General features: G+C 34.6%; 10 protein-coding genes across 18 annotated transcripts; 8 read left to right on the forward strand and 2 right to left on the reverse strand.

The window, feature by feature from the left end:
• The first annotated feature begins 6,085 nt into the window (after window positions 1-6,085).
• Window positions 6,086-6,424, forward strand: LOC132269641 (CLAVATA3/ESR (CLE)-related protein 41-like). Its single transcript, XM_059770890.1, has one exon. The coding sequence runs from the start codon at window positions 6,086-6,088 to the stop codon at window positions 6,422-6,424; it is 339 nt and encodes a 112-aa protein (XP_059626873.1).
• A 3,813-nt stretch (window positions 6,425-10,237) lies between these two features.
• LOC132269124 (uncharacterized) lies at window positions 10,238-32,153 on the forward strand. Of its 2 annotated transcripts, XM_059770173.1 has the most exons (17): window positions 10,238-10,328; window positions 10,928-11,048; window positions 11,380-11,468; window positions 12,879-13,038; window positions 13,147-13,285; window positions 15,691-15,784; window positions 17,121-17,261; window positions 18,564-18,664; window positions 18,811-18,924; window positions 22,640-22,866; window positions 26,217-26,275; window positions 26,352-26,537; window positions 26,636-26,759; window positions 26,860-26,918; window positions 27,973-28,118; window positions 28,272-28,439; window positions 31,656-32,153. In XM_059770173.1, the coding sequence occupies exons 1-17, from the start codon at window positions 10,274-10,276 to the stop codon at window positions 31,959-31,961; spliced, it is 2,289 nt and encodes a 762-aa protein (XP_059626156.1). In that variant the 5' UTR covers window positions 10,238-10,273; the 3' UTR covers window positions 31,962-32,153. The 2 variants fall into 2 exon arrangements, with proteins under 2 accessions (XP_059626156.1, XP_059626157.1); XM_059770174.1 differs by lacking the exon at window positions 10,238-10,328 and having other exon boundaries at window positions 11,370-11,468.
• Window positions 32,154-34,113: 1,960 nt separating this feature from the next.
• LOC132269642 (pentatricopeptide repeat-containing protein At2g13600-like) lies at window positions 34,114-36,207 on the forward strand. The gene has a single exon (XM_059770892.1). The coding sequence runs from the start codon at window positions 34,114-34,116 to the stop codon at window positions 36,205-36,207; it is 2,094 nt and encodes a 697-aa protein (XP_059626875.1).
• A 3,421-nt stretch (window positions 36,208-39,628) lies between these two features.
• Window positions 39,629-44,094, forward strand: LOC132269643 (probable serine/threonine-protein kinase PBL25). The gene is made up of 5 exons (XM_059770893.1): window positions 39,629-40,186; window positions 41,049-41,239; window positions 41,336-41,525; window positions 42,219-42,610; window positions 43,324-44,094. Exons 1-5 carry the CDS (start codon window positions 40,078-40,080, stop codon window positions 43,693-43,695), a joined length of 1,254 nt encoding a protein of 417 aa, XP_059626876.1. The 5' UTR covers window positions 39,629-40,077; the 3' UTR covers window positions 43,696-44,094.
• Window positions 44,095-45,161: 1,067 nt separating this feature from the next.
• Window positions 45,162-49,592, forward strand: LOC132269125 (thiamine-repressible mitochondrial transport protein THI74). 3 transcript variants are annotated; one of them, XM_059770175.1, is made up of 4 exons: window positions 45,162-45,285; window positions 45,462-46,385; window positions 46,481-46,901; window positions 49,101-49,592. In XM_059770175.1, the coding sequence occupies exons 2-4, from the start codon at window positions 45,744-45,746 to the stop codon at window positions 49,361-49,363; spliced, it is 1,326 nt and encodes a 441-aa protein (XP_059626158.1). In that variant the 5' UTR covers window positions 45,162-45,285; window positions 45,462-45,743; the 3' UTR covers window positions 49,364-49,592. The 3 variants fall into 3 exon arrangements, with proteins under 3 accessions (XP_059626158.1, XP_059626159.1, XP_059626160.1); XM_059770176.1 differs by having other exon boundaries at window positions 45,581-46,385; XM_059770177.1 differs by lacking the exon at window positions 49,101-49,592 and adding an exon at window positions 47,641-49,092.
• Window positions 49,593-51,664: 2,072 nt separating this feature from the next.
• Window positions 51,665-63,142, forward strand: LOC132269127 (transcriptional corepressor LEUNIG_HOMOLOG-like). Of its 3 annotated transcripts, none has more exons than XM_059770179.1 (18): window positions 51,665-51,920; window positions 52,255-52,359; window positions 52,646-52,743; window positions 52,935-53,044; window positions 53,178-53,464; window positions 53,569-53,644; window positions 53,764-53,875; window positions 55,501-55,550; window positions 55,650-55,886; window positions 57,239-57,310; window positions 57,546-57,767; window positions 58,349-58,487; window positions 58,569-58,675; window positions 58,978-59,127; window positions 59,331-59,486; window positions 59,605-59,724; window positions 62,080-62,277; window positions 62,439-63,142. In XM_059770179.1, the coding sequence occupies exons 2-18, from the start codon at window positions 52,328-52,330 to the stop codon at window positions 62,580-62,582; spliced, it is 2,310 nt and encodes a 769-aa protein (XP_059626162.1). In that variant the 5' UTR covers window positions 51,665-51,920; window positions 52,255-52,327; the 3' UTR covers window positions 62,583-63,142. The 3 variants fall into 3 exon arrangements, with proteins under 3 accessions (XP_059626162.1, XP_059626161.1, XP_059626163.1); XM_059770178.1 differs by having other exon boundaries at window positions 51,665-51,873; XM_059770180.1 differs by having other exon boundaries at window positions 51,666-51,873; window positions 59,608-59,724.
• Window positions 63,143-65,738: 2,596 nt separating this feature from the next.
• LOC132269128 (cyclin-dependent kinase inhibitor 3-like) lies at window positions 65,739-70,008 on the forward strand. 4 transcript variants are annotated; one of them, XM_059770184.1, is made up of 5 exons: window positions 65,739-66,372; window positions 67,971-68,174; window positions 68,347-68,398; window positions 68,940-68,984; window positions 69,786-70,008. In XM_059770184.1, exons 1-4 carry the CDS (start codon window positions 65,936-65,938, stop codon window positions 68,949-68,951), a joined length of 705 nt encoding a protein of 234 aa, XP_059626167.1. In that variant the 5' UTR covers window positions 65,739-65,935; the 3' UTR covers window positions 68,952-68,984; window positions 69,786-70,008. The 4 variants fall into 4 exon arrangements, with proteins under 4 accessions (XP_059626167.1, XP_059626168.1, XP_059626166.1 ...); XM_059770185.1 differs by lacking the exon at window positions 68,940-68,984 and having other exon boundaries at window positions 69,786-70,007; XM_059770183.1 differs by lacking the exon at window positions 69,786-70,008 and having other exon boundaries at window positions 68,940-69,779.
• Window positions 70,009-70,454: 446 nt separating this feature from the next.
• On the reverse strand, window positions 70,455-77,595 carry LOC132269129 (uncharacterized). The gene is made up of 5 exons (XM_059770186.1): window positions 77,266-77,595; window positions 77,071-77,183; window positions 74,606-74,703; window positions 72,216-72,407; window positions 70,455-70,735 (listed from the first exon to the last, which is right to left on the reverse strand). Exons 1-4 carry the CDS (start codon window positions 77,444-77,446, stop codon window positions 72,242-72,244), a joined length of 558 nt encoding a protein of 185 aa, XP_059626169.1. The 5' UTR covers window positions 77,447-77,595; the 3' UTR covers window positions 70,455-70,735; window positions 72,216-72,241.
• Window positions 77,596-84,642: 7,047 nt separating this feature from the next.
• On the forward strand, window positions 84,643-88,828 carry LOC132269130 (BTB/POZ domain-containing protein At5g48800). Its single transcript, XM_059770187.1, has 4 exons — window positions 84,643-84,799; window positions 85,937-86,003; window positions 86,539-87,711; window positions 88,007-88,828. Exons 1-4 carry the CDS (start codon window positions 84,735-84,737, stop codon window positions 88,523-88,525), a joined length of 1,824 nt encoding a protein of 607 aa, XP_059626170.1. The 5' UTR covers window positions 84,643-84,734; the 3' UTR covers window positions 88,526-88,828.
• A 2,722-nt stretch (window positions 88,829-91,550) lies between these two features.
• On the reverse strand, window positions 91,551-98,800 carry LOC132269644 (cytochrome b5-like). The gene is made up of 2 exons (XM_059770894.1): window positions 98,752-98,800; window positions 91,551-91,861 (listed from the first exon to the last, which is right to left on the reverse strand). The coding sequence occupies exons 1-2, from the start codon at window positions 98,798-98,800 to the stop codon at window positions 91,551-91,553; spliced, it is 360 nt and encodes a 119-aa protein (XP_059626877.1).
• Between the last annotated feature and the right edge of the window lie 9,117 nt (window positions 98,801-107,917).

Genomic DNA, 107,917 nt, shown 5'->3' on the forward strand with positions numbered 1-107,917 from the left:
ATTTAATAGGGGACAATCAGAAGATAATGTTCTTCTCCTTTAATTTCCTGAAACATTTGACTAATCACTTTTGGGTATTTGATTATAATTGTTTGACTATGAAGATTTTGAAGGCATTATTAAAATTGTAAGGAAAGCTTGAAAACTTAGCTCAATTAAAAGACAGGTTGGTTACATAGAAAAGGTAGCATAACACCACACCCAAATCTGCTGCCCCGGTTTGGGCGGCCAGAAAGTGTTGGTGTCTACTAAATCAAGTGTCTTGGTATGCCAATGCCATTGACCATAAACATGTGTGTAACTGTGTGTATATATATATATATATATATATATATATATATATATGCATGTAATATGTATATATAAAAAATTGATTCTCCAACTACTACATAACAAACAAAAGTCTCGAGGGCGAGCGGCACACAACTCTACTTTGGAAGGATTTTGGTGGGACCCACTTGGGCCCTACCGCAGGACATCCTTCGGATCAGTGCTCATATTATACACGCACACAAGTTTTCACCTATGGTTGAAATTTGATTACAACTTTTCACCTATAGTTGAAATTTGCTTGAATTGCGCCTAAGATGTGGCAATAAATATATATATGTGTGTGTGTGTGTGTGTGTGTGTGTGAGATATATAATAACGCTTAACCCCGGATTGATTTGATTCTTTAGACAAGGAGTTGGGTAATGAGGCTTTTAAAGTTATTACCATTTGTCCATATCTCCAAATTTCATACCATTTTCAGAGAATCCGATTCTGGAAAAGAATATTTTGAAGATGATTAATGGTAATTAATTAAGTACTATATAATACTTTGCACTTTCCTTCTTTAAGCAAGACACTGTTGCGAAATATTTCGGGTGCTCAAATTAGTGTTCTTCTTACAATCAAATCTAGTGCAATTACTGATCATTAGTTGCAGTAGTGAATGACGATCTCTAACAATCTCAATCAGCAACCTCGCCGAGTGGTGTGATAGAGATTTATAGCATCGAATGGATTCCATGGATTCCAGCTTACACACATGGCAAATGCTGGGATCCATCCGATGTGGTATAACACCACAATAGAGTATTCCAACTCGATTCCTCACAAATAAAGTTGGGTACGGTTCTCTCTAACAATTTTAGTTGATACAATGGTGATGAACTGCATCAGATGAATTCCAACTCACAAACGTGGCAAAGGCTGGGATCCATCTGATGTGACAAAGCACTACAATACAGGATTCCAACTCGATCTCCTATCACATTTTATTTTATATAAACACTTCATCCCTTAATTGAAATCTCTACCTTATATGCTTATTTTGAAATTTAAATATAATGGGGGAAGACTTCGTTGAGTTTGGTACTGAAAAATCTTGAACCACACATATGACAAGTTGAGTGACCTTATTTTTAAGTGAATTTTACTTTGAACAGTTTTTAATTTTTAGAGAAAAATAAATCTGAAAATAATACAAAATATTGCAAAAACAATAAGCCAAATTTTATTTTATTTTTCCCAAAAAGCCAAGGTTGACAATATAGTAGAAGAAAAGAGGGACATCTTTACAGCGTAGATGAGGTATTACTTTACAAGCCAAACAGAAAGGAGGGCCCCAAATTGAATGCTAAGGAATGGGTAATATCTTTTGCGTATAATGTGGGTGTGGCAAACCCTATATATATATATATCTATCTATCTATATATACATATATAACATCCTATCATTGTACAATTAGGATGAAGGAAAACAGCATGATTATGTTGACCATCATAATAGATTTTGGCCACAATCTTAATTGCCTGGAGAAGGGAACAACATCACATGAAGCTGATACTATTAATTTTTTTTTTTTGAAGGGTGAAGCTGATATTATTGATTGAAAAAGAATGAAAGGAAAAAAATAAAAATTACTTTTTTTTGGATGTGTGTGGGTTTATGTGTGATGCCAAATCCTTCTTTGCACACACAATAGATCTTCTCATAGAATCATCAGCTAGGTATGTAACTTGGGTGATATGTTTTGTTACGTTATTGTAATTTGTGATTATGAACTGATAATTGTCAATAATTGATTATTTAATATGGGACAATCGGAATATAATGTTCTTCTCCTTTAATTTCCTGAAACATTTGACTAATCACTTTTGGGTATTTGATTATAATTGTTTGACTATGGGGATTTTGAAGGCATTATTAATATTGTAAGGAAATCTTGAAAACTTAGCTCAATTAAAAGACAGGTTGGTTACATAGAAAAGGTAGCATAACACCACACCCAAATCTGCAGCCCCTTTGGCGACCAGAAAGTGTCGAGTGTCTACTAAATCAAGTGTCTTGGTATGCCATTGACCATAAACATGTGTGTAACTGTGTGTGTGTGTGTGTGTGCGCGCATGTAATATGTATGTAAAAAATTGATTCTCCAACAACTACATAACAAACAAAAGTCTCGGGGGGGAGCGGCACACAACTCTCCTTTGGAAGGATTTTGGTGGAACCCACTTGGGCCCTACCGCAGGACATCCTTCGGATCAGTGCTCAAATAACATATACACACTCAAGTTTTCACCTATAGTTGTAATTTGCTTACAAGTTCTCACCTATAGTTGAAATTTGCTTAAATTGCGCCTAAGATGTGACAATAAATGATATATAATAACAGTTAACCCCGGAGTAATGAGGCTTTTAAAGTTATTACCATTTGTCCAGATCTCCAAATTTCATACCATTCTCAAAATGAGAATCCGATTCCTGGGTGGGAAAAGAATATTTTGAAGATGATTAATGGTAATTAATTAAGTACTGTATAATATGCGTTTGGAAGTGATTCTTTGTTCCTGATATATATATATATATAATTTAAATTTTCTTTCACACCGTAGATTGGGAATTGAATATCTTTTCTTGTTGCTAAGGTAGAGTATAAAGAATATCTTTTTTTTTTTTTTTTTTCGAAAGGTAAAAGAATATCAAATCGATTAGTTGCATAGAATGAAAATTTTACTCCACATTATTATTCTTGATTATCAAGTGTTTATTATGTTACATCCCAATCTACTATCCCAAAAAGCCACTTTAAATGAAAGTGATATATTTTTTTAAAATAATTTTTTCATCTTCAAAGAGAAGGAGGGGCAATTACTTTCCGACCAAGAGAGTGAGAAGTCCGATTTGAGTTCATTATTGGCCTCAACAGAAACTATACCAAAGATACAAAGAAATACTTGGAATAGATTCAAATTTTCATCATTTAGAACTCAACAGTTAAACAACTCCGACGGATTATCAAAATAGCTGGATTCTGTAAATGACAAAATCATATATAATGCTCGAAGATCAAGATTGAATGCTTACCTCAATTTGTTGACAAATTGGTTCACAATAATGTGTTCTTGTTATTGCTGCTAGCTAACAGCTTACCTACCACAAGAACAAAATCACTAAAATATAGAGCTGTCTTGTCTTTAAGAAGCTCAAATCATTCCTGATTTTTCGCTTACTTATTAATTAATAATCAATTTGGAAATTAGCTTCATTGTCCACTCTATTGACTTCTAAAGCCAAATTTTATGTAAGCATGCAATTGTGTTTTTAATTTGATAATTAAATAATGATATTTATTTGGTTTGATGTTACTTCTTTTTTTCTTTTTGGTCACAAAACCATATTAAAATTAATGATATTCTTTTTTTTTTTTGGTAAATAATATTACCCCAAAAAACATGCAATATACTCATGTATACATAATTACACACATATGTGTATTATTTTCTCTTTTTATTTTTAATAGATTGACCAAGAAATATTTGGTCTTTCAGCTTATAGTTCTACTATACTTTGTATCATCATTGTAATTACTAGTGGTCACTCATTTTGGGCAATGCGCAGGTTATAAAAGCATGATATGATGAGCCACTGATTAAAAGGACGATTCATGGTTAAATTACAGAATTAACCTGGACGTACTAGAACGTGTGTACCGTAGTCAGGAGGACCCATGCTTTGCCCATGATGGAGACAAGTCTTTTGGGCTTACCTTTCACAACGGGAGAGCAGCAGTAGCCCTGATAGAGAATACGATGCTTTGCAATCTGTGTCCTTTTTCTTGGTGATTGTGTGTGTGTTTTTATCATATATACTATACTGTAAGGATATAGGAAATGGTAGGTGATGATATGAATCATATGAGAGTGCATGTGAACGTGAACAACACGAACAACACACACACACATATATATATGTATATGTATATGTATATATATATATATATATATTATATGTATATGTATATGTGTGTCATATACACAGGCTTGACTAGGTTCATCCAATTTAAGCTCGAAAATTGGCACGACAATTCTAGGGCAATTTCAATTGTTGTATCTCCGAGTTTTTGGACTTTTTTTGTTGGAGGGAGTCGATATATTAATGAAGAAATAATTAAGTTATCAAATTTATGTATCTTTTTCTAACAATCATGTTTGGACGGACGTATTCAATTTAGCCATAGTTTTAGTGTAGCATATTTTAAACCTTGGTCAGGGATGACCAAAATAATCACTGCATGTTAACTTTTACTATTGACAAATTATCTTATAAATATATATTTAATAATATAAATGTAAGTGATTTGCATGTTTTAAAAAAGGTGAAAATTATAGAGTAGTAACAAATTAGTCCCCTGAAGTAACTATATAATTTAATTGTTCATTACAAATATATAAATCAATTTAATTGTATACCTATCAAATAGAATAGAAACGTGGATGAACACAGTTATAAATTTGAAAAGTACGTGTATAACAAATTAGTTTGATTAACATAACATTCTTGAGTGGTGAGATTTATGTAAATGCAAGTCAAAAAATAGTAAACTGATAAATATTGAAAGAAATTGAACATGTCATTGACTATTTATATATATATTTATATAAACTATTGACATTTATATAATGGTCTTGTTACTCTTGTCGCGTATATGTTGAATGAAATTGTATACACATGTCACGCCTTAGAAGGGGCATGAAAGGAACATTCATTAATTATTTCATTATATAAAAAAAAAATTATTAAAAAATGATAAAAAAGAAAAGAAAAGAAAAGAAGCAAAACAAAGCAAAGAACATTAGACTATTTTTCCAAACTTAGCGTTCACCAGTAAGTCAAAAGAAAGATTTCTTGGACAATTCCCCAAGCAAGAAAAAGCCACCACCCCCCTCCACCATCTTTTTCCTTTCATGTTCCGCGGCCTCTTTTCCTTTTTAAATATTCTTTCTTGCATAATTTACAGGTTACCCCATTTCTAGTGGGTGAATTAGGCGTGGCAGATTGACCAAAATGCCCTTGTTTAGTCTCATATTTCCCACTGCATGTGGATACATAGAGAATTAGAGATACTTGTCCTTACAAATATAGCTATATTGGAGTTCTTTCAACCCAAAAAAAAAAAAAAAAAAATCACTTTAATAATGTTTAAATCACTTTATTTTCTGATGTTAATGTTTATTTATTTATTATTATTTTTTTGTGTTGCATTGTGACCAACTAAACGGAAATGACATATTAACTTGTTCTCTTCAAATATAGAGTATTATATTTACAAAAATTCAAGATAATTTTGGTAAAAGTGTTGATTTGACAATAAAAGCAAATGAGGAAGACAATTCTTCGGATCTCTCTGTTGCTGGATCATCCAAGCGGTACGGGTCTTCTTGAGTGCAATTTAGTCACTTAGAGATAATGATTTAAATATCTGCTTCCTTAATTTAAGCCCATGGTTATATTTTTTCAAATAATATACACATTCAGAAGAGGGGTATATGAGTAAATTCATTCGCTGAATCCGGATATACAGGCCATGTTAAGTTGGTTGTTTGGTTGTCAACAAATGTGTATCGAATTTCAAAACCTCCTTTCCATCCACTTTTGCTGAAGCTTCTTCCTTCCCCACACACACTCTCTCTCTCTCTCACCTCTTTTTCTTCTCCTAGGTCTCCCTTCTTAACCTTAATTGGTGGTGTAAGTGGTACATGGATATAGATCTCTTGTGGGCTCTTGGGGGTGGTTTCTCAAACCTAATTGAATTGCATGGCAACATTTAGAACCACCTCAATCTCTGATCAAAGCTCCACAAAGCAACACCCTTTCCTTCTCTTTCTTGCCCTTCTCTTCATCTTTCTCGTCATCGTTCACTCCGCGGAATCTCCATTGACAAACCCCTCCTCCATGGCCTCCTCTTCAATCCCCACCACTGCTCATAGGCTGATCCTCATGGATTCTTCTTCTACAATGAATTTGCAGCCGAAAAAGAAGCAAAATTCACATAGTTCTAGACCTTCTTCTTCTTCTTCAACTACTTCTACTCGTAAAGAATTCGAAGCCGGTGCTCATGAAGTTCCAAGTGGGCCAAACCCCATATCAAACTAGCAGGGATTAAAATGTGCAGTGGCGTGAACAAGTGGAAGATATATTAATTGATGATATAAGCTAGAGTTTGTGATGGAGCTATTAGTTGTCATATTTATGGAGGCCATCAATACTGCTTGTCTTCAGTGAGAGGTTTGTTACCTTCTTTGTTATGGTCATCATCATCATCATCGTTAGCATTACTTTTTTCGGTTATTTTCCCTCCTAGAAAATGTATAGCAATTAGGAGACACTATATATATTTTTATGATCTATGTTTGTATGTGCCCTTTTACTTATATGTTTGATAATACAGATGATGATGAGATTATATATTGCTGTTAATTTAAGAGATATATATCTTGCAGAGAGAGATCGAGCTAGAGAAAGAACAGTTTATGTATGTGATGGGTTTGGTTCGTATTTATCTATATGTTCTTAATTTGTTATTGCAAATCATAGCTATATAGTTTGTTAATTAATTTTTCATATTCAATACTATAGAAGAAGAATCCATGATTGTGCAATACAAATTCATATGAAAGACTCCAAAAAACTATATAGCTAGCTATTAATGTGTATTTTCTGAGCTGTACCATACTTAATTTTCAGATGAATATTGGTAGTTAATATTGGTAATTAAATTGAATTCAAGAAAAGAACATATATGGACTAGTATTGATTAGAGAGAGAGAGATATAGAACATGAAAGTTTTCAAGTTTCATTGGTTCTCCTTATGTATGTATGTGTGTGTAATATGTATGTCTTTCTGTCTAGGTTTAAAAGTTGAGGTCGAATGAGATCGGAATCTGACACACCCACTTGATCCGCGGTGGTGACAGATCTATCTGTGCAACAGTGAGAGAGAAGCTTTTAATTTGTTTTGTTTGGCCCTGAGAAATTATTTGTTAGGTGTGTTGGACTTTGCTTTTGTCTTCTCAAACACGTACATCACCCAATAAAGCTGCTCATATATACTAAAGTCACTTGAGTCCATATATATGATTTGATAATAATAACAGTTTCGTGATTTTCTGTGACTGAGCAATCTATTACTATCAATTACTACCAATTATTCTATGATCTATATATATATATATATAAAGTCACCGTATTATTATCAAGTAAGGGACTTACTAGTAGTGTACAATTAATTTCATCATTTCTTAGTTTCAAATACAAGAACTTAAATATTTGACAGTTTAGTAGTATCCATCTTGCCAGTCATGTGATTAATTAGATGGTATATAGATTTTTATTTTTATTTTTATTTTTATTTTTATTTTTTAAATGATTGTATAAACTATAATTAAAGGTATAGAGATATTTTAATTTTCCTATTATCATCAAATGCCAGTCAATATTGGTAAGCGTACTGATAAAAGGACAATAACACTGTCTACGTAAATCACTCCTCATATTTTGGGCTGATTGGGGTAAGCATATATATATATATATATATATATATATATGATTTTTTTATCGGGAGTGGAATGAGATCGAATTATTTAAGATCATGACATATGACTTCATTCTCATCAATGCACTTGTATGTGCGTGTGCGTGTGATCGATATTGATAATTTATGCATGAGGATTAGAATTGCGCGCAGTTAATTAATGTCTTTTTATTTGAAGGCATTCATTCAGTTCAGATAAGCATCTTCTGGCTTGCAAATAAGCATCACTCCATCACTTTTATTTCGTTTAAAAGGGTAAATAAAATTTTATAGGTCACAAAACATATACAACAGCATCAGAAGGCAAAGAATGTTGAAATCAAATAAAAATGATTTTTTACCTGAACTGATAAATTACATAATATTAATTAAGATCGATCATATGACAGCTTCATTTCCAAGATCTTAATTAATATTATAATTGTGATTGGAGGGATTGATATATATAATATAAATGGTAGCCTGGGATAATGGTGATGTTTGATTCTTCACAAGCACTTTATAGTATCCTTAATTAAAGATTATCAGTACCATATATAACTTGATTTTTAGCTGATTCAGTGGTATACAAACCAAACATATATAGGGGCACAAATAATTAATATAAATATTTGTTTCATATGTACAATTACTGCAGGAATCACCGAGAAACTAGCGATTGAGATTGGTTCCCTTTAATACTCATCAGCAACAAAAAGTTCTCCAAAATTCTATATAAAGCTTATTATTATTATTATTATTATTATGGTCCTAGCAAATAACACATCCAGGCATATAATTTGTTTCTACAATGATTTGAATCCTATCTAATTGAAGAGATACAATTGGACTAAATAAAGGAAATAATTAATCTCTAAGCATTCTCAAGCAATTTTGCCTCATGCAAATATTATCTACATGAAATATATAATTGTTGCCAATAATTAAATTATATAAACATTGCTCTACAAAATTGGTTGTCAATAAATCTGAATTTAAAGAAAATCAGAGTGTTAGTGGAATTTAAGTCATTAAATCTAGATAGTATTTTGCTCGTCAGCGAGCTAAAATTTATTTATTTATTATTATTTTATTACAAGAGGACTTAGAACGGCCAAGTGGCCCAAAATTAAGGCACAAGGCCCAACTAGTATCATCACATAAGCCCATGGGACAGATTTCGAAAGAAGGATACACCTCTAAAAACATATAAAATAAAAGGAAACGACAAAAAATGGCGTAGCTGCATTAAATCAGATTAATGGAATGCCTTTTGCCAAAAAAAAAAAAAAAAAAAAAAAAAATGAATAAAACTAGTTCAAGGACAAAAAAATCATCTTTCTTCGCCTACTTTTTATTTTTAATTTTTTTTTATATACAAAAAAAATTGAGAAAAAGAAAAGTTATTGGGAACTAGCTTATAAATAAATTTTATAAATCATTAATGAATTATTAGGAAATTCATTTTTCATATTTTTATTTACTTGTAAATTAACATATACAGAGATATATCAAAATAAACATATAAATGGAATATTTCTATGGAATTACTCGGAGAAATTCAATATCATCACAAACAACATGAATTGAAATAAGAATTACAGTTCCATCCATCTATTCTCTTCCTAACATATATATTTATGTGTGTGTGTGTGTGTGTGTATATATATATATATATGCTTTATATAATTAAATCATTTAAATTTATTTTGTCTTAAAAATAGACAAAATAAAAGAGGAGCTTTTTCAAACCTTTCATTTTTCATATTTTGATTTACTTGTAAATTAACTAAAGAGATGTAGCAAAATAAAAGAATAGATGGAATCACTCATCAAATAGAAAATCAATACTATTCCATCCATCTATTCTCTTCAGTATATTTTTATATACTACTAGTATGTCATAACAGCTAATTCGTTAAAATTTTTTTTTCTTGTTAATGTTCTATATTTTCTCTCTCAAGTGAAACACATCCAATTGCATTTTGAAATTTAGTAGTAACAAAAAAGAAAAATAAAAAATTATATATTCAAATTACATTAAAAAAAATAATTATTCCGGAATAAATCACGTACAGAATTTCTCTTATAAATTGGGCCTCACATCGACTTTTAAAACCCGAACCGCCTTGGTAAATTGGGCCCCACATCACGTATCAGGGCTTGAAAACCGTAACAGCCTTTTTCTATTTCTCAAATTGAGCCTCACATCACGTATCAGGGCTTGAAAACCCTAACAGCCTTTTTCTATTTCTCAAATTGGGCCTCACATCACGCTTCAGGACTTGAAAAACCCTCCTTTCTCTGCTTCAATTTGGGCCTCTCCCAAACGACGAAGCCCACCCAAAGGAAAATTATCGACTCAAAATTTCATTAGCCCTACCCGGCGGTCAATTCCCGCCGACGTTACCGTTTGTATTTCTCAGAGAAAATGGCCTTCCGGCGATTGAAAGAAATTTCTAGGGTTTTGCCCCAACTTTACTCAGGTGAAATCACGGACTTATTATTTTTCAATCAAATTGTTGTGTCTTCCTTATTACTACGTCTGAAGTTGATGATAATTTTTGTGGAATTTCAGTTCTATTTTCTCCATAAAAACCTATATTTCCGTTTGGTTACTCAGAAAGCACGGAAAAGAACGTACATTAAACCTTCGACTGAACTGTCCACATTAGTTGCTTGCAGCGGAGGCCGCAGGGTTTTTGATAATTCAATCTATTACAGTAGTTTCTTTTTACTTTCTTGTGTTTTCTGACTAACCAAACGAAGCATAATTTTTGCGAGTTTCTTTTTCTTTCTTTTGTTTTTTTCTGAGCGAATCGGATCATAAGTTTGAGATTATTAAGTTATTGTAGTCTTGTCAAGCAGACTAATTATATTTTATGCTCTATTTTGTTTCTTTTTTGGTTCTCGGAGAGTTCTTGAATCTTTTGTTCAAGTTTATTAATTAAAGCGTTAGTTCTTTATTTATTGTTTTTGAAATCCAAAAAAAAAAAAAAAAATTTGAAATGTCAACACAATGTGACAATGGTTTGGATTTGCAGGAAGTAATTTGCAACCCTTTTTGTGCTTCTTTTCTTGTTAGGTCATAGTTATCAACTATCAAGACAATATTTCAACTTACTCGCCTCACATTTGAACCCTTCACCTCAAATATGGTCAAACATCCACAGAAATCTTTTAGAGAGAGGTTGTCATGCTCAGAGGTAATAATCAAATTTCCTCTTCTACTCGAGACACTGATTTTAGTTTATTTGTACAATCTTATACTGTTTATCCCGTTTCACTTGTAAGTTGTAATAGAGCATTATTTTACATAATTAGGCTGTTATTTGTGGATTGCTAATAGTCAAGGTTGTAGAATTGTTTGGCAAACGAAACCACTTGGTGAAGTCTATTTTTAGTAGTGGAGAGAGTAATGTTCGGTCGTTAGACTTGTGACGTTTAAATGTTTAGATGTTACTAGTTTGAACTTGCATCTTTTTCTATTTCAGATCTTGGTAGCAGTCCTAACTTACCAATGACAGTCTCTTTCAGGTTTTCAACTGTATCAGAACCATCACATGAGCCTTTTCCTAGAAGTGATCTATTGTCTTTCATTGAATCTGCTTTAGATGAGCCTGAAGGTAAATTGGATTCATTTGTTCAGGGTAATCAGTTTTTGTACTTGCTTAAGAGAAACTGGCATATGCGTATAATCACATGCCAATTCTTTTAGTGGTATAAATATGCCTGCACGCCTTTTCCTTATTTATTGAATAATCATGCTTTTTGCTTGTTGAAATCTTTTATTTTTTATTTTTTTATTTCCAATCTAGTATTGCCCATCCCCAGAGGTCTTGTTAACCTAAGCAAACTATGTTATCTATTCAACAGTACTTTATTTCTCAATTTTCCTTTTGGCTCTATTCTTCTTCTTTTTCTCTTCTAAAAATTTTCAAAGTAGGGATATATCTCTTAGAAGGAAAATAATTTAGAAATGCATGGGAAGGTTTAAAGCACGAAAAAGAAGGGTAAACACCCTTTTGAGCAAATAATGGCATCCCAAGATGTTTTCTTTTGGCATATCCCTATACATTAGAAGACTGAAATACAGGAATGGGGAAGGAGATTGTAGAAACCATAGGCACTCCACAAGTTGGAAGGAAGTTTCTACTCCAGAATTTCTTTGAATCCTCTCTTTCCACAAGCACCACCGTTAGCACTTGAGATCCTCCAAAGAAGGCGGACTTTAGCCCCCCATGCCTTGGCAAACTTCTAATCAGAGACAGAACATATTAGGAACCACCTCTTCCTTTATAATCCAGGGTTGAATACCCTATAGAAGAGGATGAGATAACAACGAAGAAGAAGGTAGTGAGTGCCTACTGCTTGCACATAACATCTCTGTTAGGCAGAGCCATGTCTTTCAGACCAGTTTATCTTTTTATGTGATTTTTTCTTTTATTTATTATTATTATTTTTCCCTCTCTCTCTTTTTCTCTCTCTGTAGTCTATATAGGCAGCAAAGCAACCTTGAAGGGTACTTGAGCTTCCCAAATAAGTTCTTATAGGGATCAAATACTCCTCAGCCACCATTATTGCCTTGAAAAACTAGCATAATGAGAATTTATACATATTGGAAATCTCCCACATGCCCCTTTTCATCAAGGTTCCGCACTCTAAGAGTGTATAATCAATTGTAAGGGTTAATCTTGCTATATTGACTTACAATTAATCACTTATCATCCTCTTATTTAATTTTCTCAATGATCAAATGAGTATTTGGAGCATTAGAAAATGATTTTTTTTTTTTTTTTGTAAAAAGTTTGCAGTATCTGATTATTTCGTTGATTCAATTTTGTGCATGCTCGTATAAATTCAACTTATAGTGTGATTGTATCTGTGTTTCCTGGTCTATTGATTGAATCATGAAGCAGTATGCTGCTCCTGCGGCAGCCAACATGATGGTAATATGAATTGAGATGCTTATGCAACTAATTCCTCACTCCTTCCACCATTTTAAATTTTTATAAAAGTTTGAAATGAATGTACAGGCCCTTATCATTGTTGGTTGAATAAAACCAAGGATAGCAAGGAACTCTCTAGGATAGATGGAGTCTTCTTGGTTCTTGCTGGTGCATTCCTTGAGGATTCTCTAAAATCAGATCGTGACCCTGTCATTATGTTTGAAAAAGTAAAATCACTTCAGCAGAGGTAGAAGAATGTTGTATATGGGTTACTATTAACTTTTTAAGTTCAAATGATTTTAATGTCCAATAGAACAGGTAGATCACCTTGTGCTTGTTTCTTTTGTGGCTATAGGTATCCTTCTCTCCATGTTATGGGTTTTCAGTCTGGCAGTTCAATTCTCTCTGATGCTGTTCATTCTCGTCTACTCCAGATAACCATGATGGAATATATTACGTTTCCCATTTTGCTGTCTAACAAGAATTTCGCCGAGGTAAGGTATAAATCATTGATTTACATTCTCGAAATACGGTGATCATGAATGAGTATATTAGATGCATCACAGGATATTGTCATGACAGAATAATACCTGATATTTCAGTACTGATTATGTTACATCAAAATACTACCTTACCTTCAGATAGCAGTTTAATAGCCTTCTGAACGTGTCTATCATTGATCTGGAAAAAAAAAAAATTTGCTTTTTGTCAACTATATATAACAAACTTAATATTTTTGGATTAGAAAATTATGATCCTGAAAACGAATTAGGTGTTTTCATCTGTTGTTTATTTGAAGTTGGAACAGCTCTCTCTTCGAATACAAATATTTATCTCTCTCACATGTCATTGTTTGGGTCAGTTGTAAAAGCTCGGCTGTCAAGCATTCAATGTAGGTTCGAGTGTGAAGGCAGTCACATTGTACAAATAATCCCAAAAGTCAGGTCTATACCCAATTTGTTGCTCCCAATTCTCTCTAGCGAGAGGAACCCTTACTTGGTAATGACCTTGTCTAAAATAACTGAAACTGTTTATGAACAATTTGGGTTGGCTCATTCTTTTGCTCGTCAAGCTCATTTTTTAAGTAAACAAGCCCCATTTATGTTTTTCCTTTTTTACTTCCCTGTTGTTCTTTTTTAAATTATTGATTTAAGTTTTTTTTCCTGGTATTAGTTAATTTGTGATTTTGCAATGCCCTGTGTATTATCAGAATCTAATTTAGTGGTGTTTGAGATTTGTTTGTTAGCCCCAATATGAATTAAAGTAGTTATTCTCTTTTCTCTGAATCTCAGTCTAAAAAAGATTGGTTCTCTTATTTTTCTGGAAGTTGGTTTGTTTTGCGTAGCTGAGCCGAGGATTATACAAATCCGATTGATCCGAGCTTACTAAGTTTAGTTGAGCTTGGGACTTGTTCGAGCTGAGTTCAAAATTGGTAATTGTTAGTTGAGCCACGCCCAGACACTCATATTATATGGTCATTAGCAGCCGTACACATATTTTCTCCTCATTCTATGTGTTGTTTATGTATCCTCCATTATTATATTAATATCAATGATGTGCATAGTGATATTTGAAGTCCTCTTTGTGAAACACAAGTTGTATTGTTTGAGTTACATTAATTGTGCTATATTTCACTATCAAATTATAATTTGAATTTGCCTAAGTTAATTCTTTTATGCATCAAGTGATATTCACTGTTGATGCTTTTAAGTACAGTTGACTAGCGTCAAGCTCATCTGAGGTTCTTCGGCTGTGTTTCCACCAGACAAGTGTGAAGCTTTAGGATGTCATGTGTACTGTGAGGTGCCTTTGGGGGTGACTTCCCAATGGTGCGGCACTTAATCAGGTGCCCTTGAGGCAAGCATTCACCTTATCTTAAGTATTCACTTTTTCAAACAGGCATTACTCATTAACCCTTTGAGTCGGCCTTGCTTCAGTGAGGAGCATCTATCCTTAGTTTGAGCTTTTGTTCTGGGTGCAGTAATTCACTCTTAGGATGGGTAGAGTCGTTAATATAAATCATGGCATCCCCGCAAATGAGACACCTTATTAGTGACCTGTGTGGCAGTCTCTTATTGGTCCATGCAAGAAAGCATATTTTGATGGCTTACATAAATTCATGGATAAAATTTTTAACAAAGCCTCAATCTGTACTTCTTGAGGTCGTCATGAATTAATAATGTAGAACAAGAAGGGTAATTTTCAGATCCAATTTGGCGGGTTGTGCTTCCTTCTAATGCAACTCATCTAACACTTTGAAGCATTGTAGAAGCAGTAGTGCTGGCTATAACTTTTTCCCACATAATGTTCTTTAGTTATTTGTAACTTGGTATTCTCTTGATGTCCTCTCTTGCATATGGCATCACACTTCTGAAAAGGTTTATTATATGATATATCACTGTATGCATACACAAACATATGCATACAACAACAACCACCAAGCCGTTTTCCCAACTACTTGGGCTCGGCTACATGAATCCTTTGTTTCCATTCTGCTCTATCTAAGGCCATATCCTAAGTCAAACCACACGGTATCATATTCTTCCTTACCAACTCTACCCATGTTAACTTTGGTCTTTCTCTTCCCCTAGTATTACCCTCAATGTGGACTATGTCACCCTTTCTAACTGGTTTGTGCACAAACATATGCATATGTGGATAAATAACTTTTGATAATATCAACCAGGTCTTATGTTCTGATATTGAGCCATAAACAGCACGACTAGGTATCAAAGTTAATTCTGCTGTGTGCAACTTTGAAATGCTTATATTCTTTATCACTCGTTGCTCAGTTACTGTCTAACTTATTATGTTGGTTTTGGTTTTCTGCTTTAAAACATGTTGCTAGTATTTTTATTAGGTGTTCTTATTTTCATTACTTTATCTTTTACGTATTTAGATGACAGATGGGGCATGTTACATTTTATTTAAAGGTTTCAAGAATTCTTTACATTACCATGAGTGGGACGTGGATCTTGGAACTATTGACAAAGGTATGATGATTTTCCTTTTTGTCATGTTGATAAAGTTCTTTTAGCAACAATGTAAACATCAGAGATGTTGTTGAACCGTGAACTCTTTGGCCTTTCTACATGAACATTAAAGAATGCTTCCTTTCTTTTGATTTAAATATGGGACTGACTGAGAAAAAGTCGTTGAAGGAATGAAATAGAAAAGTGAATAGCTAAAGAAGAATGGAGATATTAAATCATCAGTGAATGTGTTGCAGTATGCCTAGACTGACTAGAAGATTTGAGAAATTTCAGTTGATAAAAAAGCTCCTACCAGAAAAGAATAACAATTGCCGTTCTTTTACATCTTTCTTTTTTTTTTTTTTTTTTGATAAGTGCCGTTCTTTTACATCTTTTTGGATAAAAAAATTCATTATTCAATGTTTTATGGAGATTCAAGAGTTTTGAGTTTGGATAGGAAGTCTAACCAAAGTTGGGAAGAATAATGAAGTCACAATAACCTTTTGAAAAAAAATAATGAAGTCACAATATGCCATAAGTACACCATATTTACCTCTGAATAGGAGGATTTGGTATTGAGTCAAGAAGATCCGCACAATATACATTCAGTATTTAGTAGTAGTTCCCTTCCTTTGTTTAATATGCATATAGGGAATTTTGAGGTCGGAGAAATTTGAGATAAGACGAGATATAGCTAGTTGACACAGTTTCTCCATGTGCTCCAATAGCCAGTGATTGCACTTGCAACGTGGTTTAGGTAGAATTTGTTGCTAGGATGTGGGAAGATAAAGAAGGATGTTGATTAAGGTGAGGAGGATGGTGCGAGAGTAGTGAGAGATTTCATCTTAGCTTGTGATTTGATAAATTATGGCCTTATAATGGCAAGCTGAAAGTATTGTCTAACAGACACCAAATAGTTTGACATTTATTGTATTATATTTAGGGGACATCCCTTTTTGGTTTGTTTGGTATTGTTTGGCAAGTCTTTGTATAACATGCTGCCACTTGGCAATGTAAGGAATGAGTGAAATTAGCTGTGATGATGATGTGGAAATTGAATGCTAAAAAGAAGAGATACCATGAGGTAGAGAGTGCAATTGGTCTCTGTGACAATATCTCTGTCTCTCTTTCTCTCTCCCCCAACCCCAACATCTCTGCATTTGAATCTAGGACAGCATATGTAAGTTGCTTTTGGTTAATAGTACTTCTTTTCTGTATTTGATTTGCACAGTTCAGTTATTTATGATGCATTTTAAAATTTTATGATAAGTTTATTTACTTATTTTAAGAGCTGGAAAATTGTTTTGTTAGTTATGTTACTTATGTACCTGAGTTAAAATAATGTCGTGATACACAGCCATCAAGAATTTAAATGTTCAGCACAATGAGAATCCCAAGTTGGTGAATAATTTGAAAAGCACATGGATGAAGCAAACTGAAGTCATCAAAGAACCACATGCTTATTCTTCCTTGCGGAACATGCTTCTTTACTTCCCAGGTATAGATTACATGTACATGGATTGCTTATAATTGCATATATTTTTACAAGTTACCATATAAGTTTTCTTGTGCTACTCAAGGTTTTCAATTTCCATACACCTTCAGATTTCCATTTTCTCTTGAGCAACAAAAAAAGAATTATAATTAGAAAATATACTCTAGGGATCCAGCAAATATTAGCTTCTAAAGAATTATGTAAAATTTCATCATAAAGTTACTGTAAATTCTCGAACTAAATGTTATAATCTCCCTTCACTATGCCCAAATCGCCCTCAACTGTGCGATTTTTTTAATCTTATAGAAGAAGCTTTGCTTACTCTCTCTAAGAGTGCACAAATATCTGCCTTAATTGCGAAACCAGTCCCAACTGGTCCAGAGTAGACCAGAATTATATTATTCCTAGTGTTAAATATCTGAATGCCCTCAATTCCTAATTTCCCTGGGTTGCCAAGAGAATATTATTTTGAATTAATCTTTTGATGGTCGTTTTCCAAAACTACGACCAGCTAATGCAGGCAATGTATGAGGGATCCATTTTTTTTTTTTCCAGGTTTGTGACATGTTTAATGTCTCTTTGATTCCATTAAGAATATGGTGATCTTTATCATATGTTGCCCTTGGTCCCTGACTCCCTACAAATGTGGTGTCCTTTTCTTGGGCAGTGGTAAGGGATAAAGGCCTAAGGTGGATAAGATTAGTAGAAGCGTCCATCTTAATTTATTGCTGAGTAGTGGATCATTTATATCACTGTCAAGTGTCAGGGATCTATGGGCACTCATCTACTTTATCTTTGGGGGTTCAGAATGTTGCCTTAAATTAGTTTGGCTTGCTTTGGTTTGGTTGACTAGTGCCAGAAACCAGAGAAATATAAATGTTCAAAGGGGTGTGGATTTCTTTTTTTCTTTGATTAAAAAAAATGATCTTGGTGGTTCAAATGATCAAAGGCATAACATACCAAATTGATCCTGTTCTTTTATACGCCAGACAAAATTTAATACTGTCTAATTTTGTAAATTTTACAATTGAGGCATAACAACCATTTCTGCTGGTTCAAGCTTAACCTATATGGAGGATATGAACAGAAACCTGTTTTATGATAGTGGATAAGTTAATTCCAATGGCCATTTGAAAAGATTATATTTGTTATCTCAATGGTTTGTTTTATTAAATTATGCTTTTGATCTTTAAACTCGAAAGTAAATGCCTCAAGCTTTTTAGGTTCTGCGTTTTATCACTCAATTTTTATGCAGTGTTTGACTTATAATTTAGCTCTTTAACGAATCGTCATCCTTTATCACAGGCTGCATCTCTGTTGATGAAAGTGGAAATCGCATTTTCCTCTCTGACATCAATCACCATCGAATTATCATATTTGATGGCAATGGCAAGATTTTGGACTGTGTAAGTATGGATGTTATATTGCTGCGAATTACATTCAAATGGCCCTTAAAATTTTATATTAATTTATTATTGTAACATAAAATGAAGGGGGGGGGGGGGGGGGGGGGGGACTATTTTGTCCATGCTAAATCTTGTTTTTATGTCAGATCGGTTCTTCCCCAGGTTTTGAGGATGGAGAGTTTGAATCTGCTAAGATAGTGCGCCCTGCTGGTTCTTTCTATGATGCTGCTGAAGGTTACCTGTATTTTGTGGACTCAGAGGTATGTGCCTGGAAGTTTTTTGCGTTATGGCTTGTTTGATGATGCCTTTACCTTTCCTTTCATTTGAATTTTGATGTATACAAGTAGATTTAGTCTTAATTTTCTAATTTTGACATATCTCATATGCACCTTTATTAATACAAGTGTTTTTATGTCAAGCTTGCCGCATGTCTAGTTGTTTGGCAGACACTAGGTATTGGAGAGAAGAAATTGAGATTTTTCCGGTTATATGAAATGAAAGCTTTACATTGGAGAACAAGGGAGTATCAAATATGAAACCAAAAAAAAAAAAAATAGATAATAAAAAATAAAAAAACTTTAAGACGGTTAAAGCTTAGGGTACCTACATTTTCCTTAGTGAATTTATTTACCTAAACTCACATTTCTTAGCTCTTTGTGATAGAAACCATAGTCGTAGGAGGCAAATGCTGTTGCAGCTGCAAATGATCCTATAGCCATAAATTGAATTGCCCAAATTTTTATTTGCATTTCAGATGTAGAGAAGTACTATCATTGAAGATAAAAAAACCACCAGAAGTTTTTTGAAGAAACGTGCAAACTGTGTCTAGGCTCTTTCATTTTTGTCAAATCTTGTGTACGATAAATTTTCCTTTCCCCATTAAATGGGAAGTTATAGGCTTTTCAAAACATCATACCTATAGTTTTATACATATTGAGATTCATTAAAAATGTGATATGTGGTAAAATTGAAGAGAAGATTCTTAGTATGACCTAGACTACTAGAATCTGAGAGCCAAGACATGTGTTTGAGGTCCCACGTTATAAAGAATCCGAAGAACAAATATTTTGCATGGGTTGCATAGTTGTTCTTATGTGTGAATGGCTTTACTAGTTTGGTGAATCGATTGGTGTTGCTATAGTAGTAGAGAGCTTAATTTTGATATCTAGAATGCTGGAAATATACAAGCCACTTGCTTAAAGACAAAAAAATGGGAGCTTAGAGGTTGTTTGAATATGTTAGAATTTCATAGCTTAATACTAGGTGAATATTTGTGAGTTGTGATGCATTATGAAGAAGTGGCAAAAAAATGCCCATTATGCAAGCCGCATGCTCAAATAAATCTCTATATGCCTTCTTGCTAGTGTTCCTAGAGCTCTCATGATTCACTTCTCTAATTGGTAAGCATGCTTAGGTTCATATTTTAATGATGGGAATCATACAACGATTAATTTTAAGAAAAGAAAAAAAATGGACTATAAATTTCAATTTACATTTGCATTTGAGTTATATAAGTATATAAGAAAAAGCCCGAGTACTAAATTTTTTTGTAACTGCAATCAGTAATTCTGTTCTGCGGGACTACAACTTGTATACACTGTTGCCCAAGTGACTCAGCCGCGATCATTAGACATAATTGAGTATCTGTGGAGCTGTTATTTTGTTAAATTAACGATCAACTAAATGCATTTATTAAGATGAGCTGTATGAGTAATTTAGAATTACTTGTAGACTTTAAATTTGTTAATATTCTGTTACATGTGTTTGATTATTATTATTATTATTATTTTATTACTTGAATTTCTTGGAATATTCTTCTTCACGCTCCTTTTGTGGTTCTTCTTTGTCATCCCTCCCCCCCCACCCCCCCAAAAATACATTTGTTTATATTGAAGATTTAAAGAGATAAATAAAACAAGTAGAACACACAGATATTATGTGGTTTAGCCACTAAGGCATGCATCCACGGCACAAAGAACCCAAAGGGCTACATCACTTTTATAATACTCTCTCAATTCATATACAATACAATGGTGGAGGCTCCTTTATGTATGAGAAGAAATTATGAGAATGGAAAGAGGTAGAAAATAGGGAAATAAGGAGGATTTTTTTCCACTGATTCTTCTATAACATCAAATCTTCAATAATAGGAAACAACATCAATTACTGAAAGATTTTCCTCCACTAATTTCTCCGTTAAATCTTCAATACTCCCCCCTCAAGTTGGAGCATGAATGCCCAACTTTCCATTGAGATGACGAGCAACAAGTGTGAATGATGATGAGAGAAGACGAAGAACAATGCTACCGAACACACCGACAACCCAAACAAGTGAACAAAAAACTACCGGAGACACGGCAAAGGCGAGAACGATGCTACCGAACACACAGATAGCCCAAACAAGTCGATAAAAACTGTCGGAGACACGGCAAAGACGAAGACAATGCTACCGAACACACCAGCAACCCAAAGAAGTCAATAAAAACTGCCGGAGACACGGCAAAGGCAAAGAACATTACTACCGAACAAATTGGCAGCCCAAACAAGTCACAAAGCACCGAGAAACCCTTGGCAACATTTCAGATGCTAAGGGAATAGCCTAAAATAGGGGTCCGAACCTAGGAGGAGAAATTAGGCTCTGATACCATGTTGTAAACCATAAAACGGAAGCGAAGAGATAAATAAAACAAGTGGAACAGACAGATATGACGTGGTTCAGCTACTAGGGCCTACATCCACGGCACAAAGAGCCCAAAAGGCTACATCACTTTTATAATACTCTCTCAATTCATATACAATACAATGGTGGAGGCTCCTTTATATAGGAGAAAGACATTATGAGAATGGAAAGAGATAGAAAATAGGAAACAAGGAGGATTTTTCTCCACTGATTCCTCTATAACATTAAATCTTCAATAATAGGAAACAACATCAATTACTAAAAAAATTTCCTCCACTGATTTCTCCATTAAATCTTCAATACTCTCCCTCAAGTTGGAGCATGAATGCCCAACTTGCCATTGAGATGACGAGCAACACGTGTGAATGATGAAGAGAGAAGACGAAGAACAATGCTACCGAACACATCGACAACCCAAACAAGTGAACAAAAAACTACCGGAGACATGGCAAAGGCGAGGATAATGCTACCAAACACACCAACAACCCAAACAAGTCAATAAAAACTGCTGAAGACACGGCAAAGACGAAGACAATGCTACCAAACACACCGGCAGCCCAAAGAAGTCAATAAAAACTGCTTGAGACACGACAAAGGCAAATAACATTAGTGCCGAACAAACCGACAGCCCAAACAATTCACAATGCACCGAGAAACCTTGGCAACATTTCAGATGCTAAGGGAATACCCCAAAATAGGGTCCGAACTTAGGAAGAGAAATTAGGCTTTGATACCATGTTGTAAACCATAAAATGGAAGCAAAGAAATAAATAAAACAAGTAGAACACACAGATATTACGTGTTTCAGTCACTAGGGCCTGCATCCACGGCACAAAGAGCCCAAAGGGCTACATCACTTTTATAACTCTTTCTCAATTCATATACAATACAATGGTGGAGGCTCCTTTATATAGGAGAAGACATTATGAGAATGGAAAGAGATAGAAAATAGGAAACAAGGAGGATTTTTGTCCACTGATTCCCCTATAACATCAAATCTTCAATGATAGGAAACAACATCAATTAGTGAAAGATTTTCCTCCACTGATTTCTCCATTAAATCTTCAATAGTTTAGGTATCATTACCGCATACCAGCACGAGCAAATTTTTTGCATTGATTTATGCAAGTATTTCCCCCTTTTTATTTTTTGATCTTAAAATTTGGAAAAAAGGAGGTGCTGGGACACTTTTTGTTATGATGTTGCTATATCTGCTATTACTTCTCTTATTTTTAATATCTTCCAATAATTAATTCTACATTTATTTTGTAACTTGTGTTCATATCCGACTGAAGAACCATGCCATCAGGAGGGCTGATATGAAGAAGAGGGTTTTGGAGACACTCTATCCAATCGACAATGCTAGTAAGAAAAGTGATTCTCTTTGGAGCTGGATCATGGATAAGCTTTCGATGAAGAGAGACGTTGACATAAAGTCTGATGAATTGAACTCAGAATCTTTTTTGTTTCCTTGGCATCTGATGAAATCATTGGATGATAATCTCTTTATTCTTAACCGTAGGTAAGAGTCATTTTAATTTTTCTCCTGGATAGTACAGAACAAATGCTTCTTTCTTTTTGCTCTAGCTTCACCCCTTATTAGTTGTCTCATAAAGTCACATTATATCATCAGAACTTGTTTGTTTTCCTTTATGTTCGATTACAATAGTGTATTGTTATCCTAATTTGATTGAGGAACTCCTGCCCCAAGACGGCACCCGTAGCATAGTCGGAAGCATCACACATAATCTCAAATGGTAATGACCATTTTGGAGGTTGCATGATGCATCAATGTCAAAAATGATCATTACCAAAAGCACTGTGGTAACCAGACATCCTGTGAGAGTTGGGGTAGCTAATCCCCCATTAAAAAGGTCTAGTGACATAATAGAATATTAATATACTTCTTATATTTGATTGAATATTGTTCGTAAATACACCTCTGGCAGTAAGTGGAAGTGAAGTGTTCCAAAGTAACTGAAAGCTTTCATTAATATCGAATTTTTATTGATTAAATCAGGGAAATAAGAAACGGGCCTTTGGAGAAGAAGAGAGTATCTTTATATGTTTGTGTCTGTGGGTGTCTGTGTCTGGTTATGGACATGGATGTACAACTATAGGATGATAGACGTTCTAGAAGAGGGTCAGGGTTAAAATAAAGAAGCCTTTTGAGCAAATAATTGCAAAAACAAAGATAATGAATATAATTAACATAACCATAGGTTCATCCTTTTTCATTCCTAGAGAGCCCCAGTCAGTGTCCAAATGGGGTGGGGATAACTTTCGTCCCATCTTGTTCCAAGAGAGTCCCAATAAGTGTCTGAATGAGTTGGAGTATGCACGCCTGCCAGAGTGCCGCGATTGGGTGGAGATGTCAACAAGCCAAAGGAGAATATGCATAGGTCCCCTATCCTGTATAAATCCTGTTGGCCATATGAGATGGAAAAACTGAGAAATCTTCCTCCATTCCCCCCACCCCCTCCTCTTCCCCCTTCTCATTCTGCTTTCTTTGCTCTTCTTATTTTTAGGCTCTTTAATAGGATGTTGGAGGGTATACAAAATGGAAAAAAAGAAAATTCTGTTTTTCTTCCTTTTCTTCTTTATTCTTATTCTTTCTTTTTTGGTTTTCAACAACTAACACATTCTTTTTGAGTATGTTTCTTCAATTTCTCTAGTCTTCTATTTACTAGATTCTTATTGTAACTCAAATACAACTGCACAAGCCAAAATCCTATACCCTCGGGCAATCCACAAAAGATAAAAGTATCTTCATAGATTTGCAGTTCCTCTCATGAAACCAAAAGAATAAAGAACTAATCACAGACTACGCCCACCTAAGGAAGAGGTGCCAGAGTGGTGTGGCAACTGAAGCACTCTTCATGTCCACCTTGCTGGAAAGTTGTAGTAGTATGCTGTACTTTAAGATTCTTTAAAAGTGCTCAAGAGAAGGGTTGAAGGTCCTTGGATAGTCCAATACAGGTCAAGTAGATGGTCACTTTGTGTAATTTTTTGAGATGGAAGAGCAATTACGTTTGTGTCAGATGGAATAACTCGATCTACCAAGTAAGCCTTATATTCTGCACCTTTTTTCTGTTTTGTTTTTGTCTTTTTGACTAAAGCCATTCAAATTGTATGCTATGGTATATATGCTTGAACTGTTTACTCTTTTCAACTCATTGATGTGATAAAGCCATTCAATACTCCTTTTGATATATACCATCATCAGCATCATCATCCTTGCCTTTATCTCAGACAATTGGGGTCGGTCACATGAATTCTTTTTTTCCATTTTAATCTAATACACCTCTTGTCTCCTATTATATTTAATTTTTTAGATTCCTTTTTAGATGAATTCATCTACGTGAGTTCTGGCCAGTGTCGTTGTCTCTTACCATCTATGCAAATTAATCTTCCGTTTCTAACTGTTACATTGACGGGCTACGTTTTATGTGTCCATACCACCTAAGCGTACTCTCTCTCTCTCTCTCTCTCTCTCTTCTTCTTTTTTTTTTTTTTTTTTCATAAATAGGTGCTTTTCTTAAACTCTCCTCAATTTTATTAGTAAATCTACTTTTCTTATTCACTTCATCTCAATATTCTGATACTCCTTTAGATATTATATGTATAGAAGGTTAAGACATCAAGCGTTATTTTCTACTTTACTTTTTTTTTCTTCTGTAAAATATTTTCTACTTTAGTAGTTGCTGAAATTTATAATCCTTTTTTTTTGTGCTTCAATATTTTGGTAGAAAGTGAGAAGGGAAGAGAGCTAATTTTTTTAGTGTGAAGTAGTTCTCATAGGAATCTGTTTAGAGAAGGATGAACTAAAATATCCTACTATTTCTGGATGTAAATTGTGTTTTCACATGATAAACATCAACAGATGGGGATCATTGTTTGGTGCAATTGTTAAAACTTAGACTGATAAGTGTAACGATATGAGATCGAGGGTGAAAGCAGCCACTTCGCACAAAGTAATGACAAATATTAGGTTCATCTCCAGTCTTCCCCTGCAACACCCCGCATAGATGGGACCAACACTAGATAAGGACTTTTATTTTACTCGGCACTTGTGACAATCTGATTTTCAAATCTGTTATTTGGAGTTTGCTTATTTTTCTGAATGAGGAATATGTGGCCTCTAGTATAGTAGATGAGTCTTCAATCTTCATACTATATGTGTGCCAGAATATAGTTTGTGTTTCAACAAGGATTGCCTATTATCTGTTGTACATATTTCTCTGTAGACATTATGGATCTGTTTGGATGAATCCAGGAATAAAACAAATCCTCAAATTAGTCAGGTATAGGCCTTAAGCAAGCAGGGCTCGGTAACTAATCCCCTTTTCATTTCTCGTTTCGATAACATAGTTCATTGTTACTGGTGGCACATCTAAATTCTTGTTAAAATTTAAAATGAGTGTCAAATATCAGCAGTTTATTTCAAATCTAAATGGAACCTTGGAAAGTTTCTCCAAAGATGATCGAGTTAAAAACTTCAATGATTTTCCAGTTCCCAATTAACAAATCTAAAATTAAAGAGAGCGGACAATCTTGAATGCACCAAATTGTGATGCCAGTATCCATTCCTATGGTCCATTATAGGTACCAACCATATAAATTTAGTTTCCGCAAATATTATTTCAATGAAATTCCAGTTCCCATTAACAAATCTAAAATCAAAGAGAGAAGACAATCTTGAATGCACCAAATTGTATTGCCAGTATCAGTTCCTATGGTCCATTATAGGTACCAACCATATAAATTTCTAAACTGAACTTGTGATTTCAGTATCGATCTGTATCTCCAATGTCTATCTCTATTGTATCAACATGGCTTTAGAGTTGCTATCATCGATTTGTTTATGTGCAGCTTTGAGACGTTATGGATTATGGATTTGGTTTCGGGGGTTATTAAAGAAGTGGTTAAAGGTTTGCTCTATCCTTTAGGTGGTTTATTGTTCTCTGTTTTAGTTTTTTCAAGTGTTAACCTATTGATTTCCCAAAGGGTTTCCGAAGATATCGGAGTTCTGTGGACAGATGATACTGGAGAAGACCTCCCTATTGAAGCAGATGCCTTGTGATTGGTTGCAACAGCAATCTAATACTATTTATTCATTCGAGAGAATTCAGTATGCTGGTCTAATGTCATCTTTAGCAGCCTTTCAGGATTATATTATCATTTGTGATACAGGTACCAGGGCTTTTAATGGATGCAATGCTTTTTATTTCTATAGTCTAGATATAAGTTCATCGAATGAGATTCATTTTGTGATAAGTGTTTTTGTGAAGTTTGTCAGACAGTTTTGAAATTCAATAGAGAATCTGGATCAATTTCAAGCTTTCACTTATCAAACTTTGGGATCCTTGGACTACCTTATTGGGTGTCCTCCTCTTTGGAGAGAGTATACGCTGCGTAAGTATATTTTCTTTTTGAAAGGGATGTTGGTGTAACATAATTTCCTTTTAACCCGTTAAATTTCATTAACTTTTCGAACCTCCGCTGATGTTTACAGTGGCAATGTATTGTCGGGAGTTCACGCAGATCATGTTCAATGCTTCAGCTTGTTGCCAGGTAATTTTGTTGTCTACGATGTAACATCATTGGATTGCTTATCAATTATATAAACACATTTCAGCTTTTGAAATTGTTTCACTAATTCTGTTTGAATATCTCTATAAGTAATTTCTACTCATCTTTATCTGTTTAGTGTTTGATAATTAGAATCAATTCTCCCTTGCTTCCGCTTTACTTATTGAAAATTTTAGTTTCCAAGATTTCTTTGAGAGTAATATAATGACGCAAAGTAGAGAATCTATCATCTAAACATGCAGCAACTATAGTGTTTTCTGTATTTTTGTTTATTTGCTTATTTAGTTTTATCGTCTCTGAGACTTCTTTCATGCACCAATCTAGGTTGGCTTTCATTTCGGTGCTGGGACAGATGTTAGGTTTGGAATTCCAAAATTCTTGAAGTAAAACCTTACTCCCTTTTGTAATACCTTATAAAGTAAAAAATAATAACAATAATAATAAGATCAATGTTTGGTTTGAACAAGATGATATGCTGGCTGTTGGCTGACCATGTCAAACTAACCACAGCACCATAATATATATGTGTACCGGGACCTTGTTATTGATCCATTCTGCCCGTATAAATGAATTAGAGGAAAGAACTGTGTTACCTCTATAAAAGGCAGAAAATAATAATAAAATCAATGGTTGGTTTGAAATACGGCTGGACAAAACTGCTGAAATCCTAACATAAAAATGCATTGTGTAAGAATTCATAGTTTTCTCTTCTTCTTCTTCCTTTTTTTCTCCTTTCCTTTGTTTTGGCGAAGTAAATGAAAAAGGAGGATAGAATAATAAGAAATTACACTTTGATTTTATATAATATAAGAATGGAAATAGTCCTTTTTGTTGTTGCTTTTAAAACAAGAATTTTTGTTTTCAAATAAGATAAATCATTATCTTTTATCTGTTGAAACAAAAAAGGGCCCGGCTAGATGGTAACGGGCTACGGGCATTCCAAATATTTTTCTTGTTATCTGAGCCTAACAAACATTGGATGCAGCCTCATAGATGGTAACGGTTTTGACGATCCCTGCTTTTGTCTTGTCAACAGGAAATATTGACATACAATTGAATGTAGATATCCCTGAAGACACTGAGCTTGTTGAACCCTTGCAAGAAGGTTGTGTATGGTGCCAGGCTAGAGGTGCTGCTGCTGAACTCTCAGGAACAGAGAGCAGAGTGGCATCCTCTGAGAAGGTGTCTACCTTATCAAGCATTTAACCAAATTTCACATAGTTTACTTTAAAAAAGAATGGAAAAGAAAAACCAAAAAATTATTCAAATATGGAACCTTGTTAAATTATTTTAATATTTCTAGTAGCTTAGAGATTGGCCTTTGGGTGTTTGCAGGTTGGTGTTTCCCAACAGTGGTATGATGATTTGGATAACCTTGCCTTCTCGGCACCAGAAGTAGAATTGATCTCTGAAGAGGAGAAAACCACAACTTCTGATGGAAACTTAAAAGAAGGGAGAGTTTGCATCGATTGTGCCGTCAATACAAGTCCAGGGACAAGTGAGGTAACTTGTTCAAATGCATATTTCTTTTAATTGTTGGTTTCATTTTTCAAAACCGACACTGAGATATTCCAAATATGTTTTGGTCGGATTAGTTCACACTGAAATGGAGCAAAAAATGATCAATATACAATCGTCAATCTTGGTCAAGTAATATTGTTACGACAAACTCAGCGAACCCAAGCAACAATCACGAAACACGACAAAAAAGTCACACACCACACACAAAGAACACAAAGATTTATACGTGGTTCAGCAAAGCTTATGTCCACGGTGGAGATCCAGCGTAAGTCTTCACAATGTTTAAAATCGGAGATTACGATTTTCAGATAATTCACTCCAAACCCTAAGCGCCTTTATATGTCGGGTTACAAGAGAGTACTAATTAGGGCCCATGACCCATAAGCAAAAACGGGTCCAAAATTTTCCTCTGGGCCAAGCCCACGAACCCCCATGGCATCTGATGGATTGTTGGATCGTAAACGGGCCGCTACGCAACCCGGCACCAATTTCAGGCCACAACATCACAAATACCAATGGGATGCTTGATTATGTGATTGGATGCTTATCATAGATATTTTCAGGATTTTGAGTTGGATTCTGTTCATCCCCATGTTGGATTATATCTGATAAAGCAATCTCTGATAGCCATCATTTTAAAAATGAACTGGCCATTAAGAAAAACTATTGCTGCACAACCCTTGGAGTAAGTTCCTTGAAAAGTAGAACGAATTATTAATTTTTTTAATAAGTAATATTTCATTGAAGAGCTCTCAAATGGGGAGAGCATCTACAAAAAACAAAACTCAGAACCCTATGCCCTCAAGCCATCCACAACAGATGATAGATCCTCTAAAGATTTACCTATCTCCCATTAGACCAAAAAATAAAGAATTAAGTACATAGTATTTCAACAACCTCCTATGAGACTCCTCCCCATCGAAATGCGTTCTATTTCTTTCCTTCCACAAGGACCACAATAAGCACAAGGGATTCACTCTCCAAGCATCTCTAACTTGGGATCCCACCAAGCAACCTCTTCAAACCTCAAGCAAGCTTTTCGCGGAAGCTGGCATGACCTGCTGAATCCCAAAAATTGTACAAAGCATGGACCAACCGTCTCTAGCCACGGGCCAATGCAAAAGAAGGTGATTCACCATCTTCATCTCTCTTGCACATACAACACCAGTTGACACTCAAAAATGATCTGGCGCCTCTTCCTTAGGTCGTCAATCGTCAATATCTTTCCGAGAGTTGCCGTCCAACTAGACCGAATTGTTTTGGAACAGTTCATCTTTTGCCATTTGAACTAGGTGACTACGTCCTTTATACTATTTGGTCTCATGAATAGGGATGTTTCTAACCCCAGGGGGTTGGCTTGGAAAGGTTACTGAAATCCACCAAATTCCTTACCAATTAAGGTTAAAGAGTCTAAAAGCTACTTGAATGAATCAAATTCATTATTCAAGTTTTCATGGCTAACTTTGTAGATCACCCTTCATTTCATTTTATTTACCTCATTAACCATCCAAAAAATGCTTAATTGAGAACCCAACCGAAAAGATAAGAGCATGGTTCTTTTCTACTTGGTGGTACGCCAAAGGCTACTCTATCAAAGATCTTTTGATAATAGCAAAAAAAAAGTTTCCAAATCATCTTTTACCTTTAGGTCCAGATTGTTGGTTATTTTATATAATTGAGTTTAGGCTTTGTCAATTTTTAAATGAACTAGATTGATCTGAAGTGCCATAGGAAAATATATCATTTGTCGCTATGTTGTATACACTAATCCTGTGTGTGTGGAGCACGTTTTTCAAAGAGGTTAGTAAAAAGCTATAACATCTTTTATTGGATACCATTGCCCACCTGAATTCCTTGTAAAGAAACTCAAATGTAAGAAGTAGTATGTGTTCTTGCAATCCTTTATTGATGGTTTTGAATTGTCCAGGATGAAGATGATCTTACGATCCAAAAAATTGATCTATATCTCACAAAAATTCCTCGAGGGTAGAATCCTTATAACATAGCATGAATTCTGGGTTCCTGTTTCTATCGATTCTACTGACTGCTTTTACAATGTTATTCTTGTGTGCCATTTTTCCCAAGTAGGGGTCTGGAGGTCTAAGTAATATTTGGAATAGAAAAGGATACCCACTTAAATGTCCTAAATAACACAATTTTGTCCTATTTTTCTCATTTTGACTTTGCAAAGACTTCTTGTCTGTTTGTAATTGCTTAGCGACTATTTCATTGCATTCCTTATTGGAATAGCATAACTTTGATTTTGTTTCCTTTCCCTCTTTTTTAAACTTTATTTTTGGTTGATTATTTTTATGAGATATAATGGAGAAGGGGACATAATTTTGTTTTAGAAAGACTTCTCAAATATTCACGTCAATCTGACTCTCGCTCCCTCATTAAGATCAGTACACCAACCCCAACCACCACCAACCCCCCCCCCCCCCCCGGCCCCGCCGGCTCTCTCTCTCCGTATTTGCTATAGTCTTTCATGGCCAAGTGGTTCAAAAAAATATAATCAAAATTGTTAAGAAGAATTTTTGGAAGTTTGAGTGGTCCAAGTACTTGTTTATTATTCAATAATTTCCATGGGTTTAAACCAACCATTTGGGCATATATTGTTAGATATTTGAGTGCGATTTGAATACACTCCATCGATTCAATATAGGATCAACATCCTTGCTTAAATTTAAGCATTTTTAACCATTTGAGCATATATTGTAAGATATAAGCATATTTTTTTTTTTGGTTGTAATATTGAAATACCTAAAGGGCTTACATTAGAAAAGGACCTTTTATTTAATTTTTGCAATATTTGATGACTTAAAAACTAGATAAATTGTTGAAATCTCGAACCTTTTGTCAAAAGAAAATTGTTTTTTTACATTCGGCATGCTAGGTTTTATGGGTATCATATGTTTGATATAATTCTAAATATTGTCATTTCAATTATGTTTCTCACCCAGGTTGTGGTTTATGTGGCTCTGTATTTAAAAAAGGACCTAAAGGGCTTACATTAGAAAAGGACCTTTTATTTAATATTTCAATATTTGATGACTTAAAAACTAGATAAATTGTTGAAATCTCGAACCTTTTGTCAAAAGAAAATTGCTTTTTTACATTCAGCATGCTAGGTTTTATGGGTATCATATGTTTGATATAATTCTAAATATTATCATTTCAATTATGTTTCTCACCCAGGTTGTGGTTTACGTGGCTCTGTATTTAAAACTGAAGAGAAATCAAAATTCAGTTGAAGGCAGTAAAGAGAAAAATGCAGCAAGGATAGCAGATATTTTGAACCCAAAGAGAAATGCAGAGGTGGGAACGGATCCATGCGTTGAGTTGTTGTTGAAATCAAACAGCTATCTGGGAGACTTTGTTATCATGAAACCTCTACTTGTGAAGCTAAAGTTTGATTGCCGTGATCACCCTAAAGCAGCAGATAATTCGAAAGAAATCATTTTAACAGAGTCCTCCATTGAGGTCAATGTATCTCTAGATTAACTTATATTTTTAGTGCGGTAGGTATAACTGTATTCTTATATTGTTGTACAAGCCTCTCTTCATTTTTGCTGATAAATTTTATATATATATAAAATATTCCAATTCAGACGAATGAGTATTAGGTTTTTATTCCTAACGAAAGCTGGGTGGTTCGTAAAGTCGGATTAAATTGATTACAATTTACAGGTGTTATTATGGTTAGTTTGTACATTTTGCTGCCTGCATTGACATGTCTATAACTGGAATGCAGGTTTATTTATTTATGCTGGTTTGATCTATGAACTAAGCTTCTGCATGTTTAATATGTTGTGACACGAAGGAAGGTTTGATAAAAGTGGTGATGGGACATTCAATTTGAATAAGTAGTGCTTCTCTCTGTGAAGCCAACCTAGTCAGTTCGATCGAATTGCAGTTAGCCAAAATAATTTTGCCATCAACCATCTCTGGTCAAAGGTCAAAAATCCCATCCGATCATGAACTTTGGGATGTGGAAGCCTATGGAAGTATGCGGAGATCTCAGCTTTAAAACTAAGGTGCAATGGAAATGAAAAGCAAGGATAAGATTATGAGAGTAAAGAAATTAAATGAGAGATATAGTTCACCACTTATCATGTTTGGTTAATTAATAAAGAAAAAAAAAAATGATATTAATCATATTTGGAGGAAGAAAGGAAAGGAAGGTATTAAGAATGTTTTTTTATAAAAAAAATGGTATTATAATTAATTTATTACCATACTTTTTTTCATAAATTTAGATGCTATTTGATAAAACTGAAAATTAAGCATTGAAAATTTGATATTAATAAAAAAATTAATAAAATATCTAACATTTTCTTCCCTTTGCATTTCTTCCCATTTTTAGAATGTTAACAAAACCGACACATCCTATATAATTTGTTTCTTTCCAAATTACTAGTTTCCTTTCTTTTCCTTTAAAAATTCATACCAAAGATTATATTTGGTTTCCTCCATTACCTTCTTTTCTTTTCCTTCCAATATCCAATTTGTTTCAAACCATCACATAAGAATTATTTACATATCCTTTGGTTCTCTCCATGGTTTACATATAACTTCAATATATATATATATGTATATACACATACAACATACACTGTGTTTAAGCAAAATCTAGAACTAAACGATTATAGTTGTCGGTGCCCATTTGCTTCCAAAAAGAAATTTGAGTGACGGTTTCTCTTTTCGGCTCTAAAAAAGAAAGTTAATTATGCCACGGACAGTGCTAGACTTTACGAAAAAATATTCAAAATTGTATCACAAATGATAAATATGATGTCCTATTTCTCCACCCCAACACTCATCTTTTTTAGGTTAGTTTCTCTCTCTCAATATTCTGTTTCCAAAATTATAAAGATCAGTAGCCTTCCTCTACAATAGTCTATCACATATCTCAGTATTGAAACCCATCAAAATTGTCCGGGCTCCTCTACATGTGCATAAGATAATTCTCCATGACTAATTTCTTTTATAGGATGCAGCAGAGATACAAACATGATCATAAATTTTAGAGTTATAATTTCATACCAGTACATAAAAATTATTTACATATCTTTCAATTTATCCATGATTAATTATACATAATTTCAATATATATATATATATATATATAGACACCACACACACTTTGTTTAACTAAAATTCTATAACTGTTCTTCCAAAAGGAAATCAAAGAAATGATCCAAGAAAAATAAAATTTGCTCTCAAAAGAAAATTTGAGTGAGGGTCTCTCTCTCTCTAAAGAAAAGTTAATAATTATAAAAAATACTTCGAAATCATTTTCTTTATGCCACGTCTCATTATTATTGATAAAATCATAAAAGTACTTCTCTATGCGATCGATTCATTCATACAGTCATTTTTATTCATTTTAGATATTAAATACTTCAAAAACAAAAAAATTCAAACTTGTATTTAGAAGTCGAGTTATAGATATAAGAAAGGTGCACAAAAATTAGGGGATGATATTAGGAGATTTGAGGTTTGATGCAAGACAGGACTTGATAGAATTAAAAAATGCAGTGACTACTTCAACGGTAATGAAAATGAAACACGTTATGATATACGAAATTTGTACTACGTTAGGAGAAGCAAAAGTTGCATCAGTTTCACCATTCAAGAAGAAAGGAGTGCAAGAATGAACAGACATGCTTGGTTCCTCAAACTCGGCCTCACCACAAACCCCACAATTGTAACTCGACTCATCAACGATTACGTTTATTACCCAACTCCGAGCTTATTAAGTCAGGCACACCAACTGTTTGATGAAGTTCCCTCCAAAGACACACCTCTATGGAACTCTCTCATCTCCGCCTACACTCGCTTCAACCACCCTCACAAAGCTCTCCAACTATTCTCTCTCATGATCCACCAACACCACCCCACCTCCCAACCCAACCACTTTGTCTTCGCCACCGTTGCCCGCGCCATCGCTTCTTACCCAGAAAAACTTCAATTGGGTCTAGCCATCCACGCCCACGTAACCAAATCCGGATTTATACCCAACAATGTCGTTCTTGAGACTGCTCTCTTGCATATGTATTCAAAATGTTGTCTTGTGAATCGTGCAAGGAAGTTGTTTGATGAAATGCCACATAGAAATTGGGTTGCTTGGAATGCAATGATGGCTTGTTATGTCCAGAATGGGATGGAATTTCGTGGGTTGGAGTTATTTTATCGGATGAAGTGTTGTGAATTAAACATGCCCAATGAATTTATTGTTACGACTGTATTAGCGGGTTGTGTGTGGGCACAAGATTTAATTTTCGGTTTGCAAGTCCATGGGTACGCCATTGTTAGTGGGTTTGAGTCGAATTGTGTGAAGCTGATCAGTAACATGTACTTTCACTGTGGGGATGTGTCTTCTGCCGAGAGAATTCTGAATGGAGTGGAAGGGAATGCCACTTCGAAACTTATAATGATAAGAGGTTATGCTTTTAATCAAAGATACCAACATGTGATGAACTATGTTGCTTCTGAGAATGACATTGCCAGACTTTTTGAAGTGGATTATACAATCATTTTGCCTCTTTTGACTGCATGTGCAAAGCTCTGTTTACTCAAAGTTGGAAAGCAACTTCACGGTCTCTTTATTACTTCATCTAGTTTTTATCATAGCTGTGACACGTTGGAAGATGGTGCAATTATCGGAAGTGCTTTAATTGATATGTACATTAAGTGTGGTAATTTTGGTGAAGCTCGAAAAGTTTTTCATACTTGGCTGACTGCACAACACATTTTCCTTTGGAATTCAATGATTTCAGGTTATATATATAATAATTTGATTGAAGATGCTAGGATTTTGTTTGAAGAAATGCCAGAGAAAAATGTAGTTTCTTGGACAAGCATTATTTCAGGGTATGTGCAGAATGGTATGCCACAAGAAGGTTTAAATTTACTAGTCAAAATGTATTCTAATGAGGATAGGCTTAGGGTGGAAGGAAACTGCTTGACAATTGTGGTAGGTCTTGCAGCATGTAGGGATTTGACAGATTTGGAAAGGGGAAAACAGCTCCATTCGAAACTCATTCGAACACTGACAAATGCGGATATCAATAACGTGGCTGTAGGAACAGCTTTGGTTGACTTGTATTCTAAATCAGGTAATTTGAAATATGCACAAACCGCGTTTGATTTGATGTTGGAGAAAAATGTGGCTGCATGGACTTCTATCATTACCTGCTACGCTGTTCATGGATTTGGATTTCGAGCGCTAGAAATTTTCCAACAGATGATGGAAATGGACGTTGAACCAAATGAGGTGACATTTGTGTCTGTATTAAATGCTTGTAGCCACTGTGGTTTGGTAGGTGAAGGTTTGCAGTACTTTAAGTTGATGAGAGAGAAATATAAGTTAATCCCGGAAGAAGATCACTACACATGTTTGATCGATATGTTGGGACGTGTTGGAAGGCTCGAGGATGCGTGGTGCTTGCTGGAAGAGATTGAGGACCTAGAAATGAGCAAAGGATGCTCTACTGGTACCGTTTGGACCGCAATGCTTGGTGCATGTAAATTGCATGGGAATGTGGAATTGGGAAGGAGAGTAGCTAAGAAGATGCTAGAAAGTGAGAAAGAAGACACTACAACTTATGTTACTCTTTCTAGTGTTTATGCGGCTGCAGGGATGTGGAATGAAGCATATGGAGTAAGAGAGAGTTGGAGGAAAGTTGATAATGTAAACAGAAAGCCTGGCCTTAGCCGCATCTGCACAGACCTGTTAGTTTCTTGATCTTGATTCCTCAAACATTTTGGTTGAAGAACTTGCTCTGTTGGCATGGATTATTCAAGTGTGAAGACATGATCTTTGGAGGAGGATCCATAAACAGAATCAAAGGTAAGTTGGATTATCTCAACCACCCAAAAGATGATCATTCTGGGCCAATGGTCTTGGCGCCCGCATCCTCTGCTGTAGTGGTGCTATAATTTGTCAATACATTAATTCCGTTTTTCAAAACATTTACTTGTACATAGGTTGATTTTCAGCACGGTACTGTACAGGATCTGGGCTCGTAGTCTTAACAAACTCTTCCCGAGGTTCAAATGTATATTTTCATTCAAGGCCTTAAATGGTAATGGAGAAATTTTTATTTTTTTTATTTTTTATTTTTTTCTATTCCTTCTACTGGTAGGTCCTCCTACTCGCACACACCCACTGTTGTCCTACAATGCCTTGCTTTGGTTGTAGAAGGTGAGCCAGTAAGGCATCGAACACTTTCATTTATCATCTGTGATTGGTTTTATGGTAAAAATAACTTCATGCAAAGAATGCCAGTGAAGGGAAAAAAACGTAATCCTTAATTCACAAAAACACAGCACTCATTGTTGGGGGAAAAATGTGTCTTTTTTTTTTTTAAGTCAGAAAGATGTTCATATGTGGGTGTGTGTGTGTGTGTGTGTGTTTTTTTTTTTTTTTTTTCCTTTTTAAAATTGAGTTTAAGAGTAGAAAATTTTCTGAAGAAGTTTAGCCAAATGGCTGTGGGAAGTGTTAAGTGCTCATTGGATCGGAATGAAAAATGTAGGGGTGACAAATTTTGACACGATCCACCCTAAAGTAAATTATTGGACACAAGTTTATATAATAATTTTGAAACTTAAATAAAAATTTATTTATGACACTTATAATTAAAAGTGTATAAACGGATTGAACCCTTCAACTCAAATACGGCACGATTAATAATATAATACCCTTATGTTACGTTTGGTGTGCATGAATGGAATGAAATGAAACTTGGAATGGAATGAGAATGAGAATGAGTATTACCATTCTAATGTTTGGTGTGATACGGTGAATCGTTGTGGAATGGAATGATTATTACCATTTTATTATATGGTCGAGTATCATTAAATCTGGAAGGGAATACATTTTCTCAAAAATGCCCTTTTCATTGGAGGAAAGAAAAATAAAAAAATTATAACTAAACCAACTCACCATGATTGAATATTTAACCTAAGAAGTTGATGTAAAGGCTAAAAAATACAAGAACTTACTGGAAGGAACGAATAAAGACTACATATATATTCTTTATACCCCTTTTTTTATTTTATTTTTAAATTTTTTTATTGTAGATTTCTTGAAAATTCTAGTTTTGATAAAAGTCTAATCAAACAAAGTTCTCCAATCATCCAACGATGAACTTGACTAAGGATTCAAAAGTCAAGCAAGTCCACTTTTGGTTCCAGATGACGACACAAATGTTTCAAAAAAAAGAATTATAATAAAAATAATAATAATAAAAAAATGATATACTCAGAAGATAAAAAAGATTTAATACATACTTATCAAAAATAAATAAATAAAGAAATTAATACTTGCAATTTAGTTGAAAGTCCTGCAACTTTTTATTAATGGCAGCTCTGGGTATATTCAGAAGAGAGGGAAGATAAAAGACTTTTACCACGTCTAATAAAAAAGTCGATAAATATGAAAAATGGAATGTGAAAGATTTTTGGTGAATGCGAAATATTTTTGCCTTATTGGAATGTGATTAAGGACTTATTGGGAATATTATAAAAATATTTTATCTTACTATGGAATGGAATGGCCATTCCATAGGTTTACAAATGGACATTTCATTCTATTCCTGCAGACCAAACAACTGAATGGTTGAAATAAACATTCTATTTCATTTCATTCCTACACACCAAACGTAACCTTAAGGAATAATAATTTCACGAATTTTCACCCCTAAAAAATAAATAAAGTATATATGGATAGTATGCTACACTATTCAACAAGCTTTTGAATCAAGAATTCCTTCGTATGGAAAATGAATATAGTCCATATGGAAAATGAATACTCAGAAATTTTACCACGTCTAATAAAAATGAATCAAGAATTCCTTCGTATGGAAAATGAATATATATGGATAGTATGCTACACTATTAAACAAAGAAATTAATACTTGCAATATAGTTGAAAGTCCTGCAACTTTTTGTTAATGGCAGTTCTGGGTATATTCAGAAGAGAAGGAAGATGAAAGACTTTTATCACGACTAATAAAAAAGTCGATAAACATGAAAAATGGAATGTGAAAGATTTTTGGTGAATGCGAAATATTTTTGCCTTATTGGAATGTGATTAAGGGCTTATTGGGAATATTATAAAAATATTTTATCTTACTATGGAATGGAATGGTCATTCCATAGGTTTACAAATGGAATGGATTTTCATTCCCTGGAATGGATTTTTATTCTATTGGAATGGTCATTCCATTCCATTCCTGCAGACCAAACAACTGAATAGTTGGAATAAACATTCCATTCCATTCCATTCCATTCCTACACACCAAACGTAACCTTAAAGAATAATAATTTCACGAATTTTCACCCCTAAAAAATAAATAAAGTATATATGGATAGTATGCTACACTATTCAACAAGCTTTTGAATCAAGAATTCCTTCGTATGGAAAATGAATATAGTCCATATGGAAAATGAATACTCCCTAATATAATTTACAAACTTTTGCCATATAGACCTACTTTATGACTTTCTAGATGATACTAAGCATTCTCCTAATTAATACGAGTATAATGATAAATGAAATTGACTTAATTGAGACTCGCATTTGAATTTCGAAAAGCAAAAGAATGATATAGCTCACCTTAACATGCAGGCCACTGAACTTCCATATATATATATACACACACACACACACATATATAGTTACGCACACATCTGTGCGTATATAAATATATTATGGTATGTGTCTGTGACTGTGTGTGTAAACATACAAACATATATATATATATATATATTCATGGTAACAATTATCTCTCTCTCTAAACTTGAATGTTTTGACTGTTGAGCCTTTGAGGCACATATACGTAAATATGTACAACGGTATTACAACCTGGCAATGATCCACCGAAATGGTTTCCGCGTTTTTCTCTAACATATCCCTTCAAACTCTCCCTTTCCTACTCTTCCCCATTTTCTTCGGAAAATTTTAAAGGAAAGCATTCCATTTTCTTTTCTGGCTCTCCTCCTAAACACGTCTTCTTTCATTCATCATAACGTGTGTCTACTCCAAATTAATTAATTCATTCCCTTCTTTTTAGCTTCACCTGTCTGTCTCTTTTCTCAATCATTCATTTTTTTTTTGTGCTTATGGGTTAATTTTGTCTGTCTAATTTGACCCATCCCTTTTTCTAGATTCTTGTTTTATGGTTGTTCCAATTTTTGGGTTTTAGTGGGTTTGGTGTTTATCTGTAAAACCTTTTATTAATTTCATGTTATATTTTCACAATATGATTTGTGTTTTTTGATTGGTTTTATAGTAAACATGAAAACATTTTGGTTATTTAACTTGTAGAAGTTGACTCTCAATCCAAAAATTTTGGAGATTGATTTTTCTGGTAATTGACATTCTGTATTTTCGAGGATTTTCAAATATAAAGAAAAAGTAAAAGTAAAAAATAACCTTTGTAAAAAAAAATAAACATAAAAATTATAGAAGTTCCAAATCAAAATTGGTTCTGAGTCTTTGTGGATGTTCATTTGATTGAATTCTGATTCTGGTTCTTGGGATCAGAGTACATTTTTGAGATTTAGGTGAAATACATTTCTATTGTTTGGATTCAATAGGGTTGAGACCGACATGAGTTGTTTTTCATGTTTTTCTTCGAAAGAGAAGAAAGCCAATAAGAGGTTAAATAGTGGGAGAGGGGGACCTCTGCCTACTACTCCTCCTGCACAGCCACAGCCCGGTGAGTACATTGCCTTTCGAATGTTTTTTTAGAGGTATTAAGGACTTTTAATGTGCAATTCAATTCAACCATGACACTATTTATTCTGCAATTCGATTCAACGTTCTTGTTTATATGTGACCATGCCACTATTTATTCTGCAATTCAATTCCACGTTCTTGTTTTATATGTGACCATCACACTATTGATTCTGCAATTCGATTGATTCAACTTTTTTGTTTTAATGATCCCTTGTAAAACATAGTACTAGATATGTGCTTTGACAATTTGCTTTTTAGAGGTTTCTAACTTCTAAGTTCTCACTTGCAGCATGACAACATTTTTTCCTTCAAAATTCCGGATAATTGTCTGATTGTGCCATTGATAATAACTTCTTTTTTTTTTTTTCTTTTTTTTTTTCCCTTGGCTGTTGAATGAATATTTTGTTTTAAACATTTTCAAATCAACAACTTCAGTGGTTTTCAATCTGGTTGAAACCACAAAAGGAATCATTTCAGTCGTATTTTCCTTCAAAAACAACAGAAGCAGTTGAATGAATATTTTGTTTTAAACATTTTCTAATCAACAACTTCAGTGGTTTTCAATCTGGTTGAAACCACAAAAGGAATCATTTCAGTCGTATTTTCCTTCAAAAACAACAGAAGCAGAATTAAAAGTTCACCCTTTTCGAATTTGCTTCAGTTACTTGTTCTTATTGGGGATTATTGGGCTAAGCTTGTCATACAATGTGAAAGTTATGTGATATTATTGGATTGAATATTGTTAATTAGAAATAAAATTGGAGTAGATGAAAATATAGTGAATTTCAACAATCTCAGTTTAACGACACATTTTGCTGACTTTTTACTGTTCTTGTGCACAGACTATCCAAGGAAAACTACCACTGAAGCTACAAATCAAAAAAATGCCACTAAAGAAGCAGGCAACATTGCCGCGCAGACATTCACTTTTCGTGAACTGGCCACGGCAACAAAAAATTTCCGGCAGGAATGTCTACTGGGTGAAGGTGGATTTGGACGAGTTTACAAGGGTCGATTTGAAAAAACTGGCCAGGTGATATATACTTGTGCTTTAATCAACCATGTTAATTTGATTGCTTTCTTATTTTATCAGCAATATTTATAGTGATCTTGGTTCACTTCAATTTAGATCGTAGCTGTGAAGCAACTTGATAGGAATGGACTGCAAGGGAACAAAGAGTTCCTTGTTGAGGTTCTGATGCTGAGCCTCCTGCACCATCAAAATCTGGTAAATCTTATCGGATATTGTGCCGACGGAGATCAGAGACTTCTTGTGTATGAGTTTATGCCATTGGGATCTTTGGAAGACCACCTACTCGGTATTATTTCACTTAAAAGTAATTCATTATGGGGTATTTTGGGAGGATATAGCAATAAAATTATGCAAACTTGATGCTCATAGAATTTAAGCATCTTGGTTACCAACGGGCAGTGGCTTAGCGGTATCAGCTTCTTACTTCCCGAAGGGAAGTCAGGGTTCAAGTCTCAGAAAAAATACGTGCGTATGAGTACCAACTAGGAAAAATAAAAAATAGAGCATCCTAGTTCATCACATAAGCCAAAAAATTGAGTCATTTTGACCTTAATCTTTTGTGTTTAATCTATAGAGAAGCAAATAATTAGTTGTCATCATAGCAAGTATTATAGATGATAAAATAGTTGAGTTTTTGTTGCTTTGAAAGGTGAATCAACTTATTGAGTTCTACATAGGATTTTAATGCACAAAGCATAATTTAGTGTTGTAAATGTTACCATTATGAATTATGACCACAGCCAAGTTCAATTCAGTAAACTAGTGATATTATAAAATAATTTACCTTAAACATGTTAGGAAGACAATTAAGCTCTTTGAAAACAACAAATTTAATTTACTTCATTCCTGTGGGAGATACAGTGTACTAATTAAATATTTACAAGATTATGACATATTTTGTATGTTTGCGCCGCTTATGATATCATTAAATGAAAACTTCCCCACTTATGAAAATAATGAATTGAATTTGAATTTTCAGATCTTCGACCAAATCAGAAAGCATTAGATTGGTTGACAAGGATGAAAGTAGCATTAGGTGCTGCCAAAGGTCTGGAATATTTGCATGATAAGGCCAACCCCCCTGTCATCTATCGCGATTTGAAATCATCCAACATCTTACTGGATGAAAAATACAATGCAAAACTCTCCGATTTTGGGCTTGCCAAGCTTGGTCCTGTCGGGGACAAGACACATGTATCATCAAGGGTGATGGGAACATATGGTTATTGTGCTCCCGAGTATCAGAGAACCGGTCAACTAACTGTGAAGTCCGATGTATACAGTTTTGGTGTTGTTTTATTGGAGTTAATAACAGGAAGGAGAGCCATTGACACCACAAGGAAAACAGACGAGCAAACTCTGGTTTCTTGGGTAAGTTCTTCTCAACCCTCTTCTTTTTTTCTTTTATATTCCGAAGGCACTTCAATAGAGCGGAATGGAAACATAGGATTCATGTAGCTGGCCCCAAGTAGTTGAGAAAAAGGCTTGATTGTTGTTGTCGTTATATTCTGAAGTCACTTGAATGGCTGTGGATCACCTAGAAACAACCTCAGAACAAAATGGACTGTGACATGATTTCGATGCCTGAAAGCACTTAGCACACTATTAGGCAGTACCTGAGTACAACACAGCAGAATTAGCTTAAGTATGTGTATCCATGTTAGGCGTTACCAGTTCATTGTTGTCCCATTGAATGAAATCATTCTATTGTGCTTTACATAGAACTTGCGGGGCAGATCAATCCTCTATATATATGTAACTTTAATGCACCACCAGAAATGACATGACATTGTTAAGGATTTTAAGATATTTCATTGTCTTTTAACATGAATTGATTAATCCATTATGGAAGATGAATTTGTACTAACAGTGACAGTGCCATGTAAATATATGTCAAATGATCCACTACCATATGACACTTAAAACTCCATATAGAATGACTTTAAAAGCATTTCAGAAACTTCTATTTTCCAGCCACAATCCAACTATAGTTCAAAATGAATATTGCTGTTATAGAATTTGTTGGGTACTTCTTTGATTTTGTAACTTACTCTGATGCTTTTGTTGTTCCGATTTCTGACCAGGCACAACCTGTATTCAAGGAACCAAATAGGTTCTCAGAACTGGCTGATCCACTTCTTCACGGAGAAGTCCCAGTGAAAAGTTTAAATCAAGCAGTTGCGGTTGCTGCAATGTGTCTCCAAGATGATCCAGAAACCCGTCCCTTGATGAGCGACGTGGTCACAGCTCTCAGTTTTCTTGGGGGAGTGCAAGAGCTAGGAACTGTCTCATCTCCCTCTCCTCCAGCATCACCACATGATGGTGCGATTGAAAATGGTCAAGACGAAGTTATTGCAAGGGAACGCCAACAAGCTGTAGCAGAAGCCATAGAATGGGGTTCAAGTTCATTACACCACAAAAAGAAGACACTGGACAGGACTAGTTCTTCAGTGTAAAATGCGCCGCCCTACATATTATGAGGATTTGAATCTATTTGGTTTTCTTTTTCTCCCACGGCTTCGATCCTGCAAAGATGTTTACAATCTAATTTGTTACACTAGATGAAACAATTTGAATTTGCGAATAGCTGTTGAATCATTATGCGAGGACAAAGTGATATGATGAGACAGAGACATGGCACACACTGTGTTTTGCTAAATTTATGTGATCTGTGTATCATGGCCTTCTGTAATACAAGGTTAATATGGAAAAACATTGTTTTATAAATTATGGAGTATTTCTTGACTTGGCTAAATTCTGTTAAAATTATTATCCTTGGACTAATGATGGAAATTCCATAATCCAAATGCTGACATAAAATAAACATAAGTTTGATTTGCTAATTGTGTGATGGGTAGAACCTTTGGTCAATTGTAGACTTGAAACCTCAACCTTTTACTTTGAAACGTGATAAAAGTACAATCATTGATGATGCAGTGCTTAAAAGCCCCGTGATTATGCTCTTTCTCTGGACTTGTTAAGGGCTTTTGGTGGGATTTCATTACATTGTATTGTGTCGACTCTCCATTTATTGCATTAAAAGTAGCAAAATGAGGGTAAAATATTTAGGAAGAAAAAAATATTAAAATTTAACAAAAATAACTTATCCCTGATGGACTCAACTTCAGCTTCAGAAAATGTTGAAACAAAAGGAGCCATAGAAAATGTGTTTTTTTTTTTTCAAACATAGGGAAATGTCACTTACCTAAAATATTATGATGTCGCAGTGTTTTGCAAACAAGCAGATTTCACAATCAAGTGCCAAACGAGTGTGATGGATCTAGAGAACAGAATGTTGATGACCATTCTTAGACATGGAAGCTGTGTATTACAATACCTAGCAATCATGAAGATGACACGTGCAAAGAGAGTTTATTGCACATGGAGACTTCAATTTGAATAAAGAACTCTTCATTTTCAGATATGAACCTATGTTGGAATCATATTGCTAAGGGGAAGCTATTAGTTTAGTGTAAAATGTAAACTAAGTACCAGTCTGGAATGATAATTCCAACATTGAATTTGAGTTTCTAGCATGTGAATAATAATAATAATAATTAAGTGAACAAGTTCAACCCAATAATTCCAAAACTACGACCAGATTTGATAGAGAACCCACTTACAAGATGAATTAAATTAGAAAAATCAGTCCTGATATCATAATATTATGTATATAAACAAAATTAGATGAAAAATAATAATAATAATAATAATAATAAGCCTGAGAGATTCCATTGCGGCTGAGAGTTCATGACTTGAGATTCGTTAATGTATACTATTACGTATACCGCACCTAAATGAGGATTTCAACTTGCAGCCCACACGTTGTTGGATTTGGCCCATTTAGGTCAAACCCGTCGGCCCAAATTGTATGGAATTAGATACTCCGTAGTATTCACCAGTCACGTGCGTGTTTCGCAGATCCGCATGCCTGACAAAGTTCGATTGCACCGTAGAATCCTCCCCCGGAAACCCGCATACTGAGTCCTCCAATTCTATCTCGATCAATAATATTTCTGCAAGGAACGAGGATTGGATCTCTCCTGGTATTTATTTACATCGCTATCTATTTACCTGTTTATATTCAATTTCAATTTCTTTTTATTTACATCGCTATTTATTTATATAGCTATTTCACGCTATATGATTGTATATGTTATAAACACGTTTTGTTCATGATACGATATCAGGTCTGATTTTTGTAATATAATTCATCTTGTAGGTGGGTTCTCTATCAAATCCCTAGTCGTAGTTTTGGAATTAGTGGGTTGACCTTGTTCACTCATTTTGTTTGGTAATATTCATTGGTGTGGCATTATTTGTTCTTTGATTATATTGCAGGCTTCGAACTTTTTTTGCCCAATACTGTTCCTACGTTAGGTAATTGCAAAACATGAACGTATATGGTGAAGAAAAGATTCTACCATGTGGGTGTGTTAGAATTGAAGTCCTTGTTTTCAGATATATCTAGAGCAAGATTGATTCGAAATTGGGTTTGAAAGGCATGAGAAGTGAAGTTTGGAGATGGGTTTTAGGTTTGATTTATATATTTGCTGTTGCAACAATCTGGATTGCTGCTAGTTTTGTGGTTCAGTCAGTTGTAGGCTCGGGTGTTTCTCCGTTTCTCATCACATACATTTGCAATTCGTTGTTTGTGATCTACATCCCCGTAGCTGAAATAGGACGCTATTTGGAGGACACATATGGAAGCATATTCTTTTGGCGAACCAGAGAGGGTAGTTTGCAAGAATTGGGGGGGTCGGAAGAGGTTGTGCTTCTTGGACAGAGTAATTCAAAATTAGGGGAATCAGAAGAGGTTGTGCTTCTTGGAGGGAGTGATTCAAAATTAGGGGAATCGGAAGAGGTTGTGCTTCTTGGAGGGAGTGATTCAAACGATCAAGCTGAAGGTTTAAATTCAGTTGTGGTTGTGGAGCAAGAAGAATTGATCCATAATGAAAAATGTGTTGTTTTGGGAGTGGAAAGTGATACAGGACAACAAAAGGTTAGTGAAGATGCTAAGAAAGGACTAGATTCGAAAGGGCGATGGACACGCTCAAGAGTGGCAAAGGTCAGCCTCTTGATATGCCCATTTTGGTTTCTGGCTCAACTCACTTTTAATCTCTCACTGAAGTATACTACAGTTACGGTAAGGGCTTTGGAATTTTGAATTGTTTTTCTCCATTGTAATTTGTCCATGATATTCATCATCTGAAGTAGTAAGTTATTTTCCCTTTTACCCAGTCAAACACAATCTTAAGCAGTGCTTCCAGCCTGTTTACATTTCTGGTGGCTCTTGCATTCCTGGGTGAGAAGTTTACTTGGGTGAAGCTGATAAGTGTTCTTCTTTGCATGGGAGGAACAATAATTGTCAGTTTGGGCGACTCACAATCTGGATTAAGTTCAATTGCTTCGAACCCTGCTCTTGGAGACATTCTTGCTCTTCTGTCAGCAGCCTTTTATGCTGTGTATATTACTCTTATTCGTAAAAAATTGCCAGATGATGATGGGAAAAGTGGTCATGCCAGTATGGCACAGTTCCTTGGATTTTTAGGGTTGTTCAACCTCTTGATTTTCCTACCTGTTGCCATAATACTTAATGTTACCAAGCTGGAACCTTTTAATATGCTTACATGGAAGCAAGTTGGTCTAATCGTCGGTAAAGGTATGTAAATAGTTGAAGTTCATCTTGTTTATCTGCACCTAAAATATGGTTTTTTCTTTTGAAACTGTGCATCTTTATTCTTTAATATTTTCAAGATCATATTTAGGTTATACAAGTTTTTCCCTCAGGTTTCTTTTTTTATTTTTATTTTTTATTCTTCAAGTGGTGTGTACGTGTATGCTATGTAACTGAGACATGCCTATTTTGGCAAGATTTTCTCCTGCCATGGAAAGACTGATCCTGTATTACACATTGCACCCCAATAACTTTGTCACGGTCTTTTTTGTTCTGAAGTTATCATGTCGTGCTGTGCAGTGTCCTTGTTACATAATATGCATGCTTGGTAACATTTGTTTAAGCTCTTCTTTGTGTGTTAATAGTTACTAGTGTTAACTTATGCTTCTTTGGATAATGTCTATGTTAAAATGTGATGTTCACAGTTCACACCTTTTATAACAAATTCTTGCATCAATTACAATCGGAACCATAGACTTCTTTTGGTTAAATGTCTGCAGTCAGCATCTCAGCAAAGGGAGGCTCGGTAATTTATTGAAGATTTATTCTTAACTGGAACTTTGCTTATTTTAAAGTGGAGAATAATAAGATTTAATTTTTGAAATATGTTTGCAGTTGAAATCTTCCACATTCATTTAGTGAAATTGCTTTCTTTTGTGCGTAATTAGAAATTATTTACCTGATCCATTACAATGTTCATTGTAAAATTTTTACTTGTGGACAGTGGTATTGAAGAACGATTAAGCCATGCCCAGGTGCATGGCAAAAGATGATCGGCCTTAAGTTGCGGTCTAGATGTATTCATAGATTTTGAGCACTGCAATTAAATATGTAGCATGTCTATTGCCATACAGACGATAGTTAGATGCCTCTAAGCAGTGAATGTGCAGAAGCTGAGACTCGATGTCTTTCATGGAATACTGATTGTAGACCTTTTAGTTTTAGAGTTGGTTTAGTTCTACTTTGCAAAACTTTCCTTTCATCAATAGTTTGGCATCATAAGTTGTGCTTTAAATTGTTGAGATAATTATTGTATTTATACCTCCTCTTTTTAAATTATTGTGATAGTTATTGTATTTATACCTCCTCTTTCTTGGATTATTTGTCAAAGCAGATTACAAGGTATATTTACTATACTGTATTGTATATGTTCTTTGGAATGGAGTCCTTTCAACTCTGTTTTTCATATTTTAATTTTAAAAGAACTGTCAACCAGATGAAATTTTTAACTATTTTTTCGTTTAAATTAAATTTTCTTTTCAGAAAAATTAACAGACAGTTCTCAAGTTTCTCTAAAAGTTCAGAAGTTAGTACTTGTAGGGAGACCTTGTACTGAGGTTTTAATGATCTCAGACCCCTTGCCTAGGAGAGGAGTTGATTTTTTCCTTGTCAATCATGGATGAGGAATAGAGATCTATTACAACCCCATTTTTTGTAGTTTTTTGCAATGTGAAAATTGTTGTCTTGTAATTGCTTCATTTGTTTATTTGGTGTTTGACTGATATACCAATTCTTGTTTCAATAATACCAGAGATAGGAAGGGAGGATTTTGATTTTGTTTGTGTTTAAAGAAAGGGTAGTAAATCTGGTGTGTGTTGGGAGGGGGGAATGGAAGGGACATATTCAGCGATTTCTCCATTCCTCAAGTATTGGAACATGAGACTACCGATTTGTTTGATGTAGTGCTTGTTCAATGATGTTGAAGAATATATAAATGAAACGGAGACTTGGATAGCTAGTTTTTTCCCTATCAATGGTCTATTGAAGGCATTGGGAAACAAATGTTTAGTCCAATTTTTAGGTGCATATGATGTTAGCTGAAGTTTGATTACTAGGAAACCTTTTCCAAATTACCACATGTTTTATGATAAGCTTAAGGAAAATTTATATTAAGGAATCAGGTGAATTAATTTTGTTACAAAAAAATGGATTCAAATTAGAAAACAGGAAACTACTTTGCTTCAAAGGATTGTAGACTTTATCAAGGACAGCCTATCAATCTCCTTGTACAGTAGTATCTGGAATCCTTTTCCGATACCTTCTCTATATCATGGACTTTGGTGTTGTGGTCTCCTTATTGTTTTTCTTCCCCATTTCCCCTTTTTCTCTTTAAATTCTAGTGGATGATGTAAAATTGCAACCATTGTTCGACTTTGATGTGTAAAATTTTATCATTGTGATTAGGTTTGCTAGATAATGTGCTGAGTGATTACTTATGGGCCAAAGCCGTTCTTCTTACAACCACCACAGTAGCAACGGCAGGACTTACAATTCAGGTCCCATTGGCAGCTGTTGTTGATTCAGTAACCGGCAATGCACCCCATACAATGGATTACATTGGAGCTGCCGCTGTCATGGTTGGGTTTGCAGGCATTAATATCCCTTCGGATGCCTTTTCAAGATCAAAAGAAGCCATCTCAAAGTTAGATCATGTAAATACTAGTTAACTGATTCAGATCACCTTCCATCATTGTTGTTCCAGACACACTGCCACTTCCTAGCGTGTTTTGCCAATTTTCTATGGACCTTTCTTTAACAGCAGTCATAGTAAATGTACAAAATTCTTATTCTTTGACTTTAGCTTGATGGGTGAAAGTACCTAGGTCAAATACTTTTGCTAGTCAACAGAAACCACTTACCTCTTGATTTAAAGCATTGAATTTTTGTTTGCGTGTTTTTCTGGCTCATGGTAAACAAAGCCCACAATAATGCTTGTAATGTTTTGAAGTCCTATAGCAGATTGGACACCCATCCGTGTGCATTTCTTAGCTGTCTTTGCACCATCAATTTTTGAAGGGAAAAAGTCCCATTCAGCTCAGACCTATTTTTGAGATGAACTACTTTTTTTGCAGCAACTTTTTTTTTTTTTCTTCATAATTGGTGTTGTATTGATGCTCAAAATATAAAGATTAATACAGGAGCACAGAGGGCATACCCTCAGAAATCTGAAAAAGAAAAAATGTAGGACAATATGCTTATTGAAAAAGCCCATTTCCAGTACAAAAACAATAAACCAACCCAGAAATTATGGAATGACATCATTAAGAATAACACCCTGTACTTCACACACCTCCATGAGGGCCGTCCTTGCCACTACCCCCAAGAGACCACTAGGAGATCCATGCAATCTATTATTTCTCTCTCCAAATATGCCAAAGACCAGCAGCAAACAAGCTCCGTAGTGTTTTAGATTTGTGATACAGATTATCCATCCGTAAAAACAAATCCCAAACAGAAAACACCTCCTGAAATGTACCCATATCCCAGCCTAATAACTCACCCAACCAAGTCCAAAAACCACGAGAAAAGGGACGGGAGACAAAAATGTGATCTGTATTATTAAGACTATTCTGACATAAGGAGCATCTAGCAGCCAAACACACCCTCCTTCTTTGTAAATTAGTCATTGAAGGCAATCTATCTTGTAGAACCAGAACTGCTGTGATAGACCACCTAGGCCTTGCCTTGCCCCAAAGTTTATACCATGGTACCTCTATCTCCACACTTCTAGTAACTCTCCAAGCATTCTTAAAAGAAAATTTTCCATCAACCCACTTCAGCAAATCCTCCCCAGCTCTTATGTGAACTGTCTTCAAATAATCTCGAACTGGAATCAAACTGTCAGCTTGCAAAATATTGAAATTCCAAGCACCATTCAAAAGTAAAGAATTAATAGTAGCTTCTCTGGCCAACTCTTTGATGTAAATTTATATTTTGAATATTTGTATGAAAACGGCAAAATTTGAAATTGCCAAAACGGTTGTATACTTGTATGTTATTATAGATCTAGATATAATTTGTGATTTTCGCTATTTTTACATATGCTAAAGGTCATTTTATTCGGGAAATAAAAATATATATAATATCATGAGTAAGAAAGAATGTGCTCGATGAGCGATTAAATTTTTTTCTATGTTAACAGAAATATAATATTAGTAATATTTAATAGTGATTTAATATAAAAAGTTTATACTATAATTTTTATTTTGAAATAAATGCAAGACAAGAAATGTGTACTTATTATTTGTTTAAATTTTCATATCAATGAATTAATTACTTCAAGAAATTCTAAAATAATTAACATTGACATTATAACTAATAGAACAAGTATTGATAGGAGTTTGTTTGCAAATGTATATAAACATTAACACACTTATAATAACACCATGTTATGACACAGATTTGTGATCAAATTTGTCTTGTAATTAATATGAAACGAATAATAACATGATGAGAAAGATATGTTTTCTTTTTCTTAATATGAGAGAGTGATTGATTATTAGCAAATAGGGCGGGACCAATTTGGCAAGTGACAAGCCCGTTCACATGGATTAAAGACACAAAGTATAGAAAGTATATAGACCACTTAAGAAAGTTGGATGCACATAGAATATATAAAGTGAGGAGTGAGTTTATCTTCCCCTCCAAGTCTGTCATTAAAGCTCCATCCAGCAATGACCTGGCCTCAATACTTGCTAAACATCGAACACGTTGCTTTCCTCCCTCTAGCCACGTCAGCCAATGCAACGCATTGAGCGCGCGATATACGACCTACCTTTCGCCTACGGAAAGTTGTTACATCGATTGGATAACCCGTGAACAGAATCCCAACCGGTTAAACATCGATCATTTCTCACCAAACCTAACTCCTAACCACGTAACATAATCCCGAAATCAGGTGTCCGTACTCCGAACCTAATGTTTAGGCCCTTCTGTCACACACTTCTCTGTTAAATGAAATCCGACTTTTTCATTTCTGATATTTTTCTCTCCCCCTCTCCGTTTGTGGGAAGCTTGAGCTTTTTAGTAGTAAAACTTCACTGAGAATTCATATTTTTCTCGACAAAATTTGTGAATTTTTCGTTCAGAAGTTTCCAAGAACTCGAACTTCAGAAATACTTTACTATATATTTTGTATAGAAGTATACAGGCTTGCGTGTTTCGGATCACGATCAGTGTACGAATTCTGATATACCTCATCCCACTGTTGAAATTCAAGATTCTGTAATTCTTTTTTCCTCTCTCAGAGTTTACAAGTTTCTCGAGGCAATTCAAAATTATGTTAGCCAACTCAGAAACGTTGAATAAAATATGAATTCAGATCGCTATCAGGATATGGATTTTGTTAAATTTTCTTGGGAAAAGATTTAGTGAAAATATTGTATTTGTTTGTTGAATTTTGTTAATTTTGGTTGTTTTTGTTTTTGATTTGGTTGGAGTTGGATTTGTGTTGTGGTAGTTTGTTTGGATTAGCAATGCCTGGTTTGATATTTTAACGGCAATTATTGGAGTTTGCTTTTGGTGATTCTCATTTGAATCTTGCTCTTTAATTGTACAGGACTAAATTGGTGGCGAGCACATTGATTTCATCTACTTCTTAGTTCTTTTGTAGTTGGCGTTTGAACCAAATCATGGCGCAGAGTAATTGGGAAGCTGATAAGATGTATGTTTTTAAATTTTTTTTGTGTTCCTTTTTTTATTTCAATCATTTTAAAAGAATAGTAGAAAAGGAAATAAAATACAATCTTCAATAGTATGTTCTGTGTTGTTCTGGTTCCAAAAGTCAGTAACTAGTTTTCCTATGCAAAATTTGTTTTTCTAGCAGTGCCTCACTTCTGCTTGCAATGAAATAGAGATGTTGGATTTTTTCTTCACATAATAAATCAATTTAAACTTCAAAGTTATTACACTTTGATCTTTACTGTCATCTTTCTGGCCTTCCTTGTCAGGCTTGATGTTTACATTCATGACTATTTGTTGAAAAGAAAATTGCATGCCTCTGCCAAAGCTTTCATGGCTGAAGGGAAGGTCGCCACGGATCCAGTAGGTAATATTATGAGCTGATTCCTAGCATATTTTAGTTTAATCCTATTATATATATCTTATTTGGTTGCATTGAGTGAGGATAAACTTTACCTGGTAAATACCTCTGCAGCATGGGTCTTGTTCTATCAATTGACTGGAACTATTTACCGAGTCATATGGTATGTCAATTAGAAGTTAAATTTTAATGTACAGCGATTGATGCGCCTGGAGGATTTCTCTTTGAATGGTGGTCTGTCTTTTGGGATATCTTTATTGCAAGGACGAATGAGAAACATTCCGAGGCTGCTGCGGCTTATATAGAGGTGTCTTTGAATTTCACAATTTCAGAATCTAATTTTGCTGTTTTGTAGTGATCTCTCTGATTTGAACTTCTTCTTTTTTTTCTCGAGATCAGTTGAATAGAAAATTTATTTAATCTTTTAAATGCGAAAACAGACACAACAAATGAAAGCAAGAGAGCACCAACAACAGCTGCAAATGCAGCAGTTGCAACTCATTCAGCAGCGCAATGCTCAGTTGCAACGAAGGGATCCTAATCATCCTCCCCTTGGCAGCCCCATCAATGCTGACGGAATGATGGGGCAGCCATCAGCCAGTGTATTGGCTATGAAAATGTATGAAGAACGAATGAAGAACCCTCGTTCAATGGATTCGGAGGCATCTCCAGCTCTTATTGATGCCAATAGGATGGCCCTTCTCAAATCAGCTTCCACTCACCAAGGGTAAAATAGTTATAACAATATTTTAGCATATGAAATCAAGTTTTTGCCATCAATTACACCTAGCATGAGTGGCTCATTTGTCTCTCTTCTTGTTGTTGAGTCAGCCAGTTGGTACAAGGAAGTTCTGGGAGCATGTCTGCAGCTTTGCAGCAAATGCAGGGAAGAAATCAACTGACCACTGTAACCACTTGGACTATTGCTCTTACATATGCACTTCACTTTTATTTTATTTTATTTTATTTTATAATTGGTCTTTTGATTTATTTTACCCCGGGCCATGTAAACTTTGGAATTTATAGGATATCAAAGGGGAAGTTAACTTGGGTGCAACTCAGAAAAGTTTGTCTATGGATCCTTCATCAATTTATGGACAAGCAATTTTGCAGTCAAAATCTGGATTGGGTGGTGCAGGTAACAGACTCGAGACCTCCTGAACGAACATATAGATTTTTTTTTTTTTTCCTTCTTTGTAAGGTTGTCTTGTTTTGGGTATAAATTTTAATTCCCCACCAAATTTTATTCTTTAGCTCTATAAAAGTTGGGAAAATATATTTCACATTGATATATTCTAGTGGAAAAACACATAGTAAGTGTTGCATGAACCATTTCATCTATTACATAGTCATCAGCAGGCCTCATTGTTCACTAGCTGGGATAATCAATTGACTTACCCTGAATGTTTGTTGTGCAAGTTCATCTTTTATGACGTACTCGCAAGACCTGCCAATTGTCTTGTTAGATCCTAAATTGTACAATTTGACGGATAAAAATGTCATTGCACACCATAAAATTCTAGTCAATCTATATGAATGACCCAGAATAACGGACAGCAGGAACTTAATAGACACTTGTGCATACTATGACCTACCTGAACAACATTATATGTTATAGATCATCATCATTCTTGCCTTAATCTCATAGGATACATCATAGATGAGCTCATTAAAATTAGAGAGGACTGAAGATGTTTGAATCACATGCTCTGAGGGCAATTACTATGATAATGGCGTAGATACTTAACATGCAAGAGTACTCATGCTGGAATAGCTTGATAAAAAACGTTGGTAAACAAGTATTTGGGCCTTCTTGTATTTTTTTTTTTTTGTTGGGGTGGTGGGGTTGGAGAATTTCAGGCACTGTTACCATGCTGATGAAAGAGGTTTTCAGAATATTTTATTTTTTTATTATTCTGTTAGGGAGCATTGGTGAAATGTTTCAGCTGTCAAGTTTGAGAAAGCGGGTGCAAAGTCTGAGAGTGTTAACTGAAGAGATCAGCAATTTTTATCAGAGAGCAAACCCAAAGGCCCCTATGTGGTATATTTGGTTCAGTTGCTCACAGAAGAGGAATCACTTACAGTTACATCTATTGAATTTTGAAACTCCAAGACAAAGGGTTGACAAGCTTCTCTTCCCCTTAATGTTTGATGACAGCTAATTCAAGGCCTCTTAGGTGAAATTTTTTATTCAATTGTTTCCCGAGGAGCAATCACTTTTAGCTATATATTCAAAACTTTGCAACACTTTCCCAAAACCTATGAACAAGCCTCATTTCAGCTCTAGTGGCATTACTACATGCTATCTTAACTAGAGACATACATCAGTCCTATCAGTCTAATGAGCCTTAAATTACCCAGCTGTGTAGCTGACCTAGATTCCTGGATGACTAAAATCACAGTTGAGATCAACCAGACTCGGAGGTGGATAAAACCCAGACGCCTTTAAGGCTTTAAGTTTGTTATGTGTTGTGATGTTGGATGATGTCAGAGACATGCTGTGAGTATGAGTTGAGAGTCAAATGATTCTTTTTCTTTTCCTTTTTGGTGCCAGGAAATACAACTTTGCTTTAATATGTAATAGTTTTATTAATACTTTCTATCTCCTTGAGATAAATAGTTTACGCGTAATAGTTTTATTAATACTTTCTATCTCCTTGAGATAAATAGTTTACTTGCCATTCACTTCAAAAAATCAACAGACTGACCATTAGTCATGTGCTATTCAAGAATTATTGTCATGAGTGCTCTTCTTCTTCTCAGGGTTAAACCAAGGTGTCTCTGGTCTTCCATTGAAGGGTTGGCCTCTAACTGTAAGTTATAGGAAACCCTCTTTGTCATGTATATTCTTTTGATATTTTGAAATTGGAGATATAGGAGTCTTCTAGTACCAATGCTGCTATGTTATGCAGGGAATTGATCAATTACGACCAAGTTTAGGAATGCAAGTACAAAAACCTAATCTACCAACCCAAAATCAGTTTCTTTTGGCATCACAGCAGCAGCAGGTATTGGCACAAGGCAATCTTGGAAATTCCACTAACTATGGGTTTAGTGGACTACCAAGGGGTTCCTTGAATATGAAAGATGGTCAACCCACAAGAAATGATGGATCTATATGCTCCCCTGTGCAATCAAATTCACCAAAGGTTAGAACATCTTCCCAAAATCACTAAAAAATATTTTCCTGCAGGCTAGCATTCATGGTAATTGCATGCCACAAGGACATGATACTATTTCTGTAAATTTGAATATGATTTAAAAAAATTATGCCACTTTATATATCCTTCACGGTTCTATTGACTAGTATGTTTAATTTCTATTTTAGAATACTTTTTGAATCTGTTGATTATAATTTCTCTAACTTAAAAAAAGAACAGCAGCAAAAACTGTAAGCTTCTATGGCAAACCGATTGGGCACCACATAGTATGCCAATAAGCCTTGAAGACCTTATGGGCTCAGGGTTATTCATAAAAATAGCTGCTATTGCCCATTGGTGGAGTACTTTTTTCATCTGTAGTTTCAAGAGGTTCCAAGAGTGAACAGGATTTGGAAAGTTGGGATTCTATTCCCCCGAGCATGATTGACTAATTGAGTTTACTATGAAAAAAAAAAAGTATCTTAGGCTATGAAAAGCTACGTTGACTTGTCTGCTTTTAAATATATTGAAGATTGAGACAGTGTTATTGAGTGCAAGTATATATACCTTTGTTAGTTTTCCAATGGCTTTGTATATGGACTATTTACAGGGTTTCTAGCAGTACTAGCAGGTAATATCTGAAAGTTAACCTTGGTAAAGTGATTTGGAAGAAGAAAAATTCTTCATATGATTCGCATATTATCTTCTTAAAACAGGAAAAGGTAGACCTATTCAGTAGAGTAATGGAAACTAGAGAAGGAAACTGATGTAGTGTGGAATAAGACGGTTGAATGTATCAAAGAAATATAAAAGTTATTGAAAAAACAAAAGGAAGTGGACCACTAAAAGGGCAAACCTAGTGCATGAGGCTCCCACCATTGGGGATAAAATTGGTGTGGAATGAGGAAATCCACACCAAAGTAAAACAAAAAGGGTGTTTTATAAGAATTGGAATAAATTGAAGTGAAGGGAGTTTCCAATATATTAGTTCACTGGAATGGAAGTTGAAAAAAGATGTTGTGTAGAAATTATATATGTGACATTCATTCAATTATTCTCGATTTGGTATAAAGGATGTAGAGAAGAATATATATTAACTTGCCAATAAAAACATCCTAGACTCCCCTAGTCGTCGTCATCATCATCATCCTTGCCTTTATCCCATATGGATGGAATCATCATCATCCTTCTTTCCTCTGGTATTCCATGTATTTTATAACTGACACCCATATATGTCTAATATCACTCACATGACATGGCATCTTTAGCTCTTTCACCAATTTTAGGAAGTTCAGTATAGGTTTTTATTTGTTCAACGGCTATAAATGCCTTCTCCTGAGTTTCCAGTGATTATTTAACAGATGAAGATGGCACAAATGCAGCAGTCGTCATCTCAACAACATGATCAATTGCAGCAGCAGCAATTACAACAGGTTTTGCTTCCTTGTGCATATATAATGATTGATCTCATTTTAAGAGCTAAAGTGTCATTATATTTACAGAAATATGGCATTTGCAACTATCAAACATATTGTGCTTCCATCATAAGCATTTGGAATTAGAAGACCTTTTTATTGTTTCCTTTGTTGTTGTTGTTGCTGCTGCTGCTGCTGTCTTTCCTTTTGTTCTGAAAGTGATTAATGCTAGCAGCTGTTTATCATGATACAGCATAACAGAAAAAGAAAACAACATTCTTCATCTGGTGCCGCCAACAGTACAGGTACAGGGAATACGGTGGGTCCTTCACCAAACTCTCCAGCATCAACTCACACACCTGGTGATGGAATAACTACAGCAAGTAGTCTGCAAAATGTCAGCAGTGTGCCAAAAAGCTTGATGATGTATGGAGCAGAGGGAGCAGGAGGTCTTGCATCGTCTACAAATCAGCTGGTATGCTATTTAAGATTTCACACACAAACAAACATGTGTGCGCACACGCATATAAAGAGTTTCACGATTTCTGTGCTTACCAAAACATTTTGTCTTCTTATGATACTTTCACCTGTTGATACAGTAACTGATGCATGATATTATTTTCCAATCAATATAATGCAGTGGTTGAACTCGCTTTATTCAAAAATCATACCTCTTACTTTAAGCAATCAAATTGCTTAGCAAAATAAATGAATAAACAAACAAACATGTGTGCGCATGCACGCTCACGCATATAAAGAGTTTCACGATTTCTGTGCTTACCAAAACGTTTTGTCTTCTTATGATACTTTCACCTGTTGATTCAGTAACTGATGCGTGATATTATTTTCCAATCAATATAATGCAGTGATTGAACTCACTTTATTCAAAAATCATACCTCTTACTTTAAGCAATCAAATTGCTTAGCAAAATAAATGAATAAGCAGAAGAGAAATCATCTAAATGAATATACCTATGTATCAAGTATCTGTTGACTGATCTGTCTCAGGAATATCACACATTACTATTTCTCCTGAAATATCATTTCTAAGTGCAGGATGACATAGAACCTTTTGGAGATGTTGGTTCCCTTGGTGATAACGTAGAATCATTTCTCCCGCATGATGGAGGAGATGGACGGGATTTATATGGCTTAAAACAAAGTCTTACTGAGCACAAAGCAGAGTCTTCCAAGGGTAATCTATTTTATATGTTGTTGTCATGTTCGGAATAATTTTTGAATTCTACTTTAGACAAGGCCAGATTCTTCATTTCAGGTTTCTCCTTTGGGGAAGTTGGTTGTATACGGACAGGAAATAAGGTTACCTGCTGTCATTTTTCTTCAGACGGGAAGTTGCTAGCTAGTGCTGGACATGACAAGAAGGTATGACGCATAGTATGGTAAAGACAAATGCCACATTGAAGAATGGTTATCAGGTTGAATATTGTGTTGATACATGACATATGACTTAATGTTTGTGTTGTACTAAGGGTATTCTCCTTAAAGATCTGTTTCTAAAATCACTTTTTACATGTGTGGTGGCATGCTTGTCTACTGGTTCTAATAGTTGATTGAACCTTCACTTTTTGTTCACTCTTCAAGCGTTGTTAGCAAAGTGAATGCAAAGGGGGAGTTGAAAAAAATAAGAAGCATTAGTCATTAATTATTTCTATTATATGTCTTAGGCTGTTCTTTGGAACATGGATACCCTGCAAACAGAAAGCACTCCAGAAGAGCACCAGTATTTAATTACAGATGTTCGTTTCAGGCCGAATTCGACTCAGCTAGCGACAGCATCATTTGACAAGTCTGTGCGTCTATGGGATGCAGCTAATGTAAGTATCTCTGCCCCCTTCTGTATGATACTTCTCATGTCTAAAATACTTTCTAGGTTAGATCATGACATGGTAATAGCGTCCATACTTCTTGCATTTACAGGCGTGCTTTATGCTCATAACATTCTGACAATAAAAAAATTTACTTCATAATATATTCATGTTTACCACTACTAGATCACTTGCTTGAATTATTCTTGCAGCCAAGCTATTGTTTGCATGCATATACTGGCCACAGTTCACATGTTATGTCCCTAGATTTCCATCCCAAGAAGAACGATCTATTCTGTTTTTGCGATAGTAACAACGATATTCGCTATTGGAATATCAATCCATTCTCATGCGCTCGTGTTTCCAAGGTTGGTTATTTAGTATTAGTCTTGCCTTTCTCCTTTTCTGTGTTGTATTATTTTTCAAATTGTTTTGAATTTCCAAATTGGTCATTTTTGAATCCCAATTATATTTTGCTTGGTGTAGCAGGGAGGCAGTGCACAAGTAAGATTTCAACCTATAATTGGACGTCTACTGGCAGCAGCATCAGATAAAGTGGTGTCCATCTTTGATGTCGAAACTGATAGGCAAACCCATTCATTCCAGGTTTGTTTGCATTCATAGTATGTTGAATCATATATCAAATTCTTACTGTAAGATAGGGTCTACTTTACAATTTTTTTATTTTTAAATTTAAAAGGAAAGTTCTTGTTGGGTGTATACTTGGGGCATAAGGAATTTTATTCATTATATGACATGTAACTTTGCTGTTGGACTCTAAACATTGCACCCTGGTTTTTGGTTGATACTAATGGGAAAAGTAAAAAACCTCGCACAATGTTACTCATGAATTTGCCTAACCACAAGCATTGTCAACAACCTTGCTTCACGTGCAACCCCATCTTGTGCATGGGGTGGCAAAGAGACCATATAGAGACTAAAACAAAGTGCAAACTTGCACGCTAAACCGCGGAACAAATACATATTTGGAGATTAAATTTTAAACCCAATACCTCCTAGAACCAAAGATATAATACTATGTTAGACTATACCACTTGTCCCAAAAGTTTAAGTTGTTAGAGAATGGGCCTAACTATGTATGCCACCTTCCCTCGCGTTCAATTCTGTCTTGCACATGGCGAGGCATAGAGACCAAACTTAGACTACAACAAATTGTAACCTTGCACACCAAACCATGGAACAAATGCGTATATGGAGACTCGAACCGAAGACCTATCAAAATCAGAGGTTTGATATCATGTTATACTATTAATTGCCCAAAAGCTTAAGATATTATCAACAATGTCTATCAAACTCCAACAGCCCATGTCTTTCACGTGGCGAGGCAAACAGACCAAACAACAACCAGAAGAAATTTCCATTCCTTGCATGCTAAACTGAGGAAGAATTACATAGTATATATAGTCTTGAACTCAAGACCTTTCGTAATTAAAGCTTCATATTATTCCCAACCATGTATATTAGGCTTCGAAACATAATGCATAATTTCATCCGTGGATGTTTGCAACCTAAGGAATGATTTAATCTTGTGTCACTTTTTTTCAAAAAAAAGGAAAAAAAAAAAGCATGGGTCGTGGTTTGAATGTGATTCCACGGAAAAAGGTAGTACCCTGTTAATGATTCCGCAGTGAGGTTGAGTAACTAATGCAATCCGTCAGCTCTTTTCTATGTTTCATGAAGAATGTTTTAATGAGTAAAGATTGAATCTTTGAAAATACCTCAATCAAGGTACCTTTTAAGTCACTAAACCTTTTTAATGTAAAAAGATTGAATCTTTGAAAGAAAATGAGAGTTTTGAGTTAAACTTATTTAAGTTCCCTTTAACGTCACGAAGAGTGTTTAACGAGTAAAGATTGAATCTTTGAATGAAAATACCTCAATTAGAGTTTTTAGTTAAAGTTATTCGAGTTCCCTTTGACGTCACGAAGAGTGTTTTAATGAGTAAAGATTGAATCTTTGAATGAAATTACCTTAATAAGGGTACCTATTATGTCACTGGACCTTTTAAATGTATAAAGATTACATCTTTGAAAGAAAATAAGAGTTTTGAGTTAAACTTATTCGAGTTCTCTATGAAGTCGCGAAGAGTGTTTTAATGAGTAAAGATTGAATCTTTGTATGAAAATACCTCAATCAAGGTACCTTTTAAGTCACTAGACCTTTTTAATGTTAAAAGATTGAATCTTTGAAAGAAAATGAGGGGTTTTGAGTTAAACTTATTTGAGTTCCCTTTAACGTCATGAAGAGTGTTTTAATGAGTAAAGATTAAATCTTTGAATGAAAATACCTCAATTAGAGTTTTTTAGTTAAACTTATTCGAGTTCCCTTTGACGTCACGAAGAGTGTTTTAATGAGTAAAGATTGAATTTTTGAATGAAAATACCTCAATAAGGGTACTTATTATGTCACTAGACCTTTTAAGTGTATAAAGATTGAATCTTTGAAAGAAAATGAGAGTTTTGAGTTAAATTTATTAGAGTTCCCTATGAAGTCGCGAAAAGTGTTTTAATGAGTAAAGATTGAATCTTTGAATAAAAATACCTCAATCATGGTACCTTTTAAGTCACTAGACCTTTTTTATGTATAAAGATTGAATCTTTGAAAGAAAATACCTTTGACGTCACGAAGAGTGTTTTAATGAATAAAGATTAAATCTTTGAATGAAAATACCTCAATCAAAGTACCTATTATGTCACTAGACCTTTTTTATGTATAAAGATTGAATATTTGAAAGAAAATAAGAGTTTTGAGTTAAACTTATTCGAGTTCCCTTTGAAGTCACGAAGAGTGTTTTAATGAGTAAAGATTGAATCTTTGAATGAAAATTCCTCAATCAGTATACCTTTTAAGTCATAGTCCTTTCTAAGGTATAAAGATTGAATCTTTGAAATATTTAACTTAGTAGTTCCTATATTTATAAACCTTTCACCTTATTATCAGGGGCACTCCGGAATGGTAAACTACCTATGCTGGGATCTCAACGGTGATTATTTGGCATCTGTCAGCGAGGAGTCTGTAAAAGTTTGGTCATTAAACTCAGGGGAGTGCATTCATGAGCTCAATTCAAATGGAAACCAATTCCATTCTTGTGTATTCCATCCAAGTTATTCAGCTCTCTTGGTGATTGGTGGAATGCGGGTAATTCCTTCTGTGTGTGTGTATATATATTGGGTATCAGTGTCTAGTGTGATAATAACAAGTGACCAACTCTATAGTAATTGACCTGTATTCTGCTTATTACATGCTTGAATGGGAACAAATTTCCAAGCTAATTTTGGGCATTTTAACCTGTGTTGCAGTCATTGGAGCTGTGGAACATGGCTGAGAATAAGAGCATGACAGTTCCAGCACACGAGAATATAATCGCTGCTTTGGCACAGTCACCTGTCACAGGAATAGTTGCCTCTGCAAGTCATGACAGCTCTGTGAAGTTATGGAAATAAGGAAAGGTAACAAGTACCGACTTGTCTGGTAAATGTCACCAAAGGGTGTTACTATACGTCTCCGGGTGCTAGTTTTGTATATTATTATAATGAGAAATGTAATATTGTTATGTTTGCTAATCTAAATGTGTTTATTTGGAGCTTTCTTGGGTTTAAGATGGGGACTTGGGGAGTGTCAAGTTTCAAATAGAGCAGATTGTTTGGTGAAGAGTGAGGAGACGGTTGCAATTTCTTCATTAGCGTAATAATTTGGTCGGTAGCAGAGCACTAATTTATGGATAGATAGGTGGTGGTTTTGTCGCTGGAAAATAGAAATGGAGGCTGCTGTATTAGTAGTAGATCATATAATTCCCTTGAATGTGCAGGAAATCTAATGTTTCTTCTGGTTTTTTCCGTCTTTGAAGGCTGATCCTCTCTTTGTAGAAATCGTCTTATATTCAAATCTTGTAATATAAGGGTTCTCATGTATTGGACAAAAATTTTGAAACGCACGGTACTAAGTTACATGAATAGAATTTGATGCAATGACGAATTTGATAAATATATTATTTTATTATTTATTTCTTCTGTGTCTGCGAGGCCCAGACTGAAAATAAGTCTTTCAATTTCAGTGTCTCGGGTCTCGGCCCAAAAATTTAAGTTAAAACCAACACACATTTACAAACAATAAAAAAATAAAAATCCCCAAAATTGCCCAGAATATCAATGAATATTTAAATCGACTTTAGTCTCTTGAATTAACTTGGTATATTTGTGTCTAATTTTATTGATTGCAACCGTGATGTCACGTCACATGTTGTGACGTGGTATAGCACAATCAATTCATGGAAGTCATGTATTAAAAATAAATAAAAAATTTCTCACATTGTTCAATAAATTCTACAGTAGCAGGGGTGGAGTCAAAAATTTTTAATATAAATTTTATAATATGCCGGGGTGTAGTCAGAAGTCAGAAATTTTCAAATGGGCCAAATAGTGGTATATAATTAAATTTAATAAATAAATAAAATAATTGTAATAAATTTTTTTTTTCCCAGTGCATTTTTAAGAAATAAATTGAAAGAATATTAAGGAACAGTTCATTAATAAAGTCATCATTGTCAAGTTTGGTTTTTTTTTTTTTTTTTTTTTAAATCATAACAAATAATTTATATACTTATATATATAGAGAGAGAGTGTGTGCGCCAATACGTTTTAGCATAACTTACAAAATAATAAATATTTTTATTATTGGGAGTTTGCACTACAATCTTAAATAAAATGATAATTTTAACCTTAACTTTAGATGTAAATAATAATAATTTTTTAAATAATACAATCGTCCTTTCGGAATTCCTATCAATCACGGCATTGAAGGAGCTATATGAAAAAAGAACTATATAGACAAAAATCTCATATGGAACAAAATTTTTGAGTGCATTGTTTTTATGCGTTGACTTTTCAAAGTTGACGAATTTTTGCACCGCTACTTTTATTTTTTGGTCCGGCCAAAAGAGGCAATTTATTCAACATAATATTTTTTTTTTTACTTAAAAAATAATTTATTCATTTTTTTTTTCCCCTCAAAAGAAACCTAAAATATAAAGATTAGATCCAAATCATGAACAATGTTTGTCCAAGTTTGACCGAGAATAAGATTAAGCTCATCTTGTGATAGGCTGATGATGACTCTCTTGGGCTTGATAAAATTGGGCTTCATTTATGGGCCTTGGAAGGATCCTGGTTTGCTTAATCCAAAGCTATTGTATTGGGCAGGACTCTTGCATACAAAAGCGACCTGTCTTAATTGGAAGGGGAGATTTTTGCCCCCACACACATTAAAAAATTTATCTTTTTGACATGAAAAAAAAAAACCCCAAAAAATGTTAAAATATTTATATAAAAAAAAAAAAATTATTAAAAGAGGATTAAAAAAAAAATTTATTTTTACAAAATAAATTATTTCTTTGACATGACCCATCAAAAAATTATCCAAAAAAATAAAAAAATTTACCTCTCTTGACAAGATTGAAAAAAGTAAAGTTGTATAAAGGGTATTTATGACATTATAAATTAAGAAATTGTGTAATTACCTTCTTATCATTTCTTTTAAAAGAAAAAAAAATGTAAATGAAGTGCTCAGAGAAAAGTGGAATGCGAATCTCACTTCCTTTATTATTAAGTTTGAATTTTTAAAGGTAAGACCAAAAGTCAAAAAAAGTCATAAATAGTTTATTTCATAAACTATCTTTAATTTCCACAGATAAGTAACTATAAATGAGAACTTCATAAAATTTTGGGAAGTCAACTTCAATATTCTTATACAAAATTACCATTAATAACCAAGATAATAGAATTCTAAAAAATATTTGGAGGGCCAAATTTAATATTTCATACAAAATGATCATTAATAATTATACATCATTACTACTAATAAATTAAAAAATAAAAAATAAAAAATTATGGAGGGGGCTGCCCTGGGATTATGGTATCCCAAATTTATAACCCGTTAGATTATTCTTTAGATGAGTCCTATCATCACATTTAATTACTGACAAATTTTTATATTTTCGTTCACCAATGGAGCATCATTGCAAAGTCTTGATACACCATCAATTTTTAATAACGATACAGGCTGTACTCCACTTATTTCTTAAAAATTAAATGCTGAAGTTGTCACTCAATACGCACTTGCACACTATAATAATAGTTTCAGAAAGTGTTCTTACACTCTTGTGAAGAACTAATTTAGTTCATTTCATTTGAAAATGGATTGTAAGCTGATCAAATTGAAAATCAACATTATTTCCCTAATAATATTTAAAAAACGATTACAATTTTTATATTTAGATTAAATATTTGTGACAATTTTTTTTCCCCTCAAATTAAGTAAAATATAGTATCTAGTTAGATAGAAATTAATAATAGAAAGTGAAAGAAAATAGTGTATTTAATAAGCATTAAAAAAATTCAAAAAAATATAAAAAATTACCATTATTATGGTTTGAAGAGCATAAAACTTATCTACATTATTGTAACTTTATAAAACCTTTTTACTTTTTTCTTTTTGTGGTAAGAAAATTTAATGATAAAGTTATGAAAAAAAAAAGTCTTTAAAAAATTTCGTTTCTTGATATTAAAATATTTCCAAAAAAAAAAAATAGGAAAAAATATTGTGAATATAAGAAAATAAAACCACTGTTCCCTTAACCCTAACATCAACGGGAGTACAAATTAGAACCCAATCTTTCAACTTTCCCTCCTCTCTCTCCTCTCATCTTCGGTTCCCCTCTTGGGTTTACTTCTTTCTCTCACACACATGTACACACAGAGTTTCATGGAATAGGTACAGATCGTCGAAGAAACTATCAGGGATGGGGAAGTACATGAGGAAAGCAAAACTCACAGGCGATATCGGTGTGATGGAGGTATCACAGTCCTCTCTCGGCGTCCAAACCAGAGCCAAAACCCTAGCTTTACAGAGACTCCAAACGACAACCACACTGCCAAGCTCTGAATCATCCTATCTTCAGCTTCGAAGTCGAAGGCTCGAGAAACCTCCGTTGCTGGATGCCGCCAAGAAAAATCACCACCAAGAATCCACACAGAAAGAGAATTGTACACGAAACCCTAATCCTGATCCTAGCTCAAACCCTACAGCGAGTTCGAGATTGAGGCCGAGTTCCGTGAACTCAGGCTCTGTTGGGTCGGTCTTAATCTTCTCCGAGAAGAAAGAACACGAAACAGAGGACAACAATGATTTCGAGGGTTCATTTGGAGAGAACAATTGGGAATTTGAAGGCATAGAGAGGTATATTTGCTTCTTTATTTCCTTTCTTTTTCTTCATAATTTTGCTTCTTCTCCTTCCTTTATATATTGATAAAAATACAAATAAAAGTAGTGTAATTATGAGAAATTTTGACTAGTTGTATTATTACTAATTCTTATTGGGTTCTTCATGCATAAACTTGTTTATTTTATTTGTCAGTTCACTTCAATATTTTTTTATGTTCAAACATTTTCATCTCTCTTCTCTTTTCCATAGAAAGTCTGTCTTTTTTTCTTAATTGGTATATTGTTGGCCATTTTTGACTCAGTGATTCTTGTTGTTTATTGTTTATGGGATTGAAATTGCACTAGTAAATTCAAACTGAAATATGTGCATGTGTGTCCTTTTTTCCGAAAAAAAAAAAAAAAAAAATTCAAATTTCCTTTTTAGTTACAAAGAGTTTGAAACATGTGCTTTGGAAGTTTGTTTTAACATTAGGATGTTATTATTTTAGTTTCTCTCGTATTATAATAAAGGGTCAGAAACATGGGTACTGTGCAGAATTGCTTTCACAAAAAGTTGCCAGTGTAATGCGGAGATATATCTTTAATGAAATAATAATAAAAAAACAACCCTTCTTTTTTCTAGAACATGGGTAGGCCAGCGGTTTTAATGCTCTCATTTTCTTTAAGGGCACCACAAGGTATTGGGACTGGGAAGGGGTGGATGGTGAACTAAAAGTCTGTTCTCATGCTTTAAGGTAAGGTTGCTTAGTTGTGACCGGGAGGTCACGGGTTCAAAATAGGAAACAATCTCTTTGCACACAAAAGTGGAGGGGGTAGATGGTAAGCTTAAAATCTGTTCTCATGCTCGACAATCCAAGCATTTTACCGGGTAAGGTTGCTTAGTCTTAGTTGTAACCTGGACCTGGAGGTCACGGGTTCAAAATAAGAAACATCTCTGCACACAAAAGTAAGACTGCATATATCAAATTCTCTCCTCAGACCCTGTCAGACAGTCTCCCGCCACTGGACTAGCCTTTTTAATTGGTCCTTGTTTGGCAGAACCTAGTACGAAGGCAAAAACAAAGGAAAAACTGGTTTTGAATTCCTTGTAATAATATTAACAGGAAATACTTTTTTCCTTTGGCCTACACTGGCAGCAATAACTCTTTTGCCTCATTTGTGTTTGCAATGATGTATCTTATTTGTGGGGCCATTGCACAGACTTCAAAAAAAAAGTCTCTGGGCAATATGCAAGTGACAAAAAATCACATATCTCATGCTCCTTTTTATTCCGAATAGTTGTTACTGCCTGTACCTTACTACAAAATGTTATTTTTGCCACTTCTTTTTTTTTTTTTTTTCCATTTTTCTTCTTCTGGGTAACCAAGAGGATATCAATTTTACCTCGGTATTTTTTGGGGTACACACAAGCTGGGTAATTTTTTCGAACGTGTGGTTGGGAATTTAGACCCAAAGCCACCGGGGCTAAGGTAGACTAGTTGCCTTGTTTTTCTAAGGAGGTTATACTAACGATCAGGGTTTAGTTTTAATGGGAGCTTATAATTTGTCACTGTACTGAATTTTTTTATTCATATATAATGGTGTAATTTGACTACTGTTGCATTGTTTAACAGGAGCACCAGGGAAAGCACTCCTTGTAGCTTCATAAGGGATTCGGACACCATTGGTACCCCTGGTTCTACTACGAGGCCAATAAGTTCGACCACAGCCGGTCGAAGAACTCGGAACACCATGCGGAGAATCATCCCAACAACAGATGAGATGGATGAGTTCTTTGCGTCTGCGGAGCAGGAGCAACTGATGCTTTTTACGGAGAAGTATAGTACTTCCAATTTTTTAGTTGTTGATTAGGACTTGTTATTGTTATTTTTGTTTTTGTTCTTTCTTCCAAACATTAATTACATCTATGCACGTTATTTCAAGTAGATTACCTATAATGACTCCATCCTAACTAATGAAATCCTAATGTGTTAGGTGGCTTTTTTGTAGGTACAACTTTGATTTCGTAAATGAGTTGCCCCTTCCAGGACGTTACGAATGGGTGAGAGTGGATCTATAAGCATCATTCACCTCGTCTCTCTGTTCTTTTTCATTAATTTCATGTTGAGGATTTTGAGACTAAGGTAGCTTGTGACTAGCGGTTATGGTTTTTTGGCACCAAATCTTTATTGATCAATCTTAGAAACAAGAAGTCCTCAAAGATGTATATTTATTATATTTAATGATCTGTAACATAGCAGATCTGAAATATCTATAGAGCTGAGTTGGATTGAAAGACCCCACAAACAGTAAGGGATCATAAATTTAGGGGAGATGTAATTTATCAAGATCCACTTGCCAAAAAAATAAAAATCATAATTGGCAGAAATTCAAATAACTTTCTTCCCTTCTGAATTAAAATCTATACATTCTGAATTCTTCCATAAATTAAATCAAATCTATAAATTCTGATTTTTTCCTTCCAAATGAAACATTATGATGCCTAGGGTTCCATCATTGTTATTTTTGTGGGATAAATTGAATCACTCATTTTATTTATTTATTTATTTCTTCTTTTACACACGATTTCTCTTTTTTGTTAGTGTCGGGATTGAATTTTGAATGCTCCATGGTAGCAGAAGAAAAAGGTAACTCATTTGCATCCTCTGAATTGGTCTTTTCCTCTTTTTTGTACTTTTCCGACCATTTATTGAGATGAAATGAAAACTAGAACGTGCACTTTAATGCAAAATCTTGATGGTGATGTTTCTCAGTTTGGGATATAAGGTAAAGATTGTTTCCCACCTTGTTTTGACTAGTTGTGAGAAGTGGTTGTCAATGTTCTAAAACCCAAAACTAATTGATGGGTCATATTGAACCAGTCTTTGGCTCAATGAGTCATGTTTCTTTCATGCAAGCAATTAGTCTCACCTGAAGTTCGATGCATGAGATTAGTAATAGAATTATACCTAATGTGTTTGCACTTCATTTAATTCTATAAACATTTTTTTTTCAGTCATTCATTAGTATGTTAGAGACTCACATTGCTGATATATCTTCATTTTTTTTAATGTATATTATCATTTTTTTTCATGTTACTCTACAACTTAGCAGTTCTGGGCTTCATGTTATGAGTATTTTCGGGAACTTCATTGTCAGTGGCAATTGAGTTTCCTGGATTTGTTGTATACTACTTTTTATCATCTTTCAAACTTGTGGTGGTAAAGCCGTTAGTAGCACAAGTGGGCATTTATTGACTCTGCATCAATCCTTTTCACCTTTTTTGTGAGTGAATTTGTTTTCGTTTGGGACATTGTACTCTGTGTCAGTTTCTGTGGTATGACTTTGTGCAACTGTGTGTGTTCCAACATAGATTTGATGGAATCGGATGTCTCTAGTACAATTTTTTGTATTACGTCAAAGATGTAATTGAATTAACACAATTGCAGGGACGATAAAACACATTTATGCATCGGTGTTGCATGGATGAAAGCACAACAAATTACATTATAAAATTTTGTACTAAGGGGATTCGAATCTAGATTTGTCTTCTATCTTCAACATCATGTTTTTTGTAATTATGGAAGTTGGAGCTTGGTAGACGGATGTTTCAAGAACTGAAGTACATTGTACCTTTTCTTCTTATGGAAAAATGAAAATGTAGTGACCTTTTTTTTTTTCTTTTTTTTTTTTTTTCATATTTCTTGCATTGTCTTTTAGTTTTTACTAAATTATCTTTTTATTTTTTTATTTAATGTGATGACAAAATGCTTTGGAAGATGGTATTAGGGTTTTCCTTAATATATGCTTGGAGTTGCATTGGCACAAGAACACAACACAATTTTACTTGTACTTGTTACACCACCTTGGTAGGCAACTGTTGTGCGCACTTGCAAATGGTTTCTTTTCCGGATCATAGTTTATGATGAGGGAGAGAGAGAGAAAAAATAAGGATTGGAAAACCATACATTGAAATAATGTGTGTAACAACTATTGGATTACGACGAAATGAGGAACCTGCAAATCAATCTCTATTTCTTGTAGTGAAATTTCCTAGCTCCATTTTGGTTTTACCATCTTTCTCAAGATCTTCGAAAGCAATCCATCGCAAACATTCATCAACTAACTTGTTTGTTATAGCTTGCATGTGTGTCAATAAATTTCCATTTTAGAAAAATTACCCTCATTAAAATTCACTGGGGTAATTCAGTTTAAAACACCCCTCAAGGGTACAAAATGGCCCCAATAATGAAGATGACAACAAACTAGCCAAGTAAAAACATTGACTAGATTGGGAGGCATGCAAAACATGTCGGTAATTTGGTTTCATTTGGTCCCCAATGGTTAGTATTTTGGTTGCAGGTCATCATTGGTTGCATTTGGTCCCCAACTTGCACCCCTGTAAGAAAAAATAAAAAATAAAAAATAAAGAAAAAAAGAATCCGGTTAGTTGTCATCTTATGGCCCAAATCTACATCAAGGTTGAGTTAAGTTTCAACCAAAAAGTCCCAGGCTGCAGTTCAATTAACAATTAACAATTTTATACTTCGAAAAAATAGAATAAAAATCACAAATGAGCAATAACCCACCTCCTCGTAAGTTCAAGCCCCGACGAAAATAAAATTCGTCACCAAAAATGATTTTATGAAACCAATTTTGGTGGTAAGACTACATACATTTTTACGTGATGGAATTTCATCATAGAATCTGTTGAAACTTATTCTTATCTAGACGGACTTTCATCGAAAAAAACTATATTTATCAATGGTGATAAAATTGCTTTTGTTGCACATTCTCCAACCTTAAAATCTAAAAATTTAGCATCATTGTAAATACTTATTTCCGAAGAATATGACTCACAAATCCATCAATTTTGGCAACGTAAATTGACTTCGCTGCTCATTGCCCCAACATTTTTTGTGACAAATAGTTATTTGGCGCCAAAGGGTCAGGGTTTTTCAAAATCTACTCTTTGCAAAAACCTTACCTTATATAATACTCCACAAATAAATTGTTCTAGTACTATACAAGTATATATAAAAAGAAGCATGTAAAATTAAATATTTTCATATATAAGCAACTACATTTTCAAATAGGTTCAAATATATAAATATAATTACATAAGTACATAATAATTTCCACATACATATTTTTTACATTAATTAAAATAGCTTTAACTTTTGAAATGAAGCCGTTTCATCGCAAATATATTGTTTTAAATATAAAAGCAACTACCAAGCTAAGAAATTAGTATTAACCACCATACAGAGCTATGGCCCATAATTTAGTACATGAATGACGTAATGTATCTATTCTTTCTCATACTATCAAATTTCAAATTTCAAATTACAATAACATAATGTTGTATATTTTCCAAAAGGAAGGTAAGGAAAAAGCAAGTGGTTCGATAATTACTTGCATTATAAGGGATAATTACAATGCTAACATTGGCACTTAAAAATCTATCTTGTGGAAAAAGGGTAAGAAAATAAAAGTGAGGAGGGACCACTGAACATTATTATCATTAAATTTCACATTGTCTATATTTTTACAACTTATAAAACAAACAATCACCAAAAGGATGAGGTGAGGGAAATCAAAAACAATAATTTTGCTGATTCACAGGGTTTTGGAGGTTTACTTGTAAAAAACCTAGAAATTCCCCAAATCCCGTTAAGCATTCTCCTCTATGCACCTCATATTTTATCTACCAGATCCCAACCGGTTACCATCAAATCATCTCATTAATAAAAAATTAATTGAGTTAGAAGTGGAAAATTACAACAAATACTATGTGAAAGTAACATCAATTCTAACACTCTTTCAGCAGAAGCAAATGCATAAACATAATTATGGTGCAAGAAAAAACAAAGTGATACCTGCTCATTCATTTCTATTTCCACTGTCACACGAGAGAATCCAAGTCCTTGTCCGAAGAAGTTGAAGGCACTACATCTGTCACTTGCTTTGTCTCTGACATTTCAACCTCATATGCACCTCTATCTGATAAGTTCTCATTCTCCACTGTCATCCCTTTGAGTTTTGCAAGTCGTATGGCATGCAGTTCATACCTGATAATCAATGTGAGTATATTTTTGAGAGGGGGGAAGGAAGGAGCTAACAATCTAAAACTTCTTAAAAAATCAGCCATTTTGACTGAACATGTAAAGAGAAGAAACTCCTACAAGGAACAGAACAATGAAAACAGAATGAACCCTTGCAACATAAAAAATCAACCATGTTGACATGTCAGTTAGAGCTGGTTAAGAGAGATTTTAGCACCATTACAATATGAATTCCAAGTATTAGTGGCTTCGTCGCGGACATGCATTCTCTTTCAGTCATGTCTATGATACCTCTTGCCTTGTTCTTTAGCATGTATACTAAAGTCTAGCAGGTTCCAACAAAGATCAAAAGGGTTTGGCCGACAATCAGATAATTAACCTAATATATGTTGATGCAAGTGTGATGAAAGTTCTATCCTGCAACTTAATACCAAGCTGAACTCATGAATTCAGGTATTAGCTGATTCAAACAACACAGGTACTATAACCTCAACAGAATTGCACATTACTCAGAAGATTATTGTGGTGAAATATGTACTCCCTACATATTTCTATAGAATGCACATCAAGTGTTGAGTCAATATAATGTAATCTATCAGCAACTTCATGTCAAACTGTCACAGCACATGTACCATAATCTGGTCCCAACTACAAGTTATTCAGGAAGATTGTTGCAGTCATAAAATATGAGGTTAACTCTTAACAATGTAAACTGAGAGAAACCGTTGCATTCTTGCATGTGTAATCCAACCTTGGATTTCTCAGAGTTTGATGCCAGCAAAGAATCGATAATGCTGTTATGATAGGAAGGTACACTTCTCATAGATTACCACGCATTTCAAATCGCAGCTTTTACAGCTAATATCATAAAAACATTAATTTGTACCCCGACTTCATATATCCTGCAGTCAACTGATTAAAAGATTCTTCCTCTAAATATTTAATAAAACCCTGCTTGGTCCAGTTTATGTGATAAGAATGAAAAGTAGAGAACTTAAGGTTTCTTGAGATGCAACCTCTATGCACTTATACCAAAGGGCCTTTGGCCCAATAGTATAACCTCCCCATCCTCAAAAGAGGAGAGGTGGAGTTCGAGCCCCAGCATGGGCAGTGTGTATGAGTAAACTTACCTGATCCAAAAAAAAAAACCTCTATGCACTTATTGGTGTCAACGGAAACCGAACTATGTTTGCAGAGCATTTACTTTTATGAAAGATCAAAACTGGCAATTTTATCTTTCTTCGTTCAGAAATGTGATGTTACTTTATAACCTCAAACTAGCTTAAGACAAACTGTCCTTAAGAAATTCATTATTTTAACATCCACAGTTAATGGTCGATTACCATACTATGGGCTTTTGAAAGATAAAACTATCCTCGACTAGTTTATATGGAGCACAATTTAGCATGAGAAGGTTCTTGAATAAAAAGTTACGACCAAAAGCATGAAGCATGTGCTTCTGCTCTTTAATGGTATTTACTAAAGAGAGAAATATGCTTCTTCTTTTTTGTCAGAATTACCTGAACCATCTCAAATCAAGGCATGCATCAAAATTTATCAATCATCAATGACTAACAAATAAAAACGTGAATGACTATATATCTAACTTCTTGCCTTGTCAATCCTGTTTGCCTGGGCCATCAATCATTGCCATCAATCATTGGAACATATTTCCCTACTTTAAAGTCAATTATGCAATATTTGAGTTGCGTATGAGGATAATATTTATTTAAGACTTCCCTACAAAAATGCAAACAGATAATACATTCTAAGTGCTACTTGGTACAAAATATAAGTCCGGAAGCCCAAAGCCCAATCCCGGTAAAGAAAATTTTCACAAACAATGAGAGTCACAACTAGAGATGCAGTTATTTTGTTGAAATAACAAGAACACCCTTCAAAATTATTTCGCAAAAAATTACTCAGTAATCAACTAATCATCCCTTTTCCACTTCATCTTTTTAAACTTGTTCGAGCAATTTAAGTTCTATCTAGTTGGAGAAGTCGAAAAATATCAAGGCTCACTGTCTTCTTATTTTTTTCATTTTTAACAATTGAAAAAGCTACACGTTACACAACACCCACACACTGAGGTCAGCTTTTGTCCACTCAGAAGAACCAATTACGGACTGTTGGCAATCCAAAGCAGGAGGTAAGGCATACAATTACTCGACAGAAATAAATTAAAAATACACAAAACTTACTCAGCCACATAGCTCTTGACAAGCGTAAAATATACTCTCCAAAATTGTCGCTCCTTCAAGTGACGAGGGCATAACCTAAGCCTAAGTAGTGACAAATCCTGGAGAAAAACCAAAATTTAATTAATAAATGAAATGAGAAACAGCAATTGAATTAATATTACTATGAAGCCACACTGAATTGTAGCTTACAAGAAATAACAGCCAATTATGCAAAATCACATCTCCCATTCATGCATTCTTTAAGTACTAATCAAACTGGGCTTGAAGTTATCTTACAAACTCCCAGAAAGAAAATGCAGTCCACAAGGATTGAACAAACACGGAAAAATGTTCGATGAGAAGCATAAATAATAGGCATAAAAATAAAGTCATCACAAATAAACATGAACAAGAAGAGTTCTCACAAGTAAAGCTATCACAAATGAACATAAACAAGAAGAGTTCTCATGAACAAAGAAAACAATTATGAAACTTATATGAAACCACATGTCCTTGTACCACCTCAATACATTGTGACAAAAGAAAGAAGCGACGTGGATCCCTCCTCTTTTCGTCAAAGACCCGTACAAGGGAAACATGGACAACCGTTGGTTATAAGAAATCCATTGTGAGTGAAGACAACAGTGGGAACTCAGAGCAATAAGAGACAACGGGGCTAAGAAGAATGGACACGCATATAAGATACAAATACAAACATGACATAACACGAACATGGCAACAAGACAAATCTTTTTTTTTTTTTTTTTTTTTTTCCTAGTTGGTACTCACACACACAACCTCCACTGAGGTTCGAACTGACCTCCCTTTGGGAAGTAGGAGCCTGATACCGCTAGGCCACAGCTAATACTATATATAATTTTATAAAAATAAGGAAACTGCAAGGACACGGTAGTGAAATATATAATTTTATAAAAATATATAAAATAATACTCTATATAGTAAAATTTACTTCATGACAGCTAATATTCTATGAATAGATGAAATTTGTAACTGGCAAATAATAAAATCATAATCAAACTTGGATATTGAGAAAGTAATAATAAAGAGGCGTCATATATGTGCATGCATGTGTTTGTGTATGTACAAAATTTGATAACTACTTTGTCCTCTCCTGCCCTCATACATACTTCTTTAATACAAACCTTTTACCTTTTTTGTTCTTTTTAATATGATTAAAATTCTCATAAATTTGCATAAACCTTCAATTAGGAGTACCCTTTTTTTTTTTACTTACAATTATTATTTTTCATATTCATGTTAAAAAGAAAATCTTTCCAATGTAGGATATTCCTTACTCATGCGTTCCTAGTGAGCCCAAGAAGTGTCAACCATGTTTACAAAATTAAGAAATTTATATTCTATTTGTAGACGCATCCAAACTGTGTCAAAAACTTGTCTTTTAAGTGTTCAATAAATGCCTGTTTTTGTCCCATGTCCAACACAAGCACAACTCCTCCCAAGACGTCCCCACGATTCTTAGCTGTGAGGGGAGTTCAATAAAAGATGACAACAATTCTCAACAATCCTAGCTTTATTTTAGTTTATATCATAACCATGAGCTTTTAACCTTTATCTTTACTCTAAACAACTATTTATACAAAATCAATAATTATTTTCTTAACCACCTTGTTAACTTAGTACAACAGCATTAATGTACATGCCAACCCTCGAATACTATATTAAAAGGCAAGTTTTATCACTCAGGCTGGCTGATGATAAAGAAGGGGAATGTTCGTCAAATAGCTACTATTTTGTAGATTTATGCTATCTAAATGAATTTTCTCTCATCATACCCAAAAGCATTTGCATTTCCTAGTCACCACAAAGATTGTTGGACATTAGCATCAATCCCAGATAAGATGCCGGATCCTATATGCCTGTATTGTTGAATCATAAAACCCTCATTGTAATAATAGATTTAGGACTTGTATTCGGCTTTGTAACTATACTTATTGTATAGCAACCCAATAAAAAATTCAAATCGTTCCAAAAACCAAATTATTCCATTGCCTTGTTACTGTAATTAGGAGTGTAAAAATAAAGTTATTTATACCAAGAACCTAACAAGCATGCAATATCCAAATTTAAAATTAGGAGCGTAAAAATAAAGTGATTTATACCAAGAACCTAACAAGCATGCAATACCCAAATTTAAAATTAGGAGCGTAAAAATAAAGTGATTTATACCAAGAACCTAACAAGCATGCAATATACAAATTTAAAATTAGGAGTGTAAAAATAAAGTGATTCCAAGAACCTAAAAAGCATGCAATATCCAAATTTAAAATTTGGCTAATAACATTCCCCAAATACTCCCAGGAAGACAATCAATTCCAAGAACGTGTGACTATCATCAAATAATAATTTCTAATACGACCGCATATACAATCAAGAATTCATTCAACAAAAGCGTAATAAAATAAATAAATAAATAAAATAACAAACAAAATTGAGAGAGGGAAAACCTTGACTCTAGATAGTATAATGGTGGCATGTCGTTCTTGCCAATCAGATAGATCCTTCCGAATATTCCCAGAAGTAGTCGGATTGTCATCACCAAAATTACTTTCCTGTTCATCTACAAATAAAACTCAATTATGCAAATAATAATAGATGTGTGAGTGTGTGTGTGTATATATATATAATTATAAAGAAGATACCTAGGAGAGGGAAGGTCTTGAAGGTGTCTAGAGTAAAGGACTTGACGAAATCGATTAATTGGTCAGTGACTCCAAACAGTTCATCATCTTCTTGTCGCTTATCTTGGGGATCGATCGTGGAGGGTAAAGAAGTCTTTTTGGATCTTGAAAGACTGCGTCGAAACCATGAGTACACATCCATAGTCTTTCTCTCTCTAACTCTCCCTGTATTGTGTAATGTGTACAGTGGAAACTGAAAAGGAAAGCAACTGAATAGTGAACAAGGTTGCGTTCCGACGAGAGGCTTTGGTGGTGGGTGTATAAAACAGACGGCGTTAACTCAAAACCCTTGGGCTAAATTCCACTCACACCCGCGGGTTTGGGTTAAAATACAGGTTACCTACAACTTAGGTACTTTTTGAACAATAATACTTCAAATTTGGTAAATTAAACAATAACACTAGTAAAAATATCGTATTACCTTTTAATTTATGAGTTAATTTATTTAAATTATAAATTTACTATTTTAACTTTCTCAGAATATTTTAATAGACAAAATTAATGTATTTTGCAGGTTATCACTCCAAGCATTAACTCATTTACAACACATTTGCTAAAACAGCACGTAACAAAGGTAAGACCGTAAGACATGTAGGTTTACAGAAGCAAATGATGAGCAAAAACATGAACCTTTAAGACATGTAGGTTTACAGAAGCAAATGATGAGCAAAAACATGAACCTGAGTTTTGCAAAATCAAAATTACAGTGTCACAATGATGGATGGGTCGAAGAACTCTTTCTTGTCACTTACTATTAGTTCATTTGAAGCAAAATGACACTATAATTTTGATTTTGCAAATTATTTTAAGATCAAATGACTTAAGGCTAGTTGAAAAAAAAGATCAATTTCAGAAAAAACAAAAAAGGAACCTAGTACCATAAATTGGAATATAATTTTTAATTAAAATCTTTATGTTTCTTACTTGTTACACTTTCTTTTAATAAAAAAGTACACTAAAATAAATGACCACCTATCAACGTATCAGTCAAAACATACAAATTTTTTAATTGCGTAGGGTCATAGATATTTCGTGGAAATAGATATTTTATGTGAGTTCTACTATTGTCCGATGGGAATTGATGAGACTGTACATACCGGGCTTATCACGTAGTCTCTAACCACTGTAAAATTCATGTATTTTGAAGGTTCTCAAGAGTATGTGAAAGAAAAAAAGGATGATATTTTAGAAATCACTCCGAGCATCCTTAAGTCATTTCACTTTAGCTTACAACACATTTGCTAAAACAGCACATAACAAAGGTAAGACATGTAGGTTTACAGAAGCAAATAATGAGCAAAAACATGAACCTGAGTTTTGTTAAACCATACCTAAAAGTGTCAAAATGATGGATGGGTTGAAGAACCCTTTCTTGTCACTTACTATTAGTTCATTAAAAGCAAAATGACAGTATAATTTTGATTTTGCAAATTATTTAAAGACCAAATGACAGAAGGCTTAAAGCAAACATTTCCAATACAAAGATCAAGTCTGATATTTTATTAATATAAGATGTGACCTATAAAAATTCAAAGCAATTGACTAATTATCCTCAACTAAAAAATTAGTTATTAATCATCTGTTAAAAAGAGAAGAAATTTAGGCATTGGGCACCAGACTAGCAGATAGATCAAATTCTTAATCAACAACAAACAAAAAGGAACTTTTCAAACAAAAAAAAAAAAAAAGGAAAGAAGAACAAATGAGCTTTCACGAGTGTACCAAACTTGTAGAAATCATGTATTTCCATCAAATACCAATCAAAAGTCCTCTCTCTCTCTCTCTCTCTCTCATCACAATTACTAAACCTCTTAAAAAATCGTTAACAATAATTCGATACAAACTCGAATTCGGTGACCAGAACATACAAGGCTCCAAAGAATCCTAACCTCTTCATCATATTTTGTGGCTTGAAAATGAAGAGATTAATTTTGTTTATTAAAATGTTTTGAGAATGTTAATATGATAAATTCATAATTTAAATAAGTCAATTCATAAGTCAAATGGTAATAGGGTATTTTTACCTTGATTTGGGGTGTGCATGTTCAATTTACCAATCGTGAGGGGGTGTCATTATCCTAAAATCGCCTAAATTATAACTACATGTCTTCAATCAAAACTTGAGAGGTCTGACTGCAATTTATCTATACCTTTAAAAATAAAATGAATACCTAATTGTATAGAGTCCAACATCTTGAACTATATGAGTCCCCAAATTTTTATATAGTTTGAGAATATATGATCTCAGTCAATCTCAAACCGCCACCCCGTAACTTGTCGAATTGTGGTTTGTTGAAACGATATAATCCCGATAATGTAAATATTTGTGAGTTGTGTTGCATCAAAGAATTAATACTTGGCGTGTGTGTGAGTGTGGAGAAGTTATTGGGCATCATGAGGGTTTTGTAATGTGTTATGGGCCTCCAGTACCGTGGCCAAAATTGAAATCATATGAGAGTGAGCTAGGCCTGTTCAAAAGTTCTGATCTTTCTCCAAGCTTGACCCAACTTCAAAACTGCATTAAGCTGACCCAACTTTTGCAGCACTTGACAACCCCATGTCGCTAACTTCTAACAAGAGAATCATCACAAACAACACTTGATAGTATATTGGCTAATTCTAAATTTACTCATTTATCCAAAAGTTTAAATTTTTAAATAGTGTTATATACTTATCTATTTATAGTTATATATATATTTTTTAATCTGAATTTGATGTGGGACAGCTCTTCGTTGTAGCATTCTTCCCCACCTGAACTCGCAACGCCCTCGTTATGGTTAGGTCAGCTTACCTACTCGAACCTTTCGAGTCGAACGCTTGGCGTGATACTAAATCAAGAATTGAGTCTGGCTTTATAATAGGTAGGTGTTTACCCATTTATCCAAAAACTTAAATTATTAAACAGTATTATATACTCACTCATTTATATTCATAACTTTTTCCATCCAAGATCAGAAACAAACTTTCCTTGTAACACCAGTACACTTTTAGATAACATTTGTAATGATCTTTTGATTTTTTATTATCTCTGAAATGATACAAGTTTTATTACAGTATTATTATAATTTTTTTTTTTTTTTTTTTTTTGTTTTTCCTGTTCGATAGTAGTTTGTCAACTGTCAAGATTTTTAGAATTGCCTTATAGTTCATAACCAAAATTTTTTCTACCGGAAGCTTTGTAAATGTGATTTAGGCCGTTTATTTTGACGTAAATTTTTTTTTTTATGAAAAATAATTTTTTAAGTAAATAACTTTTTATATTTTGGTATTTTATAAAAATTTAGGTTGAAATTGATGTCGAATCCATTAAGCAGGATGTGTAAAATGGTTTGTCAAAATTTAATAGATAAGTTATTTTTCTTAGATTTTATTTTTTTTTTCTTTGTAAATATTTTACTACAATCAAACACTAAAAAATAAAAAATATTTTAGATCCAAACAAACAGAACCATTAAAAAAAAAAAAAAAAAACTTCTAACTTACAAGAAGCAAAATAATAACTTTACAATTAAACAAATGAATTAATTGACTATTGTTATTAACTCAAAAAAAGAATAGAATTCTTATAATTGTCAGTATTTTATACAAAGTGAATTAAATTTTTGCAAGAAAAAAAATGAAAATTCAAATTGTGCAGTACATCACGTTCAGTACTTTTTCGCATTGCCTATCATCACTGGTTAAAGCGAAACAAATACTACTAATTTTCAGGGCTTCATTAACAAGGAACAACCCCACAGTGCGTCACTTGATTAGATGAATAGTTAATTTTCTCAAATGCCAAAATTATCTCAAAAAGCCATGAAAAAAGGGAGTGTAACCTACATCGGATGCCTTGACATTCCAAATCTTTCGAAAATGCATTGGCAATTTACTGGTGAATGTCCCAATGATGAGACAATCCTTTTTATCATCATCTTTACCAAAATAAATAAAGAAAAAAAAATCATTTTATCACCGTCCAATAAAAGAACCACATCCTTGTCAAAGTAGATCTAACGGTTCCCAACAACTCAAACCAACCACAGGTGCTCCATCGGACAAATTTCTTCATTCATGCATGTGAGATCTTTTCCTTGGTGTGAGAATAACATTGGGGGTACTGTATCGCAAAAGATCCATACTCTACCTCAAATTTTTACTATTACTTTATCTCATGTAAAGTGTCCTCATTATTATTATTATTATTATTTGTCTTTTCAAAAAAATTATTTTATTTTATTTTTTTGTCCATATGGTAAGGTATTTTATAGAATTTTATTTGTTTACTTAATTTAAGAGAAAAACAATCTTAAGAGCTAGATATGAGTGAGAAAAAACTTTGCATTTGCCACCTTAAAACAATAGGAGAAAAATCAACATATTTTGACAATATCAAAGATGTGAAATTCAAAAATCTCCATTAATATTTGATCGTAAGACCTGACATTATTTGGTGGGATCCACTCTCTCACATTTAAATAGCCTAACTCTTTATCATAATTTACAGACTTTTTAAATATTATTGTTAGGTAGTTGATTATTATAATTTCACAAAAAAAAAAAAAAATATGTTACATTTTATCTTTTAGCAATTATGTCAAATCACGTTAATATGGGACGACACAAACCCCTCACTCTATAATTGATGTGAAATGTCTAGTCCATTGTATTTACTGCAAAAGATAAAAAGACCACAAAAAAACAAAAGAAAACAATATCAAGTAGTTAAAAAACTTAGGACTTTGTATTGAATTTACAATCTCTAAAGACAAATTTGTCGGTTTGATGAGTACTAGCACAGTATAAAGAAATCAAGGACATTTGATTTTGAAGCAATCCAATTTTTCGATATATATATATATATATATATTTGTGTGTGTGTATGTATGCATGTACATGTACAAACTACACATTAAGTAGCTGTTGGAAGTTGGGACTTGGGTCTACCTTCCATGCATGTCTTTTTTCTTTTTCTTTTTTATTTTTATTTTTATTATTATTTTTTTTATGATAATGTCATCTAAAAGACTTTGACTTAGGAACAAATTTTTTTGTTCTCATTTAGATGCATGAAAAGGAATAGTAGTGGTGGTGGTGGGAAGATAATTATATCAAATGTTATGATTGTGTAACTTTCATTATAATGAGAGAGTAGGGTACATTTGACCCACCAAAGGTATAATCCAAAATGACCCCACCAGAGGTGGGTGGGCAATCATAGTATAAAATTATCATAAAGTGGCCACTGTCACTCTCCCAACTCCTATTATTGGGGTGTGCTATCTCCTTTTTGAATTTTTTTTTGTTTGCATCTTCAAAGTGAAAAGTGCATTTATAAGCACAAAATTTTTAAAAAATGAAACATAAAAGAGTAATTCTCATCTAATATATCCCTATTTACACGAAGTTATATTGTGCTTCACACATGATAAAGTATTCGGTGTGTTCGGTGCATCGAGTATATTAGTGTCATTTGTATACAACATGCGCTAGGACGGACAAGTTTGATGATTCGATGCAGAGTATACCGAGCACACTGAATATATTCTCGTCAAACATGTCATTGGTATGTCTAATCAATGAAAATACATTATCATATGAAATTAATTTCACATACTTCTGAAAACGAGTAGGTATTCGGTGTGGCTAGTATATCGTGCACCGGATTAATTAGAGCCATGCGTGCACAACACACGCCTAATGCATGGTGCACCGAACGCATTAGATATCTATTCTTTGTAAACTGCTCTCAATCAAGACTGTATTAATTTTCATTGATTGGGCATACTAATGACCTAGTATGCCCGGCACGGGCACGTACAAATTACGTACAGTTCTAATTAGCCTAATGCACGGTGCACCGAACGCATTAGATATCTATTCTTTGTAAACTGCTCTCAACCAATACTGTATTAATTTTCATTGATCGGGCATACTAATGACCTGGTATGCCCGGCACACTATTAGTAATATCTACCAAAAAAATAAAAAATCTGATCTGATCCCTAAAATCTTTTTAGTTACAGTTTCCCCACTTCATCCTTGTTTATTGAAGTTGCCACCTCTGCAGTTCAAAAATGATCCAAATTTCTACACCTTATCCTTTCAAAGCACCAACCTTTTAACAAATTAAATCCAACACCGACTTTGAAAAGACCAGCTCAAGCACAGTTGCATAAAGTTCTGTTTTAGCATTCCAAAGCCCACTCCACCATTGTAAAGGGAGGACATGGCACACACCACATGGTTCCAAAAAAATTTATTACTATAATAGTATTAAATTTAGAAAACAAAAACAATGGAGAAGGACATGGTTTACTTATAAACTTGCATTGATCTAACTGGCCAATTCATATTTTAAAGTTTACCTATTTGCATGATAGACTCAGGAAATTGTTCAAGGAGAACAATAGCAATATTAAAATTTAATAGATATATAATTTTAAAAAAGAGAAAAATTACTAGTATTAATACTAAAATAATAGATAAAAAATATCAGTGGGGACAATCTGATTATACACTAAATTCATTCCCACTTAATTGAGTTGATTGGTATCACTAAAACTCTCGACAAAAAACAAAAAAAATACACAAAAGATAATCACACACACTTGCGTTATCCTGAACTATTTAACAACATGTAAAAAATATTTAATAGTCTTGCATGAATGTAAGGATGCAACTTGAATGTGACAAGAAGTTAGATAATATTCAATTCAAGTGCTCAATGCCTTCCATCTAAACGATCTAATTTGATCACAACCAACACTCAAATAATTGAATTAATACGGTTCTCCAAGGATTTGGGTTATCTGTCAAATCATAGTATTTCAATTCTAAGGAGACCGAGTCGTTGAATATATAAATTCTTATTATTATTATTTAAATTTCGGATTTTGAAAAACAGACACCCTTTAATGAAAAAATATAGGGTAGCCATGTAAATAGCCGTAAAATAAAGGGAACAGAAGCATAATGATTAGTTGAAGGGACAAAGAGTAAAATATGTCAACACCAATAACTACCTTTTTTCCCGCTTTTCCCCTCTTTTTCCTGTTCTTATTGAGAAGTCTTGACTTTCTTATGAAGAAAGTTACAAACCCGTCCTTTCTTTGCGGCTCTTTATCAGCAAAAATACTCACTCTATTCACTAGTTATAGACTGTAATCATATAATATTATATACACACATATATACATATATGTATATGTATGTATATATTTGAAATAAAAGCGGAGGCACGAGCATGACCCACCAGAGAGCTCTGTTGCTTTGGACGATTGCAATCTATGCTTTGAACACCACGCGTTTGACAAAAATGGCCAATGTACTCTACTATCACCAACATCTCCATCTGGGTCTCTGTCCCTTTCCCCAGTACCACTCCTCTTCCTTAAACCCACTACTATCATCTTTTCTCTCTCTAGAAATTTCACTTTCCTCTGCCCATGGACAAACAGCAGCAGCAGCTGTCTCTGGCCAAGTGTTCGCGGCAGCAGCGATGCAACGAATGGTTTGTTAATTTGTTACTTCAACTATGCCTTTAAATTCTGATCCAATTCATTAATTTTAGATCATCTTGTTACTGTTTTTATGTGTTTTACTGTATATATATATATTTTTTATGTGATGATGTCTTTTGTTGGTGTGTTTGTTTGGTTCTATTTTTGTTAACTTATACTTTCCGCTTATCCCTCTAATGGGTATTTGAATATCTCTTCTTGGGCCTTGTACTTGGTCCTTGAGCTCTTTTTATTTGTAAAGAGAAAATGTGTTTATGGTTTGCATTTATTTAAGGTTTCTACTTGTTTAATGTGCTTACTTTGTGTTTTGTTTAATTACTTTGTTGGGGTGAGGGCTGCAGTTTTAATTTAGCATCATTGATGTTTGTCAATATATTCTAGAGGGAAACTCGATCATTGGACCTTCCTGTGTTTTAAGTTTGATCGAGTGTGTAGCCGAAAGTATCATGCGTGTAATCCCTCCGTGCTTGGTGAAAGCATCTTGAAGCTAAATTACATCGTATTTAGCTTAAGATTTTTAAAATTTTAGTGTTCGGTTCGGTTAACATGTCGATGCTAGTGTTGACTGCAAAATATGTGAGATGTTGGAGTTACACTGGCCTGATCTCACATAATATGATGAATTCTATAACATATAGAACAGCGGAATTAGATGCAAACAATATTAATTTGGTTTTGTTTTGTTTTTTTTTTTTTCTTTTCGCCCAAGGAGCTTCAGGCCCAATTCACCAGTGCCCTGTCTTTCTTTCTTTGACTCATTCTTAAATAGTTATTTGGTATAACTGCATCTTTTTTCTTTCTTTTTTTCTTTCCTTGTTTTTGTTTTCTTCTGTTTGTTCTCTTTTTCTGTTGTTGTTTGGGCATGTTAAAATTAGTGGGAACTTTTGATTTTATTAACTGTCAATTGACTTTTAAAATTTTCTATGTAAAATGAGATTATTGATCTCACAATCTTTGCTTCAGTTTGGCAAAAAAAAAATTCTTGTGCATTTGCCCTTCTAATTGTTGATATTAGGTAGCATCCAAAAAGCTAAGCACTGATTTTTCTGATTTTCCATTTCCATGTTAATTATTGTAATAATTGCTAGTGTGTTTTATGCTGGTCATTGGTTGCTGATCTTTTGCAGGATATTCCGGGATGTTCCTAGCGATATTACAATAGAGGTGAATGGAGGATCATTTGCATTGCATAAGGTAATTTAACATTCTGTATAATGAATTTGTTATTTTCTAACAGAAAAAAACTTTTTTTTTGATATGACATTTTACTGTCCTGTGAAAATTGAGTGGTTGCTTACGTGTTCTATGATATATATGAGATGAATATCAGAATATGTGTGCCTTCAAATGCATTTAAAGAGTTCAGTTGTCCTTGAATATTTATTTTTTCTCATATATATGAAATTAGTGATTTTTTAAAATATCAACAGATTGCCATTTAATCTGTGGTGAATATGGTGGTGTCGCCATAATAGATAAACAACTCATGTTCTGAAATGTTAAGTGAAGTAAAACACTGCACTCTGATGAACATAATGATGGCTGTAACAGTGAAAAAATATTCACTTTCATTTCTGGGGTCAAGTATGCATGAATTTAAATTCTTCTACAGACAAATTTCATTTAGGCAATAATGTATACAATATAAGACTGTTTAGGCAATTTAGAGAGAACACATTTTCATTGTTTTAGCAGTAACTTCTGATTATATTTTAATTGTTATTAGCAGTTCCCTCTGGTCTCTCGGAGTGGGCGAATCCGGAAATTGGTAGCAGAACACAGGGACTCTGATATTTCAAGAATAGAGCTTCTTGGTCTACCTGGAGGTGCCCAGTCATTTGAGTTGGCAGCCAAATTCTGCTATGGTATTGACTTTGAGATAATATCTGCAAATGTTGCTCAGTTATGTTGTGTATCTGATTACCTCGAAATGACTGAGGAGTTTTCAAAGAATAATCTTGGTCCACGTGCTGAAGAGTATCTTGATATTGTTGTGTGCAAGAACCTTGAAATGTGCGTTGAAGTCTTGCAACAATGTGAGAACCTACTCCCTCTAGCCGATGAGCTAAAAATAGTTAGCCGATGTATTGATGCAATAGCGTCCAAAGCCTGCGTAGAGCAAATTGCTTCAAGCTTCTCACGCTTGGAGTACAGCAGCTCAGGAAGACTTCACATGACCCGCCAAGCCAAATGTGATGGGGACTGGTGGATAGAAGATCTCTCTGTTCTTCGGATTGATTTGTATCAAAGAGTCATAACGGCGATGAAATGTCGCGGAGTCCGGCCTGAGAGTATCGGTGCATCACTCATGAATTATGCTGAAAAGGAGTTGGCTAAGAAATCCAGCTTATGGAATCCATCTAGCCAACCGAAAATTGATTTGGTTGCTGGTTCAAGTGGACATGAAAGACTTGTGGTTGAGACAATTGTTAGCCTTCTGCCTGTTGAGAAACTTGCTGTTCCCATCAATTTTCTCTTCGGGCTTTTGCGAAGTGCTGTGATGCTTGATTGCACGGTTGCTTGTAGGCTTGATCTTGAGAGGCGGATTGGGTCGCAGTTGGATATAGCTTCTCTAGATGATCTTTTGGTCCCCTCCTTCCGCCACGCTGGTGATACTTTATTTGATGTTGATACGGTTCATAGAATTTTGGTTAATTTTTCCCAACAAGATGATAGTGAAGACGATATGGAAGATGCCTCAGTCTTTGAATCTGATAGTCCTCATTCACCCTCCCAGACTGCATTGTTCAAAGTTTCAAAGTTGGTAGACAATTACCTTGCTGAAATTGCACCTGATGCAAATCTCAAGCTCACTAAGTTCATAGCAATTGCAGAAACTTTACCATCACACGCACGTACTATTCATGATGGGTTGTATCGAGCCATTGATATTTACCTCAAAGTACGTTCTACATATCTTTTCTTGTGAGATTTTTCTAGATGAGACTATTATGTGATTTGGTGCTGGCTAATTTTGGAGGGAGGGATTGGAGATAATTGGTTAAAAATAAAGTTGACAATAAACTGATTTTCTAATTGTTTCTTTAAACTTGTTATTCTTTTTTTTTAAATTCTTTTTTTTTTTTTGGTTTTCCTTTTAAAAAGGCACAAGATTGACCAAAACCAAACAAGGATCCTGTGTGCTGACCATTGCTATTTTCTTTTCCTGACTGTTTCCTTTTTAATACAAAATGTAGGCGCATCAGGGTTTATCAGATCCAGACAGGAAGAAGCTCTGTAAACTGATTGATTTTCAAAAGCTCTCACAAGAAGCCGGTGCACATGCGGCACAAAATGAACGCCTTCCTCTTCAATCAATGGTCCAAGTGCTATATTTTGAGCAGTTAAGGCTCCGAAATGCCTTATTCTGTTCTTACCCCGAGGAAGAACACAAGCCAATGCACCAGTCATGGAGGATCAGCAGTGGTGCACTAAGTGCTGCAATGTCTCCCCGAGACAACTATGCATCACTGAGGCGAGAAAATAGGGAGCTGAAACTTGAGCTAGCTCGGTTGCGAATGAGACTAAATGATCTAGAGAAAGAACATGTTTGCATGAAGAGAGACATGGAGAAGTCCAGTTCTCATAAATTTATGAGCTCTTTTTCAAAGAAAATTGGCAAGCTGAACTTTTTTGGGCACAGTTCATCAAGGGGATCAAGTTCTCCCTCAAAGCATTCACAAAAAACCGATTCTAAGGTAACCGAAAGAACGTGAACAAGCATGTTTTTTAGGTATTTCATGTTACTCGGATTCGTTTAACTGCTTCTGTTGAGTAACAATGAGTCATGCTTTTTGGTGATCTTTGTTTCTTTCTTTTTTCTCCCTTCTTGTTTTCTTCCTCCCACCTTGTATATGAGTTGTGGTTCGTTGCATTAGTGATAGAAAGGAATGAGCTTTTTCTTGCAGATGATGGTTTTCAAAGGGTATAACTTGATATAAGAAAATTTCTTATGTAAACATGTTAAAGAAGAGATTGACGGTTGATGCTACCTATACTACTGGATTTTTTTTCTTGTTGTTTTGGTCTTTGATAATATCCTTGATATGTGAAAAAAATTTCATTGATCTTACAGCCTAGTTATGGCACTCATTTTTCACTTGTAAGTTGCAACTACTATCCAAGTGATTCATGAAATACCTCTCTTTCTTTTAGTTTGGTTTCTCCTAAAAGAAATCCCACAATAATAATATATGTGTTTGTCGTAACATCTTATCATTTTCTAACCATCTCTTCAAATTATTCCCAATATTTACCAGCTATTGCAGTTTCCAATGGTCCTGTTTCTTTGCATAACAATGCCCCAGTCAAGTCCTGAATTCGAAATAATTCTCGGTGCAAAAGATTTTTAATCCTATTTTTTTTTTTTATTATGGTATAAATACATGTATAGGATTGTTGAAATTCTCAATCAAAACTTGCTTGCTGCAAACCCTTTAGATAATCGGCATTATAAGTAGGTAAATGAATAATACTAAAACCCTTTGGGCAGTAAACCTGTTACCTCATATAGGCATATAAATGTAAAGGTACATAGAACTAAAGCACAAGATCCCCTCCACAGGGGGGATTCGGCCTCCATTGATAACGATCTTTTGTACAAGAGACGCATATATATATTCACCAACTCTCCAAATATAAAAGGAAATTAACTCTCCTGCTAGAGTATTCTAGAAACATACAATATTTACAAGACCCGGAGAAGATTGTTGAGCTAATATTCTTGGCGAATATTTTTGTTCGTAACAATCAACTCAGGCCTGACTGTGTGGGGTTGTTTTACTGAAACTCTTATCAGTCAGAGTCTTGTTCCTGAGGACTCGTCCCATATTGTGACATCACAAGGCACCAGTTATGGTTCTGGTGGATGGTTGTCATCCCAATTCCCAGGCCATGACTTTAGAGGTGAAGTTTCATTAGGATAGCAATGATGGTCCTCATTCTTTGGAAACTGGTTTTGTTGCCAAGAAGGTTGGTCAAGGAGCCCTCTGGCTTTTAGCAGGCGATAGATTGCTCGATAAGGAACAATGTAAAAAACACTTCCTGGACACAATACTGACTCAGGCCGAACCACAATCCATGGATACTTAAACACATCAGGCCGCGCAATGCAGTGCCTCGGATTCTCCTTCATGATTTCTGCAGCAGTTATCGGTTTTCTGTGAATCTCCACATACTTGCCTGGATGCACCAATTTTAGTACACCTTTCTCACTTCTTGTTGGTGAAGCTTTCATGGTTTGTTCTAGCAGTCAGATGGAGTGAAATGTGAAGTTGGGAATGTGAGGTAAGCTTATTTTAATTCCCTTCTTATACTGTCTATTATCTCATGAGATGACAAAAATGGCGGTGAACTCCATGAAAGGATCTTTGGGTAACATAGCTATCTTTATTTCTAGAGTTTGTTATGGTTGGATACTTTTGTTTAAACACAAGATAGGTGTGTAGTCATCTTAGACAGACCCTTTGTCTTTTATGGTGTTGCATTTGAATATGCTACGGTAATTTCTATGAGCACTGGCTGGGGAATATTGTTCTGATCTTTCTATGTGATATGAGTGCAAAAATTGTATTGAATTGAGAAATTGAATCCTCTCTTGTGTCCATTCCAACGTGTCCCTTTTCTATTATTTAAGGAGTAGTGTTACACTAGCCAACGTTGTATGACAACTTCTTAGACGGTCTAAACCACAACTATTGGCATAGTGAGACCCGCATGTGGGATCCACTTGTCTTTTTTCTAGTTTGAACTCTATGTCGATCGCGGTTGAAAAGTTTCGATAACTTTGTTCTCATCAAATGTTTGTTAATTCACTTGTTACATAACAACAAAAATAAGTTGGGGAATCAATGGAGATATACGATGCAATTAGTTTGTCTTGTGTTGCTCTATGACAAAATTTAATGTTCATGTAGATGATGAAATTGCTCAAAGCTTGACATAAGGCTCTGATTGTTGAATTGAATAACATTTCTTGAGAAGTGCCAGTTAGCTTTAAACAGTTACTTTGTGCTGGAAAAAGGTTGCAGAAACAATTTCCATCCAAATCTGTAAGAAAATTTTCACCTAGATCATAATTTCCTGTAGATATTTCTGAATGGAGTTCCTAAGGAAACTAGAAGCAGTAGTTTGGCTTATAAAGCAATGTCTTGAATATCACCATCCTAGGATACTTTGTTACAAGAGCCTACTTCAGAATTACACAAGAGCTCAAATTAGCTCTTTTGCTTTATCATTCATGGAGATCATAACAATGTGCTCCATGTAACTTACAATAGGCCTAGACGCAAAGAATAATTTTTTAATTTATTTTAAAATTTGGTAAATTACATTGATACCCTTTGAGGTAAAGTCTAAATACAAGTAGATGTAAATTTTGCTGAAACCTACACTGACACGCTTGAAGTTTGGCGCATAAAGAGAGAAGGGGAAGAATGACATTTCACGCAGAAAAAAAATAGACGTTAGTTTAAGTTTCAATACAACTAACATCTACCTACCTCTATTGGTGAAATTCACCCTGTATTTTATTATTATTGAGATTTTCATTGTTTTTTCATGACTCCATATTTGGTAGTTATATATTATTGCTTATATCTATATATATATGGGATTGATAAATTGACTTATACATCTCTGATGCATATTGATTATTGAGATTTTTGGGTACAACTATTTATTCTTCCTATCCCAGAATTGGAAGTCTTCATAGGCAGTAAAAACAAGAATGAAGGCCTTTGTTCACCAATATAAGTTTATTATAGATTGGATTTCAATGCCCCTGTAGATTCTCACTCCCTGAGATGATGATCTAGTATAGAAACGGATGCCAACGGCTATGCCCAGTATGATCAGGGGAACTAAGAACCGAAGGAGCTTGACAACGAGCTCGATGGTTTTGTCCAGGTTGTAGTGAGGCTGCTTGGGAGGACTGCACTTGGTTTTGGTAGGGATGCTAGATGTATTTATGTCACTCGCATAGAATTCATCAGTCATTGCCCTTGCATTGCTACTGTGGCAGACATCCTCCAAATCATCAGTTTCATTCTTTCCTGCAAAAGATTTAGCATTAACAACGTCAAGGGAATTATGTGTGCATCGTTAGTTAGCTCCAATTCATATTCCAAACATATGTTAAGAAACAATATTTGGTTGACAGTTTCAGATCCCAAACATCATCTGAATCGAACTGACTTTGAACTTAATGTAGACACCCATACATCCCATACATGGAAACGTACATATATATTAATAACATTTAAACTGTCAACTAGATTACAACATCACTATGATTATATTTTCTCAGAAACTATTGCCACATTTTTACATGCCTGCTGTTGTACCGATATTTACAGTCATGCTGTACTAAATTAGGGGTCATGGCTCGAATGTAAAACAGTAAAACACACTACACGTACTGCAGTCTCTTGTCATTTCTAACCGTCTCTTTGCCATATATTTACCAGCTCTTGCTGTTTCCAATGGCCTTCTTTCTTTGCAAAACAATGCTCATCCCTCGGAGTCTTGTACCTGAGGACTCCTCCCATCCCCTGCCATCACAATGCACCAGTTATGGCTCTGGTGCATGGTTGTCATCCCAGCCCATGACCTTAGAGGTGAAGTTAATTTCTTCGGGATAGCAATAATGGTCCTGATTCTTTGGACACTGGTTTTGTTGGTCGAGGAGTCCTCTGGCTTTTAACAGGCGATAGATTGCTCGATAAGGAACAATGAAAAAAACACTTCCTGGACACAATACTGATTCAGGTCGAACCACAATCCATGGATACTTGAACACATCAGGCCGCGCAACGCAGTGCCTTGGATTCTTCTTCATGACTTCTGCAGCAGTTATGGGCTTTCTGTGAATCTCCACATACTTGCCTGGATGCACCAATTTTAGTACACCTTTCTCACTTCTTGTTGGTGAAGTTCTCATGGTTTGTTGTGGCAGCAGTCAGATAGAGTGAAAAGTCTAAGGTTGGAATGTGCGGTAAGCGTATTTTAGTTCCCTTCTTATACTGTCTATTGTCTCACGAGGTTTCAAAATTGGCGATGAAATCCATGAAAGAATCTTTGGGAAACATGACTGTCTTTGTTTCTGGATGGAGTTTGTTGTGGTTCAAATAAAAGGAAGGTGTGGAGTATCATAGAAAGACTCATTGTCTTTTATTTATGGTGTGGCGTTTGAATTTTGTATGATAATTTCTATGAGCATTGGTTGGGGATTGTTGTTCTGATCTTTCTATGTGCAAAAAATGCATTGAATTGACAACTTGAATCCTCTGTTTTGTCCATTCCAACATGTCCCTGTAATTATAGAGAGAGAGAGAGAAGAGAAGTGGGGATTTAAAAAAGAAGGAATAGTAATCTCTCTGTGATTATAGTTTTGTTCACGACAAAGATTTCTAACAACGATTTCATAGAAAAACACTCCCTGGAAGCAATACTCAGATCTCCATCATGGGCGTTATTCATGTACTTGTATTTATTTTTCATGAAAGTGATTCATGCATTCAATTATTATATAGATGCCCAACCACATGCCATCCCATAAACAATTGCTTCACAAGGCAACGAAAATGAATAAAATTGTATATTTCCGTAGTTTTTGCGTTTAATGTAAAAATTCCATTAATATTTTTCATTAAAAGTTTAGGGGTGAAAAGTGGGCCAGTTTGGGAAGATCATAAACGGCTCAATAGCTCATCATTTGCTCCCATCATTTGAGTCTCCAACAATTATTCCACTTAGATAAATTAATTTCAAGATGTAAGGCATCGGGGCCATGATGTGCGGGTTTACCCACACCTGACCCATTGACTTATGTATAATTATTTTAAATTATTATTATTTGTTATGAATATATAAATAAAGAAATATATAATGAAACTTATTCAAAAAAAAGTTTTATTAGTAGGTAAAAAGTACATAATACAACATACTATCATACATATATATAGATGAATTGCACCGTCTCTGTTTACTTGTTCTTGATTTCACACCTTTATCTTGCATCAATCAAGTGGTTAAACATCAACAATCCAATGACAATTCATCACTTGCATCACCAAATCAATCAGACTTGATTCCTCCGTGGATAAGATTTTGATATAATCGTTGCTATTACAAATTATTATTATAATTATTATTCCCTTTTTAGAAAAGCTGCCCAATTCGAAGTATATAAATGATATGAAATTTGACAAGTCCATATTTATTTGTATATTTTTTTTTTTGCGTCTGCTAATTAGGATGACATCTTGCAAAAATAAATTAAAAAATAAAAAATTAGGAGGACATCGGTAACTAAATAATGTTTTTATATGACACTCACTATGTTCTTGGTTACATAGTTAGGTATGGTTAACTTTCCCAAAATGTTAAATATGGTTACACAGTTAAGTTACAATAAAAGTGTATACTTAAGAACTTAAATTACGATTTAACAATTCAATTGCAAAACCCACATTTCTTCTTTTCTAATTCAACAAAATTACTTTGCTCCCTATTTAAAGTTTTTCTAAAATAACATTATCAATTTTTTAGGGTAAAAAATCTATTTATTGGAAACAAAGGGAATTAAAATATTGAAATAAAAAAATTCCAATATGAATCAATCAAACACGAGCACAATTTCTGCCAATAAGTTTCAAAGGGTGTAGAACTTGATATAAGAAAATTTCTTACGTAAACATGTTAAAGAAGATAATATATAATCACTACTTTTGTAAACATGTTAATTAATACTCCTGGAGTGGAGAGACCAGCCAAAAAAAACTGAACCCTAGATTTCTCGGACACGGTTCCTTTATTTAAAGTAGTGATTATATATGACTTCTGTGGATGGCAGCCTGCTTTGTTTTGTAGATTGGGGGATCAGACTTGGACGGATCTTGGGAGCCACCATTTACAATGGCCGGTTGTATGACGTTACCAACGAAACTGCATTTATTTTACAGATGAAAGTTTTTTTTTTTCTCCTAGTTGGTACTAACACTTCCACATTGAGGCTCAAATTTCTTATCTTTGAGAGGTAGAAGCTTGATACCGCTAGGCCACTGGCATGTTGCAGATGAAAGTTTGTGGAATATATCATCCCTATATGATGGTGGTCCAAAAAAGGTTGTAGTGATTTGGGCATATTCAGCTTAGATGATGGGAGTATCAAGTCATTCTTTCCAACTGGCTCTCATTCATATTTATCTCATTCTTTGATGTTAGGAATTGATTTCATGTTGGTGTGTTAATTAAGCAAATTCCTTTCCCTCTGTAATCTGTATCGCTGTGCTTGCATTGCTATTGTTATAGTCATTTTGGTGATTCCAGTGACCTTAATGTGTCTCTCTTTTCTAGTGTTTAGGTTTTATAAATTATTGTAACCTTTCTTCTGTCAAAACACAAGTCTACTAATTTTTCCTCTCTCATTGTCCCAACATTGTACATCAACCTTGAATTTTATTGAATCGGATATTTTGTAAGCTAATTTATTTGCATTTTCTTAATTTGCTTGGTCAGGCCTGCTCTTGTCTGGTTGTCCTTCGAGATTCTTTGGAAAGCCAATTAGTTCGTTTTGAATTTGAATTTTTATTTGAATTTTTATTATCCTGGTCATTGATTAAGTGGTGTTGCATGAATACTCACTTTGTTGCATTATTGATCAAGTTGTGTTGCATGAATACTCACTGTACGACATATAAATCGCATCTAATTTGCCCATTTAGCAAAATAATTTAAATGAATCCCATATATGCATGTGAGCGATTTTTGTATGATTTTGATGTTCATCATGATTTGACAATCTTAAGTTATAGATATGGAACCTAAAATTAGTTATATTTTGTAGCTACATTTCTAACAGAAAAAATTGGTTAAAGTAGTCTATTTGGACATGTAAATATGGACGTCCTTGATACGTAGATGTAAGTTTTGCTGAAACCTACATTGAACCCCTGAAGTTAAGCATGTAAAGAAAGAAGGGACGGGTAGTTTTAGGCTTACAGACTAATAGCATTGAACCTGCTCCAATTTTGATTTATCCAACATGCAGAAAGTAAGGTTCCTCTAAGAGTGGAATTCTTTCAAGCTCACGCCAGCATCATGTCTTGCTGCAAGTTATTCATTAGGAAAACATTTTTTATTTTTTATCAAAGCATTAGGAAGACATCAAATGAGAACAGAGCTTGTTTAACCAGTGCATTCAGCCACGTATGGGGTCTTTATGGATCCAAGTTCATGATTTTTTTTTTTTTTTTTTTTTTTCCCTTGGCCAGTAACTCACCTCTCACTTTCGAAGGTTGAACAGATACCACTAGACTATATCCCTTGGTAGTCAAATTAACTAATGCACAAACTACAAAAGTAATAAGATTGAGGTAGTTTTCACCAAGGCACAAAAAAGATGACTAATATAATTTTATTATGGATTGGATTTCAATGCTCTTGGAGATTGTCACTCCCTAGTCCCTAAGATTAACAGAGGCCTACGGCCAAGCCTAATATTAACAGGGTAACTAAGAACTGAAGGAGGACTGTCCTGGTTGTTGTGAGGCTGCTTGGGAGGACTGTACTTGGTTTTGGTGGGATTTTAGATCCCAAACATCATCCAAAGCAAACAAACTTTGAACTTAAAATAGACACCCATGCATCACATACATGAAAACATATATATCACTAACATTTAAACTGGCAATTAGATTACAACATCACTGTGATTATATTTATCTCAACAACTATTTCCACTTTTTTACATGCCTGTTGCCGATAACAAAACCTTGTTAGCATCACCGATATTTACATTCATCCTATACTAAATTAGGGGTCATAGCTCAAATATAATACAGTAAAAAACTGCATTCAGTCTGTTTCATTTTCTAACCATCTCTTCAAGTTATTCCAGATATTTACCAGCTCTTGCAGTTTCCAGTGGCCTTCTTTCTTTGCATAACAATGCTCATCACTCGGAGTCTTGGTCCTGAGGACTCCTCCCATCCCCTTCCATCACAATGCACCAGTTATGGCTCTGGTGCATGGTTGTCATCCCAGCCCATGACCTTAGAGGTGAAGTTTCTTCAGGATAGCAATCATGGTCCTGATTCTTTGGACACTGGTTTTGTTTGTCGAGGAGTCCTCTGTCTTTTAGCAGGCGATAGATTGCTCGATAAGGAACAATGTAAAAAACACTTCCTGGACACAATACTGATTCAGGTCGAACCACAATCCATGGATACTTGAACACATCTGGCCGCGCAACGCAGTGCCTTGGATTCTTCTTCATGACTTCTGCAGCAGTTATCGGCTTTCTGTGAATCTCCACATACTTGCCTGGATGCACCAATTTTAGTACACCTTTCTCACTTCTTGTTGTTGAAATTCTCATGGTTTGTTGTAGCAGTCAGATAGAGTGAAAAGGTCAAGGTGGGAATGTAAGGTACTTAAGCCTATTTTTCCTTCTTATACTGTCCATTATATCAAGAGATGACAAAAATGGCGGTGAAATCCACGAAAGGATCATCGAGAAACATAACTGTCTTTGTTTATACATGAAGTTTGTTGTGGTTGAATAATTTGGTTTAAATGCAAGAAACGTATGGAGTATCTTAGGAAGTCCCTTTGTCTTTTTATGGTGTCACATTTGAATATGCTATGGTAATTTCTATGAGCACTAGCTGCGGAAATCTTGTTCTGATCTTTCTATGTGATACTAGTGCAAAAATTATACTCATTGGCTCAAATTAAATCCTCTCTTGTGTCCATTCCAACATGTCCCTGTGCTTTTTATGTACTTTTTGAAAAGGATCAACAATAAAAACAGTGAGAAAGAGGAGAAGTGGCGATTAGAAAAGTAAAAAAGAAAGAAAGAATAGATTGACTCTGTATCTACACTTCTGTTCACGACAAAGATTTCTAACTATGATTTCATAGAAAAACACTCCCTTGAAGCAATTCTCAGATCTTCATCATCAATGATTAGGGTGTGATTTTTTATATTTGTTATTTATTTTCATGAGTGTGATTCATGCATTCAGGGCATTCTATTATTATAAAATACTATAAATTAGTTGGGGAATCAATGGAGATATATGATGCATTAGCTTGTCTGCTGTTGTTATATTACAAAAGTGAATTGAATAACATTTTTTTTTTCCCGAAAGTTGAAGCAATCACACCCCCATTGTTCACGAATCACAATATGTTCCTAGTGGCACTCGAACTCTCAATCATCCCTTTGGAGAGTAGAGAGCATACGCTTGTGCCAAAGGCCATTTGGTGAATTGAATCACATTTCTTGGGAAAGTGCCGAGCAGCTTTAAACAGTTACTTTGCGTTGCACAAAGGTTGCACAAACAACTTCCATCCAAATTTTCTAAGAAAAATATTTCACCTGAATGGAGTTCCTAAGGAAATTAGAAGCAGTAGTTTGGCTTATAAGAGCAAGGTCTTGAATAGTTGTGGTCACCAACAACTTCATGTATCAAGACCATGTTATTTGTAGAAAAAGCAAGCGAACAGACAAACTCATGCAAGCTTGAGAAACACGTCAAAGCCTACACTCACTTAAACTTTTCACCATCCTACTTAAGAATTTAGATGAGAACTCAGACTAGCTCTTCTGCTGTATTATTTATGGAGATCATGAGGAGTCCCTTCCACTACGCGCTCCTTGTACATATAAGAGATGTTAGAGTGTGTTAAGTAAGTTTCGACAAAACTTGTATTTACTTGTAATTGAGCCTTACCACAGAGGTATGAGTGCCTATATTTTATTATTATTGAGATTTTCCCCGCTTCTTCATGATTCCAATTTTGACAGTTGTTTGATTAGGTTTTTATTTTAGTGATTATAAAAAAAAACTATTTCTCTAACATTTGAACTGGCGATTAGATTACAACATCACTCTGATTATATTATCTCAAAAACTATTGCCACTATTTTACATGCCTGCTGCAGATGACAAAACCTCATCGCCACCACAGATATTTACATTCATGCTATACTAAATTAGGGATCGTAGGTCTAATATAATACAGTAAATTAAACATTGTTCAACGTGTTTCATTTCCTAACCATCTCTTCAAGTTATTGCAGATATTTACCAGCTCTTGCAGTTTTCAATGGCTGCCTTTCTTTGCACAACAATGCCATTGTAACAATCAGCTCAGGCAATGACAGTGTCGGATTGTTTATTAAGACTATCATCACTCGAAATCTTGTTCTTGAGGACTCCTCCCATCACCTGGCATCACGAAGTACCAGTTACTGTCTGGTGCATTGTTGTCATGCCAGCCCATGACTTGAGAGGTGAAGTTTCTTCAGGATAGCAATGATGATCCTGATTGTTGAGACACTGGTTTTGTTGGTAGAGGAGGCCTCTGGCTTTTAGCAGGCGATAGATTGCTTGATAAGGAACAATGTAAAAAACACTTCCTGGACACAATACTGACTCAGGTCGAACTACAATCCATGGATACTTAAACACATCAGGCCGCGCAATGCAGTGCCTTGGATTCTTCTTCATGACTTCTGCAGCAGTTATCGGCTTTCTGTGAATCTCCACATACTTGCCTGGATGTACCAATTTTAGGACACCTTTCTCACTTCTTGTTGATGAAGTTCTCATGGTTTGTTCTAGCAGTCAGATAGAGTGAAAGTCAAGGTTGTTGGAATGTGAGGTAAGCCTATTTTAGTTCCCTTCTTATACTGTCCATTATCTCACAAGGTGACAAAAATAGCGGTGAAATCCATGAAAGGATAATTGGGAAACATGACTTTCTTTGTTTCTAGATCGAGTTTGTTGTGGTTAAATAATTTGGTTCAAATACAAGAAAGGTGTGGAGTATCTTAGAAAGACCCTCTTGTCTTTTTTGGTGTCGCATTTAAATATGTTTTGGTAGTTTCTATGAGCATTGGCTGGGGAATCTTGTTCTTACCTTTCTATGTGATTCTTGTGCAAAAACTGCATTGAATTGACAGCTTGAATCCTCTCTTTTGTCCATTCCAACATGTCCCTGTACCTTTTATGTCTTTTTGAAAAGGAAAAAGAATAAAAACAGTGAGAAAGAGGAGAAGTGGAGATTTAAAAGTAAAAAAGAAAGAATAGATGGAATCTCTGTATACTTCTGTTCATGACTAGGATTTCTAACAATGATTTCATAGAAAACACTTCCTGGAAGCAATTGATATTCAGATCTCCATCATCAATGATTAGGGTATGATTTTTTTATTTTTTATTTTTTATTTTTTTATGAGGGGGTGATTCATGCATTCAATTATTATAAAACACTCAAAATAAGTTTGGGGAATCAATGGAGGTGCATGAAGCATTAGTTTGTCTGTTGTTGTTCTATTACATAATAGAATTGAAATTTTTTTTTTTTTTTCTTTTTTTTTTTTTTTTTGGAAGTTAAAGCAAACACTCTCATTATTCATGGATCACAATGTCCCTAGTGGGACTCGAACTCTCAACCTTTGGGGAGGAGAGATCATGCCATTGCGCTAGAAGTCCTCCGGTGAATTGAATAACATTTCTTGGTGCAAGTGCCAATTAGCTTTAAACAGTTACTTTGTGCTGGACACAAAAGTTGCAGAATCTAACTATTCACCTGAGTGGAGTTCCTAAGGAAACTAGAAGCATTAGTGACTTATAAAGCAGTGTCTTGAATATTTGTGGTCAGTAACAACTTCATGTCTCAAGACAATGTTTTCTGTCAAAAAAATAGGTGAACAGACAGAAACTTGTGCAAGCTTGAGAAACATGTCAAAGCCTACACTGACTTAACTCTTCATCATCCTAGGATACTTTGTTCTACCAGCCTACTTTAGAATTTACGCAAGTGCTCAAACTAGCTCTGCTGCTGTATTATTTATGGAGATCATGATGAGTTCCTTGCACCACGTACTCCATGTACATATAACAAATGTTTACTTACATTTACTTATAATTAAACCTGACTGCAGAAGTATGAGTGCAATTTAGCCTATATTTTATTATTATTGAGATTTTCCCTGTTTCTTCATGATTCCAATTTTGACAGTTGTTTGATTAGGTTTTTATTTTAGCCCTTATATGTATAAGGGCTGAATATTATTATTGTATACATATATTTCATCTTCCTAAATCTTCTTCTTCACTCTTTTTTTTTTCTTTTATTTACTTTTTTTCCTGGTTTTTGCATCATAGGTCATCATTTCAAAATATATGCAATAAAATATAATAGAGGTCATGCATCTAAAAACTGTGTAGCTTTAGCGACATCAATTTCGCCTGCTGCAAGAAACCAATTTCAGGATGACTCAATAATTTAATGAGGCTGCTTGGGAGGACTGTACTTGGGTTTTGGTGGGATTTCAGATCCCAAACATCATCCAGAGCAAACAGACTTTGAACCTAATGTACACACCCATGCATCACATGCATGAAAACAACTATTTCACTTACATTTGAACTGACAATTAGATTACAACATTACTGTGATTACATTATCTCAAAAACTACAGCAACATTTTTACATGCCTGTTGCAGATAACAAAACCTCGTCACCACCATAGATATTTACATTCATGCTATACTAAATTCGGGGTCATAGCTCTAATATAATACTGTAAAACACTGCATTCAATCTGCTTGATATTCTAACCGTCTCTTCAAGTTATCCCAGATATTTACCAGCTCTTGCAGTTTCCAATGGCCGCCTTTCTTTGCATAACAGTGCTCATTACTCAGAATCTTGTTCCTGAGGACTCCTCCCATCCCCTGGCATCACAAGGCACCAGTTGTGGTTCTGGTGCATGGTTGTCATTCCTGCCTATGACCTAAGAGGTTAAGTTTCTTCAGGATAGCAATAATGGTCCTGATTGTTGGGACACTGGTTTTGTTGGTCGAGGTGGCCTCTGGCTTTTAGCAGGCGATAAATTGCTCAATAAGGAACAACGTAGAAAACACTTCCTGGACACAATACTGATTCAGGTCGAACCACAATCCATGGATAGTAGTACACATCCGGCCGTACAATACAGTGCCTTGGATTCTTCTTCATGACTTCTGCCTCAGTAATCGATTTTCTGTGAATCTCTACATACTTGCCTGGATGCACCAATTTTAGTACACCTTTCTCACTTCTTGTTGGTGAAGTTCTCATGGTTCCTTCTAGCAGTCAGATAGAGTGAAAAGTCAAAGTTGGAATGTGAGGTAAGCTAATTTTAGTTCCCTTCTTATACTGTCCATTATTGCACGACATGACAAAATTGGCGACAAAATCCATGAAAGGATCTTTGGGAAACATGACTGTCTTTGTTTCTAGATTGAGTTTGTTGTGGTTGAAATAAAAGAAAGGTGTGGAGTATCTTAGAAAGACCCATTGTCTGTTATGGGGTCGCGTTTGAATTTAAAATGATAATTTCTATGAGCATTAGCTGGGGAATCTTGTTCTGATCTTTCTATGTGATACTAGTGCAAAAACTGTAATCATTGGCAAAAACTGAATCCTCTCTTTTGTCCATTTCAACTTGTCCCCGTACCTTTTATGTGTGTTTTGAAAATGAAATAGAATAAAAACAGTCGGAAAGACAAGAGAAGTGGGGATTAAAAAAGTGAAAAAGAAAGAATGGATGGATTCTCTGTTATTATAATTTTGTTCATGACAGAGATGTCTAACAATGATTTCATAGAAAAAAACTCCCCGGAAGTAATACTCAGATATCCATCATCAATGTTTAGGGTATGATTTAATTTATTATTATTATTTTTCAATGATATGATGCATTAGCTTATCTGCTGTTCCACTACAAAATTGAATTAACATCTTTTATTTTTTAAGTTAAAGCAAACACACACCCATTATTCACGGATTACAATATGTCCTTAGTGGGACTCAAACTCTCAACCTTCCCTTTGGGGAGGAGAGATTTGGTAAATTGAATAACATTTCTCCGAGCTAGTGCCAATTAACTTTAAGCAGTTACTTTGCTTTGGACAAAGGTTGCAGAAACAACTACCATCCAAATTCTTGTAGAAAAAATTCACCTGAATTGAGTTCCTAAGGAAACTAGCAGCAGTAGTTTGGCTTATAAAGCAATGTCTTGAATATTTTTGGTCACCAACAACATCATGTGTCAAGACAATGCTTCATGTAGAAAAAGCTGGTGAACAGACGGAAACTCATGCAAGCTTTAGAAACATGTCAAAGCCTGCACTGGTTTAAACTTTTCACCATCCTATCATATTTTTATTATTATTGAGATTTTCCTTGTTTCTTCATGATTCCATTTTTTATGGTAGTTTCATTAGGCTTTTATTTTAGTGCTTATATATATAAGGGCTTGATAAATTGACTATACACCCCTGATGAATATTGATTATTGAGTTATTGGATAAAAATATTTCTCCTTCGTAATTCTTCTTCTTCTCCCCTATTCTTGTTCTCTTTTATCTTTTCTTTATAATAAAGGTCATCTAAAAAGTCTATAGCATTCGCGACATCAATTTAGCCTGCAGCTAGGAACCAATTGCAGGATGACTCAAAATTTCAATGACCAGACCACCTGTTGCTGAAAGTTATTCATTAGGATATCATACAGAACAAAACCTGATCTGTCTTTTAACCAATGCATTCAGCTACATATGCGATCTTTATAGATTTAATTCATGATTTTTTTCCCCTTGGCAAGAAACTCATTTACCTATTTGTCCCTATAGGAACTTGAACCCTCACCTCACTTTCGGAGGTTAAGGAGATACCACTAGGCTACAACCCTTGATGGTCGAATTCATGAAACTAACTAGTGCACAAACTGCAAAAGTTATAAGAACGAGGTAAGTTTTCACCAGAGGCACATAAAAGATGACAAAAACAATTTTGAATCTCAAAGTATTGGGAAGGGGAAAACATGCACATATTCATTATCATATATAGAGGTCAAATATCCTGCTATACATTTATTATGGATTGGATTTCAATGCCCTTGTAGATTCTCACTCCCTATGATGATTTAGAATAGAAGCGGATTCCAACGGCCAAGCCCAATATGATCAGGGGAACTAAGAACTGAAGGAGCTTGACAAAGAACTCAGGGGTCTTGTCCTGGTTGTAATGAGGCTGCTTGGGAGGACCGTACTTGGTTTTGGTGGGGTTTCAGTTCCCAAACATCATCCAAAGCAAACAGACTTTGAACTCAATATAGACACCCATGCTTGACATACAAGAAAACGACTATTTCACTAACATTTGAACTGGCAACTAGATTACAACATCACTATGATTACATTATCTCAAAAACTATTGCCACTTTCTTACATGCCTGTTGCAGATGACAAAGCCTCATCGCCACCACAGATATTTACATTCATGCTATACTAAATTAGGGGTCGTAGCTCTAATATAATACAGTAAATTAAACACTGTTCAATGTGTTTCATTTTCTAATCATCTCTTCAAGTTATTGCAGATATTTACCAGCTCTTGCAGTTTCCAATGGCCGCCTTTCTTTGCACAACAATGCCATTGTAACAATCAGCTCAGGCCAAGACAGTGTCGGATTGTTTAGTGAGACTATCATCACTCGAAATCTTGTTCTTGAGAACTCCCATCACCTGGCATCACAAAGCACCAGTTACTGTTCTGGTGCATTGTTGTCATGCCAGCCCATGACTTGAGAGGTGAAGTTTCTTCCGGATAGCAACGATGATCCTGATTGTTGGGACACTGGTTTTGTTGGTCAAGGAGGCCTCTGGCTTTTAGCAGGCGATAGATTGCTCGATAAGGAACAATGTAAAAAATACTTCCTGGACACAATACTGATTCAGGTCGAACCACAATCCATGGATACTTGAACACATCAGGTCGCGCAATGCAGTGCCTTGGATTCTTCTTCATGACTTCTGCAGCAGTAATTGGTTTTCTGTGAATCTCCACATACTTGCCTGGATGCACCAATTTTAGTACACCTTTCTCACTTCTTGTTGGTGAAGTTCTCATGGTTTCTTCTAGCAATCAGATAGAGTGAAAGTCAAGGTTGGAATGTGAGGTAAGCCTATTTTAGTTCCCTTCTTATACTGTCAATTATCTCATGAGATGACAAATTTGGCGATGAAATCCGTGAAAGGATCTTTGGGAAACATGACTGTCTTTGTTTCTCGATGGAGTTTGTTGTGGTTGAAATAAAAAGAAAGGTGTGGAGTATCTTAGAAATACCCATTGTCTTTTATGTCGTTGCATTTTGAATTTTCTAAGATAATTTCTATGAGCATTGGCTGCGGAATCTTGTTCTGATCTTTCTATGTGAATCTAGTGCAAAAACTGTAATCATTGGCAAAAACTGAATCCTCTCGTTTGTCCATTTCAACTTGTCCCCATACCTTTTATGTGTGTTTTGAAAAGAAAATAGAATAAAAACAGTCAGAAAGAGAAGAGTAGTGGGGATTAAGAAAGTGAAAAAGAAAGAATAGATGGATTCTCTGTAATTGTACTTTTGCTCATGACAAAGATTTCTAACAATGATTTCATAGAAAAACACTCCCTGGAAGTAATACTCAGATATCCATCATCAATGTTTAGGGTATGATTTAATTTATTTTGTTTTATTTTTCATGATATGATGCATTAGCTTGTCTACTGTTCCACTACAAAATTGAATTAACATTTCTTTTATTTTTTAAGTTAAAGCAAACACACACCCATTATTCACGGATTACAATATGTCCTTAGTGGGACTCAAACTCTCAACCTTCCCTTTGGGGAGGAGAGATTTGTTAAATTGAATAACATTTCTACGAGCTAGAGCCAATTAGCTTTAAACAGTTACTTCGCTTTGGACAAAAGTTGGAGAAACAACTACCATCCAAATTCTTACAAAAAAATTTCACCTGAATTGAGTTCCTAGGGAAACTAGCAGCAGTAGTTTGGCTTATAAAGCAATGTCTTGAATATTTTTGGTCACCAACAACTTCATGTGTCAAGAAAATGCTTTCTGTAGAAAAAGCTGGTGAACAGACAGAAACTCGTGCAAGCTTGAGAAACATGTCAAAGCCTGCACTGGTTTAAACTTTTCACCATCCTAGGATACTTTTAGTATTATTGAGATTTTCCTTGTTTCTTCATGATTCCATTTTTTACAGTAGTTCGATTAGGTTTTTATTTTAGCCCTTATATATATAAGGGCTTGATAAATTGACTATACACCCCTGATGAATATTGATTATTGAGTTATTGGATAAAAATATTTCTCCTTCCTAATTCTTCTTCTCCTCCCCTATTCTTGTTCTCTTTTATCTTTTCTTTAAAATAAAGGTCATCTAAAAAGTGTCTAGCATTCGTGACATCAATTTAGCCTTCAGCAAGGAACCAATTGCAGGATGACTCAAAATTTCAATGACCAGACCACCTGTTGCTGAAAGCTATTCATTAGGATAACATCATAGAGAACAAAACTGTCAAAACCTGATCTTTCTTTTAACCAATGCATTCAGCCACATATGCGATCTTTATACATTTAATTCATGATTTTTTTCCCCCTTGGCAAGAAACTCATGTACCCATTTGTCCCTCTACGAACTTGAACCCTTACCTCTAACTTTCGGAGGTGTAGGAGATACCACTTGGCTACATCCCTTGATGGTCAAATTCATGAAACTAACTAGTGCACAAACTTCAAAAGTAACAAGAACGAGGTAAGTTTTCACCAGAGGCACATAAAAGATGACAAAAACAATTTTGAATCTCAAAGTATTGGGAAGGGGAAAACATGCACATATTCATTATCATATATAGAAGTCAAAATCCTGCTATACATTTATCATGGATTGGATTTCAATGCCCTTGTAGATTCTCACTTCCTTGGATGATTTAGAATAGAAGCGGATGCCCACGGCCAAGCCCAATATGATCAGGGGAACTAAGAACTGAAGGAGCTTGACAAAGTACTCAGGGGTCTTGTCCTGGTTGTAGTGAGGCTGCTTGGGAGGACCGTACTTGGTTTTGGTGGGGTTTCAGATCCCAAACATCATCCAAAGCAAACAGACTTTGAACTTAATGTAGACACCCGTGCTTCACATACCAGAAAACAACTATTTCACTAACATTTGAACTGGCAACTAGATTACAACATCACTCTGATTACATCATCTCAAAAACTATTGCCACTTTTTTACATGCCTGCTGCAGATGACAAAACCTCATCGCCACCACAGATATTTACATTCATGCCAATACTACATTAGGGGTAGTAGCTCTAATATAATACAGTAAATTAACTACTGTTCAATGTGTTTCATTTTCTAACCATCTCTTCAAGTTATTGCAAATGTTTACCAGCTCTTGCAGTATCCAAAGGCCGCCTTTCTTTGCACAACAATGCCATTGTAACAATCAGCTCAGGCCAAGACAGTGTTGCATTGTTTAGTGAGACTATCATCACTTGAAATCTTGTTCTTGAGGACTCCTTCCATCACCGGGCATCACGAAGCACCAGTTACTGTTATGGTGCATTGTTGTCATGCCAGCCCATGACTTGAGAGGTGAATTTTCTTCAGGATAGCAATGATGGTCTTGATTGTTGAGACACTGGTTTTGTTGGTCCAGGAGGCCTCTGGCTTTTAGCAGGCGACAGATTGCTCGATAAGGAACAATGTAAAAAACACTTCCTGGACACAATACTGACTCAGGTCGAACCACAATCCATGGATACTTAAACACATCAGGCCGCGCAATGCAGTGCCTTGGATTCTTCTTCATGACTTCTGCGGCAGTAATCAGTTTTCTGTGAATCTCCACATACTTGCCTGGATGCACCAACTTTAGTACACCTTTCTCACTTCTCGTTGGTGAAGTTCTCATGGTTGGTTGTAGCAGTCAGATAGAGTGAAAAGGTCAAGGTGGGATTGGGAATTTAAGGTAAGTAAGCCTATTTTCCCTTTTCCCCTTCTTATATTGTCCATTACATTAACAGACGACAAAAATGGCGGTGAAATCCACGAAAGGATCTTTGGGGAACATAACTGTCTTTGATTCTAGGTGAAGTTTGTTGTGGTTGAATAATTTGGTTTAAATACAAGAAATGTGTGGAGTATCTTAGAAAGACCCTTTGTCTTTTATAGTGTTGCATTTGAATATGG

The sequence above is a fragment of the Cornus florida genome, unplaced genomic scaffold, assembly GCF_030987335.1.
Source record: "Cornus florida cultivar Cherokee Brave unplaced genomic scaffold, ASM3098733v1 CherokeeBrave_3.0.0_Hap2_Chr08, whole genome shotgun sequence".
NCBI classification, from domain to species: domain Eukaryota; kingdom Viridiplantae; phylum Streptophyta; class Magnoliopsida; order Cornales; family Cornaceae; genus Cornus; species Cornus florida.

Excerpts from the sequence above, each read along its gene's own strand:
- LOC132269128 (XM_059770182.1), top strand. The coding sequence starts at position 65,936 with ATGGGGAAGTACATGAGGAAAGCAAAACTCACAGGCGATATCGGTGTG. Across the intron at positions 66,373-67,970 it reads GAATTTGAAGGCATAGAGAG|GAGCACCAGGGAAAGCACTC; the intron begins GTATATTTGCTT and ends ATTGTTTAACAG. Across the intron at positions 68,175-68,346 it reads CTGATGCTTTTTACGGAGAA|GTACAACTTTGATTTCGTAA; the intron begins GTATAGTACTTC and ends GCTTTTTTGTAG.
- LOC132269125 (XM_059770175.1), top strand. The coding sequence starts at position 45,744 with ATGAGAAGTGAAGTTTGGAGATGGGTTTTAGGTTTGATTTATATATTT. Across the intron at positions 46,386-46,480 it reads TGAAGTATACTACAGTTACG|TCAAACACAATCTTAAGCAG; the intron begins GTAAGGGCTTTG and ends CCTTTTACCCAG. Across the intron at positions 46,902-49,100 it reads TGGTCTAATCGTCGGTAAAG|GTTTGCTAGATAATGTGCTG; the intron begins GTATGTAAATAG and ends CATTGTGATTAG.
- LOC132269130 (XM_059770187.1), top strand. The coding sequence starts at position 84,735 with ATGGACAAACAGCAGCAGCAGCTGTCTCTGGCCAAGTGTTCGCGGCAG. Across the intron at positions 86,004-86,538 it reads GATCATTTGCATTGCATAAG|TTCCCTCTGGTCTCTCGGAG; the intron begins GTAATTTAACAT and ends TGTTATTAGCAG. Across the intron at positions 87,712-88,006 it reads CCATTGATATTTACCTCAAA|GCGCATCAGGGTTTATCAGA; the intron begins GTACGTTCTACA and ends TACAAAATGTAG.
- LOC132269127 (XM_059770179.1), top strand. The coding sequence starts at position 52,328 with ATGGCGCAGAGTAATTGGGAAGCTGATAAGAT. Across the intron at positions 53,645-53,763 it reads GAAGAAATCAACTGACCACT|GATATCAAAGGGGAAGTTAA; the intron begins GTAACCACTTGG and ends TGGAATTTATAG. Across the intron at positions 55,551-55,649 it reads TGAAGGGTTGGCCTCTAACT|GGAATTGATCAATTACGACC; the intron begins GTAAGTTATAGG and ends TATGTTATGCAG.
- LOC132269129 (XM_059770186.1), bottom strand. The coding sequence starts at position 77,446 with ATGGATGTGTACTCATGGTTTCGACGCAGTCTTTCAAGATCCAAAAAG. Across the intron at positions 77,184-77,265 it reads CAAGACCTTCCCTCTCCTAG|ATGAACAGGAAAGTAATTTT; the intron begins GTATCTTCTTTA and ends TTTTATTTGTAG. Across the intron at positions 74,704-77,070 it reads TTATACTATCTAGAGTCAAG|GATTTGTCACTACTTAGGCT; the intron begins GTTTTCCCTCTC and ends GTTTTTCTCCAG.
- LOC132269643 (XM_059770893.1), top strand. The coding sequence starts at position 40,078 with ATGAGTTGTTTTTCATGTTTTTCTTCGAAAGAGAAGAAAGCCAATAAG. Across the intron at positions 41,240-41,335 it reads GATTTGAAAAAACTGGCCAG|ATCGTAGCTGTGAAGCAACT; the intron begins GTGATATATACT and ends ACTTCAATTTAG. Across the intron at positions 41,526-42,218 it reads TTTGGAAGACCACCTACTCG|ATCTTCGACCAAATCAGAAA; the intron begins GTATTATTTCAC and ends TTGAATTTTCAG.
- LOC132269642 (XM_059770892.1), top strand. The coding sequence starts at position 34,114 with ATGAACAGACATGCTTGGTTCCTCAAACTCGGCCTCACCACAAACCCC.
- LOC132269644 (XM_059770894.1), bottom strand. The coding sequence starts at position 98,800 with ATGAATGTAAATATCTGTGGTGGCGATGAGGTTTTGTCATCTGCAGCA. Across the intron at positions 91,862-98,751 it reads GGTTTTGTCATCTGCAGCAG|GAAAGAATGAAACTGATGAT; the intron begins GCATGTAAAATA and ends AATCTTTTGCAG.
- LOC132269641 (XM_059770890.1), top strand. The coding sequence starts at position 6,086 with ATGGCAACATTTAGAACCACCTCAATCTCTGATCAAAGCTCCACAAAG.
- LOC132269124 (XM_059770173.1), top strand. The coding sequence starts at position 10,274 with ATGGCCTTCCGGCGATTGAAAGAAATTTCTAGGGTTTTGCCCCAACTT. Across the intron at positions 13,286-15,690 it reads CTAACAAGAATTTCGCCGAG|ATGACAGATGGGGCATGTTA; the intron begins GTAAGGTATAAA and ends TTACGTATTTAG. Across the intron at positions 28,440-31,655 it reads CAAGTCCAGGGACAAGTGAG|GTTGTGGTTTACGTGGCTCT; the intron begins GTAACTTGTTCA and ends TTTCTCACCCAG.